This window comes from Cyclopterus lumpus, chromosome 8 (assembly GCF_009769545.1).
Source record: "Cyclopterus lumpus isolate fCycLum1 chromosome 8, fCycLum1.pri, whole genome shotgun sequence".
Lineage (NCBI taxonomy): Eukaryota > Metazoa > Chordata > Actinopteri > Perciformes > Cyclopteridae > Cyclopterus > Cyclopterus lumpus.
Genome location: NC_046973.1, coordinates 17,823,606 through 17,930,453, shown reverse-complemented (window position 1 = coordinate 17,930,453; position 106,848 = coordinate 17,823,606). Strand labels below are relative to the sequence as shown.

The 106,848-nt window shown below is 43.6% G+C and overlaps 2 protein-coding genes across 2 annotated transcripts; one reads left to right on the top strand and one right to left on the bottom strand.

The window, feature by feature from the left end:
- Positions 1-30,790: 30,790 nt before the first annotated feature.
- rdh8a (retinol dehydrogenase 8a) lies at positions 30,791-36,947 on the bottom strand. Its single transcript, XM_034539357.1, has 6 exons — positions 36,497-36,947; positions 34,117-34,278; positions 32,833-33,012; positions 32,191-32,284; positions 31,905-32,088; positions 30,791-31,761 (listed from the first exon to the last, which is right to left on the bottom strand). Exons 1-6 carry the CDS (start codon positions 36,600-36,602, stop codon positions 31,534-31,536), a joined length of 954 nt encoding a protein of 317 aa, XP_034395248.1. The 5' UTR covers positions 36,603-36,947; the 3' UTR covers positions 30,791-31,533.
- A 9,510-nt stretch (positions 36,948-46,457) lies between these two features.
- col5a3a (collagen, type V, alpha 3a) lies at positions 46,458-91,822 on the top strand. The gene is made up of 67 exons (XM_034540243.1): positions 46,458-46,545; positions 54,751-54,918; positions 55,190-55,406; positions 55,780-55,942; positions 60,945-61,067; positions 62,452-62,889; positions 63,637-63,744; positions 63,862-63,978; positions 64,075-64,128; positions 64,233-64,274; positions 64,704-64,766; positions 65,150-65,224; positions 65,438-65,521; positions 65,663-65,719; positions 66,040-66,093; positions 66,217-66,270; positions 66,410-66,463; positions 67,006-67,059; positions 67,310-67,363; positions 67,889-67,933; positions 69,109-69,162; positions 69,356-69,400; positions 69,609-69,662; positions 70,268-70,312; positions 70,679-70,732; positions 71,386-71,430; positions 71,792-71,845; positions 72,468-72,512; positions 72,612-72,665; positions 72,781-72,888; positions 73,774-73,827; positions 74,169-74,222; positions 74,326-74,370; positions 74,567-74,620; positions 74,911-74,955; positions 75,124-75,177; positions 75,302-75,355; positions 75,594-75,647; positions 75,723-75,830; positions 76,152-76,241; positions 76,810-76,863; positions 77,058-77,165; positions 77,493-77,600; positions 78,089-78,142; positions 78,342-78,395; positions 78,501-78,608; positions 78,740-78,793; positions 81,296-81,349; positions 82,870-82,923; positions 83,039-83,092; positions 83,193-83,300; positions 83,415-83,468; positions 84,363-84,416; positions 84,620-84,673; positions 84,805-84,858; positions 84,963-85,070; positions 85,256-85,309; positions 85,440-85,493; positions 85,583-85,690; positions 85,783-85,836; positions 86,967-87,002; positions 87,468-87,521; positions 87,622-87,922; positions 88,154-88,266; positions 88,439-88,507; positions 89,254-89,487; positions 89,701-91,822. The coding sequence occupies exons 1-67, from the start codon at positions 46,461-46,463 to the stop codon at positions 89,845-89,847; spliced, it is 5,637 nt and encodes a 1,878-aa protein (XP_034396134.1). The 5' UTR covers positions 46,458-46,460; the 3' UTR covers positions 89,848-91,822.
- The last annotated feature ends 15,026 nt before the right edge of the window (positions 91,823-106,848 follow it).

Genomic DNA, 106,848 nt, shown 5'->3' with positions numbered 1-106,848 from the left:
TCCCTAGACATGAGAGTTGCAACTAAGTTGAAGTTCTGGACACCAAACACAAATTAGTCATGGAGCATTTATTGAAGATAGGTAGCAGATTTTTTTCAGAAATAAAACTCTGTGTCTTGTTCCAGAATCTGTATTCAATCAACAGGTGATTTCTGTGGGTTGTTTCCACACATTACACACGTTTTTTTATGAAAAAACACACACCATTTAGAACATTTCTTAAGGTGTTAAGCACAATTACAATCTTTCGAGGGCCAAAAACACCTCAGAAAACCTGAAAACCACCTAATGTATCTCATATTAATTGATGAATATCTTCAAGATATCCCAAACCACGTGTGTTTTAAAAGAAACCCAAGGTTGGAGGAATATGGAGTTTATATTCGACGTGCTCATACATTTTTATGTTCATTTTGATGGGTGTTTTATATGCTGGCAAAAGACCTTAAAGAACGGTGGGTGATACAAAGTCAAAGTCTTTTAAAATAACGAAACGCAGGCTGCTGCACCGCAACTTTCTGCTAATGCATTAACAAAAAAGACAATTAATTATCATTATTTTTGAGTGTACGCGTAAAAAGACAAATACCACTCATAGATTATGTCTTAAAAAGAAGCAGCTTCTGTACTATGGCAGTCGACTAGAATGTGTCCAGTCTCCTGTGCAGGCTCTCTCGTGTTTTTGTTTGTCTGTTTACAGTTGATGCAGATAAGAGAGTGAATTGTGTTTACACGATATAACGGAGAGTGCAGACATTCCTGTTATCCCCACGGCCCTTGTGCTGAGTCTCAGCCTGCACCTCCTCAGCCTATTGCCGTGGACTCATTTTCCACAGCCGGCGTATATAGTGCCTCGGTTGTTCTGCGGCACAGAGCGGAGCCGGTCGCTTACAGAGACAATAGCCTTGATTTGAATCATAAAAGGACTCCGGCATTATGACACAGTTTCTCTCTGCAGGGGAGGGCAGCACACTAATATTCAAGCACACTGCCCCCTGCGCCACCGTCTCTCCCCCCACCCCACACCCACACCCTGCCCCTCCATCACACTATTCCTGCTACTGGCCTTGAATAAATTACAGGCATGGTCCGGGCACATGAATGTAGCCGGCTGGTTTGGAGTGAAGTTCGTTAGTGCATGTGACGTCATCTATATCGGGGGGTCAGTGAAAGGAGCTTGTTAGGCCTCGCAGACACCTGCTTCATTTTGGCACACGCCATGTGATGAACGTTGGACAGTGCAACGTTTTTCAATAGCTGGATTCCGCTTTTTGTGCACAGTTCCATGATGATTACTCTAGTCCTGTATTCTTCATCAGCACGTGGATTCGACTGCAACTGATTGCGATTTTCCTCGTTAAGATCTCACCCAATCACGGCATCTTAATGCTGGCTTGTATCCAAGATCTCTGACTGCGTCTCCAGATGAAAGGTCGAGACTAGATAGCGACAAGGAGGAGGGCGTACTATGGTTTATGTGTATTGCAAGTAGGTGTAAGATACGCCATATTTTGTGTTTTCATCTGGCTGTGAAATATCTCTTTGACCCTCCCTTTGCACTCGCAGCTCATTCCGGCAGGTGTTGGCAGTATTTTGGCTTCCAGTTGGAGAAGGTCCTGGGGAGATATGTAATAGTGTGCTCAGGGGCAGACGGTTGTATTTACAGTATGTTGCTATCTAGGCACTCAAAGTCTACAAATGCCTCGTTCGCCTTGTTTCTCTAAAAAAAAAAAAAAAAAAAGTCGAGACCTTGATACTTTCCTGAAAAACAAAGGCTGGCTTCTAGATGTCTGACAGTGTTTTCACAACCAAACTATCACAAGTCGAGGCTGTTATCAGTCACATTGTTGTAACACAACTGCCCGAGAAACGTATACTTGAATATCCTGACGTGATCTTCCTGTTTCTAATATTAAAAAAATAAAAATAAAACAGGCATTTCAATCACAGATAAATCCCCAAATGTAATTCTTTTAATGTCAGGTATTTTATCAATACTTCATTCTCCACTTAATGAGTTCTCAAACCCCGGTGTGTAATTCAACTTGTTGCATCAAACCTCGAAAGAGTGCTGTTGAAAGATCCCCAAGAGTCCCAGTGTTCTTCGCTCACAAGCTAAAATGCTTTGTTGGAGAGGATTACAATCTGTGCCGCTTGACTCCAGAAAATAAAGAGCCAATGAGAACATTCCAGTTTGTCTTCTTTCCCTCTGATCTTATTAGTGGAGGTGGCTGCTTCGGCCCTTCCCTCCAGGAAATATGACCTTTCCTAGATTTATTTTCGGAAATGAACAAACGGTGGATTAATTCTTGCGCGAACTACCTCCGGTTTCTTTATTGGGACATTTTTTCCGTACGACAGTCTGTAAATTGTCATTTTGGTGAATTCTTAATAACTTCTCGTTATCTCTTATTCCCCCCCCCCCCCCCCCCCCCCCCCCCCCCCCACACACACACACACACACACACACACACACACACACACGCACACACACACACATACACACACAGACACACACACACACAGAGGAAATAAGTCAGTGTTTTGTTTGTATTGGAGAGAAAGTGTGAGAGTGGAAGCCTTGGCGACAAAGTTCTCGCGCAGGACTCAGGGGGAATCTCCAAGCACACAAACATAGATGAGACAGGTCAGGATTTATGACTCTGTGCTCGGTTGGAAAGAGAGCGGCGCTCTTTGAAGAAAATAGTTTTTTTTTCTCGCATTAAAATTACACATGAAACACAATTATTGAGACTGACTCCTGCCAAACGCCTAATGGCTTTATTTTCTATCATCTATCAGGAAAGTATACACTATATGCGCAACAGTAATGGAAGCCAACATAGCAGCGAGAGTATTTAATTGAACTTGTATTCATGCTCTCTTTTTAGTCTCTTTAAATGCTTTTTATCGACTATATTCTTTTTAGAATATACGCTCTGTTCTGAAATTCAGTACAAAAAAAGCAACATTTGGAAATGCCTTTATGCATTGGCTGATTACAATGAGATTAATACATATTTCAGTGTGCAGTAAGTACTTGTCTTGTTTGTTTTGTTTGCTCAATACGTTCATGTTCTACACGCCATCAATATTCCTGTAAAATCAAACCCAGTAAAATGTTAAAAGTGTTTTTCGATCATGCACAGCAATGTGTCACTGGTTTAAAGAGAGTCAGGCCGAATGAACTGCGTGTGTGCCATATGGTGACGGAATTGGTTTTTTATAAATTACTAAAAGTTTGTAATGAAGTGTTTCATTTTGCTAAATATCGGAGGTGGGGCTGCTCCTTGTGTGCGTGTGTGTGTGTGTGTGTGTGGTTGTGTGAATTGTGTACCTTGGGATAACAAGCACTATTGTGAAGCACATTGCCAACAGAAAGGCTTTTATCCAGAACTGCATGTGAATGATACTATACGTTTGCAGTGTCAAGAGGGAGAGCTGACCAAAGCCATTTAAGGGAAAGACCACCCATGGGTGAGAGGCAAAATACTACTCGTACTATCACTCTCCTCCTTGACCCAGCCTTGCTTTGCACTCACACAGCAGGGGTCAGTGAGACCAACATAAAATACTATTTCCATAAAAAAATATTTGTATGTTTTGCATACAGCTTTGTAGCTGCGTAGCTGGTTGAGGGTAGGCATTGACCTTGAGGGGTTAGGCTTCAGGATAGCCCATTGGTCAGGGCATAGAACCTGAACATGGACGCCTGGCCAATCCTCATGCTTGCATGCTACACAGGGCTTGTCTTCCCCCAGAATAGCACTGGGAATCACCCTCAACATACCGAGTAGTTTTGATTTTTAATAAAATCACAAAGCTAACCAGATGTTTAAAACCGCGACCATGCGTCCTTATGTGAGTAGTTAGGAATAAGAACGGAGCATTATTTAAATTGACGTAGAAAGAGCTCGAAATGCACGACATGTAAAATGTCCTTAAAAGTGGCGTGCTCTTAATACGCCTTCCCATGCGATTCCTACGGCGACGACATCTTTTTTTATTATAACAGTAGAGTGTTAAGTGGAGTTACCAGCAAGAGCCTACATATAGAATAGTGTGGTCAGCAAGCGTCCTCCTTTCATGCTCGTGGCCTTTCAGGGCTAGCACACTCCATGTGATAGGGGTGCTAACAGGCAGTGTTTGTGGACACAGTGGACGTGATGACTTTACCACCCAGGCCAGACTGATTTATGTGGGAAAAGCCCCCGAGAGCACCCACAGAGAGTGTGGAGAGGATTAGAAGCCCCTCTACACAACCGGTCATGGCCAATCAGCAGCTGAGACCCCCTACAGACAGACGTCAGGGCCAATTGCAGCGCAGCGTTCAGGTCGATGATCTGTATTGTCTCCTTTATGGCTGCTTCATAATTGTATGATCTCTTTATCATTCAGGGGTTGTGGGTAAGCTCTTCAGCTTCGAGTGTACTGGGCTCCTGAGGTTTGAAGAGATGGTAGGCACACTTCTGATGTTGTCTCAATGTGTGACAATAGCACAAGCAGTGAACACACAACAGTGTCCCACAGTGATAAGATAACGTATCTTTGTTTCTGCTCTGTTGTGGCATGTTGGGATCTAAAGGAACACCTCTGCTTTTCCCAGGATCCTACACTTTTGGTTGTCCAGCCCCCTTTCCAGACTCAAGAAATTACACATTAAAAGCAGCAAAGACATTACTGTGGTAATTGGGTTTATGTCGGGTTTTATCTTCTAAGTACTAATTGAAGGTAGAGAGGAAACATTTGGATTCATGCCTTTAAATTTGATGTGAAAAGTGTGTATTTATTGAACTACTTTCTTATCTTGTGGTTGTGTAATTGTCACTGTGTTGTCAAGTCAAAAGGTTTGTAATAAACCATTTAAAACCCAATGTGCTTACCTCGTGCCTGATTAATTAATCTCCCACCAAGCTTACAGAAAAACGGGTTTCTACTCGAGTTGTGTTCATACTTTCGGTATCCTCTTTCACCGTGATTCTTTTCTTTTCCTTCCAAACACCCACCCACCCACCCACCTACACACACACACACACACACACACACACACACACACACACACACACACACACACACACACACACACTGAGAGGCTGGGGCTTTCTGCCTAAGGTAAACACATGTGAATGATGGATCTCTTTTTGGATTGTGGGAAAAAATGTTTGACTTTCACACAAGCTCTCTAAACGGCCATTAAATCCTGTATGTGTACACATGACTTGTCTCTGCAGGGGACAGGGACATATAGAAGGAAGGAAATAGATCGTTCACCTATATGGGAATCTTTTCCCGTCTCACTGTCTCTTGTTTCTGTGCTAAATTGTTATCCCAGAAGACAAATGAATTTGATATCCTTCTTTCCAAGTCCAGGGTGCTCTGACACTAATCAATATGGAAGAATTGTTGTCTCTCATTTGAGATACAAACCTACAGAGGGGTGGAGACAGTGGACTGAGACTCAGTGGAAGGTCTGGAGGCATTCGCCTCCACAGAGCAGTGAGAATGGAGGGCAGAGAGTGCAAAGGTATCTCTGTGAGGGAATGCATTTCAGACCAGGCTGGAGACTGGCCAGCTGGAGGAATTCAGAAAGCTATGACTCTGTGTCCGTGTGAAATAGCTACTTAAGACCACTGTGAACAGCTGCCGGACAGTGCCCCCTCTTCCCTCCCTCCTTCCACCTCCTCTATTCCTCCGCGGGGCTGTAAATCTTGAAGGGGAACGGAGGTGCTGGCAACTTGCTGAAAGGCATCCAGGGAGGATCCTGTCGTTTAGTGCAAAAGGTCAGGTCTGTGTTAGCAGGCCCCGGTGCTGAGACTTTGGGCTGATACCCACTGATGACCTGACACACACGCTTTGAGGCCGTGGCGTTGTCCACCCTGGAAGCACCGCGGACCTCCACTCTGTTGTCAGGATTCATTTAACTGGTCTAAGGAAGAGGGCACCGAAGGCCCGGTGCAACAAGAAAGGCAGAGGGTCATTTAAGCCATTTGACAACACCGTGTTCAAATCCATGTAATCTGACAAATAATAACTTAGGTCTCTCTGCAGAATTATTGTGGTGGCAGTCTTGAAAACGTGTTTAGAGTGGCATATGCTGCACTAAAAATGTCCAATAAAAGACATATTGGGAAAAATGACTGAATTATAATTGCGACTGATCCCACATTTGCCTCTGAAAAACCAGAGGAGAAAGACGTGGAGGGGTCCCGAGCTCTCTGTTCATCCTCTGTCCCTCCTGAGTCAATTGTTGGGGAAGCATGGTGTCAACCCTGCGCCATCAATCACCCCCTTTCAGAGAAGGGCAGACAAGGCGGGGACCCGCCTCCCAGGACAGGGGGGTGGAAGTTCTCATGCCCTCCCCGCCTTCTGAAGCCCCGCGCCCCTACAGACAGAACTCCGACAGCTGGTCTGGCCATTAGGGGTAGGCCGAGACCTGAGGGCCCCCGCACACCAGCAACAGCTGCCAGCCCACTGGCCCCAACCGCCCCACCAACACATCTCTATAAATTCTGTATTAGAGCAGCAATTTATTGTCATTCCTTCACATTCCTTCACTAAGATGTCACTCTGGTATACACTGGTGAATATGTGAAAAAATTCATGTATGTACTTTTCTGCGGCACATGGTTTTGCAAATTGTATTCATTTAGGGAAACATCAATTTTTGCCTGGGCACTAAACTAGCAATTATGTAATTTAGTTCTCAGTGGGTGGCTGAGTTTTGGTTGTTCTGATGCCATATTTCACCGCTCTTCCGAGAGCTGAAGATGATAGTGAAATCTGACAGGAATTATTTATTATTGTCATCAAGGGTTTTTATCTGCCATCTATTATCTATATCAGTTTATCCGTTGCAGGGTCTCAGGGGTCTGGAGCCATTCCTAGACATATAGACAAGAGGTGGCGTTACATGGTGTTTGTATTGTGAACTGCTTTTGAAAATAATTAAACTTGGTCAAATGCATTTAAATTATTGATAGTTAATTTGTATTAATACTCACGTCATTAAAACTCAAGTTGATTTATTTCCATTGGAGTCAATGATTGCCTCATTCAAGCAAACCAAGCTCCAGATTTGTACTATACTTGTCTAACTGGTTAGTTTCATCACATGATGTGTCATGCAAGCTCCTTCAGCAAAGTTAAGTGCATTTGGTTTTGACCATGCTTTGACTGTATTTACAATACAAATACCTCTGTGTCTATGTGGTTTCAAAATGAGCTTTCATTTGAAGATTGCTGTTTTTGTGACATGCTGATTGAGATAAATGCATGAATGTACTCAGTCTTCTGAGTGCATGTGTGTGTTCCGCCGAGTGAAAGAAAGAGACTAGAGTATTAGGAGGAGATTACGCCACACTCCCTCAGGGTCCTTGTTACTCATGCACTACAGCCGGCTGAGTGGTTCCCACACTTACAAACCGAGGTGAGAGAGGCTGCACCTACAGCCTCACCTGTACCTCTACGTGTCCCAGCAGAGCGCTCCTGAGCCAGGGTCTTTCTTAAGAAAAGAACAGGGGGAAAACACTAAACCCGACTGGTGCGCAATCGAAACAGCCAGGGAGCAACAATGACAGCGTACCACTGAGGTATAATTACAAAAAACAAAACAAAAAAAAAAACAGGAATGGGATAATTAGCCTGTACCTGATTACCCCACAACCAAAACCCAGCCATCGACACATACACATGCACAGCATGCGGGTTTTTTGCCACAAACACATACATCTCCATTATATTCTCCATCAGAGATGTCATACGGTGCAGTTGAAGTTTTGCAAGGTCTTACTGTAAAAAGAAAAAGAAAAAGAAGAAACAATGTATTTGTTGAATGAGTGTATTTGCCATGATGGCTTTGTTGATGGACCGCAGCTATTTCAGTGTCTGGCATGAATCTTGCCAACGCCGTCCAATGTGAGACTGAATCCGTGCCAAAATCCACAGGCCTGCTTGCTTTGTCGGACAAAAAGTCTCTGATCGCAAAAAAACCCGTCATGGAAGACCCCCCCCCCCCCCCCCCCCCCCCCCTTCCCTCTGGCCCTTTTGTCCCAGCCCACTGAAGTGGTGTGAGATTACATGTGTGGTTATTACTCCCGACCATCCTCCTCCTCATCACTCTGGATGGGTCGAGGAAGGCAGCGGCAGAGCCAGATCCGGTCGAAGATGTTATCGTGTACACGGACACGCCACAGCAGCTGTTGTACTTCATTAAAAAAAAGTGGCCGACGACGCTCCTGCGGTCAGCTTAGGATCGAGTCAAGAAAAATGGGTGAATTTGGGAAATTGCAGGTTTACTGAAAGGTGCAGGCCGCATTCCTTCCTCCGGCTACGGCTGGCCTGAAGGCACACTTGAGTGATAAGGAAGGCAGTAATGGAATAAGACAGGGTGGGACGAGAGTGAAGTGTTTGGGGTCGATATGGCCTAAGTGCTCTGTGCCTGAGGGCTGACTATCCTGCTAAGGAAACTCTTAAAGGTTTGTTGACCACTCTGATTGAATTAATTCAAAACACATAACCTCAGACAGATTATCTGTTATGAAAGGGCCTTTTCTAAGTCACTCTCATTGAGAAAAGAATATTGGATATTTGAATAATTAGCATTTTCATGGCTTTGTTTTCATATACAGAGGTAAAACACGAGTCATTGGAATGATGAGGCTTGCTTACTATTATTCTGATAGAATTTGTATTTTGCTCTTCGTACACGGGTCACATGGGTCAAGTGTATGGTTTGAAGCTAGGCGTCAGAAAGGCTTGGTTGCAGTGCAGCGTGGGTAGAAAGAGTGGCTGTCAGCAGCAGACATTCCACATCACACCACCCAGGGGCAGAGGAGAGAGGAAGACTTGCAGTAATTCCACTTTTATTAAAACATATTGAAGAAAAACAACACACTGGTATATGGCAGGAGGAGGAGAAAATCAGCATGACGGCTGGATCCAACCTCCTTTTCACTATCTGGAAGCTTGTGCCTCTAAGCACAGCCCACTCCTTTAATCTCTCTTCCTTCGTCTGTTCCATCCTGCCCATTCGCTCATCCCCCACTCTATCAACCTCTTGTTTTCCTCTCCCATGGCCTTACTATCTATGTTCATCCACCTCATGTGAGCCACTCACGACTGCACGGTTTTGATGTCTGGAAACTCTGTGATGCTCCTCCCACATGTTGCCCCGTGTTTTGCCATGGTGTCCTGCAGCTTTAGGTAACGTTTGTGTTCCTGGGTGGATACCAGGCTGTGTCGTGCTAATCTCTCCTGAATGGTCACTACACCCTTATTGAGGCTGACTTTATTGTCCGGGCAATTTTACAACCATGCCTCTGGCCACTCTGACCCCAATGAACTGGTCACTGTCTCCCCAGCAACTAATGAAGGAGGTGTGATAATGCACGAGAGGAGGTTTCACCTCAGGATGGCCTGACTATTGGGCCCAGGGCAGACACCACAAGACTGTCACTAATAACTGAAATGCTCAATTCCTCGGTCCCTGCTGTTCAGTTATATTAATCTTCTAATAGCCACGGCCTCCAACCCTTTGACTTAGCTGCAGCCATCTTCCCAGGACTCTGCGGAAGAGAAAGGCAATCCAGACAATCCACACATTCCTGGGTCCTGATGGGTACGCTCCTACTCTCTAATTTAAGAGCAGCTGTCAGGCCCTGCAAACCCTCAACCTTCAAAGCTGGGGAGGTGGGGGCGGGGCATATGAGGAGCACCGATGCCCCCTATCACAGTTTCCAAGGTTGTGGCACTGACTCTCAACAGAACACCTGTGACAGGTAGGATGAAGGCTAGATTACAGGATAGGGGACAATCCTGCAGTAAAAACAGAAGTCAGTTAAGTGATACCTATGTCCTTCCGGCACCATCAACCACGAAGACCTGGTCGACACCAATGTGTATACTTACTGTATCTCCCTTTTTTTTTTCTTTTCACTCAGTTATCAACCAACTTTTTTTTCAGGATTTATCAATCAATTTACAATTATGATGGGAAAAAAAAATATATAAAAACGTTGTCTCACCATTCTGGTGCTTCTGTGGGCACAGTCACTTGCTCTGATAACAGCAAAAATACTACGGAAACGGAGGGGAGATAATTGGTTGAAATAGACATTTTTTGTTTATTGAAAAATATTTGACTCGCAAATTGAAGAGCATTATTGTGGGCATTGCCAAACCTTATCGGAATAGGTCCAAAAGATGTTGGAAATGCCACAAGGAAGTGCAGCTCTCATCTGTACTCGGACCTTCTTTGTGGTTCTCACACTGGAAAGTCCTGCTGGGTTGTTTGGACTGAGGCAGGCACCTGCTGCTTTGAGGAGAAGAAACATCTTGGAATCACCTGTTGCTTGAGCCATTCATATTCTTTTAGTCAAAGGAAAGAGTAATGATGGTACTGTGTGTCATGAGATCCCATACCTCAGAGGCTTCTCATAGAGCTATGGCTTCCTCACAACACAGCTAAACTTAAACAACAAAAGAAGTGTATCTGGAGTGCCAATAAAATGTTAGAAATGTTTGTGAAAATGTATATTAAACATTTACATGAAAAAAAGACATAAAAATGAATCAATTGATATAAAACTTGTCATGTGTGATTATGACATGGTGCTGTATTTAGAGCAACTCTGTGTGGTTTAGGAGAGGCTATGAGATGAGGTTCTCACACTCTGGTGAACATGTTGAGGCACACAGTCCCTGGAGGATCCTAGATGTGGTCCACACTCTGCTCCGTAGTAACCCCTAATTACACTATTGGCTCCCTTATGGGACATAATTACTGGGAATCGTTCTGTGAATCAAGCTAGTGGATGCCAAATAATTTTTTTGCCCACCTCCTGTCTCCAATTCACATGCATGCCGTCAGACATGTTACTACCATAACATGTTGATACAGTGAACGGCACAGATTGTGTAAACACCACCTAACACTGTTTTGTGAGCGATAACTAAAGTAATTCTTGTGTTCTTTATGCATGTTGCATATCTGTTGTCAGATCAGTAACATTGAATTTCCTCTCAGTCTATGGACTGATCTTTTTTTTTTTTTGTTGTACAATCTTTGGTGAATAGATGGGACACAGACGTCTTCCTGTTTAGCAGTGGGCTTTGGAGGTGGATTTCCCACATATATGAGAAAGGCCATCTTGGGGCTCTCCTTGACCTGCGCTCCCATGGAAATGTTGTTTCGACAGCTTGTTCTAATTCCCCGCTCTCTCCAAGCTCCTCGAGGGATAAAACGAGGAGGAGGAAGCACAAGAGTCCCACATTGCTACAATAAGAGCTGCCTCAGGGGCACAAGGAGGAAGAGGGTCAATGCAATCACAGTGGGGCTTGAGGCACAGGAGCGAGGGGGTCACAAATAAGGGTAGTGGGTTGCCCACGCCCTCATATCCTGGGGAATTTATCTCCTTCACATGGGGTCCCCTCATTTAGTGTTTTTTACGCAAACTGGCCTCCAGTCCCAGACTGTTTGAAGTTCCTCTGAAACCTGAGTCCAGAGTCCTAACCTCAGCTTTAATGTTTCCATGTGAAGTTATAATCCCAGTGACAGTGTGTAGGAATGATCCGGAAGAGGCAGTGAGAGTTAATTTGACCAAACGTCAGGAGACAATAAGATTGTATAGAAACACGGAACTGAGTTCCTTGATCTGTCGTCATAATTCCCTGACAAAACAAACCACATCTTACACACATCAATTAAACACCACAAACCCTGTGGTTTCAACAAATCAAGGCTACGTGAATGAATGCGGGAGCGCTCTTTGAATAGTAATCAGATGTGATTGCTCAAGACATCAAAGAAGAGCAGAATGTGGCAAGTCCTTAAGCATCCTTTCGTTTACTTGAAGTCAGAAAGTCCCTCCTGTGACAGCACTGAAGGGGCCCGAGTGACTAATGCCTGGATTTCCTTTTCAGCACAGCCCTCGCAAAATACAATTTTCCATCGTGTCATGTCTTGGACAACGGCGGGTTGAGAGGATAAGTTGTATTTAACATTGACTGACTGTGTAAGATGATAAATACCAGGCGTGGCGTTTGCACTTCTGCACGCATTACTAATTACAAATCAGGTTTCCCATTTTGCCAAACGGCCAAATAGTAGTTTTCACACTTAAATGACTGTGATATTTGGAAGGGATAGGTTTTGACGTTGAAAGAGTTGAGGATGAAATCTTTGAACAGGTGAGGGGTTTCATTGTTGCATATGCTCTGGATTTTGAGTTATTTGGATGTTTGGTCTTCTACACACGGAGGATCTTTACCCCTGCTTTAACGAGGCTAAAGCCTGTTTCATCTGTATGTCCTGATGGGGGCTGTGGACTGAACGCTGGCATGTTCAAAGCAACCAAAAAAAACCCTAAAGTGACAGGCACTCAGGGCATACAATCCTCCTGATGACAGAAACACATGCTCTGTGTGGGCCAATGGCTTTGGCTTTATGAACCCAAATGACTCATCCTGGCACCCGCCACATTCTAATGTGCTCCATCGTTCACTCACATCCAACTCTCAACTACTCCTCTCATACCCCAATGAGACTCTGTCTTGCCTCTCCTTTCCTGACCAGACATCGCACAGCTCGGCCACTGTGAGCAGGTTTCAGTAGCTCTTGTGTTAGTGAATGAGCTCTCAGTGAGCGCTCTGCTGCTCCACATGCAGATAGCAGGCTGTGTGTATTTGTTTATGCTGCTGGAAGAGGGGACTCCGTGTGGGAAAATTAGCTTTCCGAGGTTTGGGATCGATGAGGGAGAGATAAGAGTGCTCGGTGGCCTTGGCTGAGCATGCATGAAAATCCTTTTACTTGTGTGAGAACTTCCTCGTTATTGTAATTTCTGAGCACCATTAAGGTCACTATCCTGCAAATAATAGAACAGTGTTTAGGAGCTACGGTGAAACAAGCAAAACATTGCAATTTTCACATTATGTGGGCGCCCTCATATCAGTTAAAGCACTGGTGAAGTACATGCAGTGTTTTAGCTGCTGCTATATTTGCTGCCTGTACCCAAAACAACAGATGTGGCCAGCAGAGGTCCACAAACATCTCCAGCTCTGGCAGTGTAATCAGAGCCTTCTGAAACCAAACAATGATGCTCTGGTTCCAAGAGTGAAATGCAAGTCCAATATCCATCGTCTGGATATTTCTCCTCTCACAGTAAAACATTGAAGGTGTGTTACAGCACTCAGGTGGAGTAGTCAACCAGGTTGATGATTTGCTTTACAGGTAGTTGTGTTATAACATAATAATTAAATAAATACTTAATAGTGTGTAAGGCAACTCTAGGATAACGTAAATATTGGGCACTTAGCTTAGCTTTAGCAGAATAATGTTGCCCTCTTTAAATATTCCATACACAGGTCCTTTGGTATTATGGCTGAAACACAAGTGCTCCACATTCATTATCCTCAAATACAGTCTATTAAAACACATTTGCTAATTTACAATTCCATCAACACTGATACTGTACATCGATACTGACTCAGATTATTTGAAGTGTAGGGCCACTGACTGGGTTGGAAGTGAAAATATGTTGCCTAAAAACAACTGCACTGTGGATTTGCCATGTTTATGCCGTGATTAAAGTAGAATAGGATACCAAGACTGACAATTGACATTTTTGCCCATTTTGTCCTTCTCTCTGTCATTGTTTTCAAGACAGACAGATTTTGTACATACCACAAGAATCCTGGAATTTTAGAGCGTGCCCCTGTGTTTTTGAATTATTCCCATCAGCGCTGGTGCTTAGCGTGGGAATCAAGGGCAGCGATAGGAGGATGTGGGAGAATAAGAACATGTAACACATAACATTGAGAGGAAAGGGGCTCAGATTAGGGAATGCTCTTCTTCCCCTGGAGTCACAACTTTATTAACAAATCTTCCGTACTGTACGTGTGTCAGCCTTGAGTGCCAATAAGTCTCTGGGAACCCAGCGACAGATGCGAGGATAAGACAGCAACCTGTCCATACCTGATCTTCATTCAACACCTTCCACTCAAACTAAAAACAAAACACATGTGTGCATACTACCATCTGTCTTCTGGTGTCATGTTATTTTATGATTGAGCTGTAGGAGTAACTGTATGAATCTCAGATACCATTCCTGCACACAGAGTGAAGGCTGAGGAATAATGTCTCTGGGAAGTGGTGTTCAACCTCGGCTCTTCCCTCCTATCTGTATCTAACAGTAAGGAAGGCCTTCTCTCTCTGCCCAAGAGCATATATATATATATATATATATATATATATATATATTATATCACCTTTAACAGGCACACATTCCAACGCTAGCACCATGGGAAAAATCACAGAGCAGGAGCAGTACATTGTTCTCAGAGTGAGTAGAAAGAACGCCGTGGGGTTGGTGAGGGGAGCTGTATGTGACCAGGAGACACCATGGACTAAAAATAAAGAAAGCGAGAGAAATAATTTCTTAGAGCTGGATAATCAATACAGATACTGACTAAGTGACTTGAAGAAGTCATAAAGAGAGCATATGCACAGCGACCGTGTCTGCCTCTCTCACAGCTCTCCTTTGTGGCGGTTGAAGCGCCCCTGTGTGTGGTCTGAATAGTTCCCGTCTTCTAGGAGTGAGCCGATCTCTCAGACACTTCAGACTGCCAGTCTCACACACCGCCTCCGATGAGCGCAGAGCAAAAGAGGGAGAGGTCCAATAAACAAGGCCCGTTTGATCCAGCCGCAGCCCATGCAGCCTGCCAAGTTCCCTTTTGTTTTAGAGAGGACACCACCGCCGTTCCCGCAGACAGCCGTCTACCCGCTGCTCTTAGCTGCGGCGAGGGGGCATCATTCACATGCTGCGGTGCCAGTAGAGCCAGGAGCAGAGAAAGAGACAAAGGGATCGCTCGGAGAGAAATGGCACACAACGTGCTCTGCATGTGCATTGCTTTACATGTGCAGCCGAATGGAAACGTCTGTGTTTGTGTTTGTTTCCATCAACCCCAGTGTTCTCTAAACAGCTGCATGAGGCTGTTGTGCAACACAGAGGTGTGGTGAGGTGGCGCTGGCTTTACAGAGTTCCACATGGTACTCATCATTCTGCGATTGAGTCAACCCACTGCTGCTAGGAGAGACCCTGGAGGTCTTTGGAGTTTGCAGTTCTTTGTGAAGCACGCAGAGGAGAAAAAAAGCCAAAATCCAGTACATATGATATTGCAAATGAGTGGAACCAGAATATTTGTGCCATTGTTCTTTTAAAAAAAGTGACCTCTTCAACGTACTGGGAAAAAAAAACAATAGGATCGCATTGTTTTATCTTCAGTGGGGTATCAACTTTAAAGATACAGGCACATATTAACAGTAATTTAATAATATGTTCCCTGAAATAAGTGAATAAATTGAATTAAAATAGAAATGTGTACCATGTTTATTTTCCCCCTCGTGAATCAAATAATAGTTCAGTTTTCTGCAGGTTTAAGACTTTGTACATCATGGACATCAGCTATGAATTCATACAACCAGGCCAAGGAATTCACCTTAACTGACCCTTATGCATGCACACAATAACTGCCGGCATGGCTCCTCAGTTTCACAGAGAGGGTTAGCCAAACTGTCATACTGTGTAATGGAAATGAGGATTTTGGGCAGAGAACTAGCGGGGCTAAACTTGAGCTCTATGTCCCTGGCCCAGTGATGGTTGGAGAGGCTCCAGCTGAGTGGCAGAGCTGTGCTTTTCTTAATAAAATACCATTTTGTAGAGTCAATCTTCTAAGTCTTGTTTTGTGTGTGCCAGATCCCTGTGTTCCTCTTAGATAGGAGGAAACTCTAAACTGAGCCCTGGATCAGGTGCAACCAGCAAGACTAGTTCCCACAGTTCAGGACCAGGCGGCAGCAGCCAGATATCTGACACTAATCACCCATTAAAAGCATCAGGCTGTTTTGCGCCAGGCTAAAGAGAGAGAGAGAGAGAGAGAGAGAAAGAGAGAGAGAGAGAGCGACAGTGACAGCTGCTGCTACCACGTCCAACTGGGGGATTCTAGGAACGCAGACAAAACCCCTCGAAGACCGGGGAATTGCACGTCGTTCTTTTTCTCATCCCAAAGTCAAAGTCAAAGTTTGAGTGACTGAGAGGCAGGCATGAGATAAGTGTGAACTCTGAATGATATAAATCATACACATGAAGTCATGCAAAAGAAGAGACAGGAAAAGAGAGTAAGGATGATCCTCAGATCAAAGCTTTGCTCAAGTACCAGTTTTCTTCTCTCGTTCCCTTCTGCCGCTCAGTAGAATCGTCCTCTTTCCCGTAGTAGGCCTTCTAGAAGCCTGACTGTCTTGCCGGCACTGTGCTTTGGTCACAGCTCGGCGTTCGGTTTACCAGCATGCCACAGAAAGGGCCATTCCACGGGACGTCTGCAAGAGGGGATCAACATTAAGCCCAGGAGACCAGTTTCAGGGCAGTTTTAATGCAGCACCTGTCAGGGCTCAGCTCAGACCCGGGATTCTGCAGGACCCCGCCTCTGCAGCTGTGGGTCCAATCTGAACCTCGGCCAGGACCGACTCTATCCCTTCCTACTGGCTTCTGATCTGACACCATTCATAACAATGAAGCTCCTTTGTGGGTGCTCTGACCTCAGCGGGCCTGTAATCGAATGATATGGAATATGTCCGTGGTGATCTAGTGGGTCCAGGAATGAAACTTGCACAAGAATGCTTGGTGCCAAATCAGTCTCATGGAGTTGTTTGAGACGGGGCAAATGTGCAACGTGCAGAGCCTGTGTCAAAAATGTATTGTAAGCTGTATCTGATTCTCCTTTTCGTTATCTTACTAGCCGTTCTTGTTCCCTTCATCTCGTTATATGCTGGACATAAATGGGAGAAGGTAGACAATCAAAAACGGAGAGAAGGAGTCAAAAAAGACCCCATTAAATTAGAAATATGACAAGGTCTCTGGGGACTAAATGTTTCAGTCTAAATTACTACTGTAAACATCTCCGGTTAAGCATCCACTCATAACATACTGGTGGATTTTGTTATGCTCTCTTGAATGGAAAAAATGCACGGCCCCTTGCACCTCTCTGTCACAACGTTGGTCTCTTGAGATCGGGAATATTAAAGAGGCGAATGCGACTAGAGGGCTCAGGGCCACGCTTACAGGGCCGCCTGCTTGTGAATGTCCATTTATAACCAGATTGGTCCAAATAAGCAGAGGAAGCGAGAACTGCACTTTCCCACAGTGCTGCAGGAGGCCAAAAACGACTCGCCCTTTATAGTTCATGACTGCATGGAAACTGCACTCCCACTAAGAGCTCACAGAATGGGCGGACTGGTGGACCATGGCAGCCCCGATAACACAACTTGACCAACACTGAATCTGATTAGCCAACTTGAAACCAACCATGCACGCTGATAGTGGCGGCGCTGGACAATGTCATGGAAAGATTCAGTCCGCCAGCCTGAACATTTGATTCCCACGACACAACCGGTAAATGCATCGGTATTTACTGACCACGGAGAATTACAGGCGTAGTTTCTTTTATTTGATTTTCCGGAAAAGTATTTATCATCTGTTGTTTCTGGTGCATTTTAAGCCTGCATCGTCCAATCCCTTTTACTTACGCACTCCAGGTAATCGAATCTGCTCGCCACCTGCTACCACCCAGTTGTTCCAGCAAGCCTGTGTGACCTCAACATCAGTCCAACTCATGTTCTCTCCTCGACATGACTCCTCTCAGACTCCTCCATCTGCATGCCCGTGTCTTTAAAAACTCCTTTGTGCTTTTTCTTTTTTTCCAGCAGCAGGTATCTTATTTCTGATGCTGCGGCTCGGGGCTCGTGGCTGGACTGTGACGTTTTCCGTTCTGTTTTTTTTGTTTTTTTTTAAAGTTCTGTAGCCGAACCCTCTGGAGGTTGTGAACCCCTGTATGTGTGTGAGTGACAGGAAGGAACAAAGTCTTTTTAAGAGGATTTACTGTGAATTAGCACGCTGATTTGATGCTCATTTTCAGTGTGCTGTGTTCCGGCGAGAGGAGACTGCTCTGGCCCCTGTGCAGATGGGCATATTGCATTTCAGCCACTCTTTAAAAAGTGGATATATATATATATATATATATATATATATATATATATATATATATATATATATGGCCAGTGTCATTGGTCAACTGTCACATCTGTCAGCCATATTCTCTTGAAGTATTTTAAGGATTGCATATTCAAACACTGAATCTCTCTGCATCATTTTTTACACTAATGCCCTTTGTTTACAAACTCATGGTATTCTAACTCCACAGACGGCAATCACTCACAGGTATGTCAAGGGGGGGGGGGGGGGGGGGGGGGGGGGGGGGGACCACATTTAATACCCACGAGGTACAATAGACAGTGAAAAACAGCACCAAAGTAATCTTCCTTGTGTTTTCCCATTTGGTTCAAGTTCAGATTGAATAGAAGGGCACAATGGCGCTGGTGAAGTGAGCCAGCTCTCTCTAATCAGTTTGGAGGGCAGCTGTGTAGCAAAGACTCGACAGTTACCAACCAGCTGGTGCAGACTCTGGGAACCAGTGAGAATAGCTAAGATACACTTTACACCATTACAGGCCAAAGCATGGCCTCTGTTTATCTTCCTATTTTTTTCACTACGCATGCACAAAAACACAGCGAGATCACATCAAATCGCACAAAGCTTTTTGACTATTACCCCCCGGTTGAACTATAATTTGTGGTTCTGTCCCAGGCCTTCTTCCAGCATTTACAGCGTCATGTGGTTCAGGATTCCCACATTACAGAGAACTGCATGTGGTGTGGGCTGCATGTTCCGTTTCCTGCAGATTAACTTTGTACGCCTCCCCCTTTATTGTGACAGGCTGAATCAATCTAATGTAAATAAGCATTCCCAAATTTAAACAGGGCTATGGCCCCTGTAAACCAAAAGCCCCCCCTTAGCTGAGAAGTGAGAGAATTCCACCAGGAGATCTAAACTCCCCTCTCTACCAGATCTCAAGCTTGCCTTCCCACAGACGCCCCGGGCTCAATGACTTTGACTTCCCACATTTAAGAGTGACTAAAAAAAGCGTCTTCAAATTGCAACCATAAGTTGTCTTTCTTTTCCTCCTCCCACACACTCACTCTACCAGTCCTATAGGGGCCGAAACACTGGGAAAAGTCAATTCTCCAGTGAGGATGTTTTTTCTTCTTCGTATAATTCCATTTCACCTGTTATTCTCACAGTAACTCTCTGAGAAAGGCCAGCAACGTTGAAAGAAAGAAAAAGAGAGCGAGGTGAAGGAGCCTCCTAGCTGACTGCACAAAGGGGTCAGAGGTCTGTGCAAGTTTGACTCCTTCACAGAATGAAATCGATCCACTTAGTGAAATCACTTCCTGTCAGTGTTTACAGGGTGGTAAGAACTCGAGCAAGCGTGGCACAGCAGGAGAGAAAAAGTTGGCTGTCATAGTACAAGCAATTCTTTTTACTGTGAGAATGTACCTTATATCGTTTAGCGATATATTGTGGAGTAATGTTCTTGTCCGCTGTAAATGTATCTACAGTGCAAGCTTTATCTTGTTCAGGGATGCTTTTAAGGCTTGATGGTGCAGACATGGAACTCAATCTCTGTGAGATAGTCTAACAGTTTATCTTTCACACTCATCCCAGCAGAGAGAGAGAGAGAGAGAGAGAGAGAGAGAGACTGAAGTGTGAAAGGTGTGTTATTGTTGCATTTTCAGCGAAACCATGCTGGCCCCATTCATGGGACCGCTCAGATAAAGCTGACATCAGAAAGACTGCAGTCTTATCTCCCGTAACCACGTAGTGGGCCCACATCGCGGTTCATGGAAGCGTGTAAAAGCTTTAATGGTAGGAGTGTACGGGGTCAGGCCAGGAAGCAGAATACAAAGCTCTAGTAGATGTTACAGAGTGGGGGGAGAAGACTTCATGGTCAACGGCATGGGTCACGTGCAGCTGGATAAGTACTAGTAATTCAACAGATTCAGATACGCAATGTGCAGTGCTGGAATGTAACTAGTACATTTACTCAAGCATTACTTAAGTACACATTTAAAGATGCCTCTACTTTACTTGAGTATTTCTATTTCATGCTACGTTATACTTCTACTCCACTACAGTTCAGTTGGAAATGTTCAACTTTACTACATTTATTTGATCGCTTTAGTTAGCTCCACAACTAAAAACAGCTTCTTTATGCAGCAATATTCCAGTAATATAATATAAAACTATAACCAGGGGCCATTTTTTCAGAATCTTTAGTACATTTTGTAAATATTTCTGTTTGTACTTTTCCCCCCAGTTTTCATTCCAGGACTTTTACTTGTATGCAGGAGTATTTTTTTATATTGCAGCAATGCAACTTTTACTTACTAGTAAATGGCGGGCTATGAGAAGGCAACTGACAGTGACAATGGTGATGTGAAGGGGGGGGGGGGGGGGTCAATGGAACATCTATTAACACTTAAATGTGAACAAATTAAACACCATATCATGCCATCTGAGACCATAGAATACATCTAATCATCTACATTAGGGTGAGAAAGTGGGCTTTATGTAATCTAGTCCCATTGGAAATATTCTGTCTGAGCTTGTAGCTCCAGCAGAACTGTCACCAGCTCCAACAGCAGCCAGTCACACACCACTGCTGCTAAAAGCCTCCCGTATCAAATGGCTGACTGTTTAAAAAACACAAGTCTATGAGGGTCTTAGTCAAACAGAAATATTTAATAAAGTCTGTCATGGTCCATAACTCACAGTTCAAATGACCCTTAGTGACCTTTCCAATGTTTTCCCCTTAAATCATAAATGCACTATTGCTTTGACACATGCTGCATCACGATGACATAAAAGTCCACAAGGGTAAAATAATTCACGAGTTATAAAACATTCGCCTCCTCATTCTATTTTGATCTTTTATGGTTTTTTTCATTTGTGTGCCGTTAATGCAGGAGTTTGAAAACCTCTGACCATCTGAGGACAGCAAATAAATACGCCCAGAAGAGTTAGATGAAACCTTCTTTTTTAAAGAATAATAGAGCGCTCTTCATAGCTGTCACTACAACAGTGGTAGGAAAACAAAGTCATCATCTCCAAAAATGTGGAGCCCACAAAGCATTTCCATGTCCTCGAAGCCTTTTAATGTCAGTCAAAAGCCATTCATTACAAAAATAGAACATATGTCTTTGTCATGTTTGACTTACATACAGAGAATGAACAGAAACCCTATAGTTAGTCCTATAGGTAGCTCATATTGGTTCTATAGGGGTTATAACCCCACACTCGGCCCTCTGCAGTCAGAGAGAAGTTTCATTGCCCCATCTCCTCCTCTGTGTATGAGAACAAATCACAGTCACATCAAGCTTTGAGCAGTAAAGAACTAGAGTGTCGCTCTGTTACACTAACAGGGTTAGGCTCAGTGGTGTTGCAGAACAGACACACCTTTTGCAATGTGGCTCCAGATATTAAAGTTTGAGTCATACCGGCAGTGGTGCCTTGGCTCTTAAAACACAATTATTATTCAGGCTACGATCACACACGCAGACGCACTCAGACCCCTCCTACCTTTTCTCCCGACTTACAGGCCAAAAACAACTATACACCGTCTCTCTCGGGCTTCATTAGATGGAAAACATAAAAGATAAATAAATGAACTAACCCCCAGAAATTGTTGTGCTTGCGTGGGAGAGTTCAAAAAATGATCCCGAAATAGTCTTTTTCGTAACGTCAGTGGAATGAGGGTCTGCATCATTTCACCATACATGGGCCGGTTCTCTGTACCCAATTCCCCGATGAAAACCCTCAACCACAGTCACCACAGGGACCGGTCTGCAGCCACAGGGACCAGACTGCTGGGGGTTCTGCACATGTTTGTTGTGCTTTTGTTCTACAGCTCTCTCTCTCTCTCTCTCTCTCTCTCTCTCTCTCTCTCTCTCCTGTGTGTGCATTCACTCTGCGTTCAGTGCATATGTTCCCGGGTATACGGGACAATGCGGCTCCTGGTCGACTGATTGTGATGAAGCATGTACATGTTTCCACATGCACACACAAAAACATGCAGACACACACACACACACACACACACACACACACAGGGAGACAGAGAGAGACGCACAGTTAGGCAAATAGGCAAATAGCAGTAGGTCGCACATGGTATCTGTTGCTCGATTGCGGTAGTAAGTTTAGAAGGAGTAATCTGAGAGAAGTAAAAGTGAAAAAAACAAAAAACTTTATATTGGTTAGCCAGAGACTTACACAACCTTTTAGACAATAGAATGACTCTTAGACACACAAACAAGTACTCGCTGATCAAGTCCAGACACACTTGATTTCGTCATCAAGCCTGCTGTGGTGTAGCTGCACCCACCTACATGTGCATGCGTCTGTCTACACTTCTGAAGTGTAGACAGACCACTTGATGGTGATTTGTTTTTTTGTATTTGTGTGCACTCAGTGTGTGTTGTTGTGCGCGTGTGTGTGCATGTCATGCATGTTTAGGAAACACTGTGTTTGTGTCAGTAATTCAATATTTCTATGATGTCAACGCCGTCGCCGGCATCATCGGTTCACGATGGTTGCGGTGTTTTTCTGTCATTGGCCCCACGGATCCAAGTGACACAAAAGCATATACAGTTAGAGCCAACTGTAATACTCGCCTTGCTCAAGGGAGCCGGTCGGGATAATCCTGTGTGCCTAGACCCTCTGACCTGCAGACATTTAGTAGTGTTGGCACGTAGCTGGAGCTGTCAGCCCAGCATCTATGGGAGATCTGTGTTTAATTTGCAAAAGGGGACTTTGCCAGAATACAGAGAGCGAATGGAGGAGAAGGGGGGAGCGATGGAAATGAAGCCAGAACTTTTGTCAGTGGGTGTGAGAGCCGAGCGTTTCTGAAATCGGTCGCGGAGGATAAGACTGAGGCTGGACATCTCTGAGCTATCCATACGTGACAGACAGAGACGTGTTGAGCCTTCTAGTCGTTCAGTGCGTCGGCTGTGGAAATTGTTGCGCGAGTGGTTGTATGTTTCAGTATATGGGTGTGCACAAGGGTGCACGAAAGGGTGACACTGTGAAACAGAGTAGTTCATAGTGGTGTGTTTGTCTGCAGATTACTCTGGCACGGGCCTGGGCCCACAAGCCTGGGAGAATCCACCGCTCTCCAAGATTACCCAATGTGAGCACAGCGCATCTCAAACAGCTATTGTACGCAATCATGGAGAGTTTTCTCGTCACAAAACCCCACACAAGACGGAGCAACTAATCCTCACTGGTGGTTTTCTTTGTAGAAATAGTTGTCTTGCTCCCAGTTCCTCGGTTTACGTGTCCAGACTTGTGCAAGGGAGCGTGTGGAAGCGTGTGGATGACGGTGACAGGTAACGGTGATTTCTATCTGGTTTTTCTGGTTCTACTCTGTGACAGGGGAAGTCAAGCTAAAGCCTGCCCTATTCCATCCAGCCTGGGAACCAGAGCAGTGATTCCTGCTTACCTAAGTGCCTGGCTGCTCTCGCTGGGAGCTGTTCCCATCCCACTCAACTGTTTAATATTTTCCTGTGTGGGCTTGTGTTGTAAGAAGACAAAAGAGAGGGAGGGAGGGTTGGTGGGGGTGTATGGAGGTCAAGATGGAGGGAATATTCTCCCATGTTTTATTGAGAATACCTCTAGAGACTGGGCTGAGATGATGTTTTTTTTTTTAACAAGTCATGAATAAATATATCCAAAGGGAACTGTAAAACATTATTTTGAAGACCCTGCGATCCTGAACATGAAAAGCGTTAAAAACAGAAAAAGGACATACACACTATGCATAACAGACACGCAGAGTGTATCCTGAACACGAGCACATTTAGCCTGCAGGTTCACACCAAGTCTTACCTGACTGACTAGAGATTACTCACCTGTCGAGGTAACACATTTTACATTACGCTGACGCTTTTATCCAAAGCGACTTACAATCATGTCACATTCATACACCGTAGACACAGCCACAGGGAGCAATTCAGGGTTAAGTGTCTTGCTCAAGGACACATCGACTAGGGCGGGGGATCGAACCGCGAATCCCCTGATTAAAAAGACGGCCCTGCTAACCACTGACCCACAGTCGGCCAACATTTCAAGTCAAGATGAAGGTGTAAAACCCATAAATTGTTCATGACTTTCCCTGTGACAGTCTCAAACAGACGAGCATTTGTGTTTCGTCAGGCTGTGCACAAGAAGAATCGTGTGGATAGTAGTTCCAGTTGTGTGGCCAGTTGTTTCCTCCGCTGCCCTCAGGGTTTTCTGGACAGAGTTGCAACATCAGCTGTGGGCTTTGTATGAGAGTGGGCACTGGGTACATTTTACCTCTGACCTTCCCACAGCCTCAGGAGGAGAAGCCTTTTTACTGAGAAAGGGAAGACCCTTTTGCTGGTCCCACACGGTCCTCTCAAAGTCACATTCCACGGGATGCTTTTCCCACCACGGACCAAACACATCACTCTGTTCTCTACTGGAAGAAATCCAAGAAAGTGGGCGATCACATGAGTAGGGACCTGCCCAGTAATAATGGCAGACATGACCTTCAGCAAATGTCACAGTTAGGCCATTCTCCAGAGGTCGAGGGAAATATGGAGAGGGCTTGGATCTGGCAGAAAGGTCTGGCACAGAAAACATTTGGTTCTGATTCCATTAGATTGTTTTCATTTTCAGCTATATTCGTAACTAATTTGCAAGACATGGGATATGCATACTGGAAAAGGTGCAGTTAAAGAGTGTACGATTGAAATGACTGTGTAAAATGACAAAGATATGGTTATTGTTTACACACACATGTACACACACTTGACATGTTTCATAATGAACTTTTCTTTTACCATAACAAGAACACTAGCTATCCTAAAAAGTCTATTTTTAGGGTGGTTATAAACTGGAGGACCTTGAGGAAACCAAGGAGAGCATTGATACTTCATAAAGACCCCAGTGAGTTATCAAAAACAATTGTTTGTATAAATAGTTATCAGATGTACAAACAAATACAAACACCCGTGGATGCTTTTTTGTGTTTTTAATATTTAATAATTGTTTGAATATGTTTCCACATGTTTTAATATGTGCAATTCGTGTATGTTTATTGCTGTCTAAGCATTATTTGAAGAATAGCCTGTGTAAACATGCAGAGCGGGCAAGTGGTGAGTGAAAGACTATCCACGCTGCACTATTTGACACATTGATGTGAGAATGTGTTGTACTTTAAATGACGTTTAGCATATACTTTTTGAATAGATTTGTTATCGGTTGCGACCCCAAAAAAAAAAGAAACATGATGGAGATGGGTTTGCCTTTATGAGGGAATATGTAGCAAATGGCCCCAGCTGTAAGTTCATGTGAATTCTCTTCTGTAAACACAGGCATGCTTTAGAGGAGGCCATCCAAATCACTCACATGGACTCATTCTCTGCCCTACACATTGTTTAGGTGCAAACCCTCAGGAGACCTCCTTCCCTCGTTGTGCATGTGTCTCTTATTACGTCAGGAAACTGTACTTTTGAACATATTCAAGATGTGCCCAGCCCACATTTATCAGGAATCCCTCCAAAAAGTATTCTCCCTCAAGGATTCTCTTTACGTCACAACACTTCCCCTCTGGCAACCGAAACCAGGCTGTGCACAGACAAGCAGAGTTAATGTATGCCGGGCCTCAGTGCCTCCGGAGGGGGACACACACACACACACACACACACACACACACACACACACACACACCATCTAGATGAGTAGATTAGATAGACAGAAGATGAAAGAAAACAACAAATCAGCAGCCAAGGTGGGAGAGGAGGGCCAGAGAGAGACCAACTGTGTGCTGTGATTTATTTTTTTCGACTGCACGAGCACACGCACACACACACACACACATACACACACACACATACACACGCACACGCCCACTCATGTGGGTGGGAGAGGACGTGAAAAAAAATAAAAGTGTAAATGAATTGAGGAGAGAGAAAATATAATCTAATTTGTGGTGATTGTGTGTTAGTGAGAGACCGACTGAGAGAGAGGGAGCCGATGGAGGGTGAGAGGGAAAGCAGCCAAATGACAGAGGCGTGTTTGTGTTCTGATTAGGCTGAGCCAAACGGAGGCGGCTCACCAATTGAGATAACCAACAAAGGCATCTCTTCACTGGGGACACACATCTATGAACATCTTTTCACGGTCAATAGATGGAGGCATTCTTTTGTTTTCATGAAGGCAGAACAAAGTTTACGGTTCATCTGGTCTAGAATGAAGCGGATGACCAACATGCTTTCTGGTTCTGGCGTTTGGGTACGTGAAGGAGTGCACAAGAGCCATTTTCATTATTCCTTATGTTTAATATGTGAAGCTATGTTGTCATTATGTTCTTATGAATTAGCATTTTTTAACGTCTAACTACTCTCACCCCGGCTGCCAAGATATGATGCACTCAAACTGAATAAACAATGATGTGGGCTCTTTGGGCTAAGACAGGCTTCCTGGCATGGGCGTGTTTGGTTTATCATCTTTATGGTTGGGGACAGTGAATAGATCAGAATCATGGCAGTGCTGAGGGAGTCCAGAGTGACTTTATTTCTCTGGCAGGGAAATAGGGCTGGGATTTATTGGGTTGCCAGGCAAGGCAATACTTACAGACTCTTTGATGAGGTCACTGTCTGTTAAAGACTAACTGTCTCAGTCACTTTGCAGACTTGTTATCTATCCATCTATCTATACATCCATCCATCCATCTATCTATACATTCATCCATCCATCAATCTATACATCCATCCATCTATCTATCTATACATACATCCATCCAACTATACATTCATCCATCCATCAATCTATACATCCATCCATCCACCCATCCATCTACCTATCCATCTATCTATCTATACATCCATCCATCCACCCATCCATCTACCTATCCATCTATCTATCTATACATCCATCCATCCACCCATCCATCTACCTATCCATCTATCTATCTATACATCCATCCATCTATCTATACATCCATCCATCCATCCATCTATCTATATATATCTATCTATCTATACATCCATATATCTATACATTCATCCATCCATCAATCTATCCATCCATATATACATCCATCTATCTATCTATCTATCTATCTATCTATCTATCTATCTATCTATCTATCTATCTATCTATCTATCTATCTATCTATCTATCTATCTATCTATCTATCTATCTATCTATCTATCTATCTATCTATCTATCTATCTATCTCACTCTTAAATCCTCTCTCTTTGTGTCTCCACATAAACACTAATCACTCTCTCACTGTCATGAGAAAAAACACAGACATCGTTAGGAAACAAATTAAAAAGATAATTATCCCTTGGATGAAAATATTCCCTCCTTGGTTTCGGTCAAACCAGAAAGCGAAGTATATGCTTATTTTTCAGTGAATGAAAAATATAAATGCTTCTCCGCACTAGATTCCCAGACATCTAATTACAGCATTGAAAGAGAGAAACAACTGATCCCTGGTGGAAGGGGTTAGAAACCCCAAGACAGATGATATATTACAGGAAGAAATGTGAGTGCAACATCATGATGAGAAAAAAGCAATGTGTTTGTTTGAGTTCATTCTGTTTCCGTATGTTTTTTATCTTCTGTTTTTTTTTTTTTATGCTTTTGGATGTTATATATACCCTTCGCCTTGTCTTGCCCACAAACAGGAGTTTCAGGTTTTTAGCTAAATCTGCGCATTGACATCAGCGGCTTTTTAAACCAATCTCACCTCATTGTCCACAATAAAAACAAGAGGATTATGTTACCCCAGCTTAGATGACATCATCTCGAAGCCCAGCACAATCAACCGTCCTCTCCTCGTTTGACAATTAGCATGCTCGTACACAGAATGAACCCTCTAATCACAGCGTTTCACAGTCTTTGGAACTGGTCGTTTTGAGAGAGTGAAAAGAGCGGAACAAAACAATACGGTATAGTGGGCAAACTGGGCCGCAGTCTGGAAATTCCCGCTGGATTGTTTATGTTCTGGAAGAGCAGCAGGGAAAGGGGACAACGCTAATGTTGTAATGATCGTGACAATAGCGGTCCTGTGTCGGTAAAACAATGTGTATGACTGGCCAGCTAGGGAGCCAAGATTCTATTGATTTATGTTGTGACCTCCAAACAATCCTGAATGGCCTCGCAAACAAGCAGCTCTACTCAAAACGAGAGATGTTGACCCCCCCCCCCCCCCCCTCCATGTGTGAATAAACAAGTGACCCATGTTGGGTCTGTGAGAGGTCACTGCACAGCGGAGTTATGGAGATGGACAGAGGAGAGGACAGACAGACAGTGGGCCTCCGAGAGACAGAGCGAGTGAGACGGGAAGAGAGAGGGAACGGACAGAGCAGGAGAGAGAGAGAGACGCGGGTGTGTTGGTTTCTCCCTGTGGCCTCTGCTGCCCTAATGGACTCGGACGCCACAGGCCAACCTCGGGGCAACTTGGGCTTCTCCTGTTTTGACGATATCAAGATTGATAGCTCTCGTCAGACCCCAGATCAGCTCCATGGGTTGTAATATGTCCCATGTGGCTACATCTCCAGTCACAGGCAGCCATGTTTAATGGTGGCTGACCTCCACCTTTTCTTTCTTCAGCCTTATTGAATATATTTGTGGTCCACAAATCAAGTCGTATGGCGGTTCTGTGGCACTGTTTAGAAATATTCAGAAAGGATCCCTGAAAGCAAGGGAAGTAATAAAAGAAACAGATAAGTGGAACCACATTTTTATCCATCCTGACCTGGGATTAGGCTAAAGCACCCAGTCTAGACATCAGCTCCATGCAGCATCCCACAGCACCCAGATCTCTCTTCCTTTCCTTTGCGCCCTCTGCTTCTTTTGCACTTTCCCTCTCTTCTTTTCTCTTTCCCACTTTCACAACTCAGTTGTCACAATGTTCTGACCTTAACAGCTAGCTTTTGATCTTTGACTCCCGAGTCTATCTCATCACCCTCGAAGTCAGGTGTGGTCCTCTGGTGATGCGATAAAATGGCCGAATCAGCAACAACCCAGCGATACACGAGGAAGACAGGCTTCAAAGAATGTCACGTACAAACACACCAAAGAAAACTTCTGAGGTTTCCCTTTTTTCCCTTCTCTCTACTCATGTTCACTGTCTAAAAATGCTTGTTTGTCCGTACACAGCAAGTGCGCATGAAGACAGAGCTCATGCATGTTTAGCGGCTCAGTAATTGTGACAGGGCTACAATTAAGGGAAGACTTAACCACGTCACGCTGCCCTCATTGTGCTGCGATTATGTCCTTGATTGTGAAACAAAGGTACACAACAATGGTTTGATAAGACCTCTTGTTTAATGAGACTTTGCTGTAACTCCTGTGTTCATTCAATTAGTGAACAGGTCTTCCATTCAGGCCTGGGCACCCCAATTCTCATCTACCCAAATGCGACAAACTCCAACCCCTCGCATCCCCAAAACTCCCCACCCACCCCCTGCCCTTAGCCTTCAGCGTCCCACATTGGGTCTTGGCATCCCCCTGAACATTCAAGACACACAGACTCCTCCTCCATCCTCCGACCCCCCCTGCCCCCCCACACACCCTCCACACACACACCCATTTGATTGTGATTGACAGCATCTTTGTTCCATTGTGCGGAGCTGTCGCCTCTGATGAAGACACACACACAGAGCTGAGACGCTGCACTCATTGTACACTGCACAGAAACTACAGGTCTGCAACCTGTGGTCTGATTATGAGCTCCGTGCAGTGGGTGAGTCTGGACCCGGCAGGGCATGGCAGGATGGGGTGGAACCGTGTGTGTGCAGACAGGACAAACTCTGGTTGGGCTATCCAGGCCAGACTGCAGACCTCTCCCAGTGTGGACCAGGGGGTCCCGGCCCAATGGGCTGAGGGAGCCAGCTGGAGAGGGAGGCTCAGTGCTGCGCAATGTGTCTGAGGAGGCCGTCATTAGGGTTCACCCCTCCTCAGGGATGGGAACCAGGTCACATTCTCTCACACGGCACAAAGCAGGGTGTGTGTGTGCGAGGGGTGGGGGTTCAAGGGAGGGGTTTTGATGGGGAGCAGGCCATGACCTCTTTATATCCATCAACAGATCACTAACTTGGCCCATAGACATGCTCATACAACACATTCACACACACGCACGCATGCATGCAAACACATGCTAATGTGTGCGTATGTGCACAGAAGAAAATGCACAAAATGCATAAGCAAAAACAAGTACGTGAGGCATTATGTGTGTGTCTTCACCTGAATATGGTCCCAATATCTTCTCTCTGTTCGCTGAGATAGGTTTGTTATGCTACATGGAAATTAAGACAATAAGGAATATGTATCTTTCCCAACTAACCCAATATTTTTTTAGATATGTATCTGTGTGAATTGGTGTTGACTATTGTATTATTGAAATATATATTGTAACAAATCCAATGTATGAAACAAATCTGAAAAAAAAATGCCTGTGTGCAAGATATGAACTATTTGATTATATTGCACTTGTCTATTTCAGGCCACTGAGGATAAATTCCTTTACACTACAGCTCCAGCTCTGCTGGCTGATCATTGCGAAATCCACAGGTTGACTGCCAGGGGAAGAAAGTGAAATACTGCCCCCTCCTGGTGCCCAATGAGTTTTTCAGAGAGAGACAGACAGAGAGAGAGAGAGAGAGAGAGAGAGAGAGAGAGATAGAGATAGAGAGACAGAGAGAGAGAGACAGCAACACATTGGAGAACTAACAGGAAAGTATCAAGAAACTATATCAGTTAAAGTGGTTACATTTTATTATTAATATCCTTAAAAAAAAACAAAGTACTTTTGATCAGAAATCAGAAATTGTATTTATTTTTAAATCAAGAAGCTAGATTAAAAATATCTGACCTTCACAAACCTTTAGTTTATCGACATATTAAAAAATATGATTTAACAGCAGTTATGACCAACACTAACAACATGAAATTAAGGTCACAAAACAATTAAAGAAGATAAATTCATTCGGTCTCTGTCATACATGTTATAACTCTGGTGAGCCTGAGTGTACAGTTATCTAGGATACAAGTTATAGAACTATTTCTCTATAATTGTATTGTTTCTCTCTGTAACAGAGTTCATTTTTTTGTGCTTTGTTGTCTGTCCATGGGGCTCGCTTCTCTTGTCCGGTCTGTGAGTTCTCATATAAACAATACAGACATCCTACCACTAAATAACCACGGTATAAGGCAAGGCCTCGGCTTTATATTATGTGTGGACAATAATCCAATGTTTGTGTGTGTTTGCTTGTATTTCTGTGTTTTATGTATGTATGTTTCTCTCTGTGTGTTGAAAACATGATGTCATCCTGAATACAACATCTCTGTGTACAACTTGTGCAATTGTGCGTGATGTCTGGCAAAGCTTATCATGGTAGTAGTGTCTTTGAACTACAAGGCACCTCCCCTTTCCTGGGTTACTGGCTCTAGTCTACCTGCTGAGCCCGAATCCTCAGGAAAAGGCAGTAGGAACTTGGTGTGGGGGGTCAACAAACGGGGAGGGTAAAGGTAAGGGGGCGGGGACTGGTCATCCTCTTTAGTTAGGTGAGACGGTGCGTCTGCGCAGGCAGCTGCATGTCAGGCACTTGAGGATGCTCATGGTGATGTGCATGAGGGGGCCAAAATTGAAGAGTAGATTGTAGAAGGTGTTGACAGAAAGGCCGCCAGTCTCATCTGCGTACTTTAAGGCCACGATGGGTGTGTAGAGGCTGTTGGTCAGATTCCTGAAGCGAGGGCTGTTTGACTCAATTACCTTTTTAGTGCACTGGGGAGACGAGAAGCAAAATAAAAGTGTTGACTAATTTCATTGCTGTGCAAGCCGGTTGAATATTTGTACCAGTTAGTGATCACAGAAACACAACATTGATTCTCAAATCCCGAGCCGAGTGAGAAACCTTTTTCTCTTACTTTGGCTATGTCGTCTGGCGTCTGGCCCATGGCTTCAAATATATCTATGGACGACGGCAGGTAAACGTCTTTAAAATACCGAACTGTGTCAGCATCTACTCCTGGGTACTCCATCTTGGCCACATCCTCCATCATCTTCGTCTCAAACTCTGTGTGCACTGGGCCCGGCTCAATCATGGACAACCTGTGAGGAGACAATATATAAGAAAGGTGTGAAGGAAGCATTGACAGTACGACGCGAAGACATAACGTGAAGGAAGAACCAGAGGGAAGAAGGTGATCTTACCGGATATTGAACTTCATCAATTGCACCGCCATACTCTCACAGAAACCTTCCATGGCAAACTTAGAGGCAGTGTAAACATCATTGAACACCACTCCTATATCAACAAAACAGGAAGATAAAGGACAGCATCACTGCATAGTATATTCACATTTTACAGTACTCAATTAACAGCAGACATGCATCAAACATCATTGACACATAAAAGGCCTTAGAAACTCAAATCAGCCAATTAACAGAGATGTCACATGGAACAATATCATTCCCAGACCGAATAGTGAAGTCAGTTCAGCCTACTTGCTTGTGAGTCACTACTTTGCAACCCTAGTTTTACTGAAAATGTAAGGCATAATAGCTAATCACTAAATACAAATATGTTCAGATTCCAAATGTCAAGCATCTTCATTTGACCTTAAACTGCTTGCAAGCATTGTCAGCACTACGATTGGAAAACAATATAATTTAACAGGTTACATCAAAGTACTCAATCGTAAACACTTGGATTTACGGCTCAATATGAGTCATTTTTTCAGACGTAAGACTCCCCCACGGGTATGTCCCAAAATACATATATGAATATAAAGAAAAAAAAGAAGAAAAAGAAAAAGATATACACACACACACACACACACACACAAATCCTACCCTGAAGACCCATGACACTGCTCATGACCACGATGTGTCCTGAACGCCTCTTCTTCATGTCTGGCATCACTTCTTTGATCATGCGAACTACACCGAAGAAGTTGGTCTCAAATACTCTCTTCATCTCCTCGATGCTGATGCTTTCCACAGGCCCGAGCAAGCCCACGCCTGCATTGTTGACTGACAGGAAACACACGAGCGCAGAGCATGTGAGATCATCTTTTAAACGGTTATGATATTGTTTCATTTAACACAAAGAAGTGATATTGCATTGTCATCCACGACGGCCTTTCTACCGGAAACAAATCCTTATCGATAGATTGCAGATGCTATTTCTTGACATTGCCACCAGATGTCAGTGTGTGACAACGACGGAGAGGTGTGACATAACACCAGTCCATGTTGAAGGGCCTCTAGGTCGTGAGTAATTATGTGAAGGGGGGATGTAATGTTGAATTCACAGTGAGAATGGATGCAGGTTCATAAATAGAACCGTTATCCAGACTAAAGGTGTAAACATGACAAACAAAAATAGACATCTGTTCACAAGTTGTTAAGCCTGCAACATATATTTTGTAAAAATTACAATAAAACTAGTCGATTAACACCAAAGGCCCTAATTAATTCTCGGTTGACATGGTGATATTGGCGTTGTATGTTCTGTTTTCTCTGACAGGGCCCCTCTCTTCAGAAAAAGGCGTCATGGGCAGATGGAGCTGCAGACTCGGCTTCAGCTATATTTCACACTCTCAGTCCGAATATCAGTTTGCTGTCTGTTTTGGTACAGAATCTGTCTGCCCACTGGAATTTCAAAGACTCACCCAATCGCGCCCCCTCACACACCTAACTGCAGAACCACAGGTGACACTGCTACAAGAGATTGGCCTCCAAAAAACCATTTCAGTAACTTGTAAAAAAAAAAGTCCTCAGGTCAAAAAGGTTGTGGCTTTCTAACAGTAATAACACTGTACTGTGATAATTTTCTTGTCCACTTGACAAGTATGTTAGAAGTTTACTGTTTCTCTCTCTCACGGAAGGTCGACATTGCTCTTTGTGTTAAATATAGGCTACTATCACGGGGAGGTTCAAGGCGAGTGTTCTGTGCATTGGATTATCAATCCTACACAAAGTACATTTCTTAAGGACTTAAGGTTATATATATATATATATATTTATATAATGTTATCAACTGATCTAAAAATGTGTGAGGGCCTGTCATTCGAAGCTGGGGAAAGGGGTCAAATGGCAGATGCAGGCCTAGGTTTCCAGGCGTGTCCCACTCACTCAGGATATCAATATGGCGGTCCTTGACATTGTTGATGCACTGCTTGACTGAATCGTCGCTGCACACGTCCAGTGGGAGCAACATCAACGTCTTGCCATACGCGTCTCCAGCTGCCTCCAGTAGCTTGTCCTTCTTCTTCAGGTCCCGCATGGTGGCGATGACTGAGAAACCGAGGAGCGGAACATATTATTTCACTCGTATGATGGCGTGGCTCTAAACGCAAGAAAAATAGTCTTTTTTTTTTAGCAACCAGGAAACAGCTCTTTAGACTTGGTCATTTTCTTATTTGGTCATTAAATAAAAAATCATTATTTGCTGTAGTTGCTGTAAAAGAGAGGGAGAGAAAAATACGTGACGTGTTGTCACTGATAAAATGACAGACTTCAATGTGAAGCCAATGATCCCACTAAAGGACTACATGAGTTAGATGTGTGGGTCAGAGTTTGTAGCGATGGCCACGCCTCTCAGTTTACAGGACCCATTATTGATTTCCTCTGAACTTTGACCCACATGCAGCACAGGAATCTATCATGATCAGTGACAGCAGCTATCAGCAGAGTGTTGACTCGGCTTTCACGGCTTCTTCCATGTCATGTGTCGTGCTAGTACTTTGCTGACGGACGGGCTTTCTTGCAGAGAAAAGAGGAAGACGGTGATGTTGCACAATGGCAATCAGTCGGAGTAAATAGCCTCTTCTTCACACATTATGAATCTGGCTCTCTACCTGTTGTCCTTGAAAGATAAAGACTAACTTCTTACCTGATTCTTGTCTGAACAGAGACACGGTTGGATAAGTACGATGAAAAGAGGACTTGCTATGCTGGAGACATTACATGTTTCCTAATGCAACTAAGAACGCCGTTGTGTAATTGTCATCATCCAACAAACACACACGACTCTGGGCATGACGTTTCGTAAAGTCTAATTAAGTCTAATCTCGTGATTTGAAAAAAAACGTGTGTCCATAAAGCAACAAAGAGATTTAGAAGTGAACAAGAGATCTATTGTTCTTCTGGCTCCTGCAGGAATTACTCTTGGGCTGCTTAAACATTCTTGAATTAACCACATCGCATTGCACACACTGAGGTCTTTTTTGGGGTTTTTTTCTCCGAGTTCGGAGCATGTTACTGCCACTACTTATTACTTTATGCACAATGCCATATTTAATCTCCGCAGACCATGAGGAATGAGCTGATCAGCGTCATTGCTCAGAGGGGGCCTTATTGAAAGCAGGTCACATTGTGAAAAGAAAATCTGCTCAAAACCGGTGTTATGGGAGCAGTTAATCACTTTTGTTTTGCTCATCTATTTCACGCTGATAAAAAAAAAAAAAAAAATCAGGGGGGCATTGGGTGATTTTTTTTTGGAGAAACTTGAACTAACACCTTGCCCAGTGGTTCAAGCCGGTCAATAAAACCGTCTTGAATGAGTTAAATGAGTTAATGCATACGATGCCGGCTGAAATCAGAGGGTTTCACTGTTACCTCACTGACCCCACTAGGCCTACAGCTAATTATGTTATTCTGCATAATGCAACAACAACGGGGGTCTGAAGGCAAACTCTTACCAACAGGAGGAGGAGGGGGGAGGGGGGGGGGGGGGGGGGGGGGGGGGTCTAATGTAATTCTGTCTGAGGCTCCATGACATGGAAGCGTTTTTTTTTTTTTGGGAAAGTGACACAACGATGGCTGGGAAGCAGAAGAGTAGACGCACGGAGCAACGATGTCAAAGTGGGACACTCTTAACTCCACTGAGCACCAATGAAGACTTCAAACAAGGCCCTCGCTTTGGAGTGAACCCTCGCTTGTACAGGTCTCAAACTCTGTCCCCCTTTCCACACTCGCTCCAATGAGGGGACTATAGGCACATTAGACACGGCACTAAACCGGAGCAGGCGGTCCACAATTCACTGCGGTAAAAGGGGCTTCTTTGTGCTGGAGAAGTCACTTGAAAGAGAACTGACAAGACTCCTTTTTAGGATTCCGCCTGGAAAGCGGCATCCACGCAGAGCCCGAGCCTGGAAACTGCGCTTTCAGATGATAATTGTAGAACCAAAGGGGAGGGGGGGGGGGGCTAGGGGGCGACTGAATCCCAGTCCAATACATAAAAAGATATGGATCCGATATCACTAGGGTTAGTTGTTCCAATGGACATTGCAACAAATCACAATATATATATATATATATTTTTTGCCAACAAGACGCAGAGTTGACGCGTGAAAACTCCACAGAACCGTGTGCGTAAAAGGAGTGCTGGCGCATTAGCAGAGCTTTGAAAGGAAAAGGAAACACGAAATAGGTTTTCAAGCGAAACACAGTGTTAGAGGCTTGCTACTAATAGGTCCGATCAAAGAAACAATGTAGAAGAAAGCGCATTTACCATGGTAACGCTTCTTTTCATCTTCGGCCAGCGTGACGGCGATTCGTAACCCGATGCCGGAGGAGCAGCCGGTGATCAGCACAACTTTCTGCCCGCTGTTCGCCATGATTCGTCCGGGTGGGCGCCGTGTGGAGCAGCGGTCCTCTGCTCTGGATGGTCGCTGCCGAGGGAGCTACCGATCACCAGACTTATAAAAAAAGAAAAGAAAAGCTAAAGCGGATCATGCAGCCACCTCAGCCATGTGAGCCTCTAATTCAGTCACATGTTCAATAAAATCAGAAAGCAGAAAAAAAGACGTGGCGTGTTGTAAACTGGATTTAAAAAAAAAAAAAACTTCATAGGTGCCGTCCTGCCCTGAAAAATGAGGGTTAATTCCTCCAAAATGCGTGGCCGTGCATGCGCGCACGTGCGTGTTGTGTTGAGGGGGCAGTGCTTATTTGATTTCTGAGCTGGTGACCCCAACAACAAATAACTGTAATATACATGCAGTAGTCACGTGATGTTTTGGTCATACCTGGTGGCGTTAAATATTCTTAACAGGAATATTTCAAATGTTTTATTTTACAGTAGCCTATACCGAACGCTTTTGTTTTGTTTTGTGTTTTTACAATTATGCCATCTTTTATACTTTGAATAAATTAGTTAATTGGATTTTAATGATCAATATTTGAGCTGCACATACGATTTTAGAACAAATCACACATTATTATTATTATTATTATTATGCTATTTGCTGTTGTAAGCTTGTTATTTGGCTCTAGATAATTTATTTATAAAACCAATCATCCCTATCTTATTTTAGAAGGGAATGTTTATAGTAACTTAAAGTGCTGCATTGTACTGCCATCTGGCGGTAAGAAACGGTGCAGCACACGAAGCACGAAGGCTTACTGACTGCATAATACCTCATCAATAAACAATGCTAATAGCATAATTGTAATCCCATTATGAACTGAATATAGTGGTTTGGGTTTGATTATCTGCTATGCATGTTTGGGTTGACACATATGCCATCAGCAAGACTCTGTCATGTGACCAGTGGACCCTATTCTTGATATGTGTTGTCAGGGGTCAAAGTGCTGCTGATAACAAACCAGACTTGCTTCTTTTTCTCTGATGAAAGGACACAGCGCAAGAGTCAGAGTCTGCCGGGTTTGAGCCTGTTGCTAAATGTGATGCAATCACATGCAAACTGTCAAGTCTTCCATTTACTCTAATACTGATCCTCATAAGCCCCAAGAAGGGATGAGTGGCTGCATGGTCCAAAGAGCAATCTGGACGGATTAGTGAGTAGGTGAGTTGTTAAACGCAATCTGTGACTGGTGCCTTTCATTTTTTGGCATCTACTTATCAAATGCCTCGCTAACTTTACATGATGGACATTTAGTGCTGCAGTTTTTCCCAATCAGAAAACACATAAGTATACATACATTCTTAATGCTTTTACACATTTGGAATAATTAGCGTATCTGTTTCTGCTTGTAAGCATTGGATTGATGGGGTCTGTCACGCATTCCACCACACCTTAGATTGTTTTCATCCCACCTGCCTGGTTACTAACTCTCCTGTCATTTCAGATCGTCCCAGAGCATCAGCTCTCTTTCCCCTCACCATGGTCCTCCACGCCCACCTCACCTGCAGCACACCCCCTCATCAGCGCCTCACTCTTTAGGCCCTCCCACTCTGTTATCTTCTGTACCTGATCTGCCTGTTCCGTCCCTGCCTGCCTTCACCTCGCATTTTCTGCCTGCCCCCTTTTTTTTGGATTTGTTTGCCTCAGTGACTGATCTCCCGGTCCTGCCTGCATACCAAGTAAACTGAGCTATCCTTGTACCTCTGTCTCGTTGTCGTGCTTTGGGGTTCCAGTTCCTACGTACTAATAATCCTAACAGGATCATTATGATGGATCTTCTCAGCTCAGGGGCTTTTGGTGTCGAGGAGGATTACACATCACATATTAATTAGGCTGATGCATGTGGCTTCACGCAGGTGAAATGAGTTTTGGATGTATTCTCTGGAGTTCTTCCTCCCAGCTTAGGATACCTTATTATGTATTCAACTGGTGCAACTAAAACCTTGCAAGCTATTTATGATTATTGTCTGACACAAACCATTTCTGCCCTTGCGAAACTATTACAAGCGTACCATAATGAATATGGGTCCCACCGGATTTAATCCTCCCCCCTGGTTAACCCCTTTGACCCCATTCTCATTTTAACATGTTAACACAATGTTAAGCATCACAGTCACGATAAGGACAAGACGAGAGGTGAAAGCAGATACACCTACACACACACACACACACACACACACACACACACACACACACACACACACCCACAGGCAGAGGGAATAGTGTGAGGGGACAGGTTCCTGAGCTTTCTATCCTCTGAGGGTAAACTGAGGTTACTCCATCCATTGTCAAGAGCAGACATTTCTGTAATAACTTTGTAAAGATTCTCCCAAAGGGAAGATATTTCCACAAGGACTTGGAGTCCTTGGTCAGCCGGTAACCAGCCGACAAAACGGGTTTAAAAATCAACGTCAAGCGCGGAATGCATGCAACTCAACATAGGAGAAGACATAACTACAAAGAAGAAATCATCCAATCATCACCGCGTGTGATAAACTGTCTGTTATGCTGACAACAGAGAGCGGGCTGTCGGCTTACATAGAGTTTAGGCCCATTTTCCTCTCGCTGTCTCACAAAGCTGATGTCTGCTTATTGAGAACATCCCTAAGCTATGACCCATTTCTCTCACCAGAAAGCAGAAGTTGACAATGAGATAATAAATGTATGTCGGATAAAGTAGCTTTAAATCCAAGCTGACGGTGTGAAAAACAACAGTAGCCTACCGCTCAGCAATAGAATAGCATCATAATAGCAGTCATATATGAAAAAAGAGTGTTTGAGCCTGAACTCAATTAATGTAAGAGCACAAATCCATCAAAACAAGTAACCCTAAAGTCAGTTTTCATTCATCTTATTTGCCCCTTTATTATATATTGATTATAATATATTATTATAATAATTACACTGTTGAAAAGCTTTGAATCGGATGTTAGGTTGATGCTTTTCTTCCTTCTTTTTATCATTTACATTTGAAATAGTTTGGACTCCAAAAGAAGAAGAATTCACAGTGTTGCATGAAGGAGGAGAATATTGTTGTCATTTCAATGTTGTTTTCTAGTCAAGAGAAGCCGAAAGAGACCCTCGATCATTACTGAAACACCACGGTGCAACTGGACCCTTAATATTTTCATATTTCTTTGGCCCCTCTGCAGTCTACTCAGTGGTGAGAATGAACCTGCGTTATTTGTCAGTCTGCTCAGATCCAGTTCCGCTGTGTAACCCCGCGCTAACTTTCTATTGCTATTGTTAATTTGAAGATTGTTTTTGTTTATAAAGCAGCACACCCGTTAATATTCCAGCTTGTTATCGGCATTATTGTGCACTTGACATCTGCAGATATTTTGATGCTCGGATTCCAGTTTATTACACCGATGCCTGGTGATTTCTTCTATTCTTATTTGTCTCTTTCGACCCTTGCAATTGTCCGCCTGGTTTTGAACCATTGCAGTGTTTTGCGTTCTCCACGTAAAAAACAAACCCTTCATACTAAATAACACCAATTTGTAAAAAAACAACAACCTAAAAGCATGAAAGACTATTACTCTATGAAAATAGAGTAGTCCTCTCAGCCTGTAACAAATCAAGCTTTTGTGGCAGGAGATTCCAAATATTGCACGGTAGTTTAATATGAAAAAAACAACTATAAACTAACAGTTGTAAAAGTCAGCGCAGGCGACCGCTAGAGCTGTCCAAGAGTCAGCAGCTGGAATAAGGTCAGGGCTGTTCCTGGCATGGTTCTCCTTGTGTCCCTTGTGCTTTTGGACAACGTGGACAGGTGCTTTGGCTGGAGATGAGGAGGGGTGCTGGGCAGCGAGTGATGTCTACCAGCCTCCAAGCTATTGCTGTGGAATTTCAGAAGATTGAGACACAGAAGGACCGAGGAAAGAGACAAAGAGGAGGGAATAACACATGCCCATACATGCTTTTCCACACTGAAAGCTTTCTCTGTTTTTAATGTCTTCTAAATCCTCCTCTCTTTTTCACCTCAAACTTTCCCCTCTCCATTTCCTCTACTGCAGCTCCGACTTCAACCCTCTTAGTAGCAATTTCAACATCCTTCGTCAGAGCCTTCACCTCTTCTCTCTGACTCCTAGTCTGAGCACGATCCAGCTGTGCCCGTGAGCCCAAATCATCAATCTGTAACCTCTCCATCGCAGTACAAGTCACAGAAGATGACACTGACATCTCTTCTAGCCCTACTTTTATAGCTTAATAGTCAATTTCCGGTGTACTGACTTTAAGGATACATGAGCAGATGCTCTTCCTGGAACCTTCACTGCTTTTCAAAAGCCGACTCTATAAAGCCATTGTCTGTTTTCACTCTTCCTAATTAAAGATGGATCGTGTGATTAGGTGCCGTCCTAAATGTTCAAAGTACATCAAAACAATGTGTTAAAACAAATGAATGTATGCACTGCATTTTAATAATCGTTCAAATAAACCATTATTTGCAGTTCTTAAAAAAAAAAAAATAATCGTATTTATACATTTTCTCTAATATTCCTCATCAAGTACATCGCACATGATTATCCCATTTTTGTTGTCGTTGTTGTTGTTGTCCCTCCTATTGGTGGCATCTCCATGATAAGAGACTGGTTTTCTGGCTGGTGGTGCTGGAAGAAGAAGGCAGTCTGGCTGTGTGAAAGGGCCGAGAGGACTGGAATGTTTGCCACAGGTCAGGAGTGGCGCTTTCTGCTCTTTTGTGTGCAGTCTGCAGAGGAGGTGTGGAATGCAAACTTCATGAGAATAAAAAGGGACGAAAGGGAAAGAGTAGCTGGGGGGTCGGCGGGGCTGGGAGGGGAGACTTTAAAGAAAAAAAAAAAAAACAGCAAGAGAGAGAGAGAGCGAGAGAGAATGGGTGCAAAGGCTTTAGAAAGGAGTGAGCTGGGAAAGTGGTTTAGGGGTTTGGAGGCAGACAGAGAACACAGTTAATTGAGAGAGAGAGTGCTAAAAAAAAAAAAGAAGTGGCCCACGAGCTGCAACCAGGAGGAGAGTTAAAACTGTTGCCGCAGCTGCAGGCATAGCACAATGAACACTCCACAGAGAGCGCTTTTAGAGAAAAAGGCTCTCCGGAGATCACCATGTGCCATTTCTGAGCACCAGTTAATACCCTTCTGAGAAACAGTTACTTCTCACCATCATATGTCATTCTGTAGACCGTAGGCTGCAGCACATGCCTGTAGAAAAAAAGCATTACTCACAATACAGTGGGATTTAGATTGCACTCAAGACGCTCTTGCGTGTAGTTTATTCGAATGTGAATATTTCTCAATGAGAACAAGCTCAAACATACGGGACATTGCCACTTATAGTGTATTCATTCAAAGAGAAACAAACAGCACGGCACCAGCTCCATCTGATCTTATCAAACACTGGACATAGATTGGTTCCCATGGGGGGCTGTGCACTTAGCCACTGTGGCACCATGTTGCAACCCCCCCCCCCCCTGACCTCTTTGCTTACTCTGCCCTTTAGTGCAAATGACATTTTATGTTATAGATGAAATGATTGTAATGCATAGGAGTTTCCTTCGCACGTTTGCCAGAAAGCTGATGCTATGGACGTATGAACTTCTATCTTTCACTCACAAAGAAAATACAAAGAAATGCTGCTTTGAACCATATTTAGTTTTTTTTTTTTTTTTACCTGAAGTTCTGCAAATAACAGTTGTTTTTTTTTTCAATCTTGGTGCCTTGCTATTTAGAGCTCAAAACACAATCACTGTGTTTTGTGCTGTAATCTGACAGCGAGGAGGAGGGTACACATGCAGGGCGAGTCGCTGGTGGAGTTGAATTCTTCTATTTGTTTGAGCAGTTCGTTGAACAGACGTGGTCCTTAGATGTTAATTGGTTTAGTCTCCCGTCATCTCTAAATATTATAATTATCACCAGACTGGCAGTTCCCCTTACAACAAAAAAAAAAAGAAAAACGGAAAATGTCCACACACTTTCTCATGGTCTGTCTGTTCCCTGGTTTGGCAACTTAACAGCAGGGTTAAGCAACTTACTGTGTGGAGCAACACAGTCTGAGAACACGGCTGATGGAGATCTTGCTCCTTTCAACGAGGCTCAACTATAAAGTTATTTTTTCAACATCCAAATGCCATAATTGTTAAAAGGGAAGTGCGCTGGTTATTAAATACCAAGCTACCAATCTTGTCCTGTCTGCTGTGCTCAGTCTGCCCCCCCCTTTGTACTGCAGGGTGTGGTTTGGTGTAAGCTCTTATGTAAGAACACATGCTTTCTGATGTATGGAGATACTATCATCAGCAGTCAGTGGGTGGCACAATAGATCAGGGGTTTCTCCACCCTCAGGCAGGATAACCTTCATTTTGTGTTTTTTTTTCTTCTTCTAGTTTTGAATTCACTGTCAAGACCCACATTGTACACAATCCTGCATAAAAGACCAGATTTGTTTCCACCATTAGCCCAGAGACCACATCTTCTCTTCCATGAATTACAGTTTAAATCTACATGTGCAGAACAACAATTTAGTTGTTATTTGAAGGCTCATTTATAATTCTGCTTTAAATGGTGAAATTATGAGAAGCTGTGAGGCTCTACGCACGCACGCACACACACGCACGCACGCACGCACGCACGCACGCACGCACACAGCAACATGAACATCATGAAAATCCTCATTATATTGTAATGACAGAAAGTAAAAAACAATATTTATCGCCATAATATACAACTAAAAGATATCAGAAGCCCATTAAGAAGCACCGGAGTGAGATCTGAAAGGATTTTTTTTAAAAAGGTTTTTGTTTTCACAATGACTGCATAGAAATAATTATTTTCCCTTTGAGCATACATAACTCAATATTTGGCAAGCTGAAAGTCAGCCACCTCTTCCTTTGCAACTTTGCATATTTCTTCCTGGCAGTTGGCCTGTTGCCTTGTTCCTGCATGTTCTTCTACACGAGGAGCAATATTTCCAAACGCTCGTCAGCTCATGAGGATTAATGGGGCTTCACTTTATCTCACGGGGTTCTAAAATGTGGCGAGGACAGATTACTTCCCTTCACCTTCCACCCGCTCAGTGATTCGATGATAAGGATCGTTTATCACCACAGAACGACCTGCAGAGGGAGAGAGAGATACTTCCAATTTGTATCATCACACCACAATCTTCAAACTTCAATACCGAAAGCGTCATTTTTGTAATTCTGAGGAATAAGAGAACACATTATTAAAAAAAGATAAGAAACTGAAATAGGGGAAAAATACAGAGACGTCCTCAAGCTTTTTTTTCTTCTTTTTTACCTTTGACAAAATCGGTGATGGATTCATCTCCTGCCAAACTTTCAAACAGCGTATCCATAAATACATGTCAAATTACAGATGGAGAATAATTTGGCACTGCGGTGTTCCCACATGATTTGTAAGTGTGAACAACACAACGTGGATCTGTTGGATTCTGCTGATGGATTATCGAAATAAAGAGACCGCCGGCATGAACCGATTTTATTCTCCACGTTGAGCTCTGTTTAGCAACTTGAAAAAGGGGAATTAAATTACCTCACATATATCACCATCAGTCGGATTAATAAAACTCTCCTGGTTAATGAATGTTGACAAACTACTGGCATTAGACAGAAAGATCAACACTTTTCCTGCACGTCATGTGTAATATTTGATGTGTTGGGTCCCACAGGCTCAATCAATGCATGTTTGGCAGTCATGTGGAACTCCAAAGTCTGCCGTCAGGTCTATTTCTGGATTTACAAAAACGAAAACAAATTGTACATTAGAAACCTGAGTTTTTCTTTGTTTTATTGTTTATTGCGTTTTAAAGAATGGTTATCTGTACGTTGTCCCATAGTTGGACAAAGGTACACAGCACATGCTCTGGAAATATTTCTCACCCCGAGGTTAGACTACCCACTGGACTCTTAGTAACTATCTGCTAAAAGCTGTTTGGAATGCGGCCCTGACTCCGGCTGGCTAAGCTGGTACTGAGAAGGGAGACGGTGGGAGGTCAGGGGTCCATTGTTTACCAATCAACCGCAATCTGTTCACTTATCTGGGTGTTTCCATCAAACCTCCTACTGTCACTCACTCCCAATGCTTTTTTAAAATCTTCTTTATAATCACTCTACAACGTGTGCTGCCACAATGTACTGTCTTTGAGGCTTTTATCTTTTTTTTTAAACCTTATTTTGAAGAAGGATTTATTTGTATTACTGAACTAAACGTGTTTTAAAAAAAAAAGATCTATTTACAATGAAGAAGCATGCATATGTTTTGAGTCTACATCCTCACTGATGTCAATGGTGTTTAATAATTTGCAGCTACGAGTTGGGTTTGGCTTGGAACAATATGGAACAGTATCTTTGGATAAAAGAGAGAATTATGACTTATAAATAGGTGTGTTTCTCCATCTCAATTTAAGATTCGGCTTCTTTTCTCTGATTGTTGTGCACAGCATTCATTTACAAAAAGCTTGTTGTAGCTTGGACTCCAGACATGTTATCTTTGGTAATTTTCCAATTAGACAAGGTCCTCACAAGTCTTATCTTAGAGCATGTCTCAACGAAATACCACAGTCTTTCTGGAATTAATTATTGCAGCCCTCACAGGTGATCGTCACAGGATAGGTTTAAGTTTTGGCCGATGATTGGGGCAGATGTCATCGGCAGTATTAAGAGGTGATCAATTATTTCAACTCATTGCTGTCAGCGAGCACCATTCCTATTTTAAGATTATTAACGTCATGCAACCTAATGCAAACTCCATTCACATGATGTTATACCTGTAAAAACATGTTCATTACCAAATGGTGTAACACCCAATTATGTCTTTTCAATAATTTGATGAGGTTGAGCATGCACAAAGTAGACGTTTCTGTTGTGTGGAAACAGGAACTCATTATAGTCACGCACCTTGTTGTTTTATATATATAATGAGTTTTAAAGCAGGTTAGCCTGCCCCTGAACTAGTAGTCCACGACCTCTAACCGGAGGTCATTCCGCCTCACTGTGGTCAAGAACCAGTCTGAACAAGCATCACAGAACCGCTTCAGCAATGTTGGGCTGAGATTATAGACTGATGGTGGAGATAACCTGGTCTGCAAACACCAGGGCAGGTTCACCTCCATGAACTGGCCCGGGGTGTTTTAATGTTGACAGGTATTGAACTAGCGCTGTTGGTGAAGTTCAAAGCTTGGATACATCCTCCAGCCTCAAACCTCTGATCTTCAGTGTGAGGGCAACGTCATCAGGGAATCAAACAACAATAACTATACATTATGAGCATCATCACCATCATAATCATCATTGATATTATGATGCTAGCCAGTTGTTTCTATCACTGAGACATCCTGATCAAATCTATTTGAATCATGCGTGACTCCTGTTGTAGTCCCTGTGGATAAGATAGCTATAGGAAGACCTGCATATAGAAAACTGACAGGTGGACAGCATTGTACTCTCCACACTTCTGTTGGGTAATTACCACCTGCACGGAGTTCGACCCCGCACATTCTCACCAGTAATACACGTGATTTAGGACGCAATCTCCTCCACGCACGCGTCCTCGGAGCGTCCTGTCTGGGAGGGAAGAGGCGGAGGAGGTGGAGAGCAGAGGAAGGGGAGTGATGGGGAGAGGGAGAAATTGAATGAGAGGGGCAGAGCGAAACTGAGAGAAGCCACCACAACAAAACTTCTCCCAACAATCAAAGCAAGTGGAAGTACAGACTCCTGCTTCTCTCCTTCTTTTTTTTTTCTCCACGCGTGGCTGCTGAGTTCCCAACAAATATAACTTCAGTCTAAAGTTCTGGTGGCGGAGGCAGAGGAGGGGGGGTGGGGGGAGTGCTGCGGTCGGAAAGATGGACCATTTAATAAGGAGCAGGTCGCGCAGGAGAATACCGCTATTTGTTTTCATCCTTCTTCACGTAACGACGACACAAGCTGGTAAAGTATCTAGTTGAATTATTGCACCGTGCACTTGATCTAAGTTTCCTGTGACTTCCTTTTTTTTCAGCCATCTTCATACATCACTTGGTCCTTCGCCCAAAAAACAAAAAGTTATTGTCGCAAAAAAAAAAGAAAGAAGCATAATCTTTACTCCGTCTTCTAAGGTTCACTTTGGATCCTTCATACGCAAAATATGCTGAAGTTGTTTCCTGCATGCATGCATATTAATGATCATTCGGATTTGATTGAGCGTTTCCTTCTTTCAGCTGCGCCTTTTTTTTTTAAATTTATTATTATTATTTTTTTTACATTGGACACATTTCATAGCGTCTGCGTCCTTCCTCGCTGCGTCAGGTGAGCCGCGAGGACGTGCAGGCGGCGACGCGTCGGTAGGGAGTTGCGTGATGTCACGTTTGCGTTTGCTTGTGACCGGCGTCGGTTCGCTGTGAACGGGTTTAACGTCGGCTCGAGAAAAGAGGTGGATGGCTGAACACTGACCGGGCGAAGAGTAGATTAAAATTCCTGCCATGGATCCGTTTCATGTGCCCTCTGCTCACAGAAGGTCCTTAAGTGAAGGCGAGTAGCACTCACACACTTACTGACTTATGATTATTCTGCCACGCTTCAATATTTTACATGTTCTATTGCTTTCTATATGAGCTAGCTCAGCTCATATTGAACACACGTTAGTCACTCTGTGTCTTGTAGGAGTGAAGTACCTGGACTCTTTAAAAAAAAAAAAAGAAAAAAAGAAGTAATCCACCTGTAAGAAGAGAGCCAGTGTCCTGGTGTCCACATATTAAATTAAATATACTTTATTCATCCCCAGGGGGACATTTCTTTGTAGCAAGCAGCAAGCATGTTTACAATATATACAATACAATAAAATAAAAATAGCAGGGCGTATTACATTTAAGCATTTAAATAATAAAGGAAGTGGAAATTAAAAAAATATATATATGTTGCGCTTTCAGGATTGTTCAGCGAGTGCTGCCTGCACCCATTTTGAGACTCCCCCGTTCCCAAGATATAGCCATGTAACGATCAGCTCGTGCATATATACTGGATGTCATTTGGCCCACTGCTATCTGTCACCCACACGGGTCTCAATGCCCTGTGGTCGTGTCCTCAGTATCTCCAACTGGCAGCAGACTATTTCCGTGCAGGTGTTGGAGGTTTAGAGACTCCCTGATGGAGCGACATGCCTCAACAGCAGGAGTTTAACCCTGTGGTCACCATGGAGAGCTGAAAGATGTCTCCTTTTTTTTCTTCTTTCTTTCGCTCGTGGCTTCCCACATGCAGCCGGCTGGCAGGATTTGTTGGAATTGGCTGGCACAAAGTGATGGCATGGGGGGAAAGAGAGCCAACTGACTCGATCACATTCAAGTGACACAGCGGCTCTGTAATGAGGGCCTGTGAAGTGAGGGGCCGAGATGATTTCAAAGTGCATGGGACATATTGGTGGTGCTGATATGGCAGTCTTAGATGCGTGCATGCGCTTGATAATCTGTGTATGTATTACAGTGCCATCATGTTTTCCCATGTGCTTTCTGTGTGTGTTCAGCACAGAGGAACGGACTTTGTAGTCATGTTTGCTTACAGGAAGTGAGAAATTCTTGCACATGTCCACGGCTAGAATCCTCTGTTCTTTGGCCTCACCACATTTTTTTGCTCCGTTTTTGTTTCCTTCTTTTCTTTTCTTTTTCTGTTCCCTGTGAATAGGCAGTGTTTGTTTTTATTTTTATACGCCTTTATCTCTGCTTTTACATCACCGTTCTCCTCTTGCTCATGCCCCGCCTCATCCCTGGTTCTATGACGGAGGGGAAATTGTGCATGCGGCCCCCACACTGTGTCCTGTTTGATCAGAGCCTCCTTGCCAATTCTGCACCAGACTCCCAAAGGAGGACAGCAAGCCCCGTTTCGCCTTTGATCCAGCAACAAATTAGTGGCAAAGGAAAACAAATGAAAAAGGCAGCCACATTGAGCAGGATAGAGGACCGGAAAAGAGGAAATGTACGCCTGTTACAGCGTTTTCCTCCGCTTTGTGAGTTTGTGTTTCTGTAATGGAAACATTAAACATCAGAAGTATCAGTCATGCTGATGTTTGACCCCAGTTGCTGCGAGTGTCATATCAAACTTTATGATGAGGCAAAAAAAGTCTTTAATATGTAGAATTTATGCTTAAACACTTCATGGCGTCGGACGGCAATCTATAGCATTCAACACACATCTGGCTTCCAGAAACTCGGTAACTCCCTTCCCCTCGAGCCTTTATGGCTCTGAGTTTCTGATCACTGGGTGCTTCAAGGAGCTTTATGTGGGAGATGCTCCTTGTAGAATTGCAATGAGCAGACATCAGAGGGGCTGACTTCTTTGCAGTGTCTCCTTACATGTCATCTGCCTCTTCATCCCACTTCATGGGGCCTCAGAAAACTTTTAGAATATAATATAATCACATGCACTACTGTTTCCTAGGCAACAGTAGTACGCTTTCCTTCCAAAGCCATCTGTAGAGTCTTGTGAGCATTGTGACCTGGCTCACATGTTAACTTCTCTGAACCTGCCAAGTGTCGTTTAGACACTGAGCTGCGAACACAGAGAGGCCTCCGGCTTGTTAAGAATTTCTTTTAAATGTCCCTCAGAAGCACAAAGGAACAGAACTTCTAAAGGAGCATGTGTGTGTATACCTGTCTGACACACGGAGGGCGTGTGTGGCATTTAGTGTTATACTTTGATTTTGTCAGCTCTGGGGTTACACACCATAATAGCTGCCTCAATGTTATGATGTCTGAGAGACTAAATGACAGTTTGGGGTTGAAACTTGAATGGGGCTCGGTCATGTGTAAGCTTGCATGTTAATCCTCCGTGCCGGAAGGTACGTATGTAAATGTGCATTAGAAACTGTGAGCGCACTTGTGTTTGTTTCAGTGGCGTGTGATGTCGCATATTTGTGAGGACCTGATATCCTCAGAAAGATAAAAAAAAAAAAAGAAGAGAAAAGATGTTCCAACATCAGGTCATTTTAAACTCTCCCCGCACCTCTTTAAGTGAGTTTAGTGAGTAGACACATCGCTTCAGGCTAGGTTAAGGGCTGAGGTTAGCATGCAGTGGAGATTATGGTTAGGGAATGGATCTGCTGTTGTCAGAGCAGTAAAAAAGAACATCCTCACAAGCATATAGTACAATGTGTCTGTGAAGGGTCTGTTCTGTTCTGGGCTTTAAGAGGCAGGTGTTTTCTCTATGGGCCAAGCAGCTTTTGGCCCGGCGGCCCATCACGCTGTGAACAAACATGAGCAGAACAAACTGTGGAGATTGAAGAATGTGGTGCTGATGTGAGTTGGAAGGAAATGTGTAACCACATGCCACCAGAATCCTGCAGCTTTAACACCAACAGTAACAAGACACTGACCCATATTCGGCGGACATTTCATTCTCACGAGGAAACAGTCAATCGGGGAATCCCCATTTTATAGCCTGGCCTCGTATCACTTCCTGTCAAACAGACAAGAGAACATCATTTTTTATAAATACTGTATTCGTATTAATATGAATGTAGTATTGCAAACATGTTGGAATTAGAGGCTACAAATGCTTCAAATGAATTAACGGCCACCGTTGGCCCGCTTTCATCGTCGCTGTCGTCGTCTCTTAATAAGATTCGTGACTTCATAACCCCTCAGAATACGTTTTAAGCCGTTTGCAGCAGTCGTGTATTTTAACACTGACTTGATTTGCTCCTAAACTCTGAGCGATAACTCAAAGCAGACCCCACCACAAAGCACATGCAGTGCGATCGCTATCGCTGCCTTTCTGTTTGCACGCTTCCAGTCCTTACGTTACAGTGAATGTACCTTTGTTGTAGGTGTTTCAATACGCTACTCTTTGGTTTCAAAAAACCAAAGAAAAGAGCAGTGTTTGACAGCTAAAAGAATAGAGTGATTCAGAGAGCAACGTTGACTTGGGCAGGAGCCAAAGTGCAGTTGTTCCCCCTGTGTGGGCGTTATAATTGAGCTACATATAAACAGCTGTTCGGTCATAACAGTGCGAATGTTGAGTGCAAGCAATCTTATTTCTCAATCTTTGACTTGTTCACGTGCTACATCTTCAGCGTGTATTAGCTCTCCTCACCTCGCGGTGATCTTGTCCACACGCAGCCGCGACCCAGACAAAAGGTCACACCCGCTGCTAATTAGATTAAGGCTGTTCTTCATGGAGCCCGGGAGGAACCGTGTCTTGATTCATTCAACCACTTCCACTGGATGTGTCACATATTCTTCGGCACATGTGTTGACGCTTGTTGCATTTAAAACATGTTTTCTGAAGCAATGGCCCCCTTAGTAATCTTTGACAGAGAGTGGGATTTCAGAAGGAAAGCTGCTTTTCCCTCATCTCAGGGTGTGGTCCAAAATACGATGGGATATTGTCATCACCCAGATTCATTTTGGCTTCATTTCTTGTTAAAATCCAGTTCCCAGGCAATCCTTTTTGACAGAGTGGTACTCTGTGTGTGTGTGTGTGTGTGTGTGTGTGTGTGCCAGGGGTCTTTTCAGGCTGAGCTGGGAGTGTAGGTGGTATGAGTCACGGAGAATGTCTTCAGAGACATTTGCTTTCCAAACACAGAGCACACATTATGTCCATGCATGGCTAAGCGGTGCTGAGTCGTATGACCGCCGGGGCATGGAGAGACTGTGTCAAGTGTCACACAGCAAGGGAAGATTCACAGATGGAGAGACTGTTTGGTGGCATTTTTGGGGGCATAGAGCATAATCTGTGAGTGTGTGTGTGTGGAGGGGGGGGGGCTTAGCTCTTTTCTGTCAGGAAGACTGTGCGCAGCTCTGTTGCTGGACAGACGCGGTTGTCTCATTGAAAAAAAAACAAAAGAAAAAGAAAAAGAAGGAAAAAAAAGGCAGAAATGCCAGATGTCTGTGAAATTGCTGGATATTTCAGCTCCTTCCCAGTTCCCATGTACTCTGACCTTTTGGCGTGATTGGAAAACACTCTGAGTCATTAGTCCTTTGAGATTCTACGATGCTATTTCAAACACGTCGAGCCACATCTTTAAGTGGCGGGCATACCGTGCCGCACGGGACGACAGAATAACCATCAAAAAGTTGCGGGTTTCTGTCAGTGGCCATACCAAAGTGTTGATTTAATTTACGCTCATCCTCTCATTTCTTTAGAAGTAACATCATTTGACAGGTGAGGTCCTGTAAGGACTTGATTTGCCACAACGCTGGATGAAATGCAAAGCAAAGCCTGCTCAGACAGTCAGTGCTGCAGGATATGTGAAGCTACAAGCATTGGCTCAACTTAAGGTGACACAAATGGATCCAAAGCAAAGGAATAGATGTGTTTATTTCATTGATTGCTTCATGGATCCAGACTTTATGTGGCCGCCTGCCACAAGCCTAGGGTTTTCCTCTTGACTGCAGACTCACCGGTGGTGGTATTGATATGGTGAACTACAGGATACTCCACAGGAACTTGTTTATGTGGGTCATGCATGTATTCAACAAGCTTGTTGATGTTGTTGCTTGCAGCAGATGTTGCTGTTTGCATCCTGTTAAGTGCAGCACAGATTTTTCCCACGTTCTTTGAATCAGCTTTCTAAACTTTCTTTACAACAGTTTATTTTGCACACTTGGCCGTGGGATGCCTATTATTCACAGCGCGTTTTGACTGACATATCATTATAAATGCATAAATGTTTCTTTTTTTGGAGGAAGTTGTGCAGCTTGTCTCCGATTTCTCCCTTTGGCCTTGTTGCACATCGTGACTGTTCACTGTTGTCTTGAGAGTGTCAGAGGTCAACAGTCTCCTGACAGATCAGAGCCGGAACAACTGGGTCAATGGTTATTTTTTAAAAATTCATAGCAGTTGAGGAAGAAATGTTGAACTTCACAAGGTTCATTCAGGGGTTGCACTCACATCTCATCTTTGGATTACTTGAAATGAATCAATTCTGGTGAAAAGTTAATTGTGTTATTTTGTTTTTGGACCATTTTGTCAGATGCTGCTCCGGATGGGCTGACAGAAACCCGAGGATACTGTATGATTAGACCCATGCTGCTTCAATTTAGAACCATTCAGCCTGTTCCAAACATCACTGCCTTATGACCTCTCTCCCTGTGCATGAGTATGTAAGATAGAGAAAGAACAGGATGGATATTTACTGTAGTTAGAGAGAGACTTTTTGTTTTACTGGATTCTGACCTTTGACTAAAACACCAACTTTAAACTTTGCTATCCCAAAGGAAATGGATTTGGAGTCAAGGCCTCAACAGAGCTACACAGACCTAATTTGGAATTAAATTCAAATATTAAAGATTAGGACTCAGACATGACGCACAAATGCTAATTAAATTGCCGTGAATAACAAAGTGCTTTGACAGAAAGGTATTTAAAGGTGCTTTATATGAGATTGGTAACATTTATGCTACCTCTGAGCAGCTCTCAACATAGCAAATAGTTGCTTGCTAGTTGTATTAATGCTCTGTACATCGAATTAAGCATCTTTTATCTTTTTTTTAAATGGTCAATTTATTTTATTTCGTCAGGCCAAAAGACAAAAAGCCTCGATGTGAATGCGACTGTGAGGATGTGAAATCAGAAACGTTGTGGTGATTTAAGTGTGGGTGACTTGTCTGTGACCTTTTAAAGTCAATACCTTATTCCTTGACATTTAGGTCTTTGTTCACTGTCACAATGGCGAGAGCAGAATTTTAAATGATCCCAAAAGTCCGTGTGTGGCTGGGTTATTGGTGCCACTTGCACATATAACTGCCTGAGGCTTCTGTAATTATTCAGTTTACACTGCTCATGTATTAATATACTTTTAAATACCTTTAGATCTGTACCTAATGTATTCCCTTGTTTGATCCTGGCTGTAATTCCCAGCGTGACCAATTTACAACCCTGTTGCCATGCTAGGGGACCGCGAGGGCCACCTCTCAAAGCTCCTTGGAATAAATGGCCTCTGCTATGCAAATAAATAACGCCATAAAATGTAACGTGGTGTGTTTCTGCGAGCAATGTCTGGGCATCGCTATGCTTTCTCCACACGTTTAATTGACATGGAGAATGAAAGGCAAAGCTCTGTACGAGCGGCAAGAGCTACAGGAGGCAATTTGGGTTTTAGGATCCTCATTTCAGATGCCTGGAATGCTAAGTACCGAGTTGCCCTGAAAACGGTTCTCACTAGCAGCTGGTTGGAGTCTGGCAGCGCTCACAACTCTGATCCTGGCTAATGCTCACTTTATCACGAGAACATCTGATAGCATGACCAGCAGACTGCAAACAAAGCTCGGGCTCATTGTAACGAGAGAGACAACACTGGGAGAAACCTCATATCTACGGAGGCATTTGTTCATCGAATTGATCCCCGTCTTAACACATCATTAGATCTCCTGAATCTCCCAATTGGCCTTATCCTGTCTTGTTTCCAGATGTTCACACGCACTTTTGGAAAACACCTGAAACAAAGGCAAATTACACGGAGAACAAATCCAAAAAAATCCGATCAGACATTGTACTTCTTTTTCTTCTTTTGTTGAGGAAAAAGGAGCTTTGAAGGATTCCTACAGAACTATCGCTGACTTGTTTGAACAGATGTTTTAGCAGCGAGAATATGTGAATCGCTGATGTGCTTATTTGTGCCAGTGAAGTGTTCAAATTGTATGACGATGCGGACATATTGTTGCTCGCTGGTGCAGGTGTCAGCTGTCAGGTGTCCTGCAGTAGGATTATGGGTTAGACTGTGTACCACTCCTATCTTATAATAACACCCGCAGAAGCCTGGCCACCTGCCGCCACATCTCAGAGGACCCCGTCTCTTCCGACTCTGAGGAAGCAGGAAGCCTCCAGCCACGCTAAACCCTGCTCTTCAGCTCGGTAACAACTAGTACTTAACTGAGCCAGACAACAAACTGCTGTCACACTGGCACAGTTTACGTGTTACACTGACATACCAAAAGAAATGCTGCAATCTGCCACAAATTTCACCCTATCATAAGTCGTTTTTTTTATAGTTTTTCATACAATGCTAGAAACTGAAATAATAAGAAAGCAGATCAATTCCTTGTTTTAAGCGATATATAATTAGCTGGAGTCTGTGAGCATGAAATAAAACGCACCGCCATTGTTTCTTCTATTTGCTCTATATGTGCAAATTCTTCTTCTTTTTTTTTCCCCCTCCATTTCCAGCTGATCCCATTGATGTTCTGCAAGTGCTGGAGCTGTCAGAGAACATGGAGGGGGTGTCCTTGGAGGCCGGTCTCTGCACCAGCAGGACGGGCTTCGAGGAGCCGGACTTGGCCTACAAGATAGACAAAAGGATTCGGCTCAGTGCTCCAACCCAACTGCTTTTCCCTGGTAGTGGACTTATTTTTACAATGAGGATTTCTAATAATAATAAGCCCTGAAATGTGTCACTTTTGAGAGGGATCCTTCCCGTGGTAAAATAGTAGGAGTTTTGACTTTGAACTCCCTTTACTCCTCCTACTCACTGCTTTCATGGGCAATATTTCTCATCATTATTATTTTTGCTAAGGTCTCAGTGGCAGCGGGTGGTGCCTGCAGGTTATATAATATTAGCTCCCTGCCGTTCTCTCTCTTGTAACAGCTCCTCTCCTCTCCTCTCCAGATTCAACTATATTTCCTGAGAATTTCTCCGTGATGGCGACAGTGCGAGCTAAAAAAGGCTCCCAGTTCTTCCTACTTTCAGTGTACGATGACCAGGGGGTGCAGCAGCTGGGGCTCGAAGTGGGCCGTTCCCCCGTCTTCCTATATGAGGACCAACATAGACAGCCAACACCAGAAATGTATCCCATCTTCAAAAAGATCAACCTGGCTGATGGAAAGTGGGTAGTTTGAGGGGCCTATAACGTCTGTCCATTCGAGCAGATATTAATGACATCTGTGGTGTGTGTTCGATAGATCAGGTTTTACCACGACCGTGTAATTTATATGAACTGTTCGTGTATAACTCTCGCACGTGGGCTGATTGATGAAGCTCACTTCACGTGCTTGACCTTGAGTGACCTTGAGAGAATGAGACGCTCGTGAAAGCACGTGCGATTTGCGACTTATGATTTGACTTTGATTCCTTCACTCCTTTGAGATCAATCCTTCACACTCTCAGGCTCAGTGGCACTTCTGATTTGCTTGACTTGAAAGCGCTCTTTGCATTGCTGATTCTGCAGGGCAACAGACCAAATATCTGTGTTGTTTCAGTTGGCACAGGATAGCCTACAGTGTGCAGGACAAGTCCGTGACCCTCTACCTGGACTGTCAGTGGAAACAGACCCTGGATCTGCTGCGAGGGGACAACGCTGTAGTCAGCACAAAGGGTGTCACGGTGTTTGGGACACGGCTGCTGGACGAAGACGCATTTGAGGTAGGACATTATTTAAGTATGGGAGTCATTTACTTTAGTGTCGTACTTTTAAATGTCCCTTCGTTGTACTTAGTTACTAAGAGGATCAACACATTTGAACACATCGTGCACTGAAGAATGCAGTTGCCAGCAAGTGTGTTTTTTTTAATGCATTTCTGCATTGAGGTAAACAAAAGGGGAATATATGAGGGTCAGTATCATGGGGACTTTGTGTTATTAAGTATACAGGTTTAATCACAGGAGACTGTCTCGTTGATATGTAATGCATATTAAGTGAATGTTATGACAAGGCCCATCCTGATCCATTTGTACAGCTTGTATTACGCTATGTCACATTGAACCAATTCAATGCATTTATCACCTTTTTAAAAAAAACAGATACGGATTTGGATAATTTATGGATCCGATTAGATTAACACCTTCATGTAGCACCAATTGTTAGGCATTGCTCATATTTATCTTGTCGAGATCTTGAAGAAAATATACCAGAAATTTGAGTCCAAGATTTCGGAGAAATGTTCATAAAAAAACAGTCCGTCCTTCATACTTTTGTTGCCTCAACATAACCAAGTGGTGCTTTTGCGGTGCCTTTGTTTTGTGTTAGTCTAAGCCAAACCACGATGTATATAGTCTTGTAGCATTTTTTGTTTTATCTTGTTCTAATTTATGTTACATTAACCGCATGTTTTCACAGCCTGTTCGGACATGCCTCATCATTTCCACTGCAAAGCCAAGAAATGACAATTTGCCTTTGCTTTCTTGACTTTTCTTGACACAAAAAAGACATGCTTCTTGTTCTTGTGCACGTTTTTGATTAGATTTTTTTTTTTTAGCACACAGTAGCAGGAGACCTGTATCGCAGGTTAAGTTACTGCCTAATTCATTCTCAATTGCGTCGACCAGAAACCTGCAATAATGCGATCCTTTTTTGACATCGACATACACGTCTTCAGTTGAGAGCATTAGAACATGTTCATCGATATGCTGGGAAAGCGTTGAGGAGCGAGACGCTTTCAAACTCAGCTCAACCCGTTTTCTCAGCAGTAACCTTTATCGCCGTAAGTCGTTCTCTGTGCTTCCCATGACAATATGCAAGACCCGCTCCATTGTCATTCCCAATGAGGCTCCGCTCTAAATCTCTCGCCCACGGCATGAAATAGAGATCAGCTCAAGCCCCTTCCCCCCTGCTACGCCCTCAGGGCTATGTCTGCTCAGCAAAGGAAAGATAGACAGGGGCACGCGGTTCAGTCGAGCTTCTCTGTCCCCTCGGTGTCCAGAGAACAACACCGCAGAGAGAAGACACTTAAAGAGAGTAGAGGGAGGGTTGCGATCGCTCCCTATTCGCCTAATAGACAGAAACCACAGCCGTCCTCACTTTCACCAGGAGAAAACCTGAAGTCCTTGGTCCTGACATGTAAACACCCACTGCTTTTAGGTGTGTAGTCAATAACTACTTTCCAAACCCCACCTTCCCACCTTACTGAACCTCAGCTGCCCCTCCCATGCTATAATTTACTCCCTTCCCACCCTTCCCACTTCAGTTAAGAAATGTGTCTCCCCGTGGGCTCTATAAATTTCCCTTTTCATTTTCGGCCTCGCTCCAAAAACACTCCCATAATCCTTATTCATCATCCAATGTGTAGCGATATGATGATGATACATTCATTCAGGTGATGACTTAAAAAGCCCTTAGAGCCATCTTTTGGTCCAATCCATGGTTTTTGTTTTTTCATGTGTATCAAAGATCTCGGGTGTGGCTGGTACCAGGGGAGGAGAGAATAATCGGGCTGACCTCTGGGCCTCTGTTCCCAGGCCCTGGTTCTGGGGGAGGAGGCCCAGTTCTCCCAGCACGGGGAGCTCAGCGTGGGAGCATGGGGACCGTGTAATGTCTCTATTGCTTCCAGATTGCACTACAAATAACTACACAAGTGTGGAGTTCAAACCCAACACTGCTTGCATTTGCAAAACCTCAAGCTGTCCGCAAGCCATGGCTGTGCTCCTTGGCAGCCGTGTGCCCTTTGTACTGCAGTGCCTCCAACACGCCGACTGCTTAGATAAGATCCAGCCCGCCGTTTATTTGTTGGGAAATTCAGACCATTTCCGTCTCGACGAGGACTGGAAATAAGAGAGGTTTTTTGTCGCACTGTTGACACGCATGTCGAGGCCAAGACCTGTCACACATTTCAATAAAGCGCAGCTTTATCTAAAGATTTTAGCAATCACGTTGTTTTTGCACCTAAATCAGAATCAGAATGAGTGCACATACATGGAATTTGACTCCGGTTTCACGTACGCTCTCATCGTACGTACATATTTAAATGACAAATAACAGGATAAATATAAAGACATTAAAGACAACAATAGCAACATGTATGTACAATATAAACAACAACAACAGTGAAATTGGGATGTAGTGCAGAAAGTGGTGATAGTGCAAGTAGTGCAGATGGATGTGATTAATTGTTCATCAGAGTGAAGGCCAGAGGGAAGAAGCTGTTCTTGTGTCTGGTGGTTTTGGCGTACAGTGCTCTGTAGCACCTACTAGAGGGAAGGAGTTGGAACAGCTTGTGTCCAGGGTGTGAAGGGTCTGTAGTGATCTTTCCAGCCCGCTTCCTGACTCTGGAGGTGTACAAGTCCAGGATGGAGAGGAGGCTGGAACCAATAGTTCTCTCTGCACACCTGACTATTCGTTGTAGTCTTCGAACGGGCACTTAAAATCGGTATAAATCCTATTTTGTAATCACTCACGTCTGATTGTGGTCAGATGTTAGGTTAGTCATGATCATCTGTTGCACTGTCAGCAAAATGAGAAGCTTTGAAGAGAGCTAGTGGCTCCTTCTTCGCCCACAGGAGGTCGTGACTCACACAAGAGCGGTAGGTATTCTGTTCGCCATCGGCGCCACGTGGGACCTCACGCTTGGATGTTTGCGAGCCATCAGATATGGATGGATTCAGCTGAGGTTTTTTTCCTTTTCAGCACGTCCTCACATGTCCTCTTCAGATGTCCTCGCCGCATCCTGAATGTACTGTCACACCTGTATGTCAAGTTGGGTTTGTGTCCTGTCTCCATGTTTGTTTTGTGACTTCCTGTTTTATTTTTGGAAATGAACTCTCCTCTGGTTTCAGGTTCCGTGCCCTTCCTCATGTGTCACCAGTCTGATTGTCTTCCCTGGTTCCTGATTGTGTCCACCTGCATCCCCACTTCCCTCATGTGTACTTATAGTCGGCGTCTCCCCTTGTCCTGGTCCAGTGTGTCTGATCCTTTCACCCTGCACACACGCCTTATGTCGCGGTCAAGTCCAGGTCTCAGTTTTGTCTAGGCCGAACCTAGTTATAGATTATTATTTTCTCCTTCCCTCGCCGAGGGAGTTTTTTTAGCATTTCCTCTTTCATCTCTCTTCGGAGGAGTTATTTGTTTCCAGGTTTTTTCCCTGTGATTTTTTTTGTTGAAAATAAATGATTGTTAGGAAAACCCTCTACTCTGCGTCCGAGTCCTCCTCAACAGTCCCCGCTCCGTGACATGTAGAACGGCAGAGCATCCATGATGTTGAGCGAGCACCGAACTCGGCCGTGTGTTTTTCTAGAGGAGAGAGAGAGAGACCCTCCCCCCCCCCCCCCCCCTCCCGCTATAGGCAAGAAAAACAGGAACACGTCTCTGTGAAAGTGTTGCCTTTGATCTCAAATTGAGATTGGATTAGATTGGATTAACTCCCCGTTGCCTTTCTCTCTCACTGCTTCTATATGTCTCTCACCTCAGAGTGCAATGGTTTTCCGTTGCTTGACACTGGCTTTTGGCTAAAACGGGAAGCAAAAAGGATAAGTGGATAACGACTCCTTTCACGTTTGATGTCATAAATGAAAGCATAATGTCCACGGTCCACATTCCTATGGTTTACAGTTTTCTATATCGTGGACTTCTATTGCTGATAATAAGGTGTGAGCTGTAATAGAAGATGTTTGAGCTACTGGTGGGTAACGGAGAAGCGATATGTGTGTTTTGATTTATTTCACCTCTGGCCACTAAAGCCTTATTAAAGAGATTACAATGAGACTATAATTACCACAACATCAAGCAGTTAATCTGCCTTGATTTACTGCAAATGGCTGCCCAGCTGTCCCCAGATAACATTTCACCAGGCAATATGTTCGCAATGGCTCATGTCAATTACATAGATTATTATCGTTAATGTAATCTAAATGTTGTCAAACATCGTGCTATGGGGCCGCCTGCATTTTGTTTTTTTTATTGAATTACTACAGGAACTTTCACGATCAATTGATCATTTGAATATACTTCTATATTTATTATTTAACTCAAATATTGAACGATGACCATTGAAATGTATTTGGGCCAAACGTGTTTTATAAATAGTGCCGTCTCAATAATATTTTTGAAATATGTAATTAAGAAAATCATTCGTAAACCTTTGTGTTTGGTACTTTACTTGACAATGTTGTGCTTTAATACATCAATTGATTATAAATTGACTAGTTACCTCAGCACTACAAAGCAGTATGTCATAACGTAATGTGTACAGAAGACTAGAGTGATGCTGAGATGAGTGTGAGGCCATTCACGCTAACACAGGCTCTGGGCTCAGAGCTGCAGGGCCCTGCAGTGCTGTCTCTGTGCACATTATGGTATGTACACTGGCTCCGCCTCCGGGGCCGGATGGGAAGTGAACGGTCCTGACAGAGGGGGGTGAGAGAGAGCTATTTGATTTGTTTTGTGTACACAATCAAGCCCCTCCTGGAGTTATTGAAACAGACAAAGAAAGCAATAGTCAGTAGCGATTGTACCAGTACTGACCGCGTGATGATGCTACTGCATTATATCTTGCTTTACATCGAGTTATGCGAACAGTTTTGTTTGTGTCGTCGTGTCTTTAGTGTCACACGTTCTGGCCCTTGAAATACCGCTTCACTGTGCTGTACTCCCCTGTCTGACGTTATATGCTACACTTGCCTCTCATTTCTGTCTGCTCTCCTGGTTTCATTTCAGGGAGATATTCAGCAACTACTGATTCTGGAGGACCCGCTGGCTGCTGCTGACTACTGTGTAAACTACATACCAGACTGTGGCTCTGCTTTGCCCTACAACAGCAAATCCGCGGCCCTGCAGGAGGTCAGTTCTGCCACCAAGCGGGAGGCAACGCCTACAGACAGCTGACAAAATGACGTATAGCTTTAGGTCACCTTTTTAGTTGCAGACACAAAGGTCCGGATCTCTCGATTAATTTTTATTTTAGAGGCCCCACGTTTGAAGAAATATGATGAGGCTAAAGTGAACTTGTAGAAGCCCTTGCTTCACAGCCAACTAGTAAAAGGAGCTTAAGCATGTGCATCAATAGAGCTATGTGTCCCGAAGACTCATATGATTTGCAAGCGGCCAACAGCTCCAGCCAAGAAGAGGTCTGGGTACAGCGCAAATGAGCGTTTGCAAAAAGAGACTTGAGAGATTAAGACAGAATAGGCTGTCAAAGAATAAGGGTCTTCTTTTCAAACACAGCCAGCAGTCAAGCATTCTTAAGATCAGGTGTGCTCTCTCTTTTACACACACACACACACACACACACACACACACACACACACACACACACACACACACACAGAGCCGGGTGGCTATAACTCAAACATGATACAATAGCTCTTCCCCTTCCTCACGGCGTGCATAAAAAAACAACACATCAATCATGGATATAAATGACTGTGTGTTTCTTTGGTGGTGTGTGTGTGAACGATGGAGATAAGGAGGACACAGGTAGCCAGAGGAATAGAGGCAATGAGATTGTAATTGTGTGTGTGTGTGGCGTCAAGTAATACACAGTTTTAGCCACGTGCATATACACTCACATGCGCGCAAACTCAATGTGACTGCATTAGTGTGTGCACGCACACGTGTGCGCCTGGTTATTGATTATGCTCCAGAAATGGCTCTTTAATGGTAGCGTGAGGCCTCGTCGATAGTCATCCAGTTGGCTTTCAAGAACGACAGCTGAGCATTGAGCTCTGAGTCCAGAAACACGGCAACATCTGTCACCCCACTGACCTACTTCCCATCATTCTCCGTTACACACTGACCTTGTTTACAAGTGGATCTAAATCACGCCACTTTCAGCAACTTAGGCCATATATTATATCACTGACATGCAATGGACATTGCTCTGGAGGATGACACAACCATGTTTGCTCACTTGCTAGAGCAAACTAAGAATTATCACCTCTTTAGGATTCGTAGACAGGGGTGACCCCCTGACCGCTAAAGCAAATATGTGTTCTTCATGGCATTTGTTTGTCCCTTCCCATTTCATGTTTGCTTTAGGTTTTTGCCACCTAAATGGGAATCGCAGTAGGTGTTTGACCCTCTAAGGTTGCCACAGGACCTGTATGCGTCACGTTATTGTCCTTTACTGTTTCCCTCATTGTATTTTCATTCACGCGTGTTTTTTTCTTTTCTTCTCTCCATCCTTCACCCGGTCCCTCAACTTGCATTTTCTTTTTCATAAAAGAACTCCCAACTCAGGTCTGATTTCCTGATGCAAGGGGACCATCCGGATGAACCAAAGGAGCACTCTAAAAAGGACGGCAAAGGCAAAAAGAAGAGGGACAAGGGCTCTAAAGGCAAAGGCAAAGGCAAACGCAAAGGCAAAGGCAAAGGCAAAGGCAAGGGCAAGGGCAAGGGCAAGAAGGGATCCAGAAAGAAAAAACATCAAGAGGAAGGTCTCGAGGATGGCTTCCTCAGAGTGTCCACAAAAGTGCCTGAGTATCTGTCCCAAGAACCTTTTCAGCCCACAGATTTGCCAGAAATTAAGAGCACCCCAGAAACTGTCATACCCACTAAAGTGCTCGACAAGACCCTCGTGGAGATGGCCACACACGAACCTGACTCAGCTGAGGCCCCCACTGTGGTGCCCAGCGCTTTGCCTGAATCAAAGGTTACCGAGGAGGTAGACCAGTTTACTTCCACCCCATCCCCCCCCTCTTGCTATTTGCAGTTCTGACTGATCACATCCTTAATACCTCCTTACCATAGAGAGCACCTCTTCCCTCTCCAGTGACTTACCTCCACTACTAACCAGCACCATCCTAATCATCACCTCTACATAGTACATCCCTTGCAGAAAACATGGAGAACGCATACCAAATGAGACATTGTTTCCCACTGTGCATACAGTTGGTTGTATATCTTCCTGTATGCAAACATAGAGAATGAGTATTGGGTGGACAATGTATTCAATGTGAATATATAGAGACCACCTATATTATGATAATGCCACAACTGCATCCAACTTTAAACATGTTTTTTTTTTTTTTTAAATCCCATTAATTTGAACTTACCAGTGCAACAAACAAGTATTGTTTGTGAATGCCTCCTTCGTGTTTATTATTTTTGCAAAGTGAACACATTTTCCATGTCTCACGCTGTTTCTATAGCTGTTGCCATCTTTGCCATAATGCCTCAAGAATCTGATGTAATCCATCAGCTAATTGCACTCCAGCGTTGTAATTAACTGCACACCTGTATGTCGGAAAATCAACTCATTCGTGGAAAACCCACCTGTTTTGCTAACATTCATATCATGCATTACTAAATGGGCCGTTACTTGTAAGTGCTGCGCGCTAATGAAGAAGAGCTCAGTGTCCCCTGGTTCATCTTTGCTATGACTCATTTGAGCCCATGTGTTGGCCTGCAGGAGGACAAGCCAGTTATAGAGGAGCATGGAGATGACCTTTATGAGGACCTCTATGATGATCCCTCAGTTTCCACGGTAACAGGAGTCCCGAATGTTACTGATTATGAGGTAGGTTAAATGCAAATGCAAGACACGCCTTCATCTCAGCACAAACACACCGAGAGCTCATTTTGGTTTTCATTACACCTGAATGGAGTTTTTCCATTTTTCTTCTTTCTTTTACAGATTCTCGAATATGAAGATTACAAGAATGACACAGAGCCAGAGTATGAAGAGTACGAGGCATATGCAGACGGCTTTGGATTTGCAGAGAGGGAAAGAGCAGAGACGTGGGATGGAGAGGTAAATCTCGTACATCAAGTGGGTGGTCACGTCTTCAATGCCCGTGTCAAGTGCTTTCTAACAATCCACATCCATTCACCTATTTCTCTTCCCCAGGTTAGCCGCAGAGCAGAGAAGGGCCACAAGGGAGAGCCTGCTATTATTGAGCCGGTGAGCTTCTACTGACATTTCATGAATAGCCTATTGTTTACGAGCATGGGAATGAGTTGATACTCTGCTAATGTACATTTCATTCAATCTGTGCTTCTTTCTAGGGTACATTAGTGGAAGGACCCCCAGGTCTACCAGGGCCACAGGTATGCCTATTTAGCCTGAACGCAGATGCAAAATGTGTGTCAGTGATTACACAGGATGTGGCAAAATGTTACGCAAGCAGGAACGAGCCAGATGTGCTGCAAAATGTAGAGAATTTTGGATTCTAGCCACCAGGATGCAATGTGGTGTTTTTTGGAATAGAAAACAGGGTTTTCAGTGGTGACCACGATAACAATACACCTCTGCCCTGCAAGATGGCTATACACACACATCACGAGGTGATTGATTTGATTCAAAAACAACGAAGAAGAAAATGACATACAAAAATAAAAAGGGATTATTGGCAAGCATTTGGGGGGGGGGGGGGGGGGGGGGGGGGAAATAGTATGTAGAAGATAATAATGTCCTTAAAAACTAAGCCGTAATGTTCTTCGATGTTTGTTTCAGTGCTGTGAATGTTTACTTCACAGGGCCTCACTGGCACAGCTGGACCAACAGGCCCTCCAGGACCCAGGGGAGATCCTGGTGAATTGGTGAGTGTGGTTTCACTCCAGTTGGAACCCTCCGCCTGTGGGACAGAGCTATGGGTTCGACTGTGACCTCAAACTGAAGCATGTCCTGTCCAATCCTATAGATATGCAGTGCTTCAGGTAGAAAATCTGAATTCTGCTGCATGATTTATTACATTTTTATGCATTTTTTAGATTATTATACATACATTCTTAAAGCCAAATAAAAAGGTTATAAAAGGACAAGATCATTAAACATATTATTGTATGTTTTAACTTCTGCTTTACTTGTTCCTAGAGACAAGTAACTTATTTGATAACAGGCCCCACTGGCCTCAAGAAAATTGATGACACCTCCATGGGAACTGTAGCTGACGTTCATCAATGTCCCCAACCTTCCTTTTCAGGGTCCCCAAGGACGTACTGGTCTTGCTGGGGTTGATGGGATTCCAGGTCCTCCAGGAACCCTGTTGATGCTACCAGTGAGATGTTACAGCACACTCATACACACACAGAAAACACACACACACACACACACACACACACACACACACACACACACACACATTGCACATCCTTATTCCCAATGTGGTGTAGTGGCATGACCACAAGGGGGGGCTGTGTGATTGAACTTTAATTTACATTTGGGGAATCCTGCAGTGGGAACTTGATTCCTCTTTTTCCATTTACTCCAGTTCCAGTATGGAGGTGATTCCCAGAAGGGACCAGTGGTGTCTCCCCAGCAGGCACAAGCACAGGCTATACTGCAACAGACCAAGGTACACTTCCCAGAAGCAAGCACTTTGGTGTCATTATGCAATATCACAAAGTCACACCAGTGACTGTTGACATTGACCAATTCATTGCATATAGTCAAAGGTACCTTGTGCCATAACCACCCAATTATTTTTTTCTTCCAGCTGTCATTGAAGGGACCCCCGGGTCCACTGGGCCTAACAGGGCGACCAGGCCCACTGGTAAGGCACTCCTCTGACCTTGACCAATTTGCATCAAACCTCAAGGGCTCCTGCAACCTTTGACCTCAACTTCACATTCTGCCTGACCAGGCACAAGCTCTACTCTCTTCCTCCCACCCTATCCTCATCATTCTGCATGCTCAGTGTGTTCACATTGCTTGTGAAATCATTGCAGGGTTGCAAAAATAAACCGACGATTAAGATTAAAAAACATTTGCTCTCAGTTTATTTGTAATTTTCTTTGTTTGGCCGCTCACATTGCAGTGAAGAGTTCAAATGCTCCTGCTATGCTTCAATTAATGCTTGTTTTTATTGTACAGGGAGTACCAGGTTCCACTGGGTTTAAAGGGGACAGCGGAGAAAGTGGCCATCCCGTAAGAGCAGACATTATTTTACTAGTTTCTTTGACCCTATTCATTTATTTTTGTCCTCCTGCCTTCTATTCATATTTTGTACACATCTTTCCATTTGTCTTCTTCTCTTCCTTTCTTATATAGGGACCACATGGCTTGCAAGGCACCCCAGGAATTAATGGAAAGCCAGGAAAGAGGGTGAGACATTTTGAGCAAAGCAGGTTTCCACCATGAAAATTTATCTGCATATTGGTTCAATGCATACCCGGCGTACTATAAATCGTGTCTGGAGTACTATAAACCAAAACCTATTTCAAGTGGATTGTGTATCTCGTAGGGCCGTGCGGGAATTAACGGAGGCCGTGGAGCTCCAGGAGAAACAGGATCTAAGGTAAGATCTGCATTGCAGGAGTGATAATCTCAACAAAAAGTATTTACGTCCTTATCGCTTATTCAGATATTAGTTGAGGTTCAACGCATGTGTGAAAGCCACTGACCGTTTTTTAGACCGTATTGCTAGTTGTTGGTTGTTCAGTTTCCCATAATTTCCTGTTTCCATGCACATGACAATGCCACACGTGCTCCGGCAGCACGGTCTTGTACGATAACAAACTCTCGCTACTTGCAAGTGTAAGCTTTAAGGTAGCTCCCAGCTTATTTCATGTATTGACAACAAGGCAACTCAATACTTAACAGCTGCAGGAAGAGCTTAGCAAATAAATCAGGCTCCCTTGATGCCGGGTCTGACAGAACAGCAGAGTCTTTATCAGTCAAAGCAGCATTTCAGCAGACCTACAGCTAATCTGAAACCCCCCCTCTCCCCAACAGATGGGAGGCTCTGCTAGGGGAGACCTTCAGAACAATTCTGAAAATGTTTACACATTAGCGTGTGCGTGTGTTTTTCAGGGTTTAATGCACTCGCTTACTTTTCAGGGTGACAGGGGTTTTGACGGCCTGCCGGGTCTCCCAGGAGACAAGGGACACAGAGTGAGTCCGATTTGCTATATTGAAGCATTGGCACGGTATTTATTTAGCCACTTGGGTTCTAACGCGCTAACACGGCATGCATCGACACCTTACACGTCATATGGCAGATGATTGTTTGCACATTGTGACCATGATTATTGTGATTTCTATGACAGCTTACACTAAAAAACATCTGCTGGATTCTGCTCTGCTGTAAACAGAACAGTCCCAAATATCTCGAGGCTCGTGGCTAATGCTTTTTATCTTGTAGGGGGACAGAGGGAAGCTGGGTCCTCACGGGTCTGTTGGAGAGCCAGGAGAAAAGGTGAGTGCACAGTACTTTGCAAAATGTATTTGCAACAAACAGAGTCTCGAAAACACATTAATTTTTCCAATCACCCAAGGTTAACAGGGAAAAACCTTTCCAGATCAGTGGATCAGTTCTACAAACCGTTTAGATGGCAAAGCACCACAGATCAAAGCAGAAATGAAGTCATAAACTCTTGAATATAATTACGATACGCTGGCGTTAGTTCATTCATTATTAAGGTTTGCAAAAGACACGAAAGCTACGCAGTGCATCCTGGCTGAGAATTGAATATATTAAAGATAGAAGCACTGTCGAGATTGTATCAATCCATTCAGGCGGCTGGTGGACATTTAAGAAAGTGCTCTATTAGTCTTTGCTCCAAGATAGTTGAGCCTTATCTGTCAGGCGGCGAGTTTCTTAAATGAGCTATTTTCACAGTGTATGTCTGTGGGTATATGAATGTATCCACGGCTGAGGTGGACTAAGAAAGGTGTGCATGAGATTTATGTGTTGAATCTGTTCCCCTCTTGGTTGATTCAGGGATCTGATGGACCTTTGGGACCAAGAGGGCAACCAGGCGAACCCGTGAGTTACACCATCTGGAACGACATGATGCAACATTTAATTGCTTCTCTACATAGAAAAGACTTAATGGAGTGGGTGTATGTATCAAGTCCATGCTTTGGGTTCTTAGAAATACCGCTCACACAAAAGAAAAACAGAATCATGGATGATTTCCACGACAAAGCATGAGGGGATTGTTGGAGACCACTAGATTTAAACTCGACCATCAATTTCAGCCAACATCGTACAGAAGAACTTACAAAAGCACAAGATCTAGTGCTCATACTTTACATGAAGAGAACTTAAAAACAAAAAAAACCTCTGCACACAATTTACTGCTACAATATTCGCCATAGCATTAAGACAGAAAGGTCACTAGGAAAGACGTGCAGCTTGGACACAATCATAAATAATGGCATAACATGCAGAACACGTGTCATTCTTCAGCAAAGTAACTTTGGATTATAGAGAAACCACAAAGATGTGTGCAGCACTGTCGCAGAAGCTGTCATTCTCTTCTAGCTCTGCGGCGGACACTGGTTGATTGGTTATGACTCACACTCCATCTTCCTCCCAGTAGGTGAGGTTGGGGGCTCAGCGGGGTTCTGTCCCTCCAAATGGATCACCCAGTTCAGGGAGAAATAGAGTGCCATAAGACACATTAGGAAAGATGTGTTAAACCACATAGATACAAGAAAGGAGAGGAGTTGGCGGTTTTGATGAAAGAGACGAGGGGAGCGATGGGAAAAGTTGAGGCGGCGAGAGACAAACGCGAGGCAGACATTTGGTTGGTGGTGAAAGAGATAAGAGGGAAGGAAAGAGGAAAGAGGGAGAGAGTCGGAAAGGGAAGAGATAAAATCCTGGCCTGAATGATTATATTTCCATATCAATCACTTCCCTGGAGATCACAGATGTGGCTTTGGAACAGGTGGCTTGGCCAGCCTACAAAGAGGAAGGCTGACAAAAACAGAGCGCACAAACACTGCCGCAAACACAGGCTAGTGCAGTCTCTGTAGCTAGCACATATAAAACCAGATGCGCACACACACACACACACACAAATATATTATTTGTTTTTCTCTCTCTCCATCCCCTCTCCCTCCTTAGTTCAGATTTATGATTTAGTATTCCACACTCAACCCGTCTCATCATGAATGCAGGTTTGCTCCTGACTATTTGCTATGTTTTGTCTCCAGGGTTCTCGGGGTCTTGTCGGGCCAAGGGGGCCACCTGGCCCACCTGGTCAGCCGGTAAGTCAACATCGCCTTGATTGCTGAAGATTAGAAGCTATGCAGTCTCTTCATCTCTATAAAGGGACCTTTGTTGCCCGGAATCATCAATATGCCGTTGAAGATAACGAGGAGCATATTGAGCTGTGTCTCTTTTTTCAATCAGATCATTTGACATTTCATCCGTTGTTTTCTGACATCTTGTATTCGTCAGGGTATTCGTGGAACTGATGGACTACAAGGGTCAAAGGGCAACCTGGTCAGTCCTGCTACCTTTATTGCCTACTGTTATATATATGTATAAATAGTTATATGAAAATATGCACGAGGGGTAACATCTCAGCTACTGAAAGATCATCTGAAGTGGATTAGTGTGGCCTTAATGAACCTGTTACCCGGTCATGTGATAATGAGCTTATGACAAAGTTCATGTGGATTGAGAGTGCGTGACTATTTGTTGTTGTCAGGGTCCCTCTGGAGAGACAGGGCCCCCAGGGCAACAAGGAAATCCAGGAGCCGAGGTACTGTACCAGCTCAAAGAGCCCTCTGGTCGCGATGAGAGATAATCCCCTCATTACACATCCATTACATTTATTCAAGTCATATAGACATGCTTCAAATATGCAGCATCACTTGCCAGTTGCATAACACATTTGCTCTCTCTCACACACAGACGCATTATTGTGGCAAGCAAACTCCCTGTTTCAGTTCTATTTTTACTTCAACTGAAGGTTTAATTGCTCTTCTCGAGGTGTAGACACTTCTTTGGCCTTTTGGGCACATACAAGCAATCCCATCCCATGACACTAAAATATAAGTCAGTATACAAGGCTGTCTTTATTATTTCATTTGAATTTCTTTTTTTTTTATTGTGGAGATACAAGGTTTTCACCCCACAGCAATAAAATGTCATTTTAAAATTACAGTGATAGAAAAAACAATTTAATCCATTTTTTTTTAACTTTACCAGCATGTCGACAATCGTTCCAGCGACCAGCTCACATAAGGACATCCACACATTCTCCGACTCATACACACCATACGCACACATACACACAGACTCTAGCAACACCTCAACTCCTAGCCGTGTGACACTTAACCTGATTGATGCTTTGTTCTGGTCCAGGGCTTGCACGGTCCTCAGGGTCCCATTGGATTGCCAGGAGAGAAGGTACGTAGCGTGTCTCTCACTTAATTTCAGAATTAAAGCCGTGACCTTGTGACCCCTGTCGTCACATACCCAGAGGAGGCCGGTGGAGCTAGAGAGTACGACCCAACCACTTCTGGCTCCCATTCAGATGAGACAGGGCAAGACAGGAAATCAATACACAAGAAGCACACACAGGAAAAACAGACACTAGGGATGGCCTTGGCCAGTGAGGCTAGACTGATAAAAGAAATAAAAAGTGGGCTTGGTCATGAATACAATATGTTTGTTCGAGGAGCAGCGAAGTGGGAAATGTGGTCTCTAAGGCACCAGTATGCTTTCATATCTAAAGCTCATCTCAGTATTCATACCTCTCTCCGTCCTACGCAGGGTCCCCAGGGGAAACAAGGCATGCAGGGCCTACCAGGCATTGATGGCCCAACCGTAAGTACACACACAATGTATAACTGCATGCATTAGTTCAAACACATAAACATGCATGTATGCATGCATGCATACCATTGCACATCCAGTATCTACATATTAATAGAGAGCCCATTGCTGCTCCGTTATCAGTCAACTCTGTGCTCCAGTGTCACTGCTCCACGACATCAACCAATTTACATTTGGCTGAAGTTGTTAATCCATTTTTTAAAAAAAAGTATTTTGCTTTCATAGGGCAAAAACATACACGTAACTATAAACACAAGCAAAAAACTGTATACACCACATAATAGCTAGACCCAGACGACCAGCCCCTACAGTACACAGGAGACATTTCTGGAAATGATCCAAAGCAGTATGACATTTAAAAAAAAAGAGTGAAGAAAAAATTCTAATCGCGAGGCTTTTCCTCATCTCTAAGAATGAATATCTTTGCAGTCGGACACATTTGAGTGAGTTTCACTTGATGCTCCCTGTATTGTTCTGCACAGCAGTGTGACACACAGTGATGTTTTTATGGCGCTTCACTCTCAACGCCGCCGGCATTTCCTCTCTTTCACTGGTTGGTTTGCAGTCGGTATAATTCCACGAAGGAGTGATACAGTAAGGGTGTACTTGCAGTGGTCAATCTGATTCCTGTTCTCCTGTTTCAGGGTCATCCAGGAAGAGAGGGCCCCGCGGGAGAGAAAGGCATCCAAGTGGGTAACTGCCTATCTGCGGCCTATCTAAATGTAGTGTCATAGCAAGATATTATAAGTGCAATATCATGGTGTTTTTTGCTGTCTATTGTAACTCAATAACATTGAGTTGCAATAAAGCTCACTCTTATCAATATAATCACGGTGTTCCTACAATGTCATCATCTTTATTGTGCAAGACGATAAGCTCATTAGAGTCAGGAGCATGCACTCATCTGCAACGTCGATGCTTATTGACAATTAGGGATAGGATACAATAACTGAGTGCAATGTTTATTCAAATGTTGTCAGATGAATGCATCGTTGCTGTCTGCTGCTGCTGTCTAAAGACTAAATCCTACCGTTTGGCTTTCTTTTGAAGGGTTTACCAGGTGCTCAGGGCCCCTTTGGGTACCCAGGGACCCGTGGAGTCAAGGTGAGACATAAATGCATCCTGATCTCTGGAGTATTGTCCGCTGAGATGTTTATTCCTTCCAACATTTCATTTTGCTAGTATGTCTACGGTGTGACGGATAATCTGTTTGAGTCTTTGACTGACAGGTGACAGGTGGAGGTGGAAATTCTCCTCTGTTCTATAGGGGACTGCTAACAACAAGGGTGGGGAACATTTGATGGATGGGAGAGTTGCCAGAGTCAGATAGAGCAGAGCTGTGTGTGTTGCCAGCAGTCCATTTTTACTGAGTGGGCTTTTGAAATGGAGGAATTCAAGTGGGGTTGTCATGAAATTGCATCCTTCTTGGTGTTTGTTTTTGTCACAGTCACACATCTGGTATTCTATCCGGTAGCTTAGCTCAACGTACTTCAGGGGTTGGAAATCATCGGTATGAAATTAATGTAAGGCCGATAACCACTCAATACAAAACAATGGTAGGTCAAGAGAAAAGCAATACACACTTATCAATCATTTCAGTGTTTTAAGATGGGGGGTATTTCTGGAAATGAAAGGCAACCGGTGTGTGTTTCCTATGTGACGTTCACAGTCTTTTCTTGATTTGTGAGATTCTTGTTCATTGAAGTGTCTTTCTACCTTTTCACAGGGAGGAGATGGAGTTCGAGGTCTAAAGGGAAGCACAGGAGAGAAGGTGAGTCTTTATTCTGTGGTCAAACTGTGGATTGTGACATTTTTGACGAGTTATACAATGTCGCGATGCCATTCATCACCTCTCGTCATCGCGTCACAGGGGGAAGATGGCTTCCCTGGGTTCAAAGGCGATATGGGCATCAAGGGAGACAGGGTGAGAACAGGCCCACAAATCACAAGCCTCACTATCATTTTTTTTTCTGTTCTTCGGCATCGGAGCGGAAATAGAATTGTCACTTCCCTGTGCGCTCTCATTTCTTTGACTTTAGGGTGATAACGGAGCTTCTGGTGCTCATGGAGAGGATGGACCAGAGGGGCCAAAGGGCCAAATTGGACCCATGGGAGATTCAGGAACTATTGGGATAGCTGGCGAGAAGGTACATTTAAAAAAAAAAAAAAGAAAACAAGATGTACTTTACAAGACAGGGTTAGGACACAAAAGAGAAGGATAGGGAGATCCAATAGCTGCCAAATTATGAGAAAACTCAGTGGCACCTTCCATTACAGCTGAGTTCACCACCCCACATGTTGTAGTGGGGTGATAATTTGATAACACAGAGTTAATAACTATATTATACTATGCAATTCCAAATTCATAACAAGGTAATAGTTTTGGTATTCATGGGTATATTTGTTTACCAATTTCGACTTACAATAAAATATATATAATACATTACAAATGATATGTTTCATACTGTGACGTGTTGCCTGTTTCTATTTAATTTGACCTGGAAACAGCGATTTAGGTATTTTGCAGTCCTGATTCTTATGACAAATCCCAGCATTAAACATAGAATTTGCACAGTATTACAGTGAAACAGAAGGGGGTGTTTGGAATGTGAAACAGGTGAACACATCAAGTTATATTACCTCATTATTATCAGGTTATTACCCCATTAATATTACCATATTGTCAAATTATGACCCAATTATTACTAGATCTAATGTAAAGTGCTACCAAAAACTCTTATCCAAACCTGTGTTGTGCTCCTACAGCCATTATAATGTGAGGTTGTAGAGTTGCATTTCTTTAGCTCAGTTTTCAGATGTATTTATTACATTTCAGTGTGCGTGTTTTAAGTGTTTCATCTTTCTGTCATCACTATACGCATTAATTTAAAGACATCCTGCGGTTTTTGGTGCATGCACAGTCAGCAGTGTGTCATACACATCTTAATTACATGGTTTTCGTGCACTTTTATTCTTAATATTTCTCTGGTTTCCTTCTTCCTGCCCTCTTATACCCGCCGGTCGCTCTGCAGGGTAAACTTGGAGTGCCTGGATTGCCAGGATACCCTGGAAGACAAGGTCCTAAGGTGATTTAGCATTGACGAGCTATTGTGATCAGTTAATGTGTCCTCTGGTTCCTTTATGGAAGCCTTAACCAGCAAGATGTGTCTAGCTGGACTGTTTCCTGTCTGATTAAAAATAAAGGATAATAAATGGCTTATTAAAAAAAGTCTATTTTATTAATAGTTCGTCAGTGACGTCAATGTATTACATGTTGATGAATGGCGTCTTTACGGCTGTATTTGGGCCTCATGGATTAGATTTGCTTTAATTTGATACAGTAGTTAATTACACGATAATGAGGCATCAGGGGTGACGTGTGATAAATGGATGGCTGAGGCTGATTAACCTCTACGTTTGTCTCCAGGGTTCACTTGGCTTCCCTGGAGGGGCCGGGGGCTCAGGAGAGAAAGGACGAAGGGTGAGGGCTACGGTCACATTTCTTTTCTTTTTTTTTCACATTCAGAATACGTACACTTTTCTTTGTGGGAGCTGATGAATAATTGTGGACCTTTACAATACAGGGTCCAGCAGGTCAGTCAGGGCCCGGGGGCCAACGAGGTCCTAATGTGAGTACAGCTATAGGGGCCGTGCCTTCTCGCTGTGTGAAGCTGCACTTGCTCTAATTAGATACCATTGGTTTACCACAACTTGTGGGAGGCACTGTGTTGCATCACTGCAGTGCTTTACACCAGACGTTTATCTTTCCACCTCCAGATGAGTTAAGCGTGTGCTAATCAAGACTGTTTGTTTGTTTTCCAACAGGGAGCCCGGGGAGGAAGAGGAGCAAATGGGCCCACTGGAAAGCCTGGAGAAAAGGTGAGATTAGACTAACACACACACACACACACACACACACACGCTGACATAAAGAAAAATGTATGCAGAAACATTTACAGTCACATGAACACACACACACACACCTGGCTGTCTCATAAAGTATAGATGAATGCGCCCACCGAGCTGGCAGAGGATGCCTCGGTTTTCACTCTCACCCTCAAAGACCATCTTGGGAAAGCTAAAGATGTGTTGGTGGGTAGAACAACTAGAAATGTTTGAGTGGCTCATGTGTTTGTGTCTTCATGTCTTCTGCCTTGTCCAACTGGTAGGGTTCTGCTGGACAAGACGGTTCTCAAGGTTCCCCCGGAGAACAGGTAATATTTTGCCCCATGGAGAATATATTGTGCATACAGTGTCTAATTAAGACCACAGATGTAAAGCCTGAAACAGATCTTGGCATCACAGTCTCATAAATCAGTGCAGGACGAGCAGCAGAAACTACAATCTGGGGTTTTAGACAAATCTGTGTTATTGTTTCCTAGGGCCCCCAAGGACCTCAGGGTAGAAACGGTGAACCAGGACCTAAAGGGCCCAATGTGAGTGGGCTAAGATGTATTGTTATTGCCCTGTGATTTACAATAATCAGTCGTTTTTATCTCGCGCTCAAGTTTGAATATGTTCAGTTCGTGACAATATTGTAAGGAACTTCTTTACTTTCAGGGTCCAGTCGGAAAAGATGGATTACCAGGTCATCCAGGCCAGAGAGGGGGACCAGTGAGTCACTTTTAATCTCAATAAGGCGACATATTCAGTTTGTTTATCAGCATTCACTTGTCAGAGAGCTGAGAGTCAACATGATCTACTGCAGGTGTCAACGCAGCAAACACGTCAAAAGCTATGACTTCAGCATTGAATCACTTAAGTCGGAGAGTTGGGAGGCCTCTACTAACATCACCGGCCATGTGTGCATCCTATTGATTCAACTCTGAGACGTACTTATCTTATTCTTCAGGGCTTCCAAGGCCAAAATGGACCCCCCGGCCCCTTAGGTGTTGTAGGACCACAGGTGAGAGGATCAGCCATTGGTATATTAGCGGATTGTTGTGCACACAGGTGTTTATCGTCACTTGCTTGTTTTCAGGGCAAATCTGGTGAGACAGGACCAACTGGAGACAGAGGCCATCCAGGATCACCAGGACCACCGGGCGAGCATGGTTTACCGGGATCTGCCGGAAAGGAGGGTGCCAAGGTGAGTAGTTTTCATCATAATGTCAGGATCATAATCACTTACCAGCATCACCTTATTACTATGATATTAGATACAGCCCAAGGACTCTCTCAGCACTGCCTATTGCATATCTTATCTCCTGGGTCTCATCCCACCCCCTAATTTGCTAATAAATAACAGAGGAAACCTTGCGGTGTTGTGTATTATGGCTCATAAAAGATAAATGGGGCTTCTTGGTGTGACTTGCCGGTTGGTGTGATTTATGACTGCATAAGGGCCCGCTATCTGCTCGCTACTTGCCTTTTATCTAATTACATGTGTGTGTGTATGTGTGGTTTTCAGGGAGATCCGGGTCCATCAGGAGCCTCAGGGAAAAGTGGCCCTGCTGGGCTGCAAGGCTTCAGAGGGAGCAGAGGGAGCCCTGGTGCAATGGTAGCGTACACTTTCATACATCTCACATCCTCACCATCTCTCACTGTCAACCAGGAGGTTTATTACCTCAGTAAACATTGTAAACATGAGTTTATGGTCTCAATTGCTAGTTTCAACTCTTCTTCAATACAGTATAATGTCTATTTAGTCAATTAAAGTCCCATTTAGAGTTAAATAGACAATAAAGCAGGGTATGCTTTAGGGCTTGACTTCCTTGTGATTGACAGGTCACTACCACACCGTGAGTGTGAGTTGTCTGGGTTTTAGTCTTACAACTTTAACCCTTTCATAGTGTGATTGTAATACATGAAAGTTAATTGCAACGTGTTAATTGCAGCATTACTCAGTAGTACTCCATGAATGTGTGATGTCACGGTGACTACATTCACTTCTTACAATCTATGCTGTCAACACAAGATCCTTTGAAATGTGAAGGTTGCAATTAGATCACAGTTTAAGTTAAAATCCTGCCGGTTACACACGAGTTACACAAGCAAATGGAAAGTTACTTCACTTGTATGTGGATGTGGTTGTTGCATGATGAAGGCTGCTCAATGTGTATCTCCAGGGTCCTGCAGGTCTGAAGGGAGGAGAGGGTCTACCTGGTGTCGCAGGACTTATTGTAAGTCTGATTTTGTTCAATTGCTTTCCATCCCATCCCCTGCTCTCTGCCAGCTTCGATGTACTATGAAATGCTAGGACATGTGAAGCAGGAGGCTGTTTCCATGGTGATCGCTGATCGTGACCACCGCATTAAATCAATGAGTGTATCATGTGACATGCTCACCTCATCTCTCTTTTACCTCTTATTTCCAGGGGGCCACTGGAGAGAGGGGCCCTGCTGGGCCGGCAGGCGCTATAGGCCAGCCAGGACGGCCCGGCGGCGTGGGTCCTGCTGGGCCGATGGGAGAGAAAGGCGAGCCAGTAAGATTTGGAACATTGCTAATTTTGTATCATAGGCAATAATGTCCAGTAACACATACTGTCCCATCACCTCCCACCATTTGGGTAATAAATAACATGTGCTCTCGCCTTGGAATGTGTCATTATGCGACAGAGAGCAGGAGGGAGGCAAAGGAGACTGAGAGAGAGAAAAGCAGGGACAAAATATAAATGTGATCAAGCCTGCTTTCTTGGGTGGGAGTTTCCGTCCTGGTTTGATACATTAATCAATGTGTCATGCTGCTATATGAGGATAACAAGTATTGTAGCATTTGTTAGATGTGTGCTGTTTTCCCATCTATTCCCCAGGGAGAGAAGGGGCCTGTCGGGCCGGCTGGGCATGACGGGGAACTGGGACCTGCAGGGCTGCCAGGGGCTGCGGGATCTCTCGGGCCTCCAGGAGAGGACGGAGACAAGGTAGTTATATTGGACACATGGGCGGATTATGAGACAATGGTCCCTGGTTACGAACATGTAAAAGTCTTGTTCCAAGACACACACCTTTTAGTTGTTCGGCCTCTTTTTCTATTTCTACATGCAGGTGCTTTGCATTTCTATCTGGTTTTGTATGCTTTTGTGGACATTTTCTTGTCTTTTTTTTGGGGGGTCATTTTGTGTATCTTTGTTTTTTTTGCCCCTTTTTGCAGTTATTTTGAGTATCTATGCAGCGGTTTTGCATTTTTTTGTGGTTATTTTGTAGTTATTTTGCATCTATTTGTGGTTGGCAAGTGACATTTTGCAGGTGAAGGCATGGGGGGGGCTGACACTTTGGGCCCCTGAGCCTGTGCCTGGTAGGCCTGTTAAGTAATCCTTCAACGATTGGACAGCCAACCTGGACCACAGCACTGCTGTCAAGTCTTAGCAGATTTTTGGACTCATGGTTGTTTGTGCTTTTGTGTCCATAGGGAGAGATAGGAGGACCCGGCCAGAAGGGCAGTAAAGGAGACAAAGGAGAATCTGTGAGTATGAATCGTATATGAATAGTCCTAACAGCACCATTACATGGCATCACCAGGGAGTAGAGGACAAACTGACTTCTGCAATTCATTGTGATAAATGTTTACCTGGACTCTGCATCATCTGTTGGAATGAGCGCATTGTTTTCATCACGTCATTCCTTCGGGGAATGTGCACTGAACTGTCCTTCTGCTTCTCTAGGGACCCCTAGGACCTGTTGGAGGTCAAGGACCATTGGGTCAACCAGGACTGCCAGTATGTTAATTAAAGAAAACTCAGAATACATCATGTGAAAACATACCATTGTATGAGAAGTTGGTTTAGGTTGTGCAGTGTTAAAAGTAGTGACCTATATCTCAGGGTGCAGATGGTGAGCCAGGTCCTCGAGGGCAGCAGGGCATGAACGGGGCGAAAGGAGATGAAGGACAGCGAGGCTTTAAGGGAGCATCTGGTCCTTCTGGACTACAGGTGAGAAATGACTTTCAATTCCCCCCAAAACAGACTGTATCTCCAACCCTAATTTCACGTTCATACTTTAGTTTATCTCTGTGTTCATTTCACGCCTGAGACTGCGCTGCTCACCGTATCTTCATTTGTAGGGAATGCCGGGACCACCAGGGGAGAAGGGAGAGAGCGGGCATGTTGGCTCAATGGTGAGTACTGTTCAGCAATCGCAGCACATGTAACACTCATCTCAAGTGTACTGCTGGGTCAGTCTCAAGCCTGTTATTGACACCACTTTTTCTGATATCTCACATTTTGCTTCATGATTGGTATGACTTTGACTTGTCTTGGTCTTGTCTGGTATTGGATATCGACTTGCCTTTTTCTTTTTTTTTACTTTCCAAAGACCTTTGAATTAGTTTCTCCACTTTTCTTCATTTTCAGTTTATTGGATCTTTTTCAAGATGAAACATGTAATTACATGCATGCATTCATGAGTATGAAAACAATGCAATATTGAGGCTGTAATGCAGAGCTTGTGCAAGCACTGTATTTCTGTTTCTGATTGTATTGGTAGAACAAAGGCCTTTAGTCTGAGGTAATTACTCAGTGTTTCCTGTTACCTGTACAGCGTTTCGGTTATCGATACTCTCACAGGGTGCACGTTTAATTCATGCATAATGTCATGTGATAGCTTTACCCAAGAAGCAGACAAAGACCCCCCCCCCCCCCCCCCCCCCCCGACATGATGCACACAATTTGGCAAGATCCGAAGGGTGCAGTTACTCTGCAAATGAACACCAATATTTGAATGACACCCCTTTAATAACGCATTGAGTGTGTGTGTGCGTTTCTATAGATGTAATCACTTGGTCCAGAAACTATGATAACGGGTTAAAAACATTCCAATGCAATCACACCGTATTATAGAATGCACCTTGTACTGAGATAAATAATAAAAAGGACTTCATGGATGACTATTATTTTGATAGATGAGGAAATGTAAGCTTAGTATTAGTATCAGCAGTGTAGGAGCTATAGCTGGGACACAGACAACCTCCTTCTTTAAACTTTCATTAGTGCTCCATATTTTATTTGTTTTGTTTGTTTAGTGTTTTTTTTGCTGATCCTGCAGCTGTGTGTCAAACTGGTGAATCGACCTATTTCCTCTGCCTTGCTCGTTCACCGCCCTAAAACTACAGGCAGCGGGCTTGAGTGGGGTTCGGTTTGTTTTGGTCTGATTTGTCTCAATATCATTGAGACTCCTGTCGTTATAAAAAGGTGTCGACAGACCTTTTAGAGTAAAGTCAGTCACGTTCGTAGTGCAGTGGGAGACACACACAATAAGATCGCTGCTCACAGATTGCTAAGAGCTGTGTTTCCATTGTAATAGCCTCTCAACACCTTCCAATCAGCCTCATCTGTTGAGGAACTAAGGAACACACATAAATCTGTGGTTTCCGATTTGCCTACTACTCAACCATATGACCATTGTGTATGTATATATATTTACAATGGTCATATGCTCTTAAATTTATTATATCCTTCCATTTGTTGATAAAAATGATACCCACAGTAATGATGGCTAAAGAAACTTTTAACACCTGTAACAATCTCAACTCGTCTGTGATGGATCTTCAAGGCCGAGTGTGATTGCCGGTGACTCTATGGGCGGCAGAGACAAGCCAACCGGAGGAAGAGGTGTACACTCTGTGTAGAATGAAGAAGAAAAAGGATTAATAAAAAAAAAAAATTAAAAAAAAACGAAAAGTGAGAGAGGGAGTTACAGAGAGGACGCAGTGAAGCGATGGAGAGGAAGGAAGGAGGCGGAGCACTGATTGTGAGCAGGAAGACGGTGTGACAGCTGCTAATCAGATTAGCCTCAGCCTTGGCTGTCTAATGAGCATCCTCCTTTGTGACAGTCATCTCACAACGCTGTCAACCATGAACACACGCTCAACAAGATTCTCTATAGCCCCTCTTCTCCACAACCAGATTAGGGAGGGAATCAGAATGGAACCAAAACAAAAGAGGTGGAGAGAGAGAGAGAGAAAGAGAGAGAGAGAGAGAGAGGCTGAAGACTCAGTGGGGAAGTTTCATTCATGTGTGAGCGTTGCGGATCACAGGATACTCCCCCTCTAATGCTCAAATATCTCTCCGCCAGAAGGATGTATGTTTCCTCTAGTCCCACACAGTCTCTCTCTCTCTGGGCAGATTGTCTGTCTTTCTGTCTCAGTGTCTTCACAACACAAGGCTCCCTCCAAGACTTCAGAGTGATTCAGAGCACAGTTCAACATCTACTCAACTGAAAGTGAAGCCGAGCACAGTTAGGATTAATTGCATCCCGCTCTCTCTTGAGCAGCACAGACGAGTCAAATCGCATGATGTCACTGCGGCTCGGAGAATGTGGTCTTGCACATCACAGACTGGAGGTTTCTTATTAATAAGAGCGATGGGAGGGAGGGAGGAATCGGAGCATGTGTCATATTGAGGGTAATGACCTGTCTGGATGTCTTCATCATGTCACTACGATAATGATCATGGATACGAGGGCCATTGCATAAGCAATCCTCCGTGGCCTGACTTCTACCACTCGCTTAATTTCAGAGGCACCGGCCATCCACTTGCTCGCGTTCAGTTTGTATATTTCTCTGTGCGTTTTATTGATGCAGTATATCTTAATGAAACATTTCATTTTTTTCTCTCCACAGGGGCCTCCAGGACAGCATGGCCCACGAGGCCCTCAGGGGTCCATTGGTGGAGAGGTAGAGTACAGCATGACTTTTTAAAAGTGACATTTTTTAACTGATTTAGACGTGAACATGACTATAGTGGTATTACATAGACAGTCCCATTGAGCAAGGAATACGGAGAACAGTTCATATCCAAGTTGTTCATATCCATCTTCATAATAAAAAACATTTAAATGTGGATGTTCTTGCCCTTTAAGATAATGCATTGAAGTTTGCGAATACGTATTATTTGTTCATGATTTGTTCCTTTTTGAAAATGTATCATTGAGGCTAAATCGTTTCGTGGGATCTATTGGCAGAAATTAATATATTAAATGTGTTTTTTTAATCTGAGAATAAACCGTTTATACCTCCATACGTAGCGGGTCCTCTTCACTGAGTCCGCCATATTTCTACAGTAGCCCAGAACGGACAAACCAATAACGTTTTGGCGTCAGTCACCATAGTTCTCCTACACGCTTCACACATGGGAGTAAGTTTCAGTTGGTTGCAATCTTCAGCTTCACCACTAGAGGTTGCCAAATCATGCACAGTGCACCTTTAATCTGCATTGAATTTCTGATTTGCTTTTTTTTTTTTACATAGACCACGTGGGAGTATTGGAGTTGTAATATTTTCAAGTGATGGTAGCAGCAAGAAAATATGAGTCAGCTTTGGAATAAAGAAGACCATCCATCCAATACAAAGCATTATCTAATTTTCAAACTAAACAATATCTTATCCTTACACACAGCATATCTTTTATATTTTCCAGCCTCTCATCTTTATATACTGTGTGTGTATTTGAACACTTCCTGCCACAAATCATCCGCTGCTTTTGAAACTTGAATTATTAAACAGTATTAGGATATAATCCCTGGGAGAGAGTTATATTTACTGCTCCATGAATCATTAAGAAGTATTAGACTATCATCCTTGAGAGGCAGTTATATTTACCTTTAGAAATGGCCGTCTCTCTGCAGACTCTAACACAGGTCAATTATTCAGCAGCAAGCTGCAGAAATCTGTGTGAGCCACGCTACCGTTTCATCACGAGAGCATGGAAATACAGCGGTGCGGAGAGGAATGGGATCCATAAATGGATTGACACAGGAATGGAGGAAAAGGGTGAAATGGGGGTTGAATGCGAGGAAAGAAAGCATGTGAAGGCAGCAGGACGGTAGCGGTGCGTGGCCGCACTCGGCTCTCATGTTTGTGCACTCTACCGAAGACATGCTTTTACTGGGTTTGTCTCAAAGCACAATGACAGACATGCGTGCACGCTGACATGCATGCACATACACGAGCGAAACAAACCCATCGAGAGGGGTGGGGGGTGGGGGGAGAAAGCATCCAACCTGACGCAGTGTTTCTCCTTGTGTTGTGACAATTCTGTTCCAGTTTCAGCATTCTGTGAGCAGAACTGCTGACAAACCGCAACCTTTAAAAGATGCTGCACCATGAACTTGATTTTCTAAAATCCAATGAATACTTCGAACTTTCCCCCTTGTATGATATTTTGGTTCACGCTGTTTTCTCTGCTTCTACCACAGGGCCCACCTGGAATGCCTGGTGGAGTTGGTCAGCATGGGACTGTTGGAGAGAAGGTCAGCGTTTTCCCATTAGCAACTACACAGCGTGTGCCTGTGCACGTAGAGTAGATTAGCGGTGGTTTGTGCGTGTCGTGTGGAATTTCATCTTTGACTTTCCTTCTCTACCAAGGGTGAGGATGGAGAAGCTGGAAACCCTGGGTCAGTTGGAGAGCCCGGCACTGCTGTAAGTCACGTTAATTCCATCCTTTCCTTCCTTGCCTTGCTCAACATCATCCTTTATTTGCCCTTTCATTGATTTGTCCTTTCAAACGCCGGTGTCCCAGGGTGCTCTAGGCGATGTGGGGGAGAAGGGTGACTCTGGCCCTCACGGTGCAGCCGGGCCTCCAGGACCCAGAGGAACACCAGGGGAGGATGGACCCAAAGGCAACTTTGTGAGTCTTCGTCTCTCTGGATCAGTAACTCTTTCTTGTCCCGGTTGTCAGTTCAGACAAGTTATTGCTATGCCATATACTATGTATATGATGTTATATTCTCACTGTTCGCAGGGCCCTATTGGGTTCCCCGGAGATTTAGGACCCCCTGGAGAACCTGGCAACAATGTGAGTATTATTGTTATTATTGTTTAATCATTAATTTTGTGGTTACGTAAACAAGGTCCTGCCCCAGGGAAAGAAGTAGGGGGTGGAGGGCAGCCAGACTCGGACCTAACACGGTCGGCTGTCCGACCCATCCCGGAGGGAAGTGTCACTCACAGGTGTTTGGAATTATTGCCTCCCCAAGAGTGTTTGACAGATAGTATGCTCTAGGCCTTCTCGGTAGGATGTAACCCTAGCAACCACTATTTAGTGATCACGTGGAACATCGATACCTTATCGCTGCCTCTTTTTTATTTTTCTCGACGTTATGACGAACACTGTCCAGCCTTCGCCCAGTGAACTTACCAGACACTTACAAAATGGTAAGGATGTGGGTTTGTTTCAGTTGTTTCTCGTGAAGTCACTTGCAGCTATTTCAATTCAGTGAAACAGTTACAGCGATCCACGCAGTCCTAATTTCTCAGGATTTTTCCAAGTCAGCTTTCGCCGATTTTAAGTTTGGTCCTTTTTGTCCAGTCTAAAAGAGCTGGACAATCTGTTGTCTAATCTCTAAGAGCTGGAAGAGAGTCCAGTCCAGGAAAGTCCGATTGTTCTCCTCTGTGCGGCGGTTAAAACACTACAGAGAGAACTCACTCCTCTTAGCTTCACGTGTCACATCGTTCATCATTCATCCAGTGTCTCTTAAGTCGACTACAGGAGGTGTTTTGCCTTATAGGGTAATATTAGCTGATGGATCCTATTACACAGGAATGATTATATAATATTTGAGGGTGACTATGCAAGTTATATTTAACGAGTATAGTTTTATGCTTTCATATTTTTCTACGATCTTCCAGTCATGAACTTATTGCTTGATTATTCCTTCTACATGACTTTTTTTAAATTTTTTTTATCCAGGGAGTAGATGGTGGGCCGGGGCCTAAAGGAGACAATGGAGAATCTGGCAAAGCAGTAAGCATTGATTTAATTCCCACTTCTTGCATATGTTGACAGTGCCAGTAGCTCTTGTATGCTTAGCTGAAGTCTGTATTCTTTGTGACATATTGAGGTTTTGCTTCTTCATCTTTATGACTAGACGTTCTTCTCAGTTTGAGGTGACTGAATGGGAACTATTTTCTGTTTTAACTTACGTCCTTTTTTCTTTTGCTCTGAAGGGACCTTCAGGAGCCTCTGGAGAACCAGGTCCATCAGGTCCTCCTGGACGGAGGGTGAGCTCAGCATACTGTATATATGTTTGTGTCCCTACGTGTGTGTGTGTGTAGCTACATGTCTATGTGTTTGTTTTGCAGTCAGTAGCTTTTGTCATCATGGCAATCAACATTGTCTTTCTTTACCCCAGGGTCATATAGGTGCTGCAGGAAAAGAAGGGAAGCAAGGCATGAAGGGAGCCAAGGTAAGGATAACGGCCGGCACTGAGCTACGTGGTTGTGTTTGGTGCCTTCCAACAAAGCCCTTCTGGTCATAACGCCTGGCTGTCTGTGTCCCTCTACTCTGTAGGGGACAATAGGGACCCAGGGTCCAGCGGGGAAGACAGGCCCAGTGGGATCCCAAGGGCAGCCGGGGAGGTCTGGCCCGGAAGGTCTTCGAGGCATCCCAGGCTCAGCGGTAAGTACTCAATGCAAAATGCCTTGTTTACATTCGTCTGAAGCTGGTGTTTTTTGTATTGAGTGTGAAGCAACATCACTGACAATCATCAGAACGGGAAGTTACCGTTACTGGTTGTGTTTAATCATTGTTTCGGCATACTTACATACATATGCTGATCTCTAATTCTTGTGTTTCTTCTCTAGGGTGAGCAAGGGTTGAATGGGCCACTCGGACAAACTGGACCACCGGGACCAATAGTAAGACCCTTATAGTTGCCAGTTAATGGAGAGCAACAGTCATATGAATAAATCAAGATTCAAACCCAACCCGACCCAACACCATATTCCATGTGCAGTGGCCTACTAACACATCTGCCATTATTAACAGGGGCCATCAGGACTTCCAGGATTAAAAGGAGACCCTGGATACAAGGGAGACAAAGTGAGTGTTTAGCCCCTGACAGAGAGAAAACTCTGCACCAGTTTAAAATCCTGGGAAACAACGCTGATGAACTATGTCTCGATCTGCAGGGTCATGGTGGGTTGATCGGTCTAATCGGCCCCCCGGGAGAATCTGGTGAGAAGGGAGACAGAGGCCTACCTGGGATTCAGGGGACACACGGGCCAAAAGGAGATGAGGTGCATTTTGGTTGCAACACAATGCATCTGTTATACTTCTATACAACAGGATGGTCAGTTCACTAACATGAAATGCTTGTCTCTATGTATAGGGTACGCACGGCACACCTGGTCCCACTGGCCCACTGGGACCACCTGGACTGTCAGTAAGTCACATAGCTGTTACTATATATATATACTTTTCTATGATGACTTTATGATTTCAACAACAATATGTGATAAGTCATTTGAGTGTGAAGTCCAAAAAGAATGTGTTCATGACTTTATATGCGTATTAACCTATTTAACATACCGTTATTGTCCATATGGCATGAAACCATTTTGGACAATGACTTATACATACAGCTCTAAACTATTGTGAACACAAATCAGAATTATCAAACAGACATAGTTGCAGGCTTACTGTGTGTTGCATAGAGAAAGCCCAAGGCTATAATAAAAACGTTAAGCTAAATGTCTCCATCAGCGATCGATGCTCAAAAGTGAAAAAGAGATGCATGAAAAGCATTGAAACCACTGTCTGCCCTTTTTGGTGACATATGTCTGGAAACCCATTTATGTACAAGCTGCCAATGAAAATGTTTCATAATGTAACCCAAAAGTATTTTGAAATACTAATTTGAACCACATGAAGTTTACACCTGTGGTCTGCTGAATCTTGTTAATAATAATAATCCATTTAATTTATATAGCGCTTTTCAAGATACTCAAAGACACTTTACATGTTACATTATACACCGTAGACACAGCTACGGGGAGCAATGCAGGGTTAAGTGTCTTGCTCAAGGACACATCGACTAGGGCGGGGATTGAACTGCCAACCCCCTGATTGAAAGACGGGCATGTTAACCACTGACCCATAGTCGCCCCAATAATAATACACTTATAACTGCAAGTTAATACACTTGCAGGTATAAAACAAACGGAACACACGTGTCAAGAGGAGAACATAATAAAGGCAACACCATTGCGTAATATGATTTAAAGATCGTATAGATTTGGATATCAGAGATTTAGCAGCTGACTCCATCCGCAAAAAGCTAAAGTAAGAACCATTTTGTGCAGAGAACATGAAGTCTTGTTATTATTCATTAGTCATTGTCACTCAGTCGCGAAAGTAATCATATTGACCATAACCTGCCCTGTTGCTAGGCAGGGTGCCTGGTTCTCCAGTGAATATCTGGCAGTATTTTGCAGCGCTTACTTGAGTATAAGATAGTTTTAAGTGTATGTACTTTTATTGATGTTTTTACTTACCCCTCCTCTCCACTCTTAGGGTTCAGCTGGCGAGAAGGGATCGAAAGGAGAACTAGTGAGTTCAGTCACCTGTCTTGTTTTTACACCGCTGTACTCACACCTCAGCTTGGTTAGCAGCTGCTGGGAACATATACGCCAGGGAAGAGAGAACGAGTGTGTTGGTTGGCTTAAATGTACCATGCTCCACAACCAGAAATGCTCTACTGTGTTTACTGCATGTCTTTGGAACTAAAAGCACGCTGTACAGCCATGCTTGCCTTGTGTGGAATTTTTTTTTTTTTGAATCGCGCCTTTTTTAATAGGATTTGGTTCTGTTGTGTGCGATGCTATGAAAACCACTATAGTGTGTCTTTAGAGCCAAGGCTTTGACCACAAAGTGCTGATGCACACAGCTGGATAATCCTATAAAGCAGCCATATTTGCTTGGATAAAGCTGGGATTTAGCCAACTGGTGCGAGAGAGGCTCCAGGTGAGGAGCACAAATGATTGACACAAAGTTTTGTCCTCTTTTATTCTCCAGGGTATTGTCGGTCCCAGAGGAGATCGAGGTCCTGCTGGACCCCCAGGTCCCCCAGTGAGTACCGCGAATGATCAACATAATGGACCTCTCAGCGCCAGCTTCACCCTCTTTCCTGCCCTGTCACCTCTTGCTCACTTCTCTCTGCTCCCTCCAGGGACCCCCTGCAACAATGATTGAGCCTCTGCCTATTAGAGAGGGCAGGCGGAAGAGACGTAGGCACTCCTATGGGGCAGGAGGAGCCGCCCCATTCAGGGAGGAGGAGGAGGACGTGGATCTGGAGGAGTTCCTCCAGGGAGATCAGCCTCTGGAGGACCCCAAGGGGATGGAAGAAGTCTTTGCCACCCTATCTTCCATGAAAACAGAAGTAGATGTGATGAGGAGGCCTTTGGGTTCCTTTGAGAGCCCTGCCCGGACATGCAAAGAGCTCATGATGGTCCAACCGGACTACAAAGACGGTGGGCAAAGACAATGCTTCCCGATTGATTCTTTCAACGCCGTCAATGTTTTATCCAGGAAGAACGAGTCCAGTGACGAAATGCACACAACTTCTAGCAAACCTCCTTTTTAACTCAAAATGCTCCTTATCATATATCACCAGCTGCATGTAGTCATCGCGTAACCCTCGATTTGTTCATTATATCAACAGCAGGTGCTTGATCGATGTCCTTTCTTTGTGCATTTTGTAGGAGACTACTGGATTGATCCCAACCAGGGCTGCAACCGAGACTCCATCAAGGTCTACTGTAACTTCACAGCTGATGGAGAGACATGTCTCTACCCTGACAAGAGGATTGAGAATGTAAGTCTCCAATCTCTTGCCGTCAGCCTTTACAAAGCCGACCTCGTCAAATAACATCAGAGCAAAAATCACTCTATATCCCTTGAGCTTAAAAATTGACTCAACATCCTTTCTCTGTCTCTCTTTCTGTCCCTCTCTCTCTCTCTCTCTCTCTCTCTGTGTATGCTTCCAGGTGAAATTAGCAGCGTGGAACAAAGAGAAGCCAGGAAGCTGGTACAGCCAATACAGGAAAGGCAAGCAGGTAGAACAAACATGTCTAACCTCCTACCATTAATCTCAGTCGGCTCCAAATGCCAGGCAGTCTCTTTCAGCTAAATTACTCACCCTAATTGAGAATCCTTGAATGATATTCATGCGTGCGATTGAGGTGCAAGCATTTATCGAGCATGAATTTGTCGGCTTGCATCTGTGTGTATCCATCCATGTCCTTTTAGTTGTATATTTGCACATTGTATCATTTGGTCAATCAATTCATTAGACCATGTGCAATGAGAGAGCTGATTTGGCTTTCTGGATGACTCACAAAGAACTCAACTCTCTCGTTCAGAGCACTGGCCTTTCATGTGCACCTGATTTCAGGTCTCATAACACTCTCAGATCATCATAGAGCTGCCAGCAAAATTGCAATTCACTGACTTTCTCTGAGTCCTTGGATCCGCTGAAGTTTTTTTTTTCTTCTTTTCCTTAATTTCCCAACTTTCCTTGTATGTTGGTATTCTGAAGAGAAGTTGCTGTAACTTTTACCCTCGCTGACGTAAACGCCTCCATCAGCACAGGGTGGTTGGTGTGCAATGTCAGCGATATAATTGACATTATTAGTTATATTTGTCTTAGATTATAGGCTCGGTGGATGTGTCTCTTTTAGAGAAAACATGTTTTGAGATTTGATATAGTTTAAAAGTCAGTGCGGTTTTAATTAGGAGTTTATAGTACATCATATATCCACCTTTTGTAGAACACTAATTCATCTGTATCTGTGTCATCCAGTTCTCATACAGTGACAGGGATGGGAACCCTGTGCATGTAGTTCAGCTGACCTTCCTGAAACTACTGAGTGCCACGGCCAAGCAGAGCTTCACCTACACCTGCCAGAACTCGGCGGGCTGGTTTGACAGCACCTCTCGTTCCTATCAGCGTGCCCTCCGCTTTCGGGGCAGCAATGACGAGGAGCTGACACAAGCCAAAAGCCCCTTCATCAATGCAGTGCACGATGGATGCCAGGTCAGTGCAGGGCCATGCCAGGGGAAGGGGACTAGCTTGACAAATACGAATTAGCCTGAATGGAACTAATGTGTTTATCAATTGTGCTGCAGTGGTAGCCATCAAACCACTGACTTGTACAGGGATTTAGGCCAGAGAGTGGGGGAGAGGGGGGCTAGTTATTCCTATTAAGCCCAGAACATTCTAATAATGGCTTTTATTTTTCTCTTTCAGTTCCGCAAAGGTCAGGAAAGGACTGAACTAGAGATTGACTCTCCCTCGGCAGAGCTGCTCCCTATTATAGATATGGCTCCGGCAGACTTTGGCAACAGCAAACAGAAGTTTGGATTCCAAGTTGGACGAGTATGCTTCAACGGTTAACATCGTTGCCAACAACACACACAAAAAAAAGAGAGACCTGCACAAAGAAACTGGACTTTTTTGCCGCTTCCCCCGAGCAATATTTATTATATCATGTTCCTGTATGTGGTGGGTTTGCGGTATAAAATGTAAGACTATTCAACAGCCAATGCGATTGGGTTCTATGGCTTTACAACAATAAGAAGAATGATGAGAAAGAGGACGTGTACCAGTGGGAACAAAGCACATTTACCAAAGGGAAATATTCCAATTAAATATATTTAATTGTCTTTTTTTTTCCCTTCTTTTTTTTTCTCACTGTTTGAGAAGACTGCACCACTTGACAATGACCACTTATAAACAAGACAAGAGAGAGGAGCCGTCTGTCCTTCTGCGGCATGGGTTCGGTTAAATGGGACTTTTCAGACCTTGAATGATCGAGTTGCTCCCTAATGTTTAACAAAGACTGCGGCGGAATAAATCTGAAAAGTTGTCATACTCATTTGCATGCTCAGTTTTCACTATAATAACAATTGCATAGCAGTTGTGAACTAGCCTAGCATATTAATTCCACACAAGCACCATAATTAATTTCCTGTGTGCAGGAATGATATATTGTCCTTTTTACCCTTCAACTGCAGTTTGCTCAGTGAATTACATTGATTAGTATTCAATAGGCGTAGCTAGTTATTGAACCCGACACTTACTTGAACGGATAAGGTTGTTTCCTTTATTGGACTGCTTCCCTCTATGGGCTTGATAATAAGCTTTTTGAGCCCTCCATCTTTTCAAGGACTACAGCACTGTTCATGTCAGACGAACACCCTTTTTACTGTGGTTTATAATTGCTGTTACATACCTCAGCAACTAGATTGGGGATATTTCAGGGCAAGAATTAAGAGCATGTTGATTAAAATATAGTCTTCACTGCATTAGTTTTTTTTTATACCAAGAGACACATCTTTTGAAAGCATTGCTGACATTTTATTTTTTTCTCACCAACTCAGAGGTTTCCAGTTTCTCCATTCTTGTTCATATTGTTGAAATTTTTGCCAGAATGTGATGCTGTTCATTTGATATGATTTGCTCTTTGGTGGTGCTAAAGATGATTATGTTATTTTTGTTGTCCAGTGTGTTTGTGCGTCTCTGTGGGCAGGATTATAGGACTAGAGAGGGAGAGGGTTATTGCTCTTTCAGCAGTACGAAACCCCCTCAGAGGCCTGGGGACTAGTCTACTGAGTTTTTTTTTTTTGTTTGCACATCTTCTGGCTGATGATGCCAATTTCACAGGGCCAGTGAAAAGAAGTTAGGGACAGTTCACAGCGGGGTTGAGCGCTTTAAAGGGAAAAAATCCATCTTAAAACGAATACAGACAACTGTCGACCTGAACTAGAAATGACAGCATCGGAGGTGATGATGTCCACCATGTGACATTTTGAGAATTATATCCGTCGCAAATCAGTCGGGTTACCTCTGAAATTAGTAGAGCTGTGAGTCAGAAATTGTCCTCACGTTCCAGAAGAATTACCACAGGTGCCATTATAGTGCCATGCTATTCCATTATTCACAGTCTGTGCAGCAGCTCCAGGATTTGTGTTTAGTTGGCATTATTACTACAGTCTTGTCTCTGTATGTCGGCTTAAACAGAGACTTCTGCAAATTATCAAATGGGAGCCGTGAAATATTACAGACAGGACATGTGAATTCTATTTTACGGCAAATTTTTCCCTTTGGCAAATGCAATCGCAATGCTCCGTCTACCTCCTCCTCCGTACTCAAACAGGCGACTGTGTGGCCAAAGTGTGTAATTTAGAAATTCACTCCCGCTGTTCTTTGTGTTTCATGGCGTTTAAACATTCTCGTAATGAACTCCTCTCCTCCTCTTGCACTGCCCATCCTATATGTATAGTGTTTGGTGTACTCATTTTATATACTGTACAGTTATCCTGAGGCCTGAATGAAAAACAAATGTATTTGTCGAAAAAATTAATGTGCGAATAAAAAAAAAAAAAAACAAGACATTTGCTCTGTGATGCTTTTCCTCTTCAGACTCTACAGGCAGGTTGGGACAATATCCACGAGAGCACGGGGCTGCCTGCAATGTCCAGTCAGAGTGTAATATACAAACAAGGCTCTTCATTACCGACTTGTTCTGCAACATTCCCTCAACAAGCTTGCAATCAGCCGATGTAATCAACTCTGATTTGCTCCCCAGTTCATTTATTTCAATTAGCTCTGTTTCAGATCTCAAGAGACTGAAAGCTGGGAGGAGACGGAAGCGAGGGAAGTGTGTGTAGGGGGAACAAGAGAAGAGGTCCGTAATGAAATGGATGAGGATAAGAAATTAGAGATCTGGTCAGTTTGATGGAGATACAGCTGTTCTGATTGTGGGTGAGACAGACAAAGACAAGAAATGGTAAAAGTCCCAATGGCTAATTTATTTTCGTCTGAATTTCTTGGGATCTTTTTCACTTTCTCTCTCTCTCTCTCTCTCTCTCTCATATTCTCTGCCTGCCTACTTATCTCGGGTGCAATACCAAAAACACACATGCAATAATTGCTTTTTGCTCCATACATGCAGACCTTTGCGCATGCACACACTCACTAACACACACACACACACACACACACACACACGCACACACACAAACAACCTCTGAAGCCTATTCCCTCACACACATAAAAGTACAAGGCGCTCATCCCCTTTGGGGCCCACTGTTCAAGGTTAGCGTCAATGGCAGAATAAAAGGTTACTATGGTTTTTTTTTGTGTGCCTTTCATGCTGCCTACCACTCAATTGAGTTTTAACCAAGCTTATAAGCTCTTGACCAGGAAAGGTCATCTGTTGCCACTAACTCAGAATAATGATCTAGCAGAAGAGCAGTGCGACTGTCAATATGGTATTTCCACGGCGCTATGCCCTTTTCCTTTGCTCACAACCCACTTGCTAGTTCCAACAATTCTTTTGACATTGTGTCTCCAAAGTCCAGCATTTCTTTTGTTGAGAGCTGAGCCTTTTCAGATATAGCTTCACGGTGCTATACGTTTATTTTCTCTGTCGGGAGCTGAACATCTTTGCTATAGACTGTTGTACAAGAATATAGATTCATAATTGAGTTGTCAAACATGACAGACATTTTGGAAACTGTTTAGTTAGAGTCTCTTCAGTGTGTAGTGGTAAACCAGCTTTAGTGAAGCACCGAGAAGAGCTCTTCATCCAGCTGATACTGTAGCTCAGCTTTGTGTAAGCCTGAGGAAATCCCATGCAAATGCAGTCCAATGTGAGGACAATTTATATTTAATGCACACAAACGCAAACATATATAAAACGATGCTGAACATTTTTATTATTTCTTTCTTTCAGAGGGGTCTCTGAGCTAATATTTCCGGATTCTACAACAAAAAAAAAAAATACAACAATAACACTGTGTGGTAGTTGTGGAGCTGACTGTAGGAAATAATAAGCTTGTCAAATAAGCAAGTATAACTTGACAGGAGCCAGAGGACAGACTGACAGCCTTAAAGCAGGGCCTCTTGTTTCTATGATAACATATATCAGTTCATATCAGTTAAAGACACACATTTTAAGGGGAGAATTGATTCGTCAGTCATAAAATGACACAAGCCGAACGTGTTAGCTCTGTATATGAGAAGAGAGAGAGAGGGTGAGGTGTCCACTGTCTGTACTCAGGGAGAGACAGAGGCAGTCGATCTTCAGATCTGATATTGTTTCTTGATAGGTCGATGACGATCACACTCCGAAGGTTCCTTGGTCGTTTTCTATATCCCAAATCAACTGCCGATTTATGGCACTTTTGGGTGGAAATAGTGTATCCAGCAACCTTCAGGTGAGTGGCTGGACTCTCTCAAACACATAAACCCAACCGGTGCACACAGATGTGTCACGTGACTCGCACAAGAGGAGACGTCACACACAAGGAACATCGTTCTCAATTCAGGAAAACAGGAGATTATAGATATTGTAGCTTCTCCAGTTCTCATGGTTATGAAAGCACAACTTATAGAATCGTAGTTACCAAAATCGGTTCATCGCGACATTCGTAAATTACACTATTAACCGTTTATATAACAAAGAAATCGATACTTGCCATCGGTGGTTTGATACAATATGGTTACGCAATACATTGCTATACTATGCCGTATTTATTTTTCTACTACTCCTAATATATGGAGACATATACAAATACATGGAGATATATAAATATCTGTTTGTCTTGTATCTTTAGGAAAAGCTTTGCACATAACTAATAAATCAGAAATGAAGATGATAAAAAAACAGGTGACTGGAAGCTGACTGGAAGTGAAAATTGTATTTAAGCATGGTGCATAGTTTACACTTTGGATGAAATGACTTTTATACATATACTTAAATTATACACAAATCATTTGTAACAGGTGAGGAAGAAGTGAAAACAATTACTTGTGATGAATAGTTTACATTTTGCAAAAGGTGGGTAACATTGATCACGTTAGTCCTAAAATAATTTAATCTCGAAGAGCCTTTTTTATGCTGAATAATGTGTTTACACTTTGGGTAGGCAGCTGCAAAAACCTCAAATGTACGAGTACACATCACTTGAGTTATGCATGGATCTTTAAATGATTAAAAGTATACTTTGCAGATTGTTTCTCCTTCTTTACCTATTAAATAGCATAAGCCTCTACTGAAATGATCTTACTTAGGCTGCATATGAATCATTTCTACTGTAGAGTCACCAGCCGTCTCTTTTCACCAGCATGTGAGGAGCTTCCCTGCTCACAATGTGTGCAGAGGTTACCGTTATACCTCAGATTCGTATTATATTACTTATTAATAATGCACTCATTATTTGTTAATGGTTATTAAGACTCATATACGATTTACAACAAGTATTCATAATTCCCTAACATTTTTTAATGTTTGATGATTAGTTCTTTAAAGGCATATCACATATTTATGACCGATCATTATTATTAAGTTTTACCAGCTCTTTTTTCTTCTATTATTTTATGATTCCTTCCATCCTTAAAAGGGAACTTTCATTTCAATAGATGGTTTTAAGTATGCAATCCTTGACCTTAAGTGAAGCCCACAGAAGTAGATTTCTCTAACTGAATCCAAAAGGATTGCTGCACTGTATTATTGATTGGGAGCGTGACCCCTGTAGTGCTCTGTCTTTTAAAGCAGTCTGGACAGGACCCTTGTAATACCGTCCTTCGTATCTCTCCGTCTCTGTCTAGAGGGTGACACACCGAACCCGATGCAGACTCTGGTCTGTAAACACGATCTGTCTGAGAGATACAGAACATCCCCCTCGTGATGTTCACTGTGCAGACGTGAACATGTGAGCTGCACTCTTGTGCTATCAGCTCTGCATTACTGCCCACTGCAATTCCATCAAGGAGTTGAGCAGCGACTCTATAGTTGGCATTGATGAGCTACTTTTTAGGCCCGGGATTACATCAGTGTAACCCACAGGCAGGAGGATCCTTAGTTGCAGCATTTTGGAAACAAGATTGTCTCTTATTCCATCTCCCGTATCTCTGTGCTCAACCCATCTCTCTCTCTCTCTCTCTCTCTCTCTCTCTTGCTCGACCCACATCACTGTCTCATTATTCTGGAGTGGAAAATGTTAGAGACGTTTCTCTGTTGTTTGTTGAACTGTCTAGTCTCCCTTCCATGCTCTCTCTCTCTCTCTCTCTCTCTTGAGATCCCCATGCCCTCAGCTCCTCTCCTGTGACATTGATTCTAACGAAGCTGAACGTGTCACAAAGTCACAGTGAGAAATGTACAAATTAAACAGACGTTCATTAAACAGAGAGGGAGCAAGAGAGTCAGTGGCAATAGCTACATATATCCGGGTGAACAGGGACACCTCCCCTTGGCCTCAGCCCTTCCTGCACAAAAATCCGGATGCTGTGTCACAGTCGATAACGGCGGACATTATTTTCCACGCCACTGATGTGTGTATAAGTGCGCATGCTGCTCTCAGTTTAGCATCTTGTACCGCACAAAGTGGCTTTCCAAGTGGGAACGACTTGGATCATCTCGAGCTTGTGCTGAACGTGCGCCTTTCGCAGGCAGGGGGGGGTGGGGGGGACTCTTATTAGTGTGCATGCGAGCGCCTCTCCGGCCATGTCCCATCCACAGCTCCTTTATCAGGAAGGGGCGTGGTGAATCGTTTTCCGCGGATGCCTTCTTTTTTTTCTCCATCAAAAGCGCTTATCGACAAAGCTAACATTAGTGAAGGCGAGGACGGCCAATAGAAAGCCCTGGTCGAGTGGACAAAGAGCGCTGTGATGGTTCGGAGACCCCGAAGGCCCACGTGCGTCTGAGAGAGTCTTCAGATGATTATCTGGCAGATAGAGAGCCCAGATTCAAACGCACAGCTTGAGAAACACCACCGCCGCCTCCGACACACACACGCACGCACACACACACACACACACACACACACACATCCTACACACACACACACACACACATCCTACTCACTAATTTGCCGTCTGCTGCGGCTCTCGGCGTCCATCGCCACGTCCATACTGCTGTGCCATTGTCACTTAATAAGTCCCGAGTTAAAAAGGAGGACAGAGTTATCTGCGAGCTCCCCAAGACAGCCAAAGTAATCAGTGGTGTCTTATTTACCACAATGGGAGAGGGACACACAGATACATTGATGTATGATGATAATGAGAGAGCAGAGAGAGAGAGAGAGAGAGAGAGAGAGAGAGAGAGCCATCGTCACTTGACAAGACAATGTGTGTCAGGCCTATTTAAACATGCACAGCTGTTTTTGAATCCAAGGCAGTGTGCTAATGAACACACTTACAAACTTTGCCCTGATCCGGAAGACAGGGGGAATAGTCAGAGGGGATTCTGTGTTCGGCTTTGGGTGTGTGTGTGTGTGTGTGTGTGTCTTTGATTTGTTAGTGAGTGAGAGTAAGCGAGAGAGAGCGATAACTTCATGATCCCATTGCTCAATAGAGATGATTTCCCCCCATAAATCAGACAAGGCAGCCGAGGAAAGAGTGCAAGAGAGACAGAGACTGAGTGATTATGCTGCGGGAGTACACTGGCTCGGGCCTCCGTTGAAAAGCCAGAGAAACTAATGGTTTCCATTCACCTCGATGAGTCTGGCTGCTCGTCTGTGGTCGTGAATGCAAAGAAATCCTCATCTTCTCTCCTCCTCTCACTCCGTCATCGCCCAACCCGTTTTCCTTCACCGTCCCTCCCCTTTTCCCTTCTTCAGTTCCTGTGGCGGGCACTAACACGGTTGTTATTCTATTACAGTGAATCAGATGTGGCAGCATTTCATGGGCACCTGGACACCTTTCATAAATACTGCAAAGGGTGAACTGTCGAGGAAGCAGAGCTTGTTACGTGACAGATTTAGTCTAAAGAGAGATATAAGAAAAATACCTGCGTTGCGGGAACAGGAACTCAGTTGTTAGAGACGATGTGCTTCTCTGTCACCTCGACTAAATCTCTCGTTAAATTGTCTCGTAATCTCTGCACTTATGCAAGCAAAAATGGAAAAAAAATGCCTAGTAATCAATACACCTGCACAGGGGATAAAATGCAGCGCTTTCTCTCCACTTGTCTGTGCAACCGGCAACGTTTGAATTATGCTTTCATATGTTCCACAGTAATGAGTACAATTGGGCCTGACACTGCTGCTATTGAATAATTTAGAACCAACCTGAGAAGCAATATCCTGAATCTGCAAATCGGGAATTATTGCTGCAATCGCTTGTTTGTCTGTCTGTCTTATACATATTCACGGTATAGCTTATATATATATATATATATATATATATATATATATATATATATATATATATATATATATATATATACATACATACATCTATATATATATATATGTGTGTGTATATATATATATATATATATATATACATACATACATCTATATATATATATAGATATATGTGTGTGTATATATATATATATATATACATACATACATCTATATATATATAGATATATATATATATATATATATATATATATATATCATTTTGTTATAACAAAACATTTATTAATTTTGATATATTATTATAGATAAACTACCCAGCAAAATATCAAGTCATCAAAAAAGAGCTCCACACATGAATGCATGCATGACAATAATCCAGTGATATAATATATGATTCTGAAATGGGCTAGTATACAACATGAGTACTTTTGACTTTGCTTACTTTAAGTACATTTTAATGATAATACTTTTGTAAGATTTTGAATGCTAGATATTTTCATGTCACAGAGCACTCAGTTGTATTTAGTATGCTTGAATGGGCAAAACCTACTCCATGCGTCTTCCACCACTGTATACTATACGGTCACAATCTTTCTCTCACTCACACATGCAGTACACACTCACAGTACGGTGACACAGAACGTGTTTTGGTGGCCTTGAAGGGGAGTTTACTTGGCCCAGAGGTAATCAGAGAGTTGTGATCACTGTAATCATGGCTGCATTCGATTATCACTTTGCAATCAACAGAACACCTTGTGTTTAAGAAGGATGGTGAACTATCTGCTAACGACTTCTCTAAAATTCAGCATCTCAAATCAATACAGAGGGCTCTCGAACAGCGTATTCGACTATGTAACGATTAAAAGTGCCAGACTTGCTGATGAGCGTTGACCTGTTTCTTCGGGGTATAGATGGGTATAAAGGCCGATGTAACATAAAGACTCTATCATTGAGAGAAGAACTCCACTTGCCTTGCTGCTGGTGTTTCATTTTCTTTGAAACACACCATTTAAGTGCTGTCCAAACAGAGGTTTTTTAGTTAAACCCCAGTTCTCCATCTATTTCCTCTAGGACACATCAAACAGCCATTTCTAATCAAGTCCAATAGGCACGCAGATGAAAGTTCAGCGATGTACTGATTGAATCCTTTTGCTGTCTGAATAAACCAGAACCTACTCAGTTTTAAACCACAATGCTTAAATTTGAACTATATTGAAGGTGCGGCTGGCGATATGTGCACCGTATGCTTTTTAAAAAAAAACATCTTTACACACGCGTACGAGTACAAGGTCATGTTGTACAATCAATATACGCTCATGTTAGAGAGACTGTGTGTGGATGTGTGTACCTATGCTGCTACAGTGCTAATGAGAGACTAGGGATTTCAGGTGTTCAGGTGCCGGTGCTGTGAGGAGAGGAAGTGAGTGACAGGGCTCATGAATAGTGATGGCCGACAGCTGCTCATTAACCAGGAGACTCTCTGACAGCCAGCAGACTGAAACAGCAGCCCTTCCTCTATGTGTACACACAGTTGCACATTAACACACGCACACACACACACACACACACAAGCATGAAAAATACACATATGCACAACATCATGCAGGTGTGCCCACGACCAGCGCACGCACGCACGCACACAAACGCACCCACATAGGTTTCATGTCTCCTTCATCTGGGTCCCCTGAGCTTCCTGTGGAGCGGAGGCCAATCCCCTTCCCCCCCCCCCCCCCCGACAGAATGAGCCGGGTTTGCCTATTAGCTATGTGCTAACACCACTCCCACTGGGGCAAGCCCCTCGATGAATATGGAAACACCTGCCATATGTAAACTCCGTATGAGGCCCACAGTGCAAAAGGTTCAAAAGACTATAGTGCAGAAGAAATGTTGTTCACTTTTTAAATGTGTTTAAAAGTCATCATTGTCGTCTGATAACCTTCATTGTCTGCCTCACTTTCACAACCTTTAAATAACGCTCCAACACAAGGTGACCTAGATACTGTACATATGAGTGTGTGTTTCATAGATTTAATAATTGTGTCACGTTGCTTTTGAAAATAAAACTCTTTAATATGCCTCATAAACAGTAACAGAAACTCTGCAAGCCAGAGGTTATCTAAGTGGCTAACACTTTATAATAATAACTACACGCTATTTAACATTAGTTAAGTATGAGTAAACACTTAATTCATCATTTAGAAAGCATTGGTTCAACATTAACACTCATTAGTGAATGTTTTATTCTTTATTCTTTATTTAGTCCTCACTTTAGATGAGGTCACACAAAATGCTTAACTAACGACTAGTAACTACCTGAATTAATTATGCATTGCAGTATTAATTGCAGTATTAAAACATGTTTATAAAGCACATGTTAACATATTAGTCCATATTTAAATCATTATATGTATAAATAAATGCATGAATAATTGACATTTAAGTATTTGTTTGATCATTTACTAACACTTAATAAATGATCTCATTAATCATCTACAATCCTTAATAATTGGTTTGTAATATATATTACAAATGCAGAATAAATCATTTATAAAGTATGAAAACCCAATCATGAAAGGCATAATAGTCAAGTTTATTAATCAAGAATAATAGCGGTGTGTTTATGAATTGCATACTAATGAGTGTTAATGTTGCCACAATGCTTTAGAAATTATGAATTAAGTGTTTACTCATACTTAACTAATGCTAAATAGCGTGTAGTTCTTATAAAGGGTTACCAACAGGTGTATGGTGGGGCACAACGTGACCTCGGCCGGGTTATCAGTACTAACCCAGTACCAAGTGGTATCAAAACTTCCCCACTCAAACGATACCTGCATTCGATCTTTTTTGTGCCCAGACATGAAAAAAAAAGAAGACTATTTGTGTGTTTGTTCTCGCAGCATATCACCACTAGGGGGTCTACAATTGAATGTGTGACTGGCCTACTACTGCAGCAGCTACAAACCCAGCCAGCTCACAGAGATGTCTGAACCAGCGGCTCGCAGCTCAAGTTGCTAACAGCGCAAACAGCTGCAACAGTGCTGACAGAGCCAACTGTTTTTAACTATGGGGAAACCTGACGGTTGGGTGTAACATTTCAGCGATGACAAGGTCACGACACCATGGGGGTCGGGGGACGGCGTCATCAGCGGCAACTGTTGTATGAGCGCGGTGCAGTGCAGCGGCTATTGTGAGTTATATGTGGTTAATTTATAATGAAATAGCTAAACACATCTGGATTAGTGTCTGTCTGTAATCCGAGTCCCTGATATTGAATTTCCTCTTCTTATTTTTTTACAAACGCAAGGAATGCATACCTTTAATTAAAGAAGGCCTGAGACCTTTTCATTTGAAGGCAATATATAATACATAAATACCCTCCACCACCCACGCAAACCCAAGACTTTTCATCAAAAGTCACACATTAAAGCTTGAATCTGTAGCTCTCCCATTTTATCACCCTCTGCAGCTGCAAGGGGTTTACCGTAAATATGGCATGTTGGTGTTGATTGTGTAAAAGTGTGTTTGTTTACTTACCTCAATTGCATGACTTTGTGTGATTATGTTTGAAGCCTAACTGAGGTGCATGCTTGATCTGTAAAAGAAAATGTAGAGCGAAATGTGTTGATTTCAATATCTTGACTACATTTTGATAGCACTTTATTGGCTATGTCAACCAAGACAGTTGTAACTCAACAAGCATGTCACAATTACAGCCATAGTTCATGTGCATTTGACACATGTGCACCACACACATGAGCTACAGTACTGACCAATTTGTCAATCAATGAACACTTTAAGGAAAAGCTGTTTATATGTTACAGCAATGTGCTTAAACTTGCATTATGCTGCTGATACCTCTGACAAACGCCTCACTTTTAAAAAAACAAAACTGTTTCAAAGGTCCAAAGTGATTGAAATCATTTAGCAAGTGAAACAGGGCCATATCTTTTTCTTTTTTTTTTCAGGTCTCAAATGCCACTGATCATTGGCATTACATCTCACAGGAGGCTAGACAGAGAGCGCATCAATAGGAGGCCCATGTTGCTCTCTTTCAATTGGACGTCTATGTGTCCCAGTAAATGGCAACAGGACACACGCCGGATTTAAATCTACGCGAAGGGCTTGGCAGGACAAAGCTTAACAAGCAGTTTACTCAGAACAATGACCAAAAGCAGGCTTTTTAAAGTCAGCGGGTGTCAGGTAAAGCAAGCAAACCCAAAGGGCTGAGACAGGAAGGCAGGAAACACGAGGCACCGTAAGCAGCATACAAATGATGCAGACGGATTATCTGGCTCAATTTAACTCAGCCCGCACAGTATGTTTGACATCATGTTATTTAACTTTTCTCACAACCTCATGATACTAATATACACCTCAAAACCCCTAAAATATGTTCTTCTCTCAAATTATGTGAATACGTCCGCTGGCAAACTAGGATAAGTGAAAACTATATAGCTGTTAACAACTGGTGACTAGCATGTCCGATACTGTGTTCCTCTCCCATGCTTGTCTGATCTGCAGACATCTCATGAGCGTGCTTGAAATACATAGCAGAGTACCGTCTCCACCTAAAGTCAGGGATGTAACTAAAATATTCATATGCAAATTAGCATATACGACATCATCTGAAGACTTTTGCAACAGCCAAGTAAACGCTGGAGGAGAAACGGTCTCACTGCTCACTTAAATTCCACTTTAATGCTAAACATCTATTTGGACGGCGGGGGAAGCATCCAATTTTTCATTATTATTATTTTTCATTATCTATTCTTGTGAGACTTAAAGCACACTAACCCGGATGCTATGGATGACAATGCATGCAGAGAGCACCTCTGGTTAAAAGGCTCTGATGGAATGCTCCTTTTGTTTCTAATCGATTGAGAGAAAGAGACATCTGCCGTGTAATTGTAGCCTCATTTGATCTCAAACAAACCATGCTGCACTACAAAAGCTGGAAACACCTTCATTACATCAAACACTCACTCCAGCGCACTTACTTCCTTGGCCTTTCTCAATCTCTCTCTCTCTCCCTCACACACGCCTTCATTTGCACACATCCTTTTAAATTATATCGCCCTCCCTCTGCTGGTGTGTCTTTTTTTTTTTCCTCTCCAATCGCTCTCGTTTTTTTTTGTCTTCAATCATACTCAACAAACAACTTTTCACACATTGTGCACACGCATAGACGAACACACTCTCTCAGCCTATCTCGGAATGAGCCTGGGATTGATTCTAGAGTGGGGCGAAATGAGCAGTCACTCTGAATAGGCAATGGCGTCAAATAATACAGATATGAACGTCAGAGGAATAATTGAAGAAAGTGTTTTATATGTAAAAGACAGGGGAGGATGGAGTGGAATTGAATCTCAGAGAAAATGAGGAGCGGGTTTGCGTCCCAGGGGACCGACTCACAATGCCTGAGCCTTGTTTGAAGAAAATAGAGGATAATTAGAGTGGTCAGTGGCTTCCACAGGGCCCAACACTGCTCGGCCTCACACTTCCTTTATCTGTCCTTGGTTCCCCCTCTCTCTCTCTCTCTCTCTCTCTCTCCATTTGTAAGCATCCTTTATTCAGCATCTCTCACTCAATTGTAAGTCTATGTTCATATACCCAGTGCCCCTGTTTTCTTTCCGTCTCTTGTTCTTTCTTCTCATCTCATCCATTGCTTTTGTACTCTTCAAGCCTTGTTTTTTTTTTAATGTTTTTTTTTTTTCCTCTCTCACTCGCTCCACCCTCTCATCTCTCTCCTCCCCCCCCCCCCCCCCCCCCTAGCAGGCGCGGAGCTACATCAGTGGAGTTGATCACATATTCCAGGCACATATGGAGAGCACTGACAGGCATAACTCATGAGTATTTTTGAAGTGCCCATGCAGCGCTCTTCAGACTGCTTATGGTGAGCATGAACAGCTCCGTGGAACCAGTGCATTAAACCTCTCTTCTACCTCTAGTTTCATGACAAATGTCTTTCTCTTCCTTTTCTTTACAAAGTGTCAACCTCTGCCACTACAGGCTTTCCCACTTTTACTCTCTCTCTCGCTCTCTCTCTCTCTCGCTCATGCTGTGCCTTTCATCCTGAGCCAACTCAATATATGTAAATAATAATAATAATAATGCATCCTCCAACCCTCCGTGTCTGAGCACTGTGCACTCACAGCCTGAAAGGAACCACAACCTTACTACTCCACAGCAAAGTTCTGAGCATATCTGAGGTATAATCCCTTGTTTCTTTTTTCACATCACATCCTGGCCAGCTTGTCGGCATGCCAAAGACATGTCCCTATGGCAACAGAGTAACCAACAGCTGGATTACTGCATGTTTGGACATGTAGCGTTGCCTCAAGCTTTCCCTGGGTCGCTGTGTGGCAGGTAAGCACATTACCATATTTCCTTCTGAGCCATAAAAATAAAAACCTGCTCCCCTCCCTTCCGTATAGACACAACAGATTACCAGAGCACCAGACAGGCGTCATATAAGCCTCAAGGTACTTGGCGTATAACATCACATAGAGTTTGAGTTTCAAAAACCTAAGAAAACATAAAGCTTCGCAATAACGTCCAGCTTTTCATTGCTCTGTTTTCTCAATTCCAATCATATGCGAGTGTCATCATAAACTAAGATTACTTCGGCTAGTCAATATTGCACAGCGATGAAAATCATTACAAAATCAATTGACGTGTCTCCGTAATCACGGAGGAGATTCCCAGAGCTTCCCATAAGCATTTGTCTCCCTGTGTGTGGCCACAGACCGACAAGCAGCACAAATAAATCTCCACGCTCTGCGATGTCCTTGCACTCCATCTGCCTCTCTCCAGACGACTTGTCCTCTGTCTCGCTCCAAGTCCCTGGATATTGATTGGGACCCTACTGGAAGGAGCAAGAAAGAAAAAAGATGAATAAGGAGCCAGTGGCCTTCTCTCACTCGGCCTAACACGAGGGGAACCATCTGCCGGACCTGAGAAGCGTGGTAATGTATTTCACTTTCAATGAAAAACTTACCTCACCAAATAACCCCAAAAACCACATGTGACAATATTTGAGGATTTAAAAAAAAAATAAAAATCTTATTACCTTTTTTTTCCCCTGCCACATATACAAGAAAAATTTCCATCCACTGATTTATAGTTCCTAAATGACACCACCTGTAAAACATTGCATCATCAAAGCAGAACAATAAAATGTGGCACAGCTGCAAACATCACGGGCACTTAACAGACGCGTGGAGCCATAAAAAGCATTTAAGCAGACGCCTGCCTGTTTTCAGGGTAATTCTCGACGTAGCAGCCACTGGCAGGGAACGCACAATGTCACAATTAGTCCTGCATCGATCGTGACAAATATCCCCCCAATTGCAATAAGGGACGTATACTGCTTGATTGTCACACGCCCGCCGTGTACTGCGCAGCCAAACGCTGCTATCCGCAACACAAACGCACAGCACACACAGGCAGGCGTAAAGTCATCTGTAAACACGAGCACACACAGTGGGGTAAATAACTGCCGGTATCTTTTGCAGCGTCGAGAGCAGTGGCGCGAGGCTTCCCCCTCAGATTTTGAAAGCCCAATCTGTATCGGGAACAGCAAACCCGAAAAAAGCAATTTGCTTTGTCACACAGAGACATGCTTGACTACACTGAATAATTGCACTGCAGCTCTGGAAAGAGCTGTTTTCCTTTTTATCTAATGAATGCCTTCAGGGGACGGAGCGCGGCGATGTGTGTTTTCTATCTATCTTCGTGTGCGTGCGTGTGTGTGTGTGTGTGTGTGTGTGTGTGTGTGTGTGTGTGTGCGCGTGCTGTGCACTATACGTGTCTCAGGACTTCTGCATGCATACGCGTCGACGTGTATAAGATAAGCAGTTGAGGCATAAAGAAGACTTTCGCTACCCTGGCCCGCTGTGTGATCCATTGTCCCCTTTGCTGCCTGCTTTCCTTTTCACGCCGCTCCACCGCAAGATATTGATTCATCAAATCTGCATGTTGCCTCTCGGCTGTGTCCAGTTTCAGGTTTGAGGCAGTCCCTGATTCAATAATGCAGAAGCAGGCTGGAGAATAAAAAGCCCCTGTGCCTTGCTTCAGACACTAACTCCTGTGAAGTGCTGAGTCCACACTCTGCTGCCCGCCGGCCTGCCTCTGTGGGGCTTGGCAGAGCAGTGTAGAAGCTGGAGGGACGAGCACAGCCTCCAACCCCTACATAACTAAACAGTGCAGTACTAAAGTTGTCACCATTATATACATTTACTTACTGTTTTACAACCTGTTTAAATATATATTATATTTATTATTCCTTTTGCAATTACAGTAAACCTGTCTAACACCAATATATAAATATATATATAGATTTATCGTTATAGATTTTATGTCATGGTCCCTGCTGTGTCTCTCCCTCCTCCTAGTGTCCTGCCTGTTTTCCCCTTTATTGTGTTTCCCGTTGGTACCCGGTTTGTCCTGTGTGTGTGTGTGTGTGTGTGTGTGTGTGTGCGTGTGTGTGTGTGCCTGGGCGTGGCCTTCCCTTCCCCTCCTGCTGCCAATTAACCTGCACACATACAACCCATTTCCCTCATGAAGCCCCACGGTTTATCTCGTCCACGTTCTCCGTCCACTCCTCGCCAGATCGCCAGTCTTCTCACACAGAAGAACTTGATTCCTGACAAATTGCTTCGACCTTCTGTCTAACCCGTGCTTACCTCAGCCCTCAGTCCCACTGCTTCCCCCCCCCACCCCCCCCCACCCCTGGTCTCAGCCTTGCCGACCCAGTCGACCACCAGAACCTCACGGATTCTTCCTGTCCAGCCCTCATAGGACGCCAATCCCCGATCCCTTGCCTTTTAAAGATAACTGAACTACTCTTGCTCCGTTGTTCTTGCTCGTGACAATGACATCTAAAGATTATCTCTATATGTTTACTTCTGCACGAGTCTTTGTTTGAGATTTTAAACTTTTACTTGCATGCTTTTCTCTTTATACATTTTTAATAAACATTAATGCAGGAGCCTGATAGCCACGATTTCATCACTGCCAAAAACTGTTTCTCTGTGATTGTTGCGCACGTGTCTATGAATAACTTAAACTTGAGCACAGAGGACTGGAAGAGGCGCATTTGCAGAGTGAGAGAGAGTGAAAACAAAGCACTTACTTCTTTATCATTGGTCACATCAGAATCCGGAGGCATGGGAGAACGTCCTGTTTGCTCACCGGGGGGGGGGGGGGGGGGGGGGGGGGGCATGCAGATTGGGGACAAAGA

Coding starts and splice junctions, on each gene's coding strand:
- rdh8a (XM_034539357.1), bottom strand. CDS start 36,602: ATGGCGAACAGCGGGCAGAAAGTTGTGCTGATCACCGGCTGCTCCTCC. Junction 34,279..36,496: donor TGAAAAGAAGCGTTACCATG/GTAAATGCGCTT, acceptor TCGGTTTCTCAG/TCATCGCCACCATGCGGGAC. Junction 31,762..31,904: donor CGCCAGACGACATAGCCAAA/GTAAGAGAAAAA, acceptor TCGTCTCCCCAG/TGCACTAAAAAGGTAATTGA.
- col5a3a (XM_034540243.1), top strand. CDS start 46,461: ATGGACCATTTAATAAGGAGCAGGTCGCGCAGGAGAATACCGCTATTT. Junction 55,943..60,944: donor TGGACGAAGACGCATTTGAG/GTAGGACATTAT, acceptor GTTTCATTTCAG/GGAGATATTCAGCAACTACT. Junction 84,859..84,962: donor AAGGCATGAAGGGAGCCAAG/GTAAGGATAACG, acceptor TCTACTCTGTAG/GGGACAATAGGGACCCAGGG.